Source organism: Odontesthes bonariensis, chromosome 16 (genome assembly GCF_027942865.1).
Source record: "Odontesthes bonariensis isolate fOdoBon6 chromosome 16, fOdoBon6.hap1, whole genome shotgun sequence".
In the NCBI taxonomy this organism is placed as follows: Eukaryota; Metazoa; Chordata; class Actinopteri; order Atheriniformes; family Atherinopsidae; genus Odontesthes; species Odontesthes bonariensis.
In genome coordinates, this window is record NC_134521.1 from 17,624,834 (window position 1) to 17,766,856 (window position 142,023).

Sequence of the window (142,023 nt, forward strand, 5' to 3'; positions counted from 1 at the left end):
GCTCGGAGGTGTTGATAAGGGATTCCTTTGAAGGGAGCTTAAAGCGAGCGCGTGAGGAGCGCAGGTAGCTGATAATGGGCCTGTCTGAAGCGCCAGTTCCGGTGCTCATAGCCGATTGGCCGAGACTACTCCGAAACTGTGAAACTCGCAGATATTAATTATTCAAATGAGCCAATTGAAACCCATCGAGCGACCTGTATGGTCGCGTTTTTCAAGTTCCAGTTTCTGACCTGTGAGGTACGATAATAGAACAATTAACCCATCACTGATTATCAATGAAAAAACGGGAATTAAGGCTTTAACCTCTTTACGTTTACATGTGACCAAAGTGGTCCGAACAGTTCTTGTTTAAACAGATAAAGCTTTGCGTACACAATTCAATGTGTCTACTTTATTTAAAACAATTCATAGTCTCTCAACAATTTGAGATAAGCGATGTAAAGCACACAATGGATTACTAGGGTTGAGTTAAACTATTTTATAATCTCAAAATATTATTATAACCGCTTATAAACACAAAAATCCTCATGGGGAAAGTCTTTAAAGTCACTTCTACGACTAAAACGTGTCTCCACGAGCAATTTAAATGTACTTAAGTTTAACATTTTAAACGAGAAATTTAAAATAAAATCCCATACATATGTGGACACATGTAGGAAAAGGCCAAACTCGTGGTTTATCCTGTCATAAATGAACTGATTCATAGTTATAATTCATCTCTAACTCAACGAACACACTTTATTCCCCTTTGTGTTGAAGGCACCCCTGTCTCAGGCAACTTTTTCCTCCAGCCGGAGTTCAGCTCACCTTTGCCGCGGCGCGCTGCTCTCTTCGCTCAGCAAACCCAACACAAGCCAGGGGGAAAAAGTCAAATCTCAGCAGGTCGGAATATCCTTTCGGTCAGCTCTCTGTGTCCTTATCAGCCTGACGTACTCGTAAAATCCAGCACGGGGTGGTAGAATGGCTCCGGACAGGTACGCATGGTGTGTATCAGAGCGGTGTCGGTCAGCGCGCGCGTGTGCGTATGAGAGAGGTTGGAAGGGAGGAGAGTGAATGAGCTGAGTGGGGGCTGACTGAGCTCTAAAGTACTCCTGCCCTGCTTTGATCTCACTGCTGATGTCAGACCAGCATTAGCATAAGAAAGCTGACTGCACCGGGACCAGAGCGCGGCTGCTCGGGGATTGTGTTATCCAGCCGTAAAGACTCCGAAATTGCACCTTAATATTTCCACAGGGAGTTGGAATGACTTACAGTGAGCCCGTGATGATGAATAGTCCACACACAGACCTTATTTTAATGACATTTTTATTGTGTCTCTGGTATTATTATAAAACTCCATTATAGATTCCTGAAAGTATACTATGTGGCGATTTATCAAGTTACACATTAACCATCGTGTCACCAGTAATTCTGTTAAAGATCTGACATTAGAATATTGAATAATGTCTTTGTATAAATTTATGTTTTAGATTAGAATCATATTTCTTTTTCTAACAACAACGTTTCTGTAGATCTAAAATCATTTTACTCAATGCATAGCTTGAAAAAAGTTTTGAAATGATGTATTACAAAATAATAAGGTCCTTGATCAGATTTAGCATGAAACACTTGTTGGAATTTAAGTAATAATAGGTCGAGAGTTAAAATGCCACACTGAAACATTTAAGTGATATCTATTTTTATTATTATTATATTCTGAAGAGATTGAACAAATATAGAGAAATAAGATATAACAAATGTTCCAAACACTGACATCAGTCGAGAAATGTGCTAAAATTGTAGATATCAAATTTAAAACCTTGTGGGGGGAAATGGGCTGATGGAATCATTCCACTATAATTATTGAAATTGTTCACGTCTCTCATACTTCTTCAGCGCAGGAAACACAACAGCAACTCGGCTGTGGTAAATCTCTGCTTGCTCGCTCTTTCATTTGTACGTAAACTGCCTTCGTGAAAATTCTTCCAGAGGTGATGTTTAATGGAAACGTCATCATCATGTACACAAATGAAATATCATTTTCCCTCAAATTTGAAACTGTGATCACTCTGAAATACAAATGACGCTCTAACTTCACTGCAACACCAAACACATCTTTTATTGATCAGTGCGGACGCCGTATAATAGTTAATAAATATGCGTTATAATACAGTGTGATAGGATGTTGTGTTTTTCAGATGCAGACACAAATACTTTCCAACATATGTTTTGTTAAAAAGAAATTTAAAATGAGAGAAATAGAAAAGCTTCCTAATGTTACATAGCTTTCCTGCACTGTCTGATTTCCTCAAATATGAACCACAGTGTAAGTGATACACTGCCGAGCCAGCTGTGGGAAAGTAACGTATAGTTTCCCTCAGAATCTGACAAAAGGCAATGCTGAGCTGTTGTCCAGACCTTGACCTTGCAGCTTTTGCAGCTAATACGGCTGACCCCGCTGTTCTGGAAACTGCAATCCAGGTGTTGTCGTGTTGTCTCTGAAGCAGACAGAGACCACAATAAGCCCTTTTCCTCTGGGAACCCCTTGTTTCGATATCTGTTTGCCAAACAGGGTCTGCTGTGCGATAGTTCCATGTGCATGTATGCTATTTACGATTCGCAGGGCTGGGATCCTGCTTCCAGGGACTCAATGGATTTGAAATGGCAGTCAGTTGTGAATGGGCGCAGGGTCAGAGTGTGTGTGGGAGTTGTGGAGCTTCCAGCAGGACCGGGCCTGTCTACAGACAGACTTTTAACACACAGGCTCTCCATTCCTGAGCTAGGATCAACACGCAGCCCCTTGATCTTCGTCTCACCTTGCAAGCAACGCAAAGGGGGGAGGAGAGACAGAAGGGGGATAAGAGAACCACTGTGGTTCATTATAATGAAATAACTCATGTAGTGTAACAGCGGAGTCAGAGCTGAGTTATGATAGATAATCCTCATCTAGGATGAAAACCAGCTTTACGGAGATAATGTTACACTTACATTGTAGTTTTTAACTGTCACTACAGTCAGCTTTAGACGAGGGGATTACTGGTGAACATGCTACAGTGGGTCTGTGAAAATTCCTGCTTCTTATACAGCTGCAGGTCTCCAAAATGTGCATTTAAAACATTTAACATACATGTGGTTTGAGCCTAAGTTTGAAGTTGATTTTCAAGCAACGCCAATATTTAATGTGAAAAATCCTCTAACAGATTAAGGTGTACCATTAAAACCCACAGAGATATATCGAACCCAGAAATGTTAATGCAAACTAGTTTATAAGCCTTTAGTGAAACACTGCATGTGCAAATTGTATATAAATAATTATTGTGTTGTAAATCTGTTGCCTCAATGTAAATGTTTTAAAATAAGTTGTGTGAAGGTTGGATGGTGTTAGCCCAACTCTGGCTTCAAAATGTTTGGGGAGTAAGGAGTCTCTCAGCGCGGGGCCATTGTCCCTCGAATCTCAAGAGGATCAAGCCAATATCATGAATCAGGAAGCTCGGCGGGGGAAGGGACGGGGACACTCAACTTTCACCCAGGAGGATCAGAGCCTGAGTGGGTGCAGAGTTACTGTTATGGCCTTGGAAAGCCCTCCCATGCTCCTGCGGGGTCGCAAAACTAAACTGGGCTCGGGCAAACGGCGTAAACGTCTGTTTCTTTGTGTGAGGTTTGTAATTTTCCTCTACTTTTACAAATCTTTCAATAAGATTTTAAAGGGAGATATTTTAAAACAATACTTAAGTAAATAGTTGTGCAGTTTTGATGTTAAGTTTTCATTACACAACCGGGGGTAAAAAAGTCTCAAACTAACTGCCAAGCTTGACATTTTTTGCTATCTGCTTCCTTTAATGTTGTCAGTGTTTGATGAAAATACAGCAACACACAAACCACAAAATAACTAACGGAGGTAAAACTCTCTGACAAGGAACCTTCATCACTGCCTGTTCTTTATTATCAGCGAAACCCTTTTAACCATAAATAATTCCCCAATTAAATTAAAGCCAGCAATTTGATTAACAGCCATTTTTTTCATTGAATAAAGCGAGGCCTTGAAAGGGAATTTTTCAAATGGAAACAATCAGCGAACTGTACCCGTAACGGTTCGCTCTCATTCTGCCTCTCATCTCCAGTCACACACAATGGTACAGGGCTCTGCTGCCAGCTGAGTATTGACAAATAACAAGAACATTACGCATCATCGGCAGCATCCGCTAAAACGTAAAAAGGTTTAGGATGGGCCTCACTGCAGCCTGGTGAAAACCCCATCACCTTCGGGTGTCCGGCCTGTGAAAGCTAATGCAGCTCACAGTGGGGGATCACAACAGAGACAACAAGCTACATCCAGTCTGTGCCCCGCAGGACACGACTGGACCCACACGTTCCTATGTAAGATTTGTTTATAACCTCTGTCTCAATTGTGCTTTGAGGGAAGACTCCTTTCAAGTGACAGATGGGTGGCACTTTTGAACTCGTCATGTGGTCTTTCAGGAGCACTTTAGACAGCGCTTCACCACCATGATCTGGATGCATGGAGCCGATGGCAAATGCTCTGACCAGGAGGATGATACCAACAGTGTGGGATCATTGGGTAAAAAAAAAAAAGACAAAATAAAATCCCATGGCTGTTTTAGTTTGATCTGATGGCATAAAAAAAAAATAGGTTCCATAGAAATAACTAACGAAGCACATTTTTTCTATGCTTTCATATCACTAAAGAGTCATAAATCTTAGTTTAATGACTGTATCCACGGCATGACAGTGATGCCACTTTAAAGGGGAAATTTATTCTGTTCATATTATACAGTTAATAGGTCAATTTAACATAAACCATTGAGGTGGAAATCAGAGGGTGGTGACATTAACTGATCAAGTATTACAACCACTACATTTCACTGAACTGAGCTTTAATGCAAAGTTACAGTCAGTAGGTTTACACAACACTAAGAAAAAAGCTAATTACAGTATTGTGTTACTCCGACCAAAACCAGACTTTCAAAATGTATGTCTGCAAAGTCCGATTAAAGTCGTAAAAAGTGGAGCTTTAAAAGCCAGATTATTTAGTTGGCAGTCGAATCATTTCTGTATGTAAATGATCAGTTAGTCTCAATCTAGCCTTACTCCACAGATCCCATCCAGCCTGTAACAACAAAGAGTAAAGACAAGGGATATTCTTTGTTTCCTACAGTAAAGTGTACATTAATACAGCAGAGTTCCAAACAATGCTGCTCTCACTAACATTTTTCTGTTAATTTTTAAAAAAGATTTTTTTATGTCAAACAACAGCACTCATCAGATGTGACCGAAAAGCAGGCTATTAAGATTCATGTCAGCTCGCGGTAAACTTAAAGGGATTCCAGACCGCTGTTAAGCTCTAATAAAATCCTGATTTTATAACCTCTGCTTTATCTGACAAAATCACTTTTCAAATAACATAACTTACTTGAACAATGATCTACCTCAGAGAGAGAAAGAAGCATCTGAATGTCTTCATTGTTTTCTCACACAGTATTGCAGCGTCGGATATACTTTAGTCAATAACTCGTTCATGTGGGCAAATGGGCCAAAAGAGAGTGGTTTGATCAGCTGACCAGGTCAAACTGTAACCATAGCTAATCATAATTACACATGTAACTCTGAGTTATTCCTGTTGATTAAAAGATGTCTTAGAATTTGTTTTATCTCATTGCGGAGCAGCTTCAGGAGTTTTTCTCTTGACCTCATCACCACAAAACAACAGTTTGTGAGTCACTCTGTCCAAATTGGGGACTAAAACCAAGGAGGATGACAGAGCAGTCGCGTGGATCCTTCGTGTGTGACGACGCCCAGTATGTCTGAGGAGGTGTTTTTGAAGAGCATCAAAAGGTGATGGGGCAAAGGGGGTTAAGGTGAAACGTGCGGGTGGGGTGATAACTTAAGACGCCTGAGACGCTCTTAATTTACAGTCGACCCTGCGCCTCCTGCTAAACATAAAGCTGAAGAGTGATAGAACAATCAGAGGGACTGGCACCAGCCTGGCTGCAGGCCTGTAAACAGTACAATAGATAAATTGTGCAGATACATCTGTTTCTTATGAATATACCCTGTTAGATTGTGGTTAGTGAGGCGTGAGAGCACCAGAGAATCCTTATAAATGATTAAAGCTTACTTTTTTTGAAGAAACACAAAAGCTTTTAGAATTCCAAGCTGCATGCCCGTTGCTCTGTAAAGGCATTCCAAGACCAAAAAAACACTACAGGATGCTATTCCATAGGTCTGGAAAGGGAGCTTATGCTTTAACAGGAATCATTCAGAATCAGATAAAGCTTGGGAGCACTCAAACTAATTGATATACTGCCTCTCGATCGGATAATCTCTTAACATACACCTCTGTACTCTGCAAACACTACTCAGACTATCTTTCACATACTGTTTCAAATCATAGTTTTGCAACAGCAAGTAAAAATGAAGTGTTCTTTGAGAGTACAATCAACGAGCTGACATCTGAATAATTCAAACCAAAAGTTTTGCTCGTGGTACAAGAAGGATCTGCATTGTAGTCTATCCTGCCAATTTTCCCTGAAAGGGAACCTTGAAATAAAATCCATTTAAGCCCTGTGTCTTCCCCTCAAGAGTATAGTTAAATCCTGACGGTGTATGGACATGATTAGAGACTGCCACAGGTCTTATATCAGTGCAGAGCCCCGACATCCATCAGGAAACCTACTGCATGGGTCAATTATGGCAATATCTTGTTTTGCTTAGAGGGAGGATGTGTTCTTCACGCTCCAACACACAGGCCACACTTGAGACTTTGTAACTGTAATGCTGCCCTTTTGTATAACCAAAGTGTGAATGAATAAGGCAGCTTGAAGGAGATGTGTAGCTCCTGCGTTGATAACGCAGAAATGTGGTTATTATGACAGGGTACCGGTGTGCTCCTGTGGTTGACTATGGCTGCAGTTAGTCTTGTGAACATCCCAGCTGGTGAAGAGGCAGGTCGATTTTCTCAGCAGCTGAGAGGGGACACAGTGAGCTGGGCACCGACAATCAGGGCTTTGTCAGGGAGGCATCAGCAGTCACAGCTCCCAGGTATGCCCAGTCCCAATTCCTCGCCTTGGTCCTTCCTCTCCGTCTTACATGGATAAGCTGCCCCCTTTCATTCGTGGTTGAAGGAATAGTGGTCATTCAGAAACCCCCCCCACAACCGTCGGGCTGAAGGGCTAAATGACCAATACTCCTGATCCCTAAAAGAAAAGGGGCATTTTACCTCTGGAAAACATAAGGATAGGGCCAAGAGTGGGAATGGGGATTGAGCCAAAGAATACGGAAAAAGTAGAGACTCATATGCAACTTTCGAATTGTTGCAACATGAAAAACAAAAAAACATAAGCTTAAATAAGCCATAAAACATATCGCCATCTCGAGTCTCTGTCAGTACAGTAGCTGTATTAATGAAATTCCTCCTGTGAGGGTAACTGTGCCAAACTGGAGTTAATAGCAAATAATTAACAGGAAACGCAGACAATGTCCAGCAGGAGACATTTGTTCTTAAAATGACATATTAACTAAATAACAAAAGGAACAATGGAACCTAAAAGTGATGATTTGCGTCACTGGCAAATAAATGTCTATCCCACATACCGACCACTGCAGCGGCCTTACACTTTGAGGACAAGCGGCAACTGTAAACATTAACACTGAAATAAATTAGCAGCTAGACAGACCTAACTTTCCACAAGCTCACGTCCTTCTGAGCAGTGAATCAATCACATTACATAATTCATGATCTGCAGTCAGTAACACTAGTAGCCTTTATCATAAATATACCTACTTTGAAGAGAAACCATAATTTCTGTAAAGCATAACCATATCATAGCGTTCATGTGGGGATGAGGTATGTAGCTTTTCTTCATCCTAATAGGAGGGTTGGGGGTTCAAAGGCGCTCTGTGACTATGCAGTTTATCAATGTAAATGTAGTTCCCGGTGCCATAAATTATAAGAACTCGATTCAGTGTTGTGAAATGAAAGTTTGTGCAAAAACCTAAATGTAAATCCACCATTTTCAAACGCAACTTCTCTCCACATTTAAAGGTTCCCTCTGAAGACAAACGATAGCTACACTGCGCCATCTTGTGTTGACCTGAAAGAGCTGACTACAAGCTCAACATTTACCTGTACAAAGAAACTTGAAAGCCCACAAGCCAAAAACTCTTTTTGGATCATTTTATTACTTTTTTGACAAATATATATGAAGGTTCTCCTAATAAGGAAACATTCTTCGCAAAGATACAGCAAATTAATTCCTGCAAGGAGGCAAGAAACATGATAGAACTAACCATTTCTAGTTGTGCCCAGGAAAGATAAGGGTGCAATTACATAATTAGAATGAATTAATGACAGTGATAGATCAATCAGTCTGGCTGTTTCTTATGATGGAAAAAAAATAGTTCTTTCAAAAAGCCAATGGGACATTTTTTTTTTTTAAACGTCTGTATTATTATGAAACATGAGGGGAATTACTAGTTTCTCATCAAGGCACACGAGCATTGATAACCATCAGTGGGGCACTGCTAAGCATTTAGGCCATGAAATTGGTCCCATTGGGCAGTACAACTGTACAAACTACAAACTTAAAAGAAAAAAAACAGAGCATAGGACAGGGCTTTGTAGGATGACAACCAAATTAAAATTCCATAATGTACACAGAAATTGTGTTCAGAAGTTCTCAGTAAGGGTTGAACACACGAGTCCTTCAGTACGGTGATGCTGATGTCCACTGACACGCGCTCAAATCTAACTGAAGAACCGCAACTCTTACAGAGGATGTAGCTCAGTGAGAGATTTCTTCTCCAGCTGAATGAACTCCTGCAAGCTCCTTTTTCCCTGCCTGAAGTTGCTCTCCCTCCTTGAAAACGGCAAGATGACCAGAAGTCTGAGGAGAGTTTCAATGTTAGCAAAACTTCGTATCTGTGACGTCTTGAGCGTATCGAGCACAGTCGCCGGAAGATAGCCTGCCAGAGGATCCAACCATTTCTCCTTCCACGCCTTCATCTCAGAGTGGAGGGAGGTCTGATCGGGCAAGTCCTCCTTGTACAGGCGGAACACAAGACCACTGAGAATGCTGGTTTCTACTTTGGACATTGCATAAGGCACAATCTCCAGACATCTCAAGGTATCCAAGACCTTTTCTGTGAAGAGGTCATTGATTTCTGCTATTGAATGCTCCACAACTTTCACGCTGACAGATTCTTTGTAAAACTCGCTTAAGGGCTCGAGAAGCACCGGGTGCAACATTGTGACATGGAGTTTAGAAGCCAGGGCGACTGCTTCCTCAAACCAGGTCTTGTGATGGATGTCAATGTCGCTCTGGAGTTGACTGAGGGATACTTTGAGATCGGGCAAGCTATTCACAGCAAGCAACATATCCAAGGGTTTGCCCAGAAGAGACTGACTTAACTTTTTAGTTGCACTCAAAACACTCTTCTGCACCACAGCAGAAAGGATGAACTCAAAGTTTCTGATCGCTTCAAAGAAGTGCGACGCTTGCTGCTGGTTTGAAGTACTTCCCTCCCCTTTCAGCTCGTTCAAGCAGAGCATGACCGCTTCTAAAATCTCTACCATTACCTCATGCATTTCATGACTCTTCTCCCAGTTCTTGGTGAGTTTGTCCGTCAACTCGCTGCCCTTTCCTTCATCATGCTGGAACACGTACATGATCATGTCTTCCAGTTTGTTTTGGCGTTCTGCGTCCTCTGTGAGCCAGTGTAACAGTTTCCCTATGAGGAACGCGCCATCGGCTGCTTCTTCGGCAGGAGAAGATTTAGCCAGCCATACGTTGAGAGACAAAGCAGAGCTGATAGTTCTGACAGCCTGTGGGTATTTGTTGGCTATAGCTACACTTACAGCCCTCATCTGAGCTCCTACTTCACCAACACTCAGCATGGCCTGTCCTCTGCAATACTCCATGTTGAGCCCCCACTTTTCAGACAAGGCGGTTTCAATAGCCTCGGCAAGGACAACCGAGTCTTCAGTGAAAGGGATGAAAGCCAGTGTTTCCTCACACTGGATGTCCTCTTTGTTTAAGTACCTGATGCACAACGGGACATAGAGCTCACCATCAATTTCAACAGTATGCTCAGTTATAACCGTGAAGAACTGAGAGTCCCAGAGTTGCTTGATGATTTGTTCACGTAGTTGCGGCTCGTAAAAAGACACTGCCGTTCTTGGTCCTTGAATAACCCCCTGTTCCAGTTCCTGTTCAGCAGGTTTCACTTCTCCGTCAGCAGGTGGGTCTGCAATGCTGGCACCTTCTGTTGTTTCTTCTGGTTTTACCTCAAGGCTTCCTAATTTGGAAGAAACACAAAAGCCAATTCACCTCACTGTCTTTCATAATCAAAACAGTATACCATGATGTTATAATAAAGTTGCGATAAATGCATTTACCTCCATCCAACTTTAGTCTCTGTAGAGTTCCCATGACCTAAAACAGATGTACAACAGCTTCAGTTATGTAGAGCGGATTCAAATTGCTACAAAAACACGTATTCTGTTTCTTATACATATTCAACGAGGTGGGACGTTAGGGATGTAACCGCTGACCATTCAACACAATCTCATGCCAGGTCGCAAAATATGTATGCGAGACCATAGAAAATATGTAGCAATTTCACAAGGAAAGCTCAAAAACTGTACAATTGCTTCTTTCCTCGGTTTTCTAATGTGATGGAGCTCCCATCCCAACTCCGATGACGTTATCACTCCTGTCCCCCAATCTTCAAGCAAGAAATCATTAGTTTGAATCCCATCCTCTTTTCACTTTTCTACCTCTGTCGTTACTTTTCTACTTCACTACCGCCAGTAGACGGTTCAGGATAGGAGTTCAAAGTACACAGTTAGGGTTTAGATGTTAAAAAAAAAACATGTTTGGGTTTAGAAAAACTGTATGTCATCACAGACTAGAAGTTTAATACCTATCAGATTTGTGTCATCTCAATTCTTAAGGCCGGACTTTTTAAACTGCCACACATGGGGTGTGGTGACAAACTTCACTACTTCACAATTCCTTGTGACATTGGGCTCAATTATTCAGCTACTGATTTATTAGTCGTTTGTTCTTAGAAAAAAATAAATGACGACACAAATAAAAAAGGCCAGGAGAAATTTTCAATGCTTTGTCAAACCAAATGATCAAAACCCAAAGACTTCGGTTACTAATTATCAGGACAAAGAACATTGATTTTACACATGGAAAATAAGGACAATGAGTGTCTGCAACTACAGAATGATCCACAGCGAGCTGCATGAAGTTACCTGCGACAGACATGGACTGCTCTCGGGATCTACTTCCATGCATTTCTCAATGACATCTGGCAGCCTCTGTAATGTTGTGCAGTGAGAGATGAGCATCACTTGATTTGTCCTGCTGCCTCTGCATACAGTGCGTTTAAAGAGATCCCTCATAGAATTCAGAGTGGTCTTCATCAGGTCGCACTCCATGCTGACACTAGGCAGGACTGCAACTAGCCTAAGCAGTAAGGAAACAGTCGGGTGACTCTTGGACTCTGGATGGACAAGTGCTTCAGCAATGGATGTTGGAAGGGCAACGTCCTGGTATTTCTCCCCCCAAACAGTGGCCCAAGTGTTGATTTCCTGCTCAGCGGCTTCAGGTTCGGGGAGATCTGTAAGGTAGAGGCTGAAAGGCTTGTCTACGGAGTCTGACAGAATAGGTTGTGGATTGCAAGATGGCAGCAAAGACAGGACTGAGAGGGCCTTTAAGTGGCTGTCTGAGAAGCAGTATTTCATTTCATCAATAAGACTTTGGAGCAGTGGGACACTCAGCTTTTCTCTGTAATAAATCTCAGGAGAATCGTAGTTGTTGGCTTCCTCCGAGAAGCACACTTGTTCAGGAGCAACCTTGGATGCGAGCTGGAATGCCTGTTCAAACCAAGCGGAGTGCAGAGTGCTCACATTTTCTAACATTTTGTCAAAAGTCTCTATGATTGAAGGAATTTTTTCCACTTCACAGAGGATGTCAGCAGGGTTTCCACAGCGGAAGACAGTGCTGCAGTTCCTTAATGGAGCACAAGCATTTTTCAGAATCACTAAGGTGACAATGAAATCCATGTTCCTCAGAGCAGTAGAGAGAACTTGTGCGTGTATGGACTTAGCCCCTGTGGTGCTGGAGCTAACAGCGTCCAGGCAGCTAAGAATGCCCTCTAATGTATCAGCAAGGATGTCAAAGAAGTCCTCTCTCTTTTTCCACCTGGAGCAACAGGTTTCTGGAATTTCCTCTAAAGCCTCTCGTGGCATATTCAAAAGCCCATCAACAGCTTGTGCCAACTGCCCCTCCAGACAAGGAGATTCATCAAAGAAAAGCAGCAGATCTTCTGTGATGTCCAGCATTTTTGCCACTGAAGGGCAAGGCACGCTCCCAGCCAGCCAATGGGCAAGACCACAAGACTCGCTGGGTGTTACGACACAAGGCGGGTAGCTCTTGAGGAAATCCAAAGACATTTTCTTCAGGCTTTGATATCCTGAGCCCAAATGCATGAACGCTTGTCCTCGACACTGAGACATCGGTAGGCCCCAGTCTTCCGTGAGAATCTTTGCAAGGTTACTGGCTTGCCGATCAACATTACAGTTTTCATCAAAAGGTAAGAAGCCCATGAGCTCTACCTTTGGTGCAGATTCACCAACATACCTGACAAAAACAGGCAGGTGGGTTTTATCAGCAATTCTAACAGGTTTGTCTGTGATAAGTGAGAAGAATGGAGACTCCTGTATTTCTTTAAGTATGACATCTCTGATTCCATTGATGAGGAGGTTCACCATTTCATCATCACTAATAGATGGTGTGCTTTTGCTCTCGCTTCCAAACCAGTGGCACATCTTGAGCTCCTGAACAAGTGGCTCTCTGTCCTCTTCTGAGAGGTCACAAAGACGGCTGTTCTTTTTCCCCAGAGCTGCAGCCAGCCTAAAAACTGTAGCCAGACTCTGACGGTTATCTCCTGTGTGCCCATTCTCATCTATTGCTTTCATGTCCTGGTCCTGCATCTTCTCAGGAGATTGCTGAACTTTGGGCTCCTCATCTTCCTCCTTGACACAATCAACTACATACATCAGGGAGAAAAACAGACAAACAGTGGTTATGTCAAACATGTGGTCCAACCATGGCAGAAAAGAGTAGGCTATATTCATATGCATCTACAGTTGGATTCGTATTTACATAATGCATCATTACATAAGCAACACAATGCCTCCATTTTCACTGTTTCGCATTAAGGTCCTACTTTGTGAAATTATCTCCATTTTTCTACAAAGACGGAGAAAGAGGCTGAACAGATATGCTGCATGCAGCTCTACAGTAAATTAAAAAAAAGTTGATAGTTTTGATAGTGAAGTAATTACAAAATAATTCATTACCTCAACAGTTTTAGAGGATAAGGCCAGTTCACTCAAGTCTACCACAAATGCATTCAGTCCTCTTAGCCGCTGATAGCTCAAACAATGTTTTGTGGGAATAAATGGGCGTGCAGTTTGAGTTAATGGACAGACACATTGGTTGTTGTTGCATTTTTTTTGTGCTGAGCCACAGGCCATTTGCTCTATCAATGCATCGACCAAAAATGTGCTTATTGCTGATCACCGAGAAAGACCAATCTATTTTCGATCCAACTTTGAGATTAATTTATCGCCCAGCCCCAGAAAAGAGGAGAGTAAAAAAGATCATTTCTTAAAACATACCTTCCATATTATTTTCAGAGTTCCTGATGAGACTCTTGGATTCCTTGTCCTGCAACAAAAGCCAGGTGTATCAAAATTATTCTGATGCTCGTTCCACAAATAAAGCACGAAGAGTTAAACACAAAGAAAACAGAAATGTAACATGTTTAATTCAGTTGAAGAATACAGGTACCTACCAGACAGATACCCTCCAAAGCTTGTGGAGTAACCTTCAAACACTGGGTCACCATGCGGTCCAGGTCTCTGCTGAAGTCTGTGCCCACATGCAGCATAGCCAGACAGGGGGACCTGTCTTTGGGACGTGTATTTCTCAGGTAGTCTTGGAATTTATTGTGGCGCATCACAACACCGCAGTCCTCAAGTTCCGTGCTGGGGAGCACAGACATAATCCTCAGCAGGGCATTGATGTTCCCGAAGTACTGCATGAGCGGCAGACGTAATGTGTGGAATATGGAGCTTGGGATAGTCACGGATGCCACTTTAGTCTTCCATGTTACTCTCCAACAACACAGCTCTGTGAAGAAGTTGTCTGCATCAGGCAGATCACTGCTGTAGAGAGGAGGCTTTGACTTCAAGCTCTCAAACATGTAACTCACTGTGACTGAGCATGGGACCAGGGAGAGGAAGTTCAGAGCCTCTTTGTGGTCCTCTGAAAAATGATCCTTCACAGCATTGATGAGGTTGTCTACCAGGGGCACACTCAGGCAGTCTTTGTAATATCCGACTGGCTTTATCATGCCATCTCTTGGCATCGAGTTTTCAGGCACTTCAATCTGTACTCTAAGACTCTGTGCTATCGCACAGGCCTCATCAAACCAGTTCTGGTGGAACACCTTCATATTTGTTTTCACTCTGTTCAGAGTGGCCACAATACCACTGATTTGGCAAAGCTGGGATGCAGCACTGAACTGGTCCTTCTGGATACCTGCGCTGAGCTCTCTGGTAAAAGAAGACGCATTCTTCAAGACCACCATCGCAATGATGAAATCAAACTCCATAACCTTGCGGAGAAGGGCTCCTGCTTGTTCAGACACAAAAGGTTTCCATCTCTGTGGGTTGTTTTTGACTTTCTCCAGACACTCGACCAGGGGCTCAAGCATCTGCACAAACACCTCATAAGAATCATGCTTCTCCTGCCAAAGGGAGCAGAACTTCCCTTGTAACTCTTGGACTTTTTCATAGCTCTCTCTGAGACCAAAGGCTATCACATGGTCGAGCTGTTTTTCTAGAGCAGCGCTGCTGCCATAAAACATCAAGACCTCTTCAAATGCATCTAGGGCTCTTTTAACCGCAGGCACTGGGATTGATTTTGACCACCATGTGTTGAAAGAGTAGGAAGAACAGTGTGTGCTTATAGCAAGAGGATACTTCTCCTGAACTTTACAGGCAAAGGCTTTCAGCTTGTAGGAAACATCACCAGAGCCCAGGTATGCTTGACCCCTGCAGTTACTCAAATCAAGGTGCCACTCTACAGTAACTATTTCCAGAAGGCGTTGTACCATGACGTCACAATCGAGATCCGACTCAAGGAATCCCATCAGCTCTAATCGCATGACATCGAAACTGTCCACAAACCTAAGAAAGAGTGGAAGATAGTCTTTCTCCCCCAGTTTCATGACACGGTCGATGATCAAAGAAAAAAACGAACTACCCACTTCCATGAGGATTCCCTCCCTGACAGAATTCTCGCACACAGTGAGAACTTCCTTCATTTCAGACTTGGTCACATAGTCAACTTCTCCATCCTGAGAACAAGCGTCGCTGTTTAACCTGCTGTGACTGCTGCAAGCAGCCGCCACTGCAGCCTGCAAAGCAGATTTAAGAGCTTCTCTGTCAGTCTCTGCACATTTCATCTCCACAAGCCTCTCAGCATCCATCTCTAGATTTATAAGATGTAATTCTTCTTCAGTATCCTTTTCAGCATGGTTTCCATGGACCGCCACTGAAACGAAAGGCAAGAGTGGTCTTTGGTGAGATCACAATGGTCCTTGCAAACTTTTCACACATCACAAATTGGTCATTGCACATGACTTACAGACTCCTATAAACTGACTCTAGAAAAATGCTCCTCGACCTCTGATCACAGTTGCTGTACACGGTCTTCTTTGCACAGAGATCATCAAAATTTAATTTGCATACGAGCAAAATCATAACATGCTTACTGGTTTTTTGAAAAGTCTTTGTGAGGAAAAAAATAATAAAGTAAAAACTATTCTTGTAATAGTGCAATGTACAACTGTGCCAAAAGCTGAATGATGCCTTTTTAAAACAGAATAACTTGAGGTGACATTCGCTCTCTATAGTGAGACCAAGGAGTGGATAAAGGGTCACAAATTAAAAATCAGTCCACTGCAGATAAATGCACTGCACAGGTGGTACTGTGCATGTTTCACAGATGTGACATGTCAAAGGAATCTTGTGTTTGACCGCTTTTTCAGTGAATCTGAAACACAATCTTACAGATTCCCTCTGTTCTGTAGGGGAACAAAGTGTCTGAAGTTTTGTAAAAGACATCAAGGACGTTCATGTCCTAAGATCTGAATAATAGCCGCTTTCGGACTGTAGGAACCTTTTGCAGTTCTAACAACCTTTTAATCCGCGGGGCCGTTTTCTCCCGCATTCGGACATACAAGAACTCGGGACCATCGCCCTCAGTTCCTATAACCCTTTCAGCTCCTTCTCCGAGGTCGGGTCTTTTCAGGGTTCTATAGAACGAATCTAACGGAGGCGTTTGGTGGTCGGTAGCTACGCCCCTTGTCATGCTGTCACGGCTGAAATGTTTACTCATACGACACAGACACAACCGGCGCGTGTTTAATAAGTTAAACTTACACTGGTCTCATTTGTCTGCAGCGCTCTGCTCTCCTTTCTTACTTCATGAAATGAAAAAGTATGGCCTGCGCTCGATCCTTCGTCTCCTGACTCTCTCTGTGTGCTCTTCCAGCCTCGATATTAGACGCCTGATGTGATCGTCCATGATTAATATCACCATCATGCAGACCATGAACATGGTGGCCTCCCCGCTCTCCATATTAGCTTCTTTGTGGTGTTTTTTCTTCTCTCCTTACTTTTACCGGGTTTTGTTTTGTTGTTGAATGTGGCGCTAAAGTAACACGTTACTGACTCAGACGGCTGCGCGCGGCTCATCAGTCCCGACCTGGTCCCGACTCATGTGCGAATTCAGACTGAAACAGTTCCGCTGGGGAAGGACAGTTCTTATAACTGCGTTCTTAGAACGGCTCTGTCCGAAAGCAGCTATAGATATGGGCAACAGTAAGACCCCATGCAGCAGAAGGCCCTGTGTAGTAACAGTTTCCATACTCTATGTGATCGTCCTGCTTACAGGTGGATGGAAAACAATGTCAGATAAGCATGGTTGAGATAGGCTGGTTTTTTCTTTCTATTTTTAACAGGACTGCGGACGACGTACGGTCCCACACAGCCTGACTGAAAGTGAGCCGTCAGCTGTCTTTCAGACAGTAAAATAGATCCATCTCGCCTCTTTTTGTCCACTATATGTTGGTGTTAGTTTTAGAGCCTTGAGATGTTTGTTTCTGTAAAGAATAAATGACCACAGCACCCACACTGAAAGTCAGCATATTGTAGTGTTCTCATCAATGATGTGCCGAGCAGGAGCCGATTAAAAAAAAAAAAAAAAACCTGCACCTGGTGCAGAGTCATTTGAAGCAGGACTGAACGCTGATTAAACACTTTCACACTGCACTTAAAAGATGGTGATCAGGTTTTTTTTGACCAGTGTTAAGGGGCCTTTTGTGTTTAAAGTAGTCCTTTTTAAAGTCCTGAAACTTTTACCTACACTGTATATATTTAATTCACGTTTTAACATGACGGTACAATTAACTAGATGTAATGGCGAAGTATAGAATTTCCAAGTCATCTCACCTTGTGGAAGCTTCTTGGTTGTGTCATCATCCTGCAACAACCACACAAGCACAAGTTACTTCAGGATGAACAGTGAGCTGTGGAAATTCGATGGCATCCTGCTTCTGAACGTCTACTCACCCTTTGCAGCAACTGCAAGATATCTGGATGCTTCTGGACGTACGAGTCCACCATTTGTTCGACACTGAAGTGCACATCCTGGTTCACATACACAAATGCCATGCTGCACTGTCTCTGGTCCTCCAGTGTGGCATTCAGGTAGGATTGGCATCGCTCCAGGACCATATGGTACTGGCCGTAGACATCAGCCTCTGCATTTACGCACGGAACGGTGCCCAACACCCTCAGCAAGCTCTGTACATTTGGGTAAAACCCAATATCTGGAATCTTGAGTGTTGCGAACACCGTGGTGGGGAGGATTCTGCGCTTGCTCGCGTGCCTCCACTTCACTTCCCAACAGCCGAGCTCTTCATAGAACGTGTCGGGCCGTGCCAGGTTGTTTAAGTTGGCGTCTGCCACCTTATCCCTGCGGATGCTGAAGTTGTGATCAGCCATGTAAGACGGCACTAGTGAGAGCCATCGGAGAATCCTCACCATCTCTGTGCTGAACACCCTCTTCACCTCTGCAACAAGATACTGTAACATAGGCCGACTTAGAGTCTCTCTGTAAAAGTCCTCCAGTGGGGTCTCAGTTGTGTCTGCTTGATCCATCTCTGGTTTACTGACTTCCACTCCCAGCTTCTTTGCTCGGCCAACTGCATCTGAAAACCACTTCCTGTGAAATATTGGGAGCTCCTGTTGGTATTTGCTTACCAGCTTTAAGGCATTAGAAATTGTGTACTGCAAAGTACTGCTGATGCTGATTATTCCCCTGAGACTTGAGTTAAGAATGCTCACACAACAGAGGGTGTTCTTCAGAACAACAAGTGTGATGATGAAATTGAAATTCTTCAAAACAGGCTTGAGCTTGGCCATTTGTTCAGCAGTATCTTCATCCACCTTTGAAATGATCTCATTGATGCAGGTCAGGAATGGCTCAAGAACTTCTAGCATGGTCTGGAAGGCGTCGGTACCATATTCCCAATTCCCAGTGATAGCTGTTTTGATCCTCTCAACTTCCCCTTTTATATGCCCGTAAGTCATCTGGATCTTTCCCTCCAATCGTTTGCTCAGCTCCGGTGTTCTCCTGAGTAACGAGGCCACCTGCTCCACAGTGTCTGCCACCTTCTGGATTGACGGCACAGGCATGCAGCGGATGATCCATATATTGAATGCATATGGGTCACTTGGTGACAGAACTACTTGTGGAAACTCCTGCAGGATTCTACATGTAAGATCTCGCATCTTCTGACACATGCTCCCTGTAATGAGATAAGTGAGTCCTCTGCAATGCTCCATCCTCAGCCCCCACTTATTTCTCAGCTCGGAGAGGAGCATGTAAAACAGATTTTCTGCATCCAGATCGCATGGTAAGAATCCTACGAGGTGCTTTTGTGGGAAACCCGCAACCGTGACAGACCTGATGAAAACTGGGATCTGCTCCTTTCCCTCTATGTTCGTCACATCCTGCAGCAGAATGGAGAAGAATCGTGCCAGGCGAAGGCTGTTTTGGATCTCTTCCCGCATGAGGTCTTCACTGAACTGCAGAATTTCTTTCTTGTCAATTTTCTCCACACAGATACGATTGCGCGCCTGCTGACCCCTCGCACCTCCGACCGGCTCATCGGCACCGATGTTTTCGCCATTGATGCTGAATCCTGTCAGTGCCAGGATCTCCTTGAAATAAACTTTCAAAGTCTCTTTTGCTCTCGAGATGGCTCCATCCTCTTGGGTTTGGTTATCTTTTTGGAGGTCAGTCGCTGTACTGTTCTCTCCAGGCGCTTCTTTTGTCTCCTCTGGTACTTCTGGTACTTCTGCTGCTGCGTTATCTGACATGACAGAGAATATTCTGGTTGGAAAGCTGTTTAGCATTTTTTTTAAAATGTTAAATTGCTAAATTGTTCATCTAAAACAGGAGCCAAAACATTTTAATATGAACAAAACCGTCAGGAGATGAAATACAGGAATGATTTTTCAACTGTATCCAACTAGTTACTGTACCTTTTGTTTTCTTCACAACAGCGGCTTCCTCTTCTGACTAGACGGACAGAAAAAGATAAGAAATTTGTATTTTTAGCATTTAATGTTTGATCTAAAATACCAAAAATAATTCCAAACACTTACTGGGTCTCTGGCTCGTTTCCTGTTACAGGTGGACTGTTTATTGACAGGCGTTGTAAGGTCAAATATTGTCGGAACAGCATCTTCCGTTAAAACCCAACTGGAAGCACTCTGAAAAACAAAAAGCAGATCACAGTTTAAAGCTATAGGTTGATTCGAAGTTCCCCCATCAACAACCTACCTAATAACAATAATAATACAACCAAATTTTACAACAACACAGTCTTAGGCCAGGACTTGTTTCTAATTATGGATACGCATGATTATCATGGCTTCCTTACGTATCCTCTAATTTGTTTGGAGCATCCTAATGCTTATCAGAAGTTAGCGCCACATGCTCGCAAGCTGCAACAGGGCAAGCCTAGAGCCAAATTTGACCAAATGTAAGATCATCACAAGCTTTGAAGACAAGCTTGTAGAGAAAGTGAGCAGATACCTGCATATCTACAAAGACGTTGGTGGAACAGAGTGGAAAGGACCCAGTCTCAGTAATCCAGTGTGCCCCCTAGTGGAATACTCCAGTAACAGCCGCAGTACAACGGGCAAGTACGAGACCAAGTACAGAGTAAGTTGCTTATGTGAATGTGCGATTAAAATGCAAGTATGTTCTTGGCCAAACAAAAGTCAGTGTTGCTCTTAAGGCTTCTCACACACAAGACACACAACATTAACTGCGTCACCAATCTGTTACGGTGATGTCATTAAGCCATTCAGACACTGGTCACTTTTCCGTTAATGTTACCCGCAGCTTCATTGAGACATGCCTGTGAAAGCTACAGGAAGAGCCAAAGTGTCCCATATTAGATACGTGCAAGTTTGGACAATGCATAAAGCGAGTTATAATAAAATAATTCTGAAAGTCAATGTTTTCTCAAAACTTCCTGTCATATCTCACAACAATGGATATTGGTCCTGTAAAAGGTGGTGGTGGACGGAGGCAGCTGGAAATATCACTTTTCAACATAAAAAGTCAAAGTTTACTGAACAGAACAAAAAAAACGGCACGTTTACGTCACCTGAGGACGCCGCGTCCACCCAGTCACTGCACAACTACAATAAAACTAGGTCCTCCTAGTTTTCTCAAGTTAGCTTTTTTTTCAATAATATCTTTTTCTCTTAAAGAGCAGCGTGGGCCTCTCAGCGGTCGTGTGGTTCTTGGTCATGCTGCCATTCACTGGCTGTGAGGTTAGTTGCCAAACATAGTTGACGGCGTTTCGACTGTGACCGTGGTGTGTTTGCGCTCAGCAGGGAAGGGCTGACCTACCTTATGTGAGAGAAAAAGAATGGCGAGGAGCTGCGGTTTGGGAGGCTTCAATGATTAATCTTTATTTATTCAATTAATCGCATCCACACTGCTTAGTTCTGGAGACAAATATTTGACTTTAAGGTGTTAAATGACCCAAAGATACATTAACATTACACAATATGATTTGTTAACACTTCCCTGTAAAGGATCGTTGAGTCTAGTGGTAACAAAATGAGCACACTCTGAACCCAATTCCCCATCATATTTAAGTTGGACCAAGTAGATTAAACAGAAACACTCCAGGATGTGCACAGCTGGAAGGGAAACAGAACTGCTGCCTTTTGTTTTTACCAAGATTGAGGAAGACAGTCATTCTACTTTCTACAGACAACACCAGTCAAACGTTTGGACACACCAACTGAATCTACTTGAATAGGTCAGCTCTGCCCTAACAGGACACAGTGACAGCTGGAGTACACTTGTTACAACGGACTAGAAAGCATCGGGTTCGTTTCTTACCTGTTGAGAGATCATAGAGGGCTCAAAGTGCTTCGCACAGAGTCTGTACAGCTTATGCAACTGCTCTGGAGGTTCCGATGCCAAATCCTGGCGACGACAGTTGTCCAACCATTGTTTGCAGCTGAAAAATACAAGAGGAGAAGGGGATCAAATGCCAGGCGCACAATTTCCGACTTGGTAATGAAAAGTGTCGACAGCTAAATACGGCCAACGATGGTTCAGAAGCCACTGGAGGCATCAAAGAGTTGAGAACTCGCCTTCTCACAGATTGAAAGCCCAACTTTGTTAACTTATTGGTTGTTTTAATCATTCCTGTTTGGCTAAACAGTGAAAAAAAATAGGTTTGCTCGTGATATTGCAAGCTCAGAATGTAGATTTATTTATCTTTTCCTCAAACTTTAAGCGTCAGTGCATCAAATGGATGAATGAAGCGTGAAATGAGGCTATAATAACATTATTACAGAGTTAATCAAACCATATTCATTCGACTAATTGTTATTTCTCTGAGTTCTTCTTGTCGTCAATTCACTCATCCATTTACTTCTTTTTTTCCTATCGACTCCATCATCAGATGAATATCACTGGTATTCTTTTATTCAGGTTTTTCTTTAACATTTAACCATTTTACTTTCCCTGTGAGTCACTGTTACTTTTATACTTCAAAATGTACTTCACCAGTTGTTGTTTTTTTTAAACAACATAAATCCTCATTAGATCAATAATGCTATTGCCAGAACAAGCAAATCTATTTCTTCTTTAATTTCTTTCTCGGGGTTATTAGGAATATAATTACAACAACAATTTGAATTATTATCATTAATTAGCATTGGATATTTACCCTTTATTTTATCTATCCATCTATATTCATCTTGTTTACTAATTAATTGGTGAATTGTTTTATCTGGAATCAATTTTGTTTTGCTTCTCTCTTCTAAAGCTATACTCTCATTATCCTGCATGCACGTACGTGTGCATCATTACCAGCATTATCATTACAATTATTACTGTAACTACCACTAATATCACGAGAACAAATATTATTCATTACTATTATTATCCGCAGTTATAACTGTAATTTATTCCTCCTTTTTACTATATTTCGACTCTCTTACTACACAGTTATCGAATTTACCAGCACTGGGGCGCTGTGGGAGGAGAGGGACTTCTCACAAACGATGTCCTGGGGTTAAAGGTCGGGTCAGACATCCGTACAAAATATTTTAAAAAGACACTGCTGGTTTTGTATGGAAGCATGAGCTCTGGGTCAGCCCTCTACGATGTGGGTCAGTAGAAAGCTTTGCATCCCTATTATTACTCTAATCGTACATCCAAATGACTATTATGATGATTATAGGGTTACGATAGCTGCATCTGTTATTAATGCATTTATCTATTCATTTTTCTTTCTCTGGTTGCCTCATTACATTTGCAGATACAAATCACTCAGTAACTGTTCTGTTGGGGTCATCTGTGCTACTTCGTCCTCATTTCGTTCATCTACTATCCCGTTACAATTTTTAATGAAACATTGCTTAAAAGTTCTAGTGGCATTCAAGCTTTTGGAGTAAGATTTATAACAGACTACCCAAACTAGTGATGTTTCTTACTGCAGACAACAACTGAGAGCTAATTACTGATCTCTAATGCTTTTCAGGACTGTTTTAAAGTTGCAATCAATCAAGACCAAATTATGTCATTGGTGCACACAGCTTGGGCCACATGAACGTCTGAGCCCACCTATTATTTATAAAAATGAGATGGGTGTCAGTTTACATCAGGTTCCCAAACACGATTATGGGCGGCAAATTCACTGCAGGGTGGGACGTTAAATAGTCTGAGATCCCCGCAGTGTGTTAGTGGGCAGTTTTTCCGTTTGGCCTTGAGGGTTTACCATCCGACCATCAAATTAAGAAATCCGCCACCCAGTCGCTAAAACACACTGAAAACAGTCGAAATGTTTACTTGAAACAGGAGAGCGGTGACTACAAGAGATTCAACGGGCATCACCGGTTAACAGACAAAACAACCAAAATAAGTAAATAACTTTGCGCACAATTTCCTTTACTGCCCAATTATTGTGCTAAATTGTATAGTTTGGTTAGCGGTAATCACATGGACGTTAAATATTGCAGTGAATGAGCTCACGCCAGTCCCGCCTCTGTTACCTCTCTTATGGCTTGTGTTCCGCACTGATGGCGATTTAAATAACACAAAAACTTTTTCACGGTGCTTTCTCTCCGTATGCGAAACGGTTTAACCCGGAGCTAAGCGGGTAGCGCCAATATCACAAGCCCGCGTCGGTTTCCGATGCTCTACGACTGAGAGAAGTGCATTTCACATGGACTTTTCTTTCAATAGTAACGAGTCTGCGCCATTTTCCACAGAGTTGTGTCACTATTAGCCAACATGATGTTAAGCTAACACCAATGCTAACAGTGCGATGCTAACACATTCATTTTGCATGCTCAACGGCTCGATCGTGACTCAAAGCTAAGTGAAATAAGCCCAACTCTTACCGCTCCGGGTCCAAAGGGAAGCTGAAAAGTGGAGTAGTATTTTCGGATTCCTGTTGCTGGTAATCACAGTTCGCTGCGGCGCAGCAGTCAGTCATTTTGGACTGTAGTGGAGCTAGCAAGCAAGTTAGCTGGCGTAGCTGGCGGTTGCAAGCTGGCAAGCCTACTGTAAGCAAACTCTTGTCTACAGAGCCATACCTCGAACAAAAACTGCAACCAACACAGTTGATTTTAATATTATTTTCGTTTAATGTATCTTTGGCAAACTAAGAACCGACCAATCCCATGCTTTCAAAAGTTTTATGTTGCGAGCTGAGCTAACAGTCCCCGAAAGCGTGTTATCCCATCAACCAGGAACTAGTCGGTGCTGTACGGCATGTTCACCACGAGAGGGCAGGATGGCACCGGTCGGGATTGGCCAAAGCGTTCCAGTGTCAAGATGACTCATCTCCCACTCCAGCAAAACCTTTTAAAAGCATCGCGTTAGTTCCACGTTGTCTCATGGCGAAGTATTTAGCAGGGAATGGCTTTCAATTTACCTCTCCAAGAATTTATTATACAGTATCTTTTAAAATGCCACAGCCAGGATTTTATGAGACTGTTACAAATCCAAATCCCAATAACTCTCCCCACAACATGCAACTGATTGAGAATACCATATTTTGCAGTCATAGTAAGGAAAAGAAACAGGAGGTACTTGTACCCCACCTTATATTACACAAGGATTAAGCAGAAGTGGGATACTTCTCTCGTCTTGACTTAATACTCTCTGATGAGCAGATACTTTTTCACATTATAATTGAAATTTAAATGAAAACCATCGACTGTTTATTGAGTTTTCACTGTTACCTCACAGAGTGAATCTGTCATAGACGTCGGGAGTGCAGCTTCCCTACCAGTGGCAGCCGGTGTAATGTAAATGTAAATGTACTTTATTTATACAGCCCTTTACAGACGGTGTACCAAAGTGCTTTACAGCAGGTAATAAATAAAGAGAAGACTAAGTAAAAACAAATAAAAACAATAAAAGAACAGTGAAAGCAATAAAATATAACAAAATCGATTAAGATAAAATAAGATAAAAGTGTCATCATACTACAGGGTATTAAAAGCAATCCTAAATAAGTAGGTTTTTAGCCTAGATTTGAAGAGGCCCAGGTCAGAAATAAGACGCAGCTGGACGGGGAGCTTATTCCAGAGCCTGGGGGCAGCGATGGAAAAGGCTCGGTCACCCCTGTGTTTGTATTTTGACCTGGGCACTTCCAGCAAAAGTTGATTTGTTGACCTCAGAGCTCTACCAGGATTGCGGACTGTTGAAAGCTCAGATAAATATGATGGGGCGAGGCCGTTAAGAGCTTTAAAAACAAACATTAAAAGTTTAAAATCAATTCTACAAAGGACAGGAAGCCAATTCCTCCACTCCTGGAGTTAAGAACAGGAGTGATGTGCACACGTCTGTTAGTGTTGGTTTAAAGACGGGCAGCAGCGTTTTGCACAAGTTGAACGCGACTGAGAGAAAACTGGGAAACGCCAACATAAAGTGCATTGCAATAGTCTAACCTTGAACTTATTAGGGCATGGATGGCTTTTTCAAAGTCATGATGACTTAAAAACATTTTAACTTTGGCCAGGAGACGCAACTGGAAAAAAACTAGTTCTGATGACATTGTTAATTTGTTTGTCCAACCTCAGATGACTGTCAAAGGTCACTCCCAGATTTCTGATGGTTGAACTAAGCTTTGAAGACAAGGTGCCAAAGCCAGCCGTTACAGAATCCCCAAACACAATGCATTCAGTTTTGTCATCATTTAAATGAAGAAAATTTTGGGCCAACCACTGCTTGATATCAGCAAAACAATTAAACAAAGAAAGTTGTGCACTGTTACTATTTGGCCTCAATGGTAGATACATTTGTAAATCGTCTGCATAACAGTGGAAAGAAAGGTTGTGCCCGGCTATAACTGACCCAAGTGGTAGTAGTAATGCCGAGAAATGCATCCCTATTCGCTGGAGCGCGCGTAAACCGGTTTAGGTGTAGATTATTACATTTAACCAATACAGTTACAGTGATAATATTGAGCTGACAATGGTGTTTCATAAGTCCATCTTTTTTTCTCATTTCTTCATATAGATGAATATTACATGTACTTATGATAATCCGACAATTGTACAGTTTAGAGCATCTCTTTCACCTATCATTATATTATTGTACAAATATTCCAAAGTAAGGACCGTGACACTTTTGTAGTAAGACGGTTGGAAACATTTTCTATGAATATCAATCTTTAGTCAGTATAGCACAAATGAAATAATGTAAAAATGAACCTAAAACTATGAAATTTGATTATTTTAATTTTTGAGACAATTTTGGACTTGTTGAAATTCGCATCTGTTAATTCAATCAGATAAACAAATGTATGATGTTGTTATATCATTCTATTGCAGACTCTCTTTAAAGCATGACCAGTAGGGGAAGCATTTCATAGGGGGAGCTGGGGCACCGCCCTCCCCGATAAGAGGAGAGGAAATGTAAAATATATTTTTACAAATTCAGTTGAAAATGAAAACACTGTATTGGAGGCTTGAGTCACGGGCTGATAGATGGTTGCGGACACTGGTGTTTCCATGTCCCTGAAGTCACAATGCAAAAACAAGTTCACGGTTCAATTCAATTTCAAATTAATTCACATGACTATGTGATGAATATTTGCTTCACACACACCATCACCTCCAGTTCAGCAGTTATATATTCATTTTGGCAAACCAAAGAAGAATGAGGACAACAAAATCTTACTAATCAAAGTTTGTGCCTTTTTATTCACACATTCGTGTTGAGAAATAATGTGGCATGATCCAAAATGGTCCACAGAAAACATTTAAACAAATCTCACAACAGAATAAACTCTTATTCTACTTCAGCGACTATGTTGAACACGAGAAAGCAAGAAAGGCTGAACAAACCAGAGGGTTAGAAAGTCTAACACCGTCTGTCCAGAGGCTCGAGTGCCTCGTGAGCGACTACAACACGTCCTGCCCGTCAGAGTATGTCTTCATGTAGATCTCAACCACTGAATCCAGATCCCACCCAGCATCACAGTTTATGTTCAAAAGAGCCAGGCTTTTTGATTTGAACTTGTCAGGCGTATTCTCCATGTACATCCTGAAGCGCTCGTGCGCTACATCACAGTTGTTCTCCACGGCTGAAGTCGGCAGGATGCTGAGAAGTCTGAGGATCGCCAGCATGTTCGGGAAGAACTTGACATCAGCCAACTGCAGAGTTTCACTGAGGCTGGAGGGAAAAACCTCGTCTTTTCCCTTTTTGCTCCATTTCACCCACCAACAGTGCAGCTCAGCTGAGAGGGTTCCAGCGTTTGGGATGTCGTTATTAAACACCTGTACATTCTCCTCTTCAGGCTGTGTGGATTTGTGCTGCTCTATAACTGTAGGGACCAGGGACAGACATCTCAGCCTCTTCAGGTGGTCCTCACTGAAGAGCTCATCCATTTCACCAATGATGTGTTTCACCACGGGAACAGACAGCTGCTCCTTATAGTAACTCTCTGGCTGACTGGCTCCGGGTTCTGCCTGATGCTTCCTCAAGAACGACCGAGGAACCTTGACTGGGATCTCCATCGCTGCAGCAAGGTTAACGGCCTCATCGTACCAGAACTCGTGATAAACGTCAACGTTGTCAGCCACTTCCTTCAGGGAGTGCAACACAGCGTTTAAACTGGATGCAGCGGAGTACGCATCAGCCGCGGTCCCTTGTAGGTTTGTCCCAAAAGCCTGCGTAAGCGTCGTGACGTTTTTCAGCACGACCAACGCCATGATGAACTCAAAATCAGCCACTGCTTTTGAGATCTCTAAGGCATTGTGTGTGACGTGGTCATTCCACCTCATGTCTTCATTGTCGTGCACGCTGTCCACACAGAGCAGCAGCGCCTCTACGACGTCCAGTGCCACCTCAAACGCATCTTGTCCTCTGGTCCAGCTGGTTCGGCAGATCTCTTTCAGTTCGTTGGCCTTGTCTTCTTTGTCTGGGTAGAACATGGAAATGGCGTGCTCAAACTCCAACTGCAGTGAAGGCGACTGGCAAAAGAAGGACTCAATCTTCTTAAAGGTAGCAATGACGAGCTGAACGCCTGACAGAGCCATACCGCTGGCCAGTGACACGTTCAAGGCATGAGTGGACCTAAATGTGAGTATTGCACTTGGATACTTCTCCATCAGCTTGGCAGCAAATGCTTTAATTTGACTCAAATGTGTCCCGGAGCAGGAGTGGGCCTGACCTTTACACTGTTCCATGTCTAAACCCCATTTGTCGGTCATTTCAGAAAGCATTTTCTCTGTCAGGTCTTCTCCATCTCCTCCAAAGTCTAAGAACCCCACAAACTTCTCCCGCTGGCATTCGGAATGGTCCACATAACAAAGAAAGACCGGGAGGAACCACTCCTCTGAGATCTTAACCGGATCGTCGGTGAGCAACGAGAAGAAGCCGTTTTGTTTAACTTCCTCTATTATCTTAGCGCGCACATAGTTCTCACACACCTCGACCAACTGATTCAGCTCGTCTGAGAAGCAGCGCTGCTTCCACGCATCGTATCTTTTCTTTAGTACCTCGTCTCCATAGTGCATGCGATACTCTAGCAAAGCCTGAAAGTTGTTTGACTTAAGTCCTTCCTCTTTATTATCTGCAGGCCCTGCAGGGGGAATACTTTGCTCTCCCAACAATAGAAGAACCTCAAATAAAGACTTGAGATATTTCCTCTGTGTGTCTTCCTCTGGTGCTATCCCGATATCTTCCTCAACGGCTTCTGCTTTCATTTCTGAAAAAGAAACAAGAGGCAGTTTGTTGAAATTCAATAAGTGGTTAGATAATCTTGTGATAGTTGAGGGTGTGGCCCTCCTTTGTTTCACTGCAAAAGAGCCTGCATTAATATTTCTACTTACTTTTCCTTCCCTTGTTCTCCTTTTCATCATCTTTGGTCTGAAAAATAAAACAGATAAATTCATAATGTAATTTAATCACACCTAATCATGCAATTAAAAAATATAACAGATAGTATTTTGGAGTCTAATAATTAAAGGTAGGGTAGGAGATCCTGGATTTTGAATCCAGCGAAGCTGCATTTTGAAAATACACAGGTAAAAAGTCCCAACCCTTTTCTTCACTTTCCCCCCGAAGCCACGCCTCTTGAGTACATGAACGCGCACGAAGGTGCACGAGCGCTGTTCTGACAGCAAGCATCGATCGTTGCCGTATTTAGTATTTAGTATTTAGTTTATGCTAACTATACATTTAATAATGCTAGGTGCTAGCCAAGCTGGCTCTAGTTTAGCTTCCTGCCAAGCTTCTGGACGCGTAATTCGTTCACAGAGCAGGGTACGCGCACAGGGGGAAGGAGGGGGAGGGAGGAGCAGATTGCAGTTTGATAGATGCATCAGAATCCAATCATTGTTAACGGTCCGTTCACAATGATTGGATAGTGTTTTTCCTAGATTGTACGTTCTAGAGGCCACTAAAACTTTTCATATTTGTGTCAAAACTTTTAATTAATTGGTTGCAATGGGGGTGTGAAGAGTATTTCAAGCAATATGTAAAAAAATGTTCCAGAAAAAGATCCCCTACCACACCTTTAACAAAATATAATCATAAAGAATCTAATAATTAACAGGTCAGATCTTTGAACTATGATGAAAGGTTAAGGTGGTTAACATAAACCAGTTTGATTATTCAGTGGTATTGACTGTCCCTGATGTGATTATCACTCTAATTTTTGAGATCTTTACATTAGCTGCCAGTTTCTCTATGGATTTTAAAATGGTTTTATTCATTTATAAGACACTACGCCTCACACTAAGAGGTTTCTCTGAAATGCTTTGCAGTTACTGAACTGAGAGGACCTTCTCAGATCTCCCAGTTTTTCTCTTTTAGCCGTTTCATGTGTGTTTCGTGTCTTTATTTTGCATCTGCTAGCTGCCACAGCATTGCCTTAACAACACGTTGTGTTTTTCCTCCATTCAATCTGAACACATTGATTGAAAATGTTTAATGTTTTCCCCCTGAATTTGTTTTCTTACCGGGTCTTTACTACGCTTCACCTGTGCGTTTTGGGGTTGGGTCGGCACATCAAAAACGGTTGGTATGGCATCATCCTTTAACACCGTACCCTGAGCATCCTGTGGCCAAAGCACACAAAGAACCCCAAAACAAGATTATTATCTTAAACTTACAATCCGAAAACATACACTGCAGACTTTTTTTCTGCAGATCTGGATCGAACTCTTTTCAACTTTGATGTGGTGCTTTCCAAGAAGACTGGAGATGCACCCAACCACTGCACTGCGCTCCGAAAGATGTTGCTGAAAATTCAGGATAAAACTTACACTATCAAATGCAGATGTTTCAAAATGTTTTCCACACAGTCTGTAGTATCTGCACAGCTGCTCTGGCGATTTGTCTACGAGTTCCTTCCTCTGGCACTTTTCAACCCACTTCCTGGACCTGAAGCAGAAAGCTAGTTTAGAAGTCAAATGACTATGAATAGGAGTCAGAATGCAGCAAAGTATTTCACATTTGAATCTTGTGAAATGCTTCTCAAATACAAGGCATAAAATGTTTGACCAATCTTGAAGAATACGGATGCAAGCGTGTCTCTTTATGAGTGACACAATCAAATATAAACCTTGTTATATGGCAACAGTTTAGATGGGTCAGATGTGAAGCGAGTCAGTCACACACAAATGGGCCATTTTAAGTTGTTTTGCTTTCTGCTTTTTGATATACCTAAAGACATGAGTGATGCATCGATTGATTTTCAAAGCCCGGTTGTCACAACTTCAGTGTTAGGCAGAGAGGTCATGTTCGGGTCTCACAATGAAGAAGAATGAGGAATCCTTTTCACATGGTCCAACCGCTACTGTACTGACCGTGATGTTTAACAGCAGATTCACAAATTACATTTTTAAAAATATACATATATAACCAGATACGCTTAGTAAAGTCACCTGTCAAACCTATCAACATTAACTCAAAAATAAGAAATAAAAACACCGGTAAACGTGCAGTTGTTCTACTTTCATCTGCAAGTTTGAGCCATTTTCTCGCCAGACTTTCATGCGTGAATTAGCATCGGCGCTAACATTTGTTACCTTTCTGGGTCGCGAGGAAACCGGAAGAGAGGCAGGGAGTCTGATTTGCAACTTGGGCACTTCGGCACAGCGCAGTGATTCTGCATTTTAGGTTTTTAAGTCATAAATCTGTGTTTTTATTAATATTTCAGATGTAGAAGCAGCTCATACTAACGTTAGCTTACAGCCAGTTAGACACGCCCCCACGCTCGCCAAATTAAGAACTTCCGAATATAGCTTTCAAAATAAAATGCACAAAATGTGATCCGTGATTTTTAAGAAAAATCCATTTATTTAACGAGTCTTTTAAACTTTTTAGTTTTGTATATCAGAAACAGAACATGACAAAAACATTAAAACAGAATATATATATACACGGCAAGGTGTCAAAATGTTTGAATGGATTTATTGTCCATGTCAGTTTGTTACAGGGTTTGTGGATGTATGATACAAAACTACATTGAAGTGTAATTTATTCTAAGATAGAATAAGTTAATAAGTAAAAATAAGAACAGATAATAAGTTAAAAAATAAGTAAACCCGCTCATATTCTATCCCTAATATAGAAAGACTGTTTAAAACTGTAAAAACTAAAGTTGGAGTAGCCAAAAACACAGTCAGCTATTCTAGCAGACAACTAAAAAATGTCCCAATTGCGGTGAAATGTAGCTGGAATTTTCTATTTAAGTGTATCATTGATCTATTTTTACTTTATTATTCCACCCACTTTTCCCATCCTGAACATCAGAGGTGAATAAGATACTTTTTAAAATGTCTTTATCCAGTATTTATTTAGGTATGAACTAAATGTCAGATTAGGACTTAAACATTGAGATTTGTTAAAAGATTAAGTCAATTTTTAAATTTGGCTTGTTACCAAAAAAAGAAAAAAAAAGCTCCTGGTCACAGTCATTGACACTGTCTTTGACTTGTATATATAGAAATAAATAAATAAAGAAGATATATATATACCCTCAATTTCTCCATCAGAGTATCCATTAATCGCTAAGGGGGCACAAAATATTTTAATAAGAATACATTATACACTTATGTATTTAGATCCTTTGAAGACTTGCTCTTTAGAGACACAGACAATCTTACAAATGAGTTTTGTTTCTGTGATTTGATTTGAAGGGAAATTTGAATACAGTTGTTTACTAACGTACCAAAGAGCGCGAGCCTCGCGTCTGTCCCATAATCCTTTGCGGGCTTTTGAAGGGCTGAAAACATGCCGCGGCATGTTCAGTACATGTTTAATGTTTGTTTGTATTGTAGCATGGGCTTAATATTTTAGACCTAACACACTGAGAGCCTTATAAATCTATCACATTTATATAAATACATTTAATTGCTTTAATAAAAATATGATCATTCCACTGTGCTAACGGCTCAATTCAGGAAAACACTAACGCGACACAAATGTGATGTGCCCTAAAAAACAGCTGGAGGTCATATGTTTAACTGACATCACTTAGCTGTTTTAATTTTTTACCGAAACCAGGACTAAATACATTGGGCGTGTTCGAACCGCTGCTTCAGGAATTCTATTTGGGTTTAAACATTCAAACAGACGGGATATGTATGGGGGAAATGAATGAGGGCAGTCTTCCTCAAATCTCGTTCCTCGTTGGGTGACATTTCATTGGTTAGATTCATTCTCTCGCGATACTAGCGCGACCAATTGGAGTGCAGCAGTGCCGAGTCAAATTGAATCGCTTTGCCTCCAGTGTGAATGTAACGCGTTTTCCTTCACAGTTCGCTGTCTTGGTGGAGCTTTTTGGTCGTCAACAACAACAACAACCACAACCGGGTAAGTGAACGCTTTTCGTTAACTTTACTGTAATATATTTTAGGTAACTAGAGCATCATGAAAAGCTACACGTCTCGCTTAGCTTTATTCCGTTAAACCGTTGATGGCATTTTTCAAATGTTGAGTGCAGGCTACACCATGGACAACATCACAGTTTCAAGACGAAACCACACCAATAGGAAAGTAAGTTGATCTTTTGTGATTATTCTTGTATATTTGTCTTTTTGCACTAAATGCAAATTTACATTCAATCTACCCCAACTCCGTTTCAGCCCATTAAATGGTTGCTCTGTTTGAACTGTATTAGGGAAACAAGGAAAATGCTCCGCCTGCACATGGAGCCAAGTCTTCTATCAAAGGAGACAAAACATCTGCTGTTCAAATCCAGCTAAAAGGCAACAAAAAGGAAGAGACGGTAGCAAAAGATGAGCCTCTTAAAGCAAAGCCATTATCTGGGGGGGCTCTGAAAAAGGTGAAGCCTGTCCAGAGAGATGAGAGAGGAGCTGCCGCTGCTCGTAACATGCGTCAAACGCATAGCCAAGTCTTCCTCACTGAACAGGCTGTGAAGCAGAAGAAAATCATTGCAGAGGCTCCAAAGCAACCAGCAGCTGTGGTGCCATCAAAATCTGCTCTGGGATTGTACAAAGGCAAGATTGTTCAGTCAAAAATTGGCTCTATTTGGAAGTCAAATGATAATGTGGGTGCAGCAGATCCCAAACCAACAGCACCTAAAACTGAGCGACAAAGGGTTGGAAACATGGCCACAAAGAACTTCTCCAAATCTGTTGCTGTGATGCCTAGGCGTGGCACACAAAAGCCTGCGCAAGCAAGGTCCAAGTCAGTTTCTGATGTACCGGATCAGCTGTCCAAGCCCGCTGCCAGCAGCCGTCGTCCTGCTGGATTCTACTCCGCTCGCCCTCCTACCAGAACTGTCTCTGCAACTTTAACAACTGCCAGCTCCAGAAACACTACTGTTGCTCCCATTAAGGCAAGTGGGAATCAAAATTCAAAGCCAAAGGTTGTGGTGGCTGACAAGAAGGTTAACAAACCAACAGTCTCAAGCACCCTCAGCCAGTACAGATTTACTGTGGTGACAGCAGAGGAGAGAAGGTAAAGCTTTTCTTTTTGTAAACATGATGAAGTTGGCTTTTGTGTCACTCTACTTTAAGAATGCTTAACTCCTTTTCTTCCTTTGGCAGGGCGAAACTGGCTGATTGGCTGGCCTCCAAGGGTAAGACTCTAAAAAGGCCTGCAATGGCAACTGCAGCACCTTTGAAAAATGAAGTTTCTGCAAAAGCGGAAGATAATCTCAAACCTCAGTCTCATGCTGAGCATAAGCTGGTCACACAGTTCAAACCTGATCCCAGTCTGGAGGCACCTAAGCTGGACTCTGCGGTCCCTGCTCACTATGCAGATACTCAGGGGGCAGAAGTAACAAAACACAGTCAAACTCCGGAGATAATGGACACTACGCTGGACCTGCTTGAAAACTCTGACTCGGGAGTGGATGATGTAAGCAGATGGGGCGAAATCTTTTTCAGAAATTAGCCATTGTACTTTTTTTTTTTTTTTTTTTTTTAAATGTCGTGATAAATCAAACTCTTATGTCAACAGATTGTTTTGAACCTCTGTGATGCCTTGGAGGCCATGATGACTCCATCTACAAGCAGTGATAGTAAGTCACACCTGTTCACTGGAATTAGCAGAGATTTGGCAAACTCAACAGTTTTGTACCTGTTCCCAATATTTAATTTTTATTTTATACCAATATTTTTGTCTCCAGATGAACTTGTACGGGCGACAGATGAGAGTGACGTTGAAACGGACTGCGGCGAACCAGTAGACGAATGTAAAACAGATGAGCTGAAGAATGAGGTGCTTGAGGACATTTGTCAGCAGCCAAAGGTTGAGCAAGTGAAGGATGAAGAAGAAAGCAATGACCAGAAAGTGGAGGATGTGGAAAGTGATGAAGATGTGATGGAGACAACACCACAGCTGAATGATGCCTCTGTAATAAAGTACAGCGTGAAGACAACCCCGTACTTACAAAGGTGAGGTTATCAATTTTGCAATACTATATTGTTTTGTCTTTTTTTTTTTTTTTTTTTTTTTTTTTTTGTCCTCCCTCCTCATCCACTTGTAATCTTGTGTGTAGTGTCAGAAAAACGATTGAAGGTGAGACCGGTGCAAGTTCGGCCAAGAGAAAGAGCAGCATCAAGGATCTTAAGTTTCTGACGCCAGTGCGCCGTTCCTGCCGCATCCAGCGTAAATCCTCCTGCCTGCCGACGATGCTCGTCGATCACGATCCCTGTGTGTCATCACTGGCTGAGCTGGTGAGGCTGGATGATGATCCCAACGCCTACATTTACAGAAGAAATCCTGCACTTCTGGAAGAGCTCCCTGACCAGAACAGACTGTGAAAAAAATAAAAATAATCCCTATTTCTGCTAAAAAGAGCCCTCAAATGTATGAGAGCTAAAGCTAATGGACTCTCTTATTAATATAAACTAATCTGCACAAAGCTTTAATCAGTTTTATGTGTTTAAGGCAGAGTTTCCTCTTCCTTTTATTTTAGAAATGACATGTACTGCATTGTGCACTACAAGAAACAATTCTGTTTTTAAAAGTTGGTTGAAATGAAAATGAATAAATACATTGGCACATTATTTCACGCAATGAGTTACTGTGACAACCATGTCAGCACTTACATTAGACACCAAGGCTGCAGGTCTCGATGCTCGAATCTGATTATTTTTTTCTTTGTGGGGTTCAGTTTAAACCTTCGTCTTGTGTTAGGGTCAGCACCGACCTGTTTTTAAATGCATAAAATAACCATATAAATTTGTTTATTGCATCAAGGCTTTATGACTTTGTCAGGAACCTCTATTTCAACAAAATAAAACAAAAAATTGTTTTCACTAAATTATAAAATGCTCTAGTTGAAATTAAGACCTTTGTGTTAGGGTTGGTTTCGACCCAGTTATAAAAATAAGATTATAAAGCAATAATTAGAGCCAAAACTGAAATCACAAGTTCACTGACAGCCAGCTCCTCTCCCAATCATGTGAGCTTTAGGGGATTCTTGTTTTCCAATATACCTGCACCAAAACAAAGACTGGCATGTTGGTGACTTGCAGAGTGCACATCTCCAATTTGTAGCATGCAAAAATGAGAAGATTTTCAGTGAGCCAAGTTCTGGATAATTTTTTTGGTGAAAATGAGGGCGAGGACACAGAGCAGCATAGTGATTCGGATGAGGAGGAAGACAATGTGGAGTATCATCCAGAAGACTCTGAGGTCACCGGTGCTGAAGCTGCTCCTGCTGAAAGATTCAAGTCCAAAAATGGTAAGATCTGTTGGAGCTCAGTACCTCCTGATGTACATGGCAGGGCAGCTGCTGCAAATGTCATCAAAAATGATCCCTGGTATCACAAGGTTTGCTGTGATGAGTCGGCGACACCAAGACATGTTTTGAGCTATTTATGCCATTGTCACTAAAAAGAGTCATCATTGCTATGACAAACCTTGAAGGAAAAAAAAGTCCATGGCAGCATGTGGAAAGACATTGATGAGGAATACCTGGATGCTTATATTGGTGTTCTTCTTGCTGGAGTGTACAGATCCTGCAATGAGGCCACTGATAGTCTGTGGGACGCGTCGACAGGCAGAAAAATTTTCCGGGCAACAATGTCACTTCAGACCTTTCACATGATATCAAGAGTCCTCAGATTTGACAACAGAGATACCAGAGCAAGATCTGACAAGCTTGCCCCCATCAGGGATGTCTTGGAGAGATGGGTGCAGCTCCTTCCACTGATGTTCAACCCAGGGCCAGAGGTGACAGTGGAGGAACGTTGCAGAGCTCACCCAGAACTCCGTCCACGCCAGCATCCTCCTCAGACAGCCCTGCCTCAACATCATCCACAACAGCCACAACCCCACTCAGGCCACCTGACTCTAAAAGAAAGGTGTCAGGTCTGCCCAAGCAGTAAGGACAGAAAGACAAATGTATTGTGCTTCAACTGCAACAAATATCTCTGCAAAGAACACACTAAAAGTGTCACTTTTTGCCCCACATGCATCTAAACACACACACACGCATGTTCTTGCACACAGAGACTTTTACTCTGATTTTGTTTTTTATTAGTGTTGGAACTAGTAATTGATTTCTATTGGTTTGATTTGCTTGATTGGTTGTTTGTTTGACCTTGAAAATCTATATTTTGTTTTATTTATATATATATATATATATATATATATATATATATATATATTTGTTCTGCTTTTCATTTTGTGTTTGTACTAAAGTTCTATTGCTGAAAAAAGAGACTTTTTAGCCTTTTTCTTGAAGTAAATATATATGGGTCAAAACTGACCTGTAACACCATAGATGTTACTATAGTTAATAATATTAAAATGAAAAAATAAATAAAACTAATTTATTTAAGAGATGTGTTCTAAATCCCCTCTAATAGTCAGGTGACATAACAACCATTTATTTATTTATATGATTCTCTTGAGGTTCATTTTACTTTTTTTATTATATTAATCTAGGGCAGGGGTGGCCAACCCGCACTCCCGAGCCGCATGCGGCTCTTACATTCATATCAAATTTATTTATTTATTTTTTCCGCTTCGTTTGAGTTCAATACGGCAACGGTCTCCAACCTTTTTTGCTCGATGGACCGGTTTAATGTCAGAATGTTTTCACAGACCGGCCTTTCAGGTGTGGTGGATAAATACTACAAAATAAAATAATACAACTAACACAGACTCTGTGGTATTTAGTAAATATAATAATAAACTTGAATCCACTGTGTACTTGTATGTAACTTTATTAGCAGCGTCCTCCTGACGTAACATCCTCTCTGCCTCCTAACGCTCTCTGGTCGCTATGGTAACGCTTAAACATGCCTTCAAAATGCAGCTTTCTTTTTCTTAGTGGTCACAGCCTCTTCTTCTGTCTCCTCACTGGGAAGAAGCTTTCTAAACACGCCTGTTTTTGACTCATTTTGCTCGGTTTGTGGGTTTAATATCAGCGTGGATGCGTCACGTGATCGAGACGAGAGCGAGTCAAGAACAGACGGATGGAACGGAGAGAATTCGGTCATTTTTCAAAAATAATGTGGCTCTTTGTGGTAACACAGAAAAAAAATGCGTCTCTTAGTCTCTGACCGGTTGGCCACCCCTGATCTAGGGGTATACTGACAAAAACAAGGCCCAGGGGCCCACACCAAAAATATTAAAACCAATATTTTTATGGATAAGGAAGCCCAACAAGGTAACCAAGAGATGAGAAACAAATTGGATGATAGATCATTGTTTTTAGTGTATTTTAGAACTAAATTAAAACACGGGTTAAAACCATAAGAGATGGTAACAGGGAACTAACACAAGACGAAGGTTAAGAGACCTTCAAACTCCAGTGTGAAGTCATGAAGTGACGGCATCCATTAAATATGGATGCCGTGCGTGTCGGCATCAATTCTGAAGTTGCTGTGCTATCGGAGTTAACAATGACCACGCAATGAAGGGAAGAAGGTTGCACAAAAAATACAAATTAAATGTGTGATGCATCTGCCATGCTTGCTTTATTCATTAGACCTTGCTGTGTCCTGCCTCCACCGGTGCAGAATTGTTTAGTCTCACTTCAATGACGTTCGAGTCACATGAAATGCGACATAACGGTTCAGACTGAGGTCGCTTTGAATAACATCAGAACTGTATCTAATTTAAGAACCCATGAATATGACCTGGGTCTGATTAGTCGAATTTAGGCCACTTTTTCCTGCCGTTAATTCAGGTATAACCCACTTTAAAACTGTCAGATTAAAACTTCACTGACAGGATCAATCGTTTCATTCATTGTAATTTAAAGAAGAGAAAAACTCGAGCACATTTAATCCCACTTTAATTGACCACATTGTAAAAATCCAAAGCGCTCTTAAATGAACACGGTTTTCTTTTATACACTCCGTAGCAAATTATGCTTCCTCACACCAGAGCGGACGTTTTGACACCAACTCCCTCAGATCCCAGATGAGATTTCATTACAACTTAAAGGAAAAAAAAAAAAAAAAATCTGATGCAATTTTCCTCCCCAAAGAAAGTATATAAAAAAAGAACTTTTCTCCACTCATCTGCAGACCACAAAGGAAGGCATTCAGTGCTGTGCGCTAAAAGGCTGATTTCACTGCAGCTTGAAGATTTTTATGTCCTCGAAAGACCTCGGTTGTCAAGATCTTTCACCTGAAGGATGAAACGACATTTTGTCAGGATAATCTGCTATAATGCAGTTGCAGATTTCATGTGATATTAAACTAAAATAAGTCTACATAAACAGATGGATTAATTATTCTGATCTTAAATGTACTGCAGATAGAGCGACAATGCATTTACAGTTTAAAAATATCACAAGGAAACAACTTATTTTCATGTAACGAAACATGTAGACTTCAAAACTAAGGCATTCAATTCACTATCAAATAAAAGCTAAATGTCATAACTGAAAGCACATTTGTCAAAAAAGACCCGTGTATGAACTACTTGAGCATTTAAGTTGCTCACTCCTTTTCTGTCAATTACTGCACATACCAACGAAAGGAATTTGGCAGATGTACCTTGTATATCCTGACCAGCCAGTGCTCTGTTGTGTAGGCCTCTTCCAACACGTCCAGTTCAAAGTCTTTGTTCCCAATTTCAGCATTCCTCACTCTGTCATAACCAGGTGGCCTCTCTGCAGACAACACCATCATCAGTTGGGGTAGTAAAAAAAGGCTTCAATTTTTTATTCTAATGAGAAAAACCTTAAGGTTGTTTAAGGCAGCAACATTATCTTCAATCATGTGGTCTTTGTATGCGGGGACAATACTGGACCAATTCCATCAGTCATTGTAAAATACATTTCATGTTCTACTAACAACACCAAAATGGAGGCATATCAGACCCATCTGAAAAACATGTGTGAAAAGGCATATTGCTGCATGGTAATAGAGGCTCATTGAGTGACAAAGCCTTCAGAAAAAACTGGCTTCAGCTACTTACTGCCTTCTGTGTAGACCTGCCCAAAGCGGTAGTAGCACATCTTGTACATAAGGCAGTTGAGCAGGACAGGGGAGCCCTCGCGGTCCACTCTGAACTCCCCAGTGGGAGTGTAGTAGTCATGCTCCTTGATGTGTTTACCTGTATCAGTGCTTCCCCCAATGCGGACCATCCACAGAAACTTATTGATGTCTGTCATGCACAGAGATGCACAGTTTATTTTCGAGTCCAGGATAATAAAAAAAAAACAAAAAAACAACTGAAATCCAACTCTGAAAATTTTGTAATGCTTCTGACATTTAATGCACAGAAAAGGCACTATGACCCTGGTATACAGTATCTAGTGATAAGCGGAAACCTACCATCTGAGGAATAGCCCGTCAGTCCTCCAAAGATCACCAAAACATAACTGACATCCAGCTCCCTCATAATCTCATAGGCTTTCTCCTCTGTGGATGCCATAGCCTGAACAGCAAAGGACAGCCCAGTTAACACGGCACCACTTTTTTAATCATGATTAGCATAAAGGTGACTGAACTCACCTGTCCAACTCTGGAGATGTGCGTGTTGTTCCATGTGTTGTTGTCCACTAGAATGGTTCGATTAGCCATGGCAGTAATCTGATAGCCATAATCCCACCATGACATGACTTTGGCATCCTGTAAGCACACAAAGTTCAACCATCTGAATGAAAACCCTTTAGTATGATAACTGACTTCAAAACAATCACCGGATGCCTTTTTTTAAAAAATGTATTACTGTGAGGATGACAGACCTCGGGTGTGTTGTGGCGGAGCCAATAGTAGGCCTCTCTGAAGTCATCAAAGATGATGCGGCTGCCGTCACCTCCACGGGCCGACAGGACAATTGAAGGAGAGGAGTAGGCTTCACTGGTCACCCAAGTAGAGTGAAAGGTGTATGTAATGAGGAAGAAAGCCATGACCAGAATCATCCCACTGGCAACCTGGTGGGTAGACAAGACAAAACAACTTTAAGGACAGACTCAGTTCAGCTACGTTTAAAACTAAAGACATAAAGGGGGTCATCATCCAAAAAAGGTTGGATCAGCAACTCCTGATCCTGAACCAGTCTCTCCCACCACATTCCTACCTCATTTTTAATGGGGTAGGTGGCGTCCTGCTGCTTCTTGGTCTTCTTGTCCGGTCGGCTGACATCCAAATTCTTCATGTAAGTGGTTAGAACCTGGGATACACCAATGCCCGACAGGATGCACATAACTGGAGCCAGTACCAACATCAGCCGCACCTGAGGAGAAAACAGTCAACCAGTGCATTAACTCGTGTCACATATAGGACACTTTCATCATGATTTCTTTACCAACTCCAGAGACCCTGAACCCATTTCTCATGTACAATTGTGAGGCTCTTTGAATCTCTTAAAAACAACTTGGAGATGAGGAGAAAGATGGATTCTGGACAAACATTAATTGTGTTCAGACTATCAGATGGGACTCTGATATCTGGTCCTAAAGAAAGAATGTCCTAAAAACTGTCCCCAAGCTATCTTCATGGTTTTGCGGTGTTAAGGACATCCGTGTCATACCTGCAATCATGGCACAACTTTACAACAGTAGGTTCCTTCCTGCTTTGCCTATACAGAAGACTATACTTGCCTATACTCAAAAGTTACAGAAGCACAGACAGTTGTTATCCACAGTGTCTGCCATAAGCCTCAGCTATAAGCAAACCCATTCTGTTCAGCAATGCTGTTAGTCTGGGTTGGACTTCATGGTGTTTTGTCTTGCAAATGACTCAGAACTACAAACAGTTAGGAGCCAGCCAGAGCAGTTAGTAAAAATGTGACTGAATCTGAAGTTTCAGATCAACTCCAAATTTGGTTTAATAATCTAAAAAGGTGTGGAAATAAACCAAGAAGTAGGTGTGGGTTAGCAGCCTGAGATATCCGGGATTGAACCATTGACCTGCTGGCTGGCAGACAACCAACCACACTTCCTCCTGAGCCACAGAAGGAACCATTTGCATGTTAAAAATATAGGTTCAGCAGTTTTACCATGACAGCTGAGAAGTACATGCTGGTAACTCCGTACATGATGATGAAGATCCTGGCGTCGGACAGGTTGTTAAAGCAGTAGTAAAGACCAACTGGAAAGAAAGGTGAAATGGAGATGAGTACGGATTGATCATACTGCGTTAACTCTGTTGTTCCATGCTTCTGCTGACTTGCCTGGAAACATGAAGACCAGCAACTGAAGGTCAAAATAGTATGAAGACCAGGTTGTGGGCTGGTGCTCTGAGACAGAGGCGATGATGGGGATGTTGTTTTTGGCGTAGGAGGGGTCCAACAGGGAGTAGAAACGACCAGTCCACGGAGAGATTTTACCTGAGAGAAACACACGCTTGAGTTCAAAGTCCAGAGCAAAAGAAACCATTCAAACCTGTATCAGAAAGATTTTCCATCTGCAAAGTTGCCCTTTGCAAGTACATTTACATGCACACTTGAGTCTTGCCATGGTTACAGCTCCACTGGGACATTTAACTGGACCACCACCCTTGTCCAAATATACATGCACAGATGGGGAATTGAGTTATTGACTGAAATCTATCCGACGCTGCAACGCTTTGGACTGTGAAAGACAACATGCAAGACTTTCTGCCGCTTCCAACTTTCTCTATAGGAGATCATTTCACATGCAAGTATAGCTGCTTTTGTCAGATGATGCTGCGGTTATGAAATCGGGATTCAGAGTGGAGTGACAGCCTGAAAATGTTTGAAGCAACCCGATTGGCATCAAGTCTTAATGGGTTGATTATTAATCACAGTTTCTGACGCTTTTAGTCATCTGACCAAAGGAAGTGAAAAATATGCGAATGAGAGCAGCTTTAAAGGAAAACTCCGGGGCATTTGAAGCGCGTTTCCATTGCTAGAGGTTGTCAAATACTGATAGTAGGACACAGAAAGGTGCAAATCTGCGCTCCCTGTGTGGAGATCACGCTGTTCGCACAGCCTGTCATGCGAGGCATATACGTGGTGGCTAGGGGCAAGCGCTAACCCTTCCACTTAAAACAACAACTTGCACACAGCAGAAACGTCACACCACTTTATAAACCATCCGACAATAAAGTCACAAGCCTTACCATCAAAACCATATGCATGGTTCTCACATTACTGGCATGGGGACGTTACAAAACAACTTTATAAACAGCATGTAACTCACCGGTTGGTTGTACGCTCGTGCATGTGAAAGCCCAAAAGAGTCGATGGACGATACTCCCAAATACAAAGCAATTATCTTCTCTAGAAAAACTGCGTTCAAGTATTTAAAACATTACAACAATATTACTGGGCATGTATTGTTGTAATGTTTTAAATACTTGAACGCAGTTTTTCTAGAGAAGATAATTGTTTTGTATATGGGATTATTGTCCATTGACTCTTTTGGGCTTTCACATGCACGAGCGTACAACTAACCGGTGAGTTACATGCTGTTTATAAAGTTGTTTTGTAACGTCCCCATGCCAGTAATGTGAGAACCATGCATATGGTTTTGATGGTAAGGCTTGTGACTTTATTGTCGGATGGTTTATAAAGTGGTGTGACGTTTCTGCTGTGTGCAAGTTGTTGTTTTACGTGGAAGGGTTAGCGCTTGCCCCTAGCCACCACGTATTAGCCTCGCATGACACGCTGTGCGAACAGCGCGATCTCCACACAGGGAGCGCAGATTTGCACCTGTCTGTGTCCTACTATCAGTATTTGACAACCTCTAGCAATGGAAATGCGCTTCAAATGCCCCGGAGTTTTCCTTTAATGGGAACTGGACTGTAATAATAATAATAATAATACACACCTACACTAGAATACCTTTATAAAAAGATGGAACCTGTACAGAGTGCTGCGGCCCATTTTGAGTCTAATTAGGTATATACATGCAGGAGGGATTTGATCCCCAACCTGATTATCTGGCTGTGTTGGCTCAGTTTAGAGAAGCTTGATTTTGTATTCATCAACATGTTGACATGCATTTTAAAAAAAATAGAAAAAAAAATTAACATTTTTGGTGATGCATTTGTTTTTTCTAGCATTGTGTAAATGTGCTTCGTGTTGCTTTTGGAGCTCCTTATCGACGCTCTCACCTGTCAGCATGAGAACAGCACCCACAGACAGCAGGACGAAGCCCACCAGAGAGATGACACTCTTGAACAGCACCTCAAACTGCTGCGCATTGAGTTTACTGCGCAGATAGTCCACAAAGGCATGAATCTGGCACAAGCCAAACACACCAAAGGCTGCCATGTGCTCCGATGATAGCACTGGCTGGTGAATGAGAGAAGAGAGAGGTAATCAGAGCAGTCACCTTTTTATTTTAGATAAAAAAATAAATAAATTAAACTGTAAGCAGAATGCTTACAGGTGATGAGACAAACAACCATCCCTTTTACCTGAAAACCAACAAAAGAGATCTGCATGGAGAGGATGGTGCCCAGGCAGTAAACTGTGCAGTAAGCCACATATATGCGGTGAGAGAATCTGCCTGTGAGCATCAGCACCAGGACGTGGAGGGGGATGAGGTTGATCAGGAACACATAGCCACCCCAGGAGGAAACCTGAACACACACACAAAGACCTTATAATGACCTCCGTCCACTCTGAATGAATTCAGAATGACATGCAAATGACTGATCTCCTCACCATGTAGAAGTACGCTAATGCGCACATGGATGACCAGTACACCGAACCCGTTTTGACAGCTCTGATCCACATGTAATAAGTCAACAGCATACAGAAGATGGCAATACCTGGGTGGGACATGGCAGAAGGATTTGATGAAGAATTCTGACTTTGTTTCTTTTAAACATCAGGGACACATGTAGATTAGACACTTACAGACTATAACTGGTGCTGCTTTTTTAATTCACTACCAAATCTCTACAACATGAGACAAAAAGCCCAGAACGCCCACAATATAGCTTGAGTTTCATGAAGTGTTTTGATTTGTCCAACCAACAGTCAGTGAGCAAAAATCTAGCAATAAGTCATTTAATAAAATACTTGAAGATTATGTAATTTGAGGATTAACAGATAAGTCATTGCAGCTCTTGTACCTTCATTATCATAAGAACCAGCGACGGAACGAGAAATATAACCAGGCACCACTGCAATCATGGCAGCTGCTAGGAGCCCAGCACCTGCGTCCTAAAAAGACAAAAATACCATTCAGTGGCAGTAGTGAGGTGAACTGCGCCACTGGCAAAAGAATGAACACTTAGATGGCAGTCTTGTAGTTCTTACTGGAACTGTCTTGGAGATTTGACTGCAAGGTAGTTTTGGAAGCTGCTCTATTGGTGCTTTTAAACAGCAGAGCATTACACTAAATGATGTAGATGGCTACATAACACTCATTTATTTTAACAGCACAACAAAATGCCAACTTAGCGCAGTATGACTGAACACTAAAGACAATTAACACGACTTCTCAAAAAGAAAACTGCTTTCACCTACGTACACCCGTCTATGGAATCCTTCACTTAGACTTTGAGCATGTGATGTGTTTTACCTTCAGCTCCTTGGTCAAGTGGTAGGTGACAATGGCAGTAAAGGAGGAGAACAAGGGAGCCAGGAAGACACAGACATTACGGATGTCTATGGTGATGTGGAAAAAATGTAGGACGTGGTACAGGAGGGCAGACGTGACCATCAGTCCTGTTAAAAAGGAGGAAAGGGACACAAACCTTTACAGATTCTTCTAAACCTTAGATGACATTTTCAATCCACTTTTATGATCAGGAGCAAGTCAACAATTACAAGTACTGAAACTCTACCTGGATAAATGGTGCCACCAATGATCCTCCCCAGAGGATACCATGCCCTGTCATCAAACCAGTTGTGGAACTTGTAAAATCCCTCCTCAGCAAGGAAGCGGGTTGTACGGTAGTTGAAGTACCTAAAAGTGAGTTGACGGTGAAAGTGAGACAAAGAAGTGAGGCTGAAATGATTCTGAAACAACCCTGATAAAACGCGGCACTTACGGATCAAACTCATGGATGACGCTCTCAAACCTCAAGACGGAAAAGAGCCGAGTGGAGAATGCTGAGAAGAAGAAAACCATATGATTCATTGTATTACATTATTTACCATTAAGAAGATGCGGCTGCTCGTTAAGGGGCGCAGAGGACTTACAGAGGACAGCAGCCATGGACAGGATGAGCAGCTTCAGCAGTGTGTCCTGTTTCTCATAGGACAAACGCAAGAAGCCCAGCTTGGTCATTTTGGCGAGGTTAGGGATGGCTCACCGTACTACCTAGAAGAAAGAGAACAAACACTGTAAGACCATGACCAAAAAGTTTATTTATTTAGAAAAAGAAAAAAAAGGTAGTGCAAAATAAAATCCTCTCACAAGTGATTTTAAACTAGCTAGACAAAAATCTGTATTGCAGCTGCTGCTGTAAACTTCCACGTTTATCCAACCAGATAAGGCCACGCACTAGATATGGCGTCAGCAACCAGGAAGCAGTCACTTTGGAAACCTTCTGCAGAAACTTATGCCCATTTTTCTCAGGTTTTGCACTTAAATGTTCTATCCAAAGCGGGAAGTTGAGTCTCTGAGCCAAACGAGGTTGTTAATGCTAACTTTCAATGCAGCACAACCATCAGAGCAAAGCCTTAGAATAACTGATTACAACTTCCCAATAGCTATAATCTATTTGAATAGCTATCAATAATGCACGCTGCACACATACAATAAGCATTCAAACATAGGTATAAATAAGAAGGTATCTGTTAGCTGGTCAGCATCAGGCCGGCTAATTCGGATGCAATTTTCATCCTGTTAAAGTATGAAGGTAGCTAACAAGGCTAGCCTGCTAGCTGCTTTTTCATGAAACCCGCAATAGCGAAGCTCTTCTTAGACCTATTTCCAAAACATCACGAAGTCTACGAGAACAGCAAAAAATAGAATAAAAATAATAGTCCTGAATGAACCAATATTTTTTTATGTAAAATGCTTGGTAAGACTCACCCACTCCGCTCCTGTTACTCATACACTTTTCACACACAACCTTCACCGTAATGTAAACCCGCCCCTACAACGCCAGACGTGTGCGTTTATTGGTTGAGCATCAGTCAATAGTGACCTCGTAGAGATTTGATTGGTTCTTTGGTTGTCATTCAAATTTGGTTCCCTACCATGCCGCTGTAGTGTAGTGACGTGTCCTTAATGTGGAAAAGTAGAAAAATGAGTCGCCTCCTGCTGGCTCAAAATGATGCCATATAATTAACGTTGCAACTTTTCACAAGGCTAGAGCAAATTTAAACCGTAAACAGCTTTGTGACAGTGTAACAATTCGTTTACTGGTGTGTTTAAGTTTAACATGAAACTTTGCAATTTGAAATACCTGCCCACTGTTAAACAGAAAGACACACGTTGAGCCGAAATCAGATAGATGCTATTCATTTTTGCCATTACTCTCTAGTTAACATTAATTTGTGTTGTGTTGACCACAAACAAAGAAGACGATTGTGAATTTTAGGAGGACTGCTAATAAGCAAAACACAGACCCATCCCCATCCTAGGAGGAGAGGTGGAGGTGGTTGAGGACTACAGATACCTGGGGGTGTACCTGGACAGCAGACTAGACTGAAAACTGAGGCTGCCTTCCAGTAGGGACAGAACAGACTGTGATCCATAAGAAAACTCAGGTCTTTCAATGATGCACCAAGCTGCTGCATATCTTTTATAACTCTGTGGTGGAGAGTGCGATCTGCTTTGCAGCCATCTGTTGTGGCAGCAGCATCAGAGCCAGCGACTCAAAGAAACTTGAACGTAAGAAGGCTGGTTCTGTCCTGGCGATTGCTCTGACTGTGCCCAGGGAAATTCTGCACAAGTTGATGAACATAATGGACAATATAACTCACCCTCTACAGTATGTTAACACAGAGGCTTCTTCAGCTATGCCGTAACAGAGAGATACAGGTCACTCCTGCCAGAAGCAATAACAACATATACACACATTTTCCATTTCAGTTCATTGTTCTTGTCAATGTGAGCACTATTTTAGCAGCGTCAGACAGACTGTATCCCTCCTCCTCTTCCTCATTCTTCCACTGTTGAAAAACCTGAACACACGTCAAATATTGAATACTGACCAACTTTATTGAAATGAGACAAGATTACTTTTACAAAACCTCACTCACAAATATCAGTCTGCACAAACATTACCCTCCCCTTTTAATAACTGCACACCATTTCAAAATCGTTGCTCTCTCCACAGGAAGTAGCTCTGGTGAATGAGAGAAAGGGTCACTGGGTGGAGGGCTTGTTAACGAATGTTTAGGAGATACTAAAATTATGTACAGCGCAAAAGAAAACCAAGAAATGATCTGGGGGGGGGGGGGGGGGGGGTCAGTTATATTTTAATGAGCTCTCTGGGAATAAGGAGGTCTAGCAAATTGAGGCTGATCACCCGTTTGTTAAGACATAAAGGCGTTACCTATATGAGTCCTCCCTTTGTTACAGAGCTCAGTTTTTTAGTGGTTTAAAGTGAAACAAACAAAGAAATAGACGATGCTGTTTGGCAGTGTAATCTCACCATCAACTATCACACTCAGGCAGCTTTTCCTTTGCTGGTGTCACCCCGTGAACTACATCAGAGAGTGGATGGAGGTTTTAATTTGGGATGAGACACCGAGCAGCAGTTCTGTCAACGTACGTGGGTGATTTTCTTATTTCGGTTTCCATAACAAAATGTCACTAATCCTCTTTCTTTCTAGCAGCTCAACTGGAAACTGTGCAAGCTGCATCAGAATTAAACCAAAGGAAAAAGAAGAAGAAAAATCCCTTTATAGCTCTACAAGTTTTCTTTCTGTAACAACTATGACACCAGCATCCGTAAACAAGAAAGCATTCAATCTGTGAGGAAGGAATGTGACTTGCAACATCAAGAATAAAACACACCCTGCAGGTAAAAGATAACTGTGCTTCACTTCTGAATGCTAAAAGGGCAAACATCCTTTAGGTCACTTTGCTAAATCCGTTCAACTAAAAGATTTCTTGTGCTGTAACGTGTTAAAGGTGAGTCACTCAAATGGCACATGATACAAAAAGAAAACAAGTTTAGAGTTATCTATATATTGTGTTCAGAGTGTGAGGCACAGGTCAGTCAATTTTTGTGTCACACTGAGAATGACTCTTGTTGGTGATGCAAACTAATAATCCAAGGACAAGAGATTAAAAAGCAAAAAAAAAAAAAGCAAAGCCTTTGTCCTACATCATTTATCTTCATCCAGGGTAATCCCTCTGGAAGAAACACTTCATTGCACGATGCAAAGCCACTTGATTGCTTTCTTTTATTTGTCAAGTGGATCCATCACTGGGTGGGCAGCAGTCTCTGGCGGTTCAGGGAGGCGTGGGGCGTGGACAGTTTCTCTGACGAGGCTGACGTTGTCAGGGTGGACTGCAGGTGTACGGTCTTGTGGAAAAGCTTGTTGCTGATCAGCACAACCAGAGAGAAGAGACGCAGCTGGAAGTGGCTGGAAAAGCATAAGTGCCATCAGAACACTCCTCCATTTATCTCCATTTCATGGTTAGGGTTTAGGTGATTGACTGACACTTACTACAGCTTTGTTGGTGTCTTTGCCTCATTAGCACTGATGATAAACAGAGGGAACAGGATGGAGAACAAGCAGCCACTGGGTAGAAAAAATATAGATTATTATATTAAATAAAACCAAAAATCCAAAGTGAAGATGAGCTCAGTTTTTCAGATTAAGATTTTATGCTCATCTTCATTTTAGTAAAGAATTTTAAGCTCTGTTGATTGGACAATAAAACATTTCTAAGGTTCACACCACATATATTTTCCAGCCTCACACATTTTAATTTCAAAGCACAATGCCACGATTGGTCAAACTAAATTACACAAAAAGCTGCTGGCATATTCTGTGTTTGTGCTGAATTGTACACAAGCATTCTACACGATTTCCAAAATCTCACACTTTTTCAGACTCTAATGTAGATTTTTTTCAGCCATATTTGGCATCTAGGTACAATTGGATGTTGATGCTTGTTAAAAGGATTTAAATGGAAGGGACTTGTCTTATATTCTGACCATGTATGCAGCGAGGACACGATACGCATGGTAAATGGCCTGCACATAAAGTCCCTTTTTGGACTACAACTTGATAACTGTATCCTTGATAATATCTGTGAGAAGCTGGAACATGGCCCTTAAAAAACAACCATATCTACATTTGCTTATTTTTAATTCTTTAAAAAGCAGAATCGCAACTAACCTGATGATGTATGAGGAGGGCATGGCAGTCAGCAAAGCCATGGGCAAACCAAAGCCAAAGTAATATGGCCAATTCCTCTCGATATTGGACAGACGTTGATGCATCTCAATGCCTTAAACAGAAAAAGAAATGATTTTTTGTTTGAGTCTGCAGTTCAATTTATATGCTTTAATACGCAGAATGTGTAGAAAACTAAAGATAATCTCACCATGGTTGAACCAGCGATACTCAAAGCAATACAGGGAGTAGAGCAGAGACATGTGGAGGAGACTAACCATCTGTCCAATTGCGTCAATGGGAAAAAGGCTAACAATCATACCCTGGTGGACCACAAATATACACACAAACAATTCAATTCACCAGGTACGCATGCAGAAAACTCTGTGCACCACCAGAGAAAAAAAAGAGTAATGCTATAAAGCTCAATATTCTCTGAATCGACCTCTTTGTGCTAAGTGCTATTAATCACCGTTTATGGATATCAGTTTCAAGCACTTTCAAGCTTACAGTGACAGACCAACGCTTTATTGTTCAACTCAAACATTCGAAGTGACTACTGTAAAAAAATAAATAAAATGCATCCAACTGCGATTGTGTGGTGCTGAAAAATGAAGGATGTATTGAAGCGAAACTACGTGCCTGAATGAGGAAGAGTGCCTGGAGAAGGAGGTTAAAAAGCATGTCTGCGATGATCTTACTGACGCTGGGGAACGGCTGAGCTTTGCAACCGGACACTTCGAATGCTAGATCAGCTATATCCTGCAAACAGAGATATTTTAGGTGTGTTACTGAACCTGAACTGCAAATATTATACAACCCTCTTGCCCAGAACAGTTAAAGAAGAGCAGTGCTGTTAAAATAAAATAAATCAAAGCCTTCATATTTGATATGCTGTCTTTTACCATTTTAAATCAAAGACTGGATTTGCATATTTTCACATTGTTGCATCATTTTAATGATGTGGACGTGGTATGTTGACTCTATAGTGAAATTCAACGCTAAAGCTCGATCTAACCTGGAACCAGATGGCGTTGACTATCTTGCTGAGGACAAACAGGGGGAGCACCCAGAGAGCACTGAAGACGGAGGTTAGGATAAACTCTAACCAGGACCATACGCTGCCATGGAGGGAGGGGTCACCTGGGGCAAAAACAGCTTTGTTGACAGACCGGTCGGTAATACATGTCACATAACATGCCCCAGATTCTCACACACAGCTATACATACCGATGATTTTTGCTGTGAGAGTCTGCAGCAGTGGGATAAACACCTGGTAGAAGAGAAACAGACTGAGCTGTGGAGACAAAAATAAGTGCTTTAGTTCATCTTCAAGTCACACTTCCCCACACAACGAGATCCATCAGCACCTGGTATCTGGCTTTGGTCTTTTAATGGTCACTCGAGTTTAATGTACGAGGCTTTTTGCCGTTTGTTCATGCAAAGGTTTAAGAAAGAGGCCACAGACGCTACAGAATGATGGTGTAGCAATGGTACTGTCAGCGTTGTACAGCAGCTGAAAGTGAGGAGCCGTGTTTGGCAGTACTGGACTGTGAGAGATGAGACTAAATGGTAATAGATGAATAAGAGCTTACCCAGAACACTCCTCCATTCCAGGCACAGCACTGCAAAATCCTGCTGGCTACTTTTGGCTCGCTGAAAGAGAATATGAAGGACAATAACCGTTACAGTTGAATATCAAAGGGAGACCATTAAGAAGATGGTTTTCTTTTTTCCAAGTTTGACAAAGGTGAAGATGCTGTTAATGTGTCTCCATTAGCACAATGGAGATTATTCATGGTAAAACTACAGGTTACAGAGCTCATTTCAGTCCAAAAAGATGTATGCTGTCACGTGCTGTCAAAGTCCTTCGAAGCCCAATACACTGCTTGGTGCTTTCTCCAACAGATATGCCAACTAAAGCCAACTATTCCAATGAAAAACTAAGTCAACACATGTGTCCCAGAAGTCGTCACAGTGTCATCAGCTAGACTCACTTCTACTGATCGGGGTGGTGCCGTTTTTGATGATTTCAAAATGGCAGTTCAAAAACAAGTCATAACAATGGCCATGTTTTTTTTTTTTGTAGCCGTTAAACAAATACACAAAATATTTCTGATACATAAAGTTTGAGGAACAAATACAAAAAGTCTTCAAGGTACAGAAAAAGGTTCAAAAGAAATCCCTGGTATCATTTTGCACCATGAGTGAAGGTACAGCATTCAAGCATCACAGCATTTTCCACATGTGATACACCTGTTTCCTCAATGCCGTGGGCTTAAGGTAACAGAGGATCCTTGATGATAACAGATGGGAAACAATCTTTGGGTCAGAGTAGGTTCTGTACAATAATACGACGTGCATGTGCAGATAAAACTCAGATTACAACATGCAAATATACCAAAAAAAATTTAGTTACTGTTATTTTTGTCTTTGTAGGATCTACTTTTCTGCTCGTTTTATTTGCTTCTAGAGACACGATGTGCCAGAAGTAGGTTCTGCATTGGTTTCACAGATGCAGTAAGAATTTGCAAAACTAATTTGTTAATGGTGTTTTTGCATTTGCAAACCGCACCTTGTTTGTGCGTGACTTATTGGGCAGTTTGCAAAACATGTTTTGTTTGTTAAGGTTTTGAAATGAGCTCCAGATGCAGGTCCCTTCAAATGAAATATAAGACGCGGCTTCAATCCATGACTGCTCAGAATAAACGTATTCAGCCATTTTTGTTATCATTATTAGAGCGTTATGCATATATATATATATATATATGTAATAAGTAAATAAATAGATTTATATATAATATAATAAATAATTTTTAATAAAAAAAAAATAAATAAAAAAAATCGATTTATTTCCAATTTAAAATTTAAGAAGGGCATCTCATGAATACTATAAATAGGAATGCGGGCATTTTTCAAAGTGGGGATGTGCAGGATCAGAAACTCTTGACTTAAAAAAAAGATTAACTTATAATAAAGTAAGTTCAAGGGATTGAGGATTCCTTGGTTCTCATTTCAAGCATAGGAGCATACAATAAATAATTCATACACATACATCTGACTCAAATCTGCTTGGACCTACTTGTCTGGTTTGCGTTCCTCACTCTGTGCCCGTCTCTGTGCAAGGGCTCCGCTGGCCCTTCTCCTCCGCTGCTCTTCCCTTTTTTGCTGGATGCGGGCATCCAGCTTGGAGATTGTTCCAATCCCCAATATAGAGTCCTTGATCCCCTAATGTGCCCAGGCCAACAGAGAACAGGCATCAAGTGTTTGTTCCCAGTTCGTCAAAATTACATCTTTATTGAACAGCTGAACGTGTCGATTAAACAATAATCAATATATATATATATTTTTTTTAAAAATCAACTAAAAATATTGAGCGTTTTGATACTGATCAACAGTTGTTGTGCAGTTTATTGGAAAGATCAGTAAAGTCAGGTAACAGCAGACACGCTGACAGGGTGGTTAAATCAACATCCACAGATATTGTTCAGTATCATTTTGGACCTTGGGAGTTCATCGTCAAGCTGATGGTGTTTAAACAATAAACTTGAAAGCAAGATGACGAGCAGTCCTTGTTGGCTGCACGCGTGTCAGCCAGAGAGGCTTCGATGCTCCCATTTTTTTGCAAAGAGCTCCGGTGGACACAAAAGCTTTGTTTCTATCCTGTTGCAAAACCTTTGAGATGTTGCTGCAACAAAAACAACCTAATTATTCATTTTGACATTTTGATCAGGTGTTTCTGGAACATACTGTCCAACTAAGCTACAGATTTGTTGGCGACTTAAATGTCAGTATGTCAATTAATCTATCTCAATCAATCAATCAATCAATACCAGCCCAAATGTGTTCTCCAAGGTAATGCCGTGAATTTTCAAAAAAATAAAAATAATAGCTTTTATCAATTTAATGTGATTTTGCACAAATCCTAAAGCTTAGTCCAAATACTCAAAGAATCCATGAAGTTTTCTTTTTATTATTATTGTGTAACATTTGTAAATAAACAGCTGATGCTGAATGTTTTTACAGTAATCGGCAATGATACAGATGAGTTATTTAGTCCAGCAGGAAAGAACTGACACAGGTCTTTGGTCAAGATCAATCTGGGGGTGAAAAGGCTATTTCGAGAATGTATTTTTGACAAAACAATGTCAATGTGCAATACCTTTCAAGTCTCTTTTCATTGGTTTAAGTGAAATTGGATGCTTCAGTACAGTCTGTGATGACTAATAACTAGATTAGAGTAAAAAATTCAAAGGATTTTGTGTAGAGTTTTGGGATTTTAATGAAATGACCTCAGGATTAGACACAAAATGGTCATCTTAAACCTGCTCAGCTCAACAATGTGCAAACACAAATATGCTGCTTCAAAATAAAGCTGAATGGGCTCATTGTAATGAAATGTGTTTCTGTCTCACTGTCCACACACTACATAGTTGTGTGTCATGTCGTAGCTCATGAGTGAGCGCAGTGTGTCTGTGCCTGCTGACCATCGCAACATTGTGGAGAAAGGCCCTGACGCTGTCTGTCATCTCTGGACCAGCTGCAGATCCATCAACTGCAGAAGGAGGGGGGATTGGTGATCTGATGGTGTGCTCTCATGGCAGGGAGAGGCTCACACAGTAACCTGACACAATTCAAAACCAAGGAAACACAAAATGAGGGCAGAAGCTAATGGACTTTACACTTTTTTTTAGCAATGTATGATAACAATTCGATTGCACATCTAAAAAGCAGAGGACTGGCACCGGTATGCTCAGACCAAATACTGTTAAAAGGCACACTGTGCTCTGGGGTTGGCTTCCTCACTTTTCCTGGCCATTTCAGCTTCGGTCTGCTAAGAAAAAACAGCCAACGTTCAATCTAACTTTTTTACACAATCAGCAATTTATGTCGTGGCCTCGGTTTGGCTTTAGAAACAGTGATCTTGGCATTTCTATAGTTGGCATTTTTGTACATTCATAGGAATCAAACTTACCAGAATCACATCTGAATACATTAATATCTCTCCCAAGAAAAGTTTAATTTCCACTGCAAAAATCTGTCTATTACTGAGACTTTATTCCCTTACTTAGCATGTTTGGTAACGATTTTATGCTGATTCACTAGTGATATAACTTTCCGTTTTAAATAACACACCATCAACGTGATCTGTTAAAAATAAATAATTAAACATATAATACTCCATTTCACTGAATGATTTGTACTTTTCTACAAGTATTTTCTTCATTGTAGACATTGTATGTAGAATTTTAGAAAGCAGAAAGTATTAAGTAAACCACACGAATGAAAAACATGGCCCAAACTAACATGAATATGACAAAGCAGTATGATAGGACCTTTTGTCCTCAGCAAGCAACACTCAAGTGAAGAAAGCATAACTTTTGAAAAATGCTGCTTTTGTTCTGCTTATCTGCATCCAAGTCCAAGTGCATTGGAACCTTATACTAAAACACCTTAAGCCTTGCTCTCAAAAAGGCTTTTATAACAAGATAAAAGTTCGAGGTGTATATTGATGTAAAGCTGGTGTCTCTGAGGGACACCAAGTCAACGCTAGCAAGCTGGCTGGTTAGCTCAAATTGATGATAGCGCTTTTTTTTAGTGTTAAGCTCTCCCCAACCTCTAAAAGGGTATTAAAATGTTGGTAAGTGAGTAGCCTTCTCGTGTAAACTGCTCAACACGATGCCTCTGGTCTAATAATCTTTGACTCTCGGTGGTTTGTTATAGTGCTCTGCTAGCTAGTCTCTCTGTGGCTAGCTAAGTGTTCACGCTCAGCAACTAATTTAACTGTTGTTTTTCGTCGAGACAACGCCTCAACAAGGCATCAAAGCCAACAACACAGCACACAGTGAACCATGGCATCTTCCTTACCTCATGCGACAGGCTCTGGGTTATAACCTCGTCAATTTTTTTTCTTTCGCCCCTTTAATGTGACAACAACAAACACCAGACAGACACTGCCAGCAGCCAGGGCCGTGGAAAACACATTGCGCAAGCTCCGACCTCTAGGAGCCATGGGAAGTGTAGTACTCACGCCTCAAAGTTGAGGCGTTAAATGGAAAGTCTTTTTCGTATTTAAAGACATAAAAAAAACACATTACAAAATGTTTGTGTGTGAGTATACTAATATATTATAGTAGTCAGGGTATTCAAGTACATTAATTGCAGCATTAAAGTATTTAAGGGAGTTGTATTATTTTTTTTCAAATAAAAGTTGAATTATAATTATGCCTTTTAATTTGACTACAAATGAGGGTTATGTTTCAGATTACATGCACTATTTTGAGGACAAAATCTTAACGAATTTAAGTATTTCTGTTTTGATAAAGAAAAATGTCGAGAAGATTATTTCACATATGGCTAATTAGTAATGGTGATAATAATAACAACAGCAAAACATTTAGGTGTTTTACACGAATAATACATTTTTACTTACACATACGGAAATCCTGTAACTGAGGTGAGCTTCTTGGCTTGACACGGGCACTCCCACGGGGCTGTGAATTTTTCAGGCGAGCATCACACAATGATCTGCGCTCAGATATCGCTGTGCACTCTATCACATTGACTTCTGTGTTCCTGTAAGGGATCTCACACACCACCGATGGTTGTTTTAAGGATGAGAAATGTGCACAAAAGGAAATATGCACTAATTTGCCTGTGCATAGTTGGCTTCATCGTGTATAAGTATCTCGGGTAAGTCTTAATTTACTATGTTTCACTTGGAGCTGTTTTCAGACTGTATCTTTCTGGTGCCTTATTACAGTATTGTTTACTTATTTTTCATACATTTAAGTGTGTTGAAATATATTTGTCTCAATGAATATCATTAAATATCTGAATTTAGCTGGTTTTTTTAACTGTAGCTCACAAAAGCTTTCCCCTTTTTGGAAGTGAAGTAAGAGCGGATTTAACAACAGCATCATAGATGATCCAGCATTAATAAATGGGTTTTAAAAGTAAGAGGAGTTTCATTTGTTTTGAAGCCTGTTTTGCCTCCACATACTGATGTGTCCCTGCGTTTTTTAGACCAGTCAAGACATCTGCAAATTCCTGTTAAGCATGTCATGTGGTCAGTTCAATGTGTCCATTATGTGTCACGTAATGTGATTGTGACTAGGATAATCCACAACTTCTCCTCCAGCATGCCAGCAAGCGGGTGGAGGATGAGAAGAAAGGTGGGCCTGAACGCCAGTACATCTCAGTTCACCCTGGAAGGAGAGCCTTTCCGTATACTCGGGGGATCCATTCACTATTTCCGTGTGCCCAGGGCCTATTGGAGGGATCGCCTGATGAAGATGAAGGCCTGTGGCATAAACACCCTCACTACGTAGGAAGACTACTGCACCTTGTGTGTTTTATATCACAAGCTTTTCCACCAATTGAATGTAAACCGAGAGCATCCTTTCAGATATGTGCCGTGGAGTCTACACCAACCAGAGAAGGGGGTTTTTTACTTCCACACACAGCTGGATTTAGAGTAAGGAGAATGTTGTCTTATTTGCACTGAATACAGAACATTCATGACTAATTGACATACAAAAACTTGATTGTTAGAGTGAAGACCATGCAGAACATTGGGCTTAAAAATATCCATAATAAGATTTAAAACCGCCTTGCACCACCTTTCTAGCTGTACTAACAATATTATATGCTCAGAGATGTTTTGGGAATACTCTCCTTTTTCTCTCATCATCTAAACCCTGTGCCCAAGGGAGAAACAGGAGTCAGAGTCCCGCCTGGCAACAGCAGCATCACCACAACAACAGCAACTTATACAAAACATTGGTGATGAGTTATAAGGAATGAGACTCTTAACTTAGCTGTTGTTGTCGCCAGACCTCAAAAAAATAAAATGTAGGTTCTCACCACAGATCCAGAGTTTTTATGTTTGTGGAGAAAGAAACGGTCTCCTCTGTCTGAGTTTCAGAGCTTACATCAGTCTTGCAGCCGAACTGGGATTGTGGGTGATTTTACGTCCGGGGCCCTATATTTCCGCTGAGCTGGACTTAGGAGGACTACCGAGGTAAGGCCGGTATTCTTTTTGGACATAACTTCATTAGTGCATTTAGAAAACCTGATGTTCTGCGAGTGCATGAAAAGAAAAATTTGAACACAACAGCACAGAACTTCTTATGTGAAACACAAAATTACATTTTTTTTAGTTGAGTGCAATCAGGGTGAAAGTGTTGCATCTTCCTCTGAGGGAAGACTTGCCCAGAGCTTGAAGATTTGTTCAGTATGTTGGACTCACTGCAGCTCTTCCGTTCTTGCAGCTTTAGTGAAAACTAAGCAGGTTGTTTTCTTTCTTGCAGCTGGCTCCTCAGAGATGGCAGCATGAAACTGAGGACGACTCACCCAGGGTTCACTCAGGCCGTCAACACTTACTTTGACAAACTTATACCAAAAGTGGTTCCGCTGCAGGTCTTTTAAAAAAATTTATTTCTTAAACAGAGAATTGAAAAAACAAGTCTGTCAGCTACAGTTTGTTTAGTATGTCATGAAAACAAAATCCTTGTTTTTGTATTTTAGTTCAAGAAAGGAGGTCCCATCATTGCAGTGCAGGTTGAAAATGAATATGGATCCTTTGCAAAGGATCAAAGTTACATGATTTTCATAAAAGAGGTAAAGTGCATGACTTGTTTATTACAATTCCCCTTAAATCCGCGTGCATGCGTTGCTACATTCTGGTGATTTTCAATTCTCGTGCTACATTGTGTTTTGTTTTGAGAGGCTTTGCAGTCCAGAGGGATCAGCGAGCTCTTGCTCACATCTGATAACCACAACACATTGAAGTCAGGGGGTGTCGATGGAGGTGCTGTACATTAATGCACTCACAAACATACACACTTGCATACTTTTATAGTCTAACCTGTCATCTGTTGTCTTGTAGCTATCAGGTCAGTGAAGCTACAGAAGCTAAATCAGAGAGACATCCAGGATCTGAATGCAATCCAGGTGAAAGCCTTACCTCTCCACATGTGTTAACTGTCAGGAAACATAGGGCTTGAGCTGACACTTTGAGTCTTTCTTGCACTGGTTTTTAGCCCAACAGCCCCTCCATGGTGATGGACTACTGGACTGGCTGGTATGATGTGTGGGGAGAACTCCACCATGTGCTCCCGCCAGAAGGTAAGGAAGGTCTACCTTGTTATCTGTGGCTTTATAGATAAATTGACACATCTGTATTGGTGTTAACCACCTAATCCTAGAGGCAGGGTAAGTGATGCAGATTTGTAAGCTCAACTCATTTTGATGGGCTATGACTGGGTCAGTTGATATTGTCCCAGAGGATGATGGCAGCTCTCTTCCACATGTCCCAGGCCTCCGCTTTAACCCCCTCTGTGGATGTAGCAGCTCCACACAAGGTTGAGCTGGATGAGAGTTTATGACATTGGGAACATGCTTGTGTCTTTTGTGACCAGGATCGCCACCTCATTCATGTCCCTTAAGAGCTTCATTTCTGCTTGCGAGGTTGTACACTCAGTTTTTCACTTTACTCAAAGAAAGAAGAATCCCACCATCCACTTTTATCTTCCTGACTTTCCGGTTTTCTTTCTAGTAGTCTGTACCACGACTTGATGTGACATGGCATACACCTTTATTCCTTCACTGTAGTGAGTTTATATTTATAGCTGAAAAAGGCACATCCCCACACTATAGTCATTTTCACATATGAACTGAAAAAGCGGGAGATCCTGATGGAAACACATAGGAGAGACATCTGGGTAGTTTTGAGGACACATGATATGATGCAAGAAATACGCAGGAGAAATGTCAGTGTTTTGTTAACAGTATGTCAAGATTGGCAGATGAGACTCCATGATTCTTGCCTTCATGTGGATATCAATACCAAATGCTTCTAAGTTGATCTACAACGTCATTGTGTGATTGGAAAGCAACATAATCTACAGGTCAGCAGAGAAGAGCATGGATCATCAGCCCTCTAGCTCGCAGTAAATGCTGCAGAGGGTTTACTGCTACATTCACACGTTGTTTGATTTGGCCATCTTCCGGAGATAGTAGTAGAGACTGGGTTGTAAAATCTCCACCTGAAATCCAGGCTGAACATAGTGGATATTCTCATTTTCATTTTCTACCTCTGTGGACCAACTGAAATTTCAGGGCTGAAGTGCATGTTTAAGATTAGCTTATGTTTCAAGTACTAACTCCAATGGTTCTTCTTGATATGCTACTTACTAGGCCCATAGGGCAAGACATATAGCTTCATTGTTTCACTATTGTGAGTCCATATGATAGCTCTACAGCTGGTAGATGCCCACCCTTATTGTGTCACTGGCACTCACACAGAGGTTGGGTATTACGTTAAAGGGATAGTTTGCCTCTTTTGACATGAAGCTGTATGACATCCCATATTAGCAATATCATTTATGAACATTGACTTACCCCCTGCTGCGTCTTGTGAGCCGAGTTCCAGCCTCGTTTTGGCGTTGACGAAGGTAGTCCAGCTAGTTGGCTGGGGCTTAAAAAATAAAGCGTCTTGCTTCTCAAAACAATATGTGTTCAAAAGAGTAATACATTTGCATCACAAAGTCGTTCATCCAGAAAAAGTCAGACCTCACAATCGCTTGGTGCTATTTTCTCTCCCTTCCTATCACTGCGTACTGTGTAAACTGTGCAGGCCGAAGTGCAGACCGAGCAGTAAACACCATAACAGGTGCGGCTATCGGCAGGTGGCAGCACGCATTGATATGAAGGGAGGCAAAAATTGCTCCAAGCGATTGTGAGGTCTGACTTTTTTGGATGAACGTTTTTGTGATGCAAATGTATTACTCTTCTGAACGCATATTATTTTGAGAAGCAAGACACTTTATTTCTGTATTAGGTGTATCCCAGCTCCCAGCTAAAAGGTATTTTTGTCCCACTGGTAGTGCTGGTGCTGTTGTCAGTTTCTGCACCCGACAATTTGTAGATGAGCAGTGCCATCCCATTAAAATGGATTTTTCACAAGGTGATGACACAAGGTGATGACATCATGCCTTTACTTGGACATACAGTTCATAAACTGCTCATGCTCTAAGAGCTAATGGCTAGGTAGGTCAATTGTTTTTACCAATCCAAGTAGGTGCTGTTTCAGCTGTTTCATCAATGACATCATGGAGGACATGACACCTGGGCATGCTCTGATGTGTAGAAACGTTAAGAGCAAAGCTACACCTCCATTTTTACAGAATGCTAAGAATCTGATGGAAACAGCCAAAATACAAGATGGACATTTTCATCTGAATGTCAGCTTCAAAAACATACACGGCCATTTTGATTCTGAACACAAGATGGCAGTGTTGATTACAATAGAATATCTCTGGTTAGCTTAGTGTGCCACCAGCAGATATGCCTGCTGCATAACAGCTGTCTACCCTGTTGTGATATTTTATCCAATATAAGTGGCTCTAACCAGGGGGCTGATATAACAGAGCAGAGCCACCTGCTTGTTTGGACTCAGTTATTTCACATTAGTCCTTTGGTTCAGACCACCCAAGGTTTAGATTAATGAGCGAGTTGCCTACAGATTCTGCATCTCATTCAAGTAGAGGTATGCTACCCTCTACTTTCAAAGGGCTCCACACATACTCATTGAACTGGAATTTATTTCAGTAAAAGATCATTTACAGTTGGAAAGCTCAGCATTTATACACAGCCACTTGATAAGGAAGAGTGTGTACAGAGGGAGAGGCAGTTTGAACTGACTGCTACATTTTTTTAGCTCTCAAAGCTGTTGCTCTGTCATTGACATGTGGGGACACGCGCTCGAAAGACTACGACAGCAAAAATAAGAAGAATCAAGTAAAATACAAGAAGAGGAAGGTATCTTGTTAGATAAATACGACACTTCAAGGGGATCATAAGATTTGATTTACAGGCAACAACTTTTGTGTGTTTGTTTTGTTTTTAAGAGATGTTCTGCATAGTTTGCATTTAAATTCCCAGCTCACCCAGATCTACATTGTTGCCTTAAGGGCACCTTTGTTTTCATACTGCATAGAGGTGCTGGAAGAATAATTTAAATCATTTAAAAAGTTTCAATAAAAAGTATTATTGTACATTTAGAAACCCAAGTTACCCAATTGCTACAGAGATGGATATGAATTAACTTGATTAACTTAAGTTGATTTTTAAGTTAAAGATGGCTTGAGTTTTGAAAATATAAAACTGTCCAAGGTAACTAAACTTTCAAAGACTTTTTAATACATTTTATAAAAAAAATCCACAGTATTCTTTTATAGTATTTCACGGTGCAGTGTGCGTTGGTCTTCATCTTTTCTTTATGCATTGGTTGTAATGGTATTTTCCAATATATATTGTTATCTGTCATGTAATTAAATGATGCACCCAAAATTAACTATTTAACACAGCTGTTTTATTATTTGTTTTAGTTTGCCATGGATTTCTCTTACTAGTTAAACAGAATTTCTTTCTGATCTCCATTACATAGTAGCTAACTGATCGTTTTTTTTACCCCTCACTAGTTATTCTTTATCTCAAAATGATCTAATCAGCTGTAAAGACATTCTTCCTATCTCACCCCCCACTGCCTTTTTGCATTGAGAATGTCATTTCTGTGCCAACAGTGGGGATGCAAATGTGAAAACCAGGGTCATATCACATTTGCATGAGTCATTTTTCAAAAGCTGCATTAAAAAAAACAAATGTGTAGAAGTGGTCTGATCCTTTGCTTCCTACGTTTGTATGGCGTGTTGAACTTCTTGCCAGATATGGTGTCCACTGTGAGGGAAATTCTGAGACGAGGCATGTCCGTCAATCTGTACATGTTCCACGGAGGATCCAGTTTTGGATTCACGAGCGGAGCTCTCGCCGATCCTTCCTACAGAGCTTTAGTCTCCAGCTATGGTTTGTTCTGTGTTGTTTTACTCTGCCAAAGTTATGGTAATTTCACAAAGTCACAACGATTTCTTTTTGAGAATTAATAGGCAATACCATCTCAGAGGTGAAAAATTCAGTATGCTTAACACCCAGCAGGTGTCAGTACATGACAGTTAACATACTGTATCATACTTTTCAGATTATGATGCTCCCTTATCTGAAGCTGGGGAATACAATCCGAAGTACCATCTTCTGAGAGATTTATTTTCTCGATACAGCAGTAAGTTAAATATGAGAACAGAGTACATCAATTTATGTGTTTACCGACCTGCTTCTTTGCTTGATTAGTTTTGACCTCTCTGTGAAGAAAGAGGCAACAGTATACCAGACATGCCAGTCCTACATTACAGGGAAGCTTATGAACCTGCAATCATGTACCAGCACCTGTCTTTATGGGATGCTTTGAGCTTCACTGAGGGAGTAAGTTTTTCATATAAGATCTCAAGCTGACAACATTCTGCATTGACAAGGATTTTGCTTTCCAGCCAGATGAATTATTTAAATTGTCTTTGCAGCCTTTTAAGTCAGCCAAGCCTGTAAACATGGAGAATCTACCTGTAAACAACAGGAATGGTCAGTCTTACGGCTACACCCTGTATGAAACTACCATCACGAGTGGAGGAATATTGAAGTCAGGCGATAATGTTCGAGACCGTGCCCTGGTGAGTCCTCACTGCACTTAAAGGTGTCATCTCTGACCTTTTATGCTTCAAAATGGTCGCCTCACTATTCACTGATTACCCACATTATGATCCCTCATAATGTGTTTCTAAGCACAGAAACTAGAAATTATCCAAAGGTTTTTCAATGAGCTCTTTGTTTTACATGTTATATCCCGTTTGTGTTATAAGCAAAAATGTAAAATTGTCAATTTGTGGTGTAATTAGAGCTGATATTTTGGGGCTTGGAGTTGGGTGATTTGGAATTTGTTAAACATCGCTTAGCTAAATTCCTCTCTGTTCTTTAACAGGTGAATGAGTGTTTTAAATGTCCTCATCCATAGTAACTATTTCCAAAATACCCTATAATTATCCATCCATCCATTTTCTATACCGCTGAATCCGTCGGTCGGGTCGCAGGGCCCTATAATTATATTTTCTAAAATAATAAACTCAGAAGTGAATATTCTCTTATTATCAATTTGTGCTGTGTTGTTGGTTTGGCCACAGTAATATACATCTGAGGACAAAAAGTGCACAAATACTTTGAAAGAGTGTGGTTCTGTGTTAATCCAGAACCACAATCTCTGAGTGTTTTCATCCAAGGAATTATTTGACAATGATCTTTGTTGCCTCAGGTGTTTGTAGACAGAAACTACATTGGCCTTTTCAAGCGACACAGCCTGGAGCTGGCTGTTGCTGATGGACAGGTATGAACAAAGAAAGCAAACGTTTTATTGGCTGTGATGGACGCTGAAGAGGTGTCTCAATGATGGCTATATCTATCTATAAATAAGTGAAAACAATTGATCCCTACAGGGACAGCGCACTTTGAGTTTATTGGTGGAAAACTGCGGACGAGCACACCGTGGAAGAGACCTTGACAAACAACATAAAGGTAATTGATTGAAAATGCTGCAGTTCATTGCTGTGTCTGCTATAAAATCACTCATGCACTCAGTGGGGAGTACACATGTCAATTTTGATTTGTGCTCTTGCAGGACTAGTGGGAGATATTTTATTAAACAATATTCCCCTGCGGGACTTCACAATATACAGCCTGGATATGAAACCCAGCTTTATTGACAGGTTTATACACTTTATTATTGCATATCACACCCTATATATCACTTTCATTTCTTTTTAATAATGTATTTGAACTATTATTTATTTCAGTCTTTATCAGGCACCTTGGAAAAGTCTCCCTGAAAGTCCCAGTTTCCCTGGATTTCTTATGGGGAGGCTTTTTGCATATGGGTATCCAAGTGACACATTTGTGAAGCTACCAGTGAGTTAAATGATTTATACATATTATATGACACTTAAACATGATTTACAATCATGTGAAAAAGTATGTTAATAAGTTGAGGACATTGTTGAAATACTTGGACATGTAAGGCACGTGATCCTCCCTGATACAGTGCCTGTAATTAAAAATAAATTCCCAGCAAATGAGTTTAAAGTTAAATAAATTTATCACAGAAGGGAACGAAAGACCCCCCATGAGCTGTCACCTTACCGTGGTGGGGGGGTTTGCGTGCCCCAATAAGTCTGGGAGCTATGTTGCCCGGGGCTTTAAGCACCCATGGCAAAAAGATCCTAGATGAGGGACCAGACAAAGAACAGCTCACAAGACCCTCTATGATGGAAAAAAACATTGGACACCGTGTTCCTTCGCCCGGGCGTGGGTTACCGGGGCCTCCCCCTGGAGCCAGGCCTAGGGGTGGGGCCCGCCAGCGAGCGCCTGGTAGCCGGGTCTGTGCCCGTGAGGCTCGGTCGGGCACAGCCCGAAGAAACGACACGGGTCCCCCTTCCAACAGGCTCACCACCCATGGGAGGGGCCAAGGGGGTTGGGTGCATTGTGAGCTGGGTGGCAGCCGAAGGCGGAGACCTTGGCGGTCTGATCCTCGGCTACTGAAGCTGGCTCTTGGGACGTGGAACATCACCTCTCTGCTGGGGAAGGAGCCTGAGCTGGTGCGTAAGGTTGAGCGGTTCCGGCTAGATATAGTCGGACTCACCTCGACGTATGGCTTTGGCTCCGGAACCAGCCTCCTCGAGAGGGGTTGGACTCTCTTCCACTCTGGAGTTGCCCGCGGTGAGAGGCGTAGAGCAGGTGTGGGCATACTTATCGCCCCCCGGCTGTGCGCCTGTACATTGGGGTTTACCCCGGTAGACGAGAGGGTAGCCTCCCTCCGCCTCCCTCCACTGGAGAGTGCTCCTCCGGGAGACTCCCTCGTCCTGCTGGGGGACTTCAATGCTCACGTGGGCAATGACAGTGAGACCTGGAGGGGCGTGATTGGGAGGAACGGCCCCCCCGTTCTGACCAGAGTGGTGTTTTGTTGTTGGACTTTTGTGCTCGTCATGGACTGTCCATAACAAACACCATGTTCAGACATAAGGGTGTCCATATGTGCACTTGGCACCAGGACACCCTAGGCCGCAGCTCGATGATCGACCTTGTGGTCATATCGTCGGACTTGTGGCTGTATGTCCTGGACACTCGGGTGAAGAGAGGGGCGGAGCTGTCAACTGATCACCACCTGGTGGTGAGCTGGCTCTGCTGGTGGGGGAGGAAGCCGGTCAGACCTGGCAGGCCCAAACGTATTGTGAGGGTCTGTTGGGAACGGCTGGCGGAATCCCCTGTAAGGAGGAGTTTCAACTCCCACCTCCGGCAGAGCTTCAACCATGTCCCGGGGGAGGTGGGGGACATTTAGCCCGAATGGGCCATGTTCCGTGCCTGCATTGTTGAGGCGGCCGACCGGAGCTGTGGCCGTAAGGTGGTCGGTGCCTGTCGTGGCGGCAACCCCCGAACCCGCTGGTGGACAACAGTAGTGAGGGAAGCCGTCAAGCTGAAGAAAGAGTCCTATCGGGCCTTTTTGGCCAGTGGGACTCTGGAAGCAGCTGTTGGGTACCGACAGGCCAAGCGGAACGCGGCCTCGGCGGTTGCTTAGGCAAAAACTCGGGCTTGGGAGGAGTTCGGGGAGGCCATGGAGAATGATTTCCGGACGGCCTCGAGGAGTTTCTGGTCCACCATCCGGCGGCTCAGGGGGAGAAAGCGGTGCACCATCAACACCGTGTATGGTGAGGGCGGGGCTCTGCTGACTTCAACTAGGGACGTCGTGAGTCGGTGGGGGGAATACTTCGAGAGCCTCCTCAATCCTACCGTCACGCCTTCCTATGAGGAAGCAGAGTTGGGGAGCTCGGACGTGGGGCCTCCCATTTCTGGGGCTGAGGTCGCCGAGGTGGTCAAAAAACTCCTCGGTGGCAAGGCCCCGGGGGTGGATGAGGTCCATCCTGAGTTCCTCAAGGCTCTGGATGTTGTGGGGCTGTCTTGGTTGACACGCCTCTGCAGCATCGCGTGGACATCGGGGGCAGTGCCTCTGGACTGGCAGATCGGGGTGGTGGTCCCCCTCTTTAAAAAGGGGGACCGGAGGGTGTGTCCCAACTATGGGGGATCACACTCCTCAGCCTCCCTGGTAAGGTCTTTTCAGGGGTACTGGAGAGGAGGATCCGCCGGATAGTCGAATCTCGGATTCAGGAGGTGCAGTGTGGTTTTTGTCCTGGCCATGGAACAGTGGACCAGCTCTATACCCTCGGCAGGATCCTGGAGGGTGCATGGGAGTTCGCCCAACCGGTCTACATGTGTTTTGTGGACTTGGAGAAGGCGTTCGACCGTGTCCCTCGGGGACTCTTGTGGGGGGTGCTCCGGGAGTATGGAGTGCCAGACTCCTTGATATGGGCTGTTCGGTCTCTGTATGACCGGTGTCAGAGTTTGGTCCGCATTGCCGGCAGTAAGTCGGACATGTTTCCTGTGAGGGTTGGACTCCGTCAGGGCTGCCCTTTGTCACCGATTCTGTTCATAATTTTTATGGACAGAATTTCTAGGCGCAGCTGGGGCGTTGAGGGGGTCCGTTTTGGCGACCTCAGAATCAGGTCTCTGCTTTTTGCGGACGATGTGGTTCTGTTGGCATCGTCGGGCCGTGACCTTCAGCTCTCACTGGAGCGGTTCGCAGCCGAGTGTGAAGCGGCTGAGATGAGAATCAGCACCTCCAAATCTGAGACCATGGTCTTCGGCCGGAAAAGGGTGGAATGCTCTCTCCGGGTTGGGAATGAGATCCTTCCCCAAGTGGAGGAGTTTAAGTATCTCGAGGTGGGGGACGAATGGAGCAGGAGATTGATAGGCGGATCGGTGCGGCGTCCGCAGTGATGCGGGCTCTGCACAGGCCCGTTGTGGTGAAGAAGGAGCTGAGCCAGAAGGCGAAGCTCTCGATTTACCGGTCAATCTATGTTCCTACCCTCACCTTTGGTCATGAGCTGTGGGTAGTGACCGAAAGAACGAGATCGCGAATACGAGCGGCCAAAATGAGTTTCCTCCGCAGGGCTCTCCCTTAGAGATAGGGTGAGAAGCTCGGTCATCCGGGAGGGGCTCGGAGTAGAACCGCTGCTCCTCCGCATCGAGAGTCAGATGAGGTGGCTCAGGCATCTGGTTAGGATGCCTCCTGGACGCCTCCCTGGTGAGGTGTTCCGGGCCTGTCCCACTGGGGGGAGGCCCCGGGGAAGACCCAGGACACGTTGGAGAGACTATGTCTCTCGGCTGGCCTGGGAACGCCTCCGGGTCCCCCCAGAAGAGCTGGAGGAAGTGGCCGGGGACAGGGACGTCTGGGTCTCTTTGCTCAAGCTGCTGCCCCCGCGACCCAATCCCCGGAGCAGCGGAAGATAATGGATGGATGGATGGATGGGAACGAAAGATTCCTTTTGGTGCCATATAAGCTCCATGTAGGGTCTGGTGTTCTCCATGCTACTGAGATGTGTTTTATCTTTGTGCTGTGATTTGAAAAGCTATTTAGAGTCTTTGGAAAAAAAGGCTATGAAAGCCTATGAGTCAGTAGAGCAGCTCTTTCTAAAGTCAATTAAGCTAACAATTTTTCACTGATCTACTTATTTTTTTTCACAACTGTGGTTTTGTGTTCTGTTTATGTATTTGCCAAAGTGTGTTTATGAAATGCCCAAATTGTTTGTTTTTGGGATCCACAGGGCTATGAGAAAGGTGTTGTGTTCATAAATGGACTGAATCTGGGCCGTTACTGGTCCATTGGCCCACAGCAGACACTCTACCTCCCTGGACCCTTTCTCAATAGTGGAATCAATCAGGTAAAGCTGTGCACAGATGAGATTTTGTCAGAGGCAAAAGTAAATGTGTGCATTTCAAGTATTGAACATTTAACATTAATAGCTTTATCCATCTGTTAAAGTAGCAACATTCAGTTATCAAAATGTACTGACAAGTGCCAGTATAATCATAATAATTATAATAATAATGATAAATGTAAAAATAATGCAATCTAGAAACTATTGATTCTTGAATTCATGATAAGCGTTCTAACAAACAAAAACACCAGTCTAACATGTTAAAAGCTTAAAAATGTAATTTTCTTTAATGATCCTTGTGGCTTCATTGAAACATATTTATGGCAAATGGAATTTCTGTGCAAATGGCCAGTACATAAAATTAAATATAATAACAAAGATCTTATGAGGTCAGAGTTTTCTTACAACATGACATATCATCATAACAACTCATATTAAGCTGACTATCTTTAGATGTCAGAGAGGAAGCTGCATCTGCAGCTTGACCCAAGGCTTTAAAACACTGCAACTAATAGTCACTGTAGCAGGATTGTTTGTGCATGCCTGTACAGTCAATGTGACTATGAAGTTTGTGATGGGTTTAAATTGATATTTAAACATTGTCAGATTTGACTAAGTGAACTTGTTTTACCTGCTTAAGTGACATTGAGATTAATTGAAAGGAGTTTGTCTGAACGGTGCCTCAAATTGATGTGATTGTTAGCTAAGCCTAGCATTGCAAAATGCACATTAACATTTGTGGTCATCCATAGTCGCTGTGTATCCATTTGACGATGATTAAGATTTAATATGTGAATTAGTGCATAAAGGTGACAGCAAGAAGATTTAGTTTCCTTTGGGCTGAATAAACTTTGTAGCTAAGCTAATTAGCTTTGGGGTTTAGCTTAATGTTAACTCCTTTTAAAAAAAAATCTTTGTATTACATACGGAAATAATTCCATATGCAATAGTTTGTGAAAATACAAGAATGTCCAGGTTTCTAACAACTCTATTTGTCACTGTTCTGTTCATATAAATAAGGTCATTGTGTTTGAGGAGCAAGAGGGAGACTACAAAGTCCACTTTGAGGACACACCTGATCTGGGCATGGCAGCAGACATCCAATGACCATTATCACATCCTGGAGGGAATTATGTGGTTTGATTATTTTCTCTCTGTTTTGTTCTTGTGTAATGTGCTTGTCAAATGCGAGGATATTAATGTGGTGAATGTTTAATATAATACCTTAGATACTACAAACGCAAAGTTCAATTTTTAACCACATCAACTATCAAAGACACAGTAATGATTGCATGAGAGCAATGTTTTTATCTATGTACATACAGTACCTTTCGTTACAATGGATATTCACACAAAGAGCAAAATAATCAAACATCTTCTTACCCGTGATTTTCCAATTAAAGATTTATTGTTTCTGTGTTGGAGTGGCAGGTTTTTTTAAATATATTGTTAGGTTTGTATTGCTTGTGTGAATATTTTGAAGAATCTGTTACTGAAATTGTTGCATCTTCAGAATGTAAAACCAAACCAAAAAAAAAAAAAAAATACAGTTTTATCAGACAATAGAAAGCTGAGGCAGAAGTGAACAGCTTTCTAATGAAACTCAAGCAGCGTTTGTAGCATAATCACATCCTTATCTTAAAGTAAAAGTTAAAGGTTTCAAGTGGCTGTCATATAATTGTCCAAACTCTTCAATGAGTTGAAGAGTCCAAGTGAACATTTACTTTTAAATAGGGTGCTACTGCAAGTCAGTGATGTATGAAATCATCTGTAAGCTCTCCACCCATGCTGGGAATATACAATGTCTAACACAGAGGAGACATTCTTCCAATTTTCAGAGTACTGGCTCCATACTCCAACCATATTGTTGAAAAAATGAACAACAATAAACAACAACTAAGAAACCTTCAGTTCCCCATTTGAAATCTTAATTGATTTTTGAGGAAGCCTGTGATGTGTACAAGCCACTAACAAATCCGAATCTTCCCTTAAATATGAGTTCAGTTCAGCATTGTTGCAGCATTTCAGGAATAAACAAGTGCTTGTAATACATGAACATGAGAAAGAATGTTGTGTTTCACTGTAATAAAACACTGCTCAGTGTGTTAGTTGATCAAATGTGAATGTGTGTTCAGCAGAAACAGAACTCCTAATTAGTGCTGGGTTCAGGGTCCTGGCTAAATAGCTTAGTGTTGTACAGTACAAGTAGAGGGACTCAGATCCCATCAGTGCAATCTGTCAATCAGTGCTGATTCACTTCAGACAATGACTTCTTTTATTCCTCTGTGCAGCTCTGTGCCCGACAGCCCGTTTGGCACAGAACAAAAAAGCCCCATTAAGTCCTGATTGGAAGCTTGGCTGGTGTCTTCTTTGCAGAGAGGGCTCTTTATTGCACGCTGTTCCATCTCTTTCTGCAGTTTAATTCGGGTAACATCCTTTGTCTCAGCTCCCCAAGTAAACCTTAATGGACAAGCTCCTTTTGGGGAACCCCTGCCAATGTCAACCAGAACAGACCGCCTTGTCTTTGTACAGTTGTGCTTCAATGCTATTCGTTTGGTACGTGCACATGGCTTTGTGCCTCCACTTTTAAACTGCTGTTAAGTGGAACTACTGTGCGGTTGTAATTATCAGCCCTGGAAGCTTGGTTGGTTTGAGTCCAGACTCTGGAATCCAGCGCAGATTCTTCCCCTGACACAACAATATTACAATTAGTAAGACTTATCAAACAAAACAATAACAAGAGTTAACAGCTATGGTAGAAGATTTGTGCGGGTTTACTAATGTCGTGTCATGTTTGAGCTACCATGCGTGTTTCCAACTTGGTACAGTGTTCACATTTGCCTTGAAAGCCTGATACTATTCTTAATTACATTAGATTTTTTTTTTTTTTAAGCAGCAATGAATCTGGATGGATGCCTCACACAAGCCAGACTCTTATTATTTAAAGGGATAGTTCGCCTCTTTTGACATGAAGCTGTATGACATCCCATATTGGCAATATCATTTATGAACATTGACTTACCCCCTGCTGCGTCCTGTGAGCTGAGTTCCAGCTGAGTTTTGGAGTCCACAAAGCTAGTCCGGCTAGTTGGCTGGGGCTTGAAAAATAAAGCGTTTTGCTTCTCAAAAAAATATGCGTTCAAAAGAGTAATACATTTGCATCACAAAAATTCTGATGAAAAAGTCAGACCTCACTTCGCTTGGCGCTATTTTTGCCTCCCTTGATATCAATGCGTCCAATGTAAAACTGTGCAGACCGAAGAGCGGACCGAGCAGACCGAGCAGAGCGAGCACTCCCTAGCCACCTAGCGATAGCCGCACCTGTTACGGTGTTTGCTGCTCGGAAGCAGGGGACTGCTCAGTCTGCTCTTCGGTCTGCACAGTTTTACATTGGACGCATTGATATCAAGGGAGGCAAAAATAGCGCCAAGCGAAGTGAGGTCTGACTTTTTCATCAGAACGATTTTTGTGATGCAAATGTATTACTCTTTTGAATGCATATTTTTTTGAGAAGCAAAACGCTTTATTTTTCAAGCCCCAGCCAACTAGCCGGACTACCTTCGTGGACGCCAAAACTCAGCTGGAACTCCGCTCACAGGACGCAGCGGGGGGTAAGTCAATGTTCATAAATGATATTGCCAATATGGGATGTCATACAGCTTCATGTCAAAAGAGGCGAACTATCCCTTTAAGGTTAGATTTAATGCATATAACATTACATTGTAAAACTGGGTATTTAAATTTAATATTTCTAATCTTACAACTAAACCCTTTTATCGTTATGTGTTAAGAAATGCTATGTAAGTGTGACATGATAGAAAATTCAAACGAATGCCCTCGAAAATTGCTGATCTGAGACCTGGTCTAAGCTCAGTAATTACAGATGCATGTAAAACAGTGTATGAAAAGCTGCCGATGCACAATAATAAATACATATCCTTGACTAGAACTTAGCAGTCAGTGACAGCTGACGTTTAGAGCAAGATGTATAACCTTGAAACAATCTATAAGAATTTCACTGGAAAACAATGATGTGCATGAAAAGGTTGAAAGCCATTGCTCTCCAAAAAAGCACAATGCTGCTTGTCTGCAGTTTGCAAATGATCACACAGAGAAGCCATGTGGCCAGCGGAGAAATGTTTTGTCAAATGAACAAATTAATTAAACAAGTAGCCTTATTGTTGAAGAGGGGAAAATACTGTATTCCTGCAAAACAAGGTTTTCATTGTCTGGGCCTCGTTTGTTGCACCTGGGTTGAATGGCTTGCTGTCATCGATGGAACAAAAAATAATGAATTGTATGACCCAGTAAAAGATTAAAATGTCTGGGTATGTATCATGAACTGAATATGAGAAGAAACCAAACAATGGCTAAAAAAGTATAAAGGGAAATATTTGGAATTACCAAGTCAAAGTCCTCAACTTAATCAAATTAAATTGTTTGGAGGGACCAGAGGTGTGTAGTCATGGGAGGACTCCCAGTCACGTTCCCGGTGAAAAAATCGCAGTGCCAAGCAGATACAGTTATTTCAAACAAGGTGTAATAATGATATTCACAATATTAATAATACACACTGTTGTGTGTACTATTAATATTAAGTCATGTTGTGTTCTATTTTCTAAGGAAAAAAACTATGAAGTATTAGTACCAATACATTTTTGTCTAGTTTCAGGACAAGTGTGAAAATCAGAAGATAACCTTGATCACATTGCTGCAGAAAAACTGAAAATTATAAAGGGAACACAAACTTTCAAGCATCACTGACATCCCTACAGTGATGCTCGGTGTTCATATGAGCAATGATCCATCTCTGAGAAATAGTCACTGTGTGCAAATACAAACATTTACACTGCTAAATCTAAGCTATTACCTGTGTTAGATGAAGTATGTCATATCTCCACATTAGAATCTGTAAATCCTTTCTTGCCCTCATTTACCAGCACAGGCTTCTCTGTCCGTGTGTGCCATACTAATACCTGTGGGTTAGAGGAGAGTCATGGCAAAGCAAAAATGCAGTCAATATGATCAGGTACTAATGAAAAAACACAAGTGGTGAAAAGGATTGTGCTGCCACTCAGTGTTTGGAGGTTGTACATAGAATATTCAAATGGGCTGTAAGCTTAATTGGGTCAGTCATAAGCTGAGAGTTTTTCTGACTTTAGAGAAGACTGTGAGTAAGACAGGTCCTGAAGACTACAGACAGTTACACATGCAGCCTGTTTACTTCCAATTTAATGGTGTTAAAAACATGCAGAGAGCCTCCTTTTCTTACCTTAGTGCAGTTAGAGGCTTTAGGCTCCAAGTCACTCAGAGTGACCAGTTCCTTCAGTAAGCTGCTCTCCTGATATCCTCCCTTCACCCCGCGTAACTTAAAATATGCCTGAGGTTTTGACAGAAGGAGGCTCAGGTTGATAGCAAACCCAGCCATGTCAATGGCAAAGGGCCGGTGTGGGTCGAATACAGTTTTCCAGCCATACACCTTGCCTAAGGTGTTTACTTTGGGAGACTCATATCTTAAGCCACCAACAAACGCCACGGGCCAAACTGACACTTTTTTAGTGGAACGTATCTGTTAGTTGAAAACAGAAATACAAATCACGGATCAGTCATTTTAAATTCCACAAATCCCCAAATTTAGATTGAACTAAAGGCACACAATCAAGACACATAGAAAGATAAGAAGACGGGATGAGGAGGTTTTGCTTTGAAATAAGACCACTCACCTCTTCAAACAGTTCCAGACTGTATGTGTTGTCATCATCTGCAAAGTAAACAACCCCTGGCTGGCTGTTATTTACACCAAGGGTCTCTCTTAGCCACCGCAGAGCCAGGTTCCTTTGTAAAGTGCCTCTTGGTACTCTGGGGTTCCTAGCGTCCCCACGGACTTTGTAGTTCATAGGTGTCTCCACGTTGAGATGAGTGTAGTTAATCCTTGTGTCCTGGAGGAGACGGCTAACCAGAGCAGTCCTTCTGTTGGAGTCCTCCACCAAAATCCAGTGCAGGTTGGTCACATGGAGCAAAGTGTTGGCCAGGCGAGTCAGCTCTGCCTTCTGCACTGGACGGGTGTAAGTGGGAGTGATGACGTGGATAGAGGGGAGGATGTGGGACCAGGGCGGAGGCCGGCTGTAAACGTACTCTGTGCGTACCACCTCCACAACGTCCCGGTTCTGAGGTGAGTAGGATTCCTTAAAAATACGGGTGTTTCTGGAGTCAGAGTGACGACCATGTGTGACATCTAACCAGGAACAAAAATGATCACAATGAGCTTCTGTCTAATGGATCCATTAACATCTTTAAATTCACATGTTCACATGTCTCCTCTTGATAATTAAGAACATTACATTATGGACTGTCTTTGATTTGATGCTAAACAGTTGCAATCATGTAAGCAGACAGACTCAAAGTTTTGTCCATTTTTCAAAAGGTGCCATTAAATTATTTTCAGTGAAACTTCATAATACTTAGAAAACATCAACAAATCTTGAATTTGATGCCAGCAACACTATTGTGTTACATCAAACGTTTTTAACATTTGGGAACTGAAGAAATGAATAGTTGCAGTTTTGCAAGAGGAATCTGTGTCCATTATTGTTGAACAGAAGATCTCAACTGATCTAAGCAAATTAATTTGCCTAAATGCCTAAAATAGCCTTAAAGTAAGATAAGAAATTAGTTTTCTAATCTGTAGGCTGATACTCCAGTCAATAAAGGTAGGACAACCAAACCTACTCACATATACTACAAGCACATCACTTCTGCAGTTGAAACATCCATTTTCTATACCTGCTAAATCCAACTCAGGGCTGCTGGAGCCTATCCCAGCAGAAAGGCCCCAGCTGGGATTTGAACCTGGAACCCTTTCACTGTGAGGTGATGGTGCTAACCACCACACCACCGTGTAGACTGCAGTTGAAAAATGTCAAGGTGAAACAAAATAAAGAAATCAGCCTATAGATAAGAAACTAATAGAAAAACAAGATCTCGACAGTCAAGCTGTTAAGTTGTGCAGAAGGACGTCTCGCATTGTCCTGCTGAAATAACCACAGTCATCTCGGGAAGAGACTTTGCCACATATGTCACATGTGTCCAGAATTCTAATATTCACCCCTGCATCAATGGTACCTTCACACATATGCGCATTACCAGTGCTGTAAGCACTGATGCACCCCTGTACCACAAATGCTTGCTTTCGCTGATAACAGTCTGGATGGTCTTTTGTGTTTGGGATGTAGAACTCTGCTTTCCAAAATCAGCTAAAGTGTGGACACATCGGACCATATCCGTGTTTCTTCACAGAGTTGCTTTGTCTGTTTGTGGTCACTTTTCTGAATGTAGTTGTGGCCTGTGTTGTGTGACAATTGGTTACCAAGGTACTCCGAAGCCTTTGTAGCTATATATTGGTACGAGAGTTTCCCATTCAGGGCCACCTGAGGCTCTTAGGTCAAGCGCATCCAGCTGTGGTTGCCGGGCTTAAGACTTTACGCAGTGAGGTGACCAATCCTGACACCGTCATCTGTCACCGATTAATTTGTTGTTTGTAGAATATTCCAGAAAGGAGCTATTTGTACATATTTTCTAACTTTATTTGCCTCTTTCCTAACTTGAGTGTATTGCTGGCATTAAATTCTGGATCGGTTGGTCAGTGAAGACATGGAAATGATTTCTTTATCCTTTGAAATGAAAGAAATGGGGTTTGTATCTGAAAGCACCAGTACAGTACAGATTCTTATTCTTTACCCTTTTGAGCATCAAGCAGAGAAGTGATGTTGCTCTGGTGCCAAACAGTGATGAGCAGTGTCCACGGCAACACAATCAATACAATGGCAATGATGTCTCGTCTCTTCGGCATCTCCAGAGTTGGCCCTGAGTCATGTCATTACCTGCAAAGCATACAACACACGATGTGGTCTCCAGTCATAACAACAGGATAACTGTGAATTGAGGAAACTGAGCCATTAGATTTCACTGAAGATAAAAGTGTCTTTGGACATCTTGGAAATGTTGCTGGACTTTGTTTCAGCATGTCATATACAGTAGCTTTTTTAGGATTTAAGGTCTACAGAGTTAAAAAAGCTTGAAAGTCCACACCACGCCACTCTTGATCACCGAACTGTCAGGAATGGTTCCATAATGGTCCAGACTTTTTTTTTGCTTTACCATTCCAATTTAATGGACCACCTGTCCAGGGTGTACCCCACCTCTCGCAGCTGGGACAGGCTCCCCGCGATCCTGAAGTGGATATAGAGGGGTATAGAAAATAAATGGATGGATGGATGCAAGTTTGCTGCAATAGCTAGCATTTCAGAATTGTTCGTGTGTCTCAATTTAATCTGAGTTTTTGTTGTAGCTGATACATGGCGTGTACAAGGAATCCAGTGTACATTCAAGCTTTTTGAGTGGACAGAAACATTCACATTAAAGTGAGATGTAGTTATGACTGTGATGAGCCAATGTCGCTGGTAATGTGAACGTAACATTAGTCGTTCTTCATTGGACCTGTTTCAGTTGCCTTTTTTTTTTTTTAGAGCGGAGACAGGTTGTCGTTGTTGGGCAGAAATCTTTTTTGTCCAAAAACACAAACTGTCCGTAAATTAACTAAAAAGATCTCTTATTTCCAATATAAATGATGACTCTGTTGTCAAAGTTTGCATTTTGTCTCTGCACATGATCAGATACTTGAGCGCATCTTCATATTAGTAACATGTTCCCATAATCAATCTAAAACGGAGCTACAAGGTTTTTTGTCAAGCTGATGTGGAAGTGAGTCCATGTATGGTGTCACTTCATTGTAAACTTTCAGGTTACAATGCTTATTGCAGCTGTGCCTGCATTAATTTTTACTCTTCAGTGAATAAAATCGTTGACAAAATTGTGTATTTTTGAACTGTGGAAACACAGAAAGATGTAAAGGGTGACCAATAGAACTGATTTATGAAAAAAAAATAAAATGACGCAAGATGTCTGCCCGACAGCAACTATTTGTACTTCTTCACTGGATTTCAGAAACCGTTCTCTCAGTTTCAAATTGATTACAGAGCGCTGCGGAAGTCAACTACAAAGTAGCTGTAAATTTGTGGTACAAAGTTTTTTACAATCCATTCTGGAATATGATAGGGATGAGAATAATTCAGGGAAACATCCACTGCTTTCAGAGTTATCTTTAGCATCACCATGAACGAGGGATATTGTTCATCAAGTCACTGCATTGAATGGCCCATGTCACTTGACATTACATTTAGAAGTCCATACATGGTGGAACGCAATTCAAAACTCACGTACTGTGGCTGCCAGGCACAAACTACAAGGAAGGAGGCATTTCGTTAAGAAGAATGCAGAAATATAGGTCAGACACTGCTCCAAGCTTTCTGTTTCATCCCAGCTCAACACATGCCGGTATAGTACAGAGAACAACTGAGCTAATGATTTGAAGAGGGCTACTGTGTGGCTGAGGGAACCAGGCCCTTTCCTGGATGCTCTTTGGAGTGGACACAGATATGATCCAGGAGTGTATAAAAATGTTTTTTCTTTATGAAATGATAGAAAAACCATCATCAACAACAATAATAATATTGATCATAATGACTTTACATAAAAAAGAAGCAAAGATGAAGTAAAAATTGTACTGGTTTATGTCAAGGACTCCAGTTTCAATCATGACTTGATACCATATCCATGAGTAGTGTTGTTGCTGCGCTAAATATGCAGTTAGTAGCACAAACTGGACTTGTGAAGAAATGAAAATACTTTAGTGCGTAATCTTGATAATCAGTCGATTTTGTTTTGATTTTTAGTTTTCACATTAGTTTTGGCCCACAACCAAATGTTGAGCTCAGCTCAGGTTCCAGTGATGCTTGAGTTGTAGCAATCTTCTTTCTACAAGATTTTGTGGATACAATCACATACCTTCAAGTTTTAAATCATTAACAATATGTTTTATAATGCAATTGTTAATCTGTAGGACTGAAGTTAAAATTGAGAATAAAACAGTGCCTCCCTCTTTGAAACTGTAGAAATAAAGGATGTTTTAAATTTATGGCGTGAGCTATTGTAACAGGCCAGGAGCAATTACACCTGGCCTTCAATTTGTCTCTGCTGACCTTGTATTTGGCTTTTATTTGAGCCTTCGGTTATGTGTTTATCACTCAGTATAACTACTGAGAGAAAATACACAACATTACAACAGCAACATGTTCATCTGTGTTGTTTTGGCTTTTTTTGTTACAGAAATTGAAACACAAGTTGTAACCTTATCAATATCATCTCTGTGTCACAGATGAAGTTCAGTTAGAACCTCAGTGTCATTTCAGACTAACTTGAAAACAAGTTCCTCTCAAGTAATAATGTTGATCAAAGTCTTGAGATTTTTTGCCTTTCAAAATTACATCAGCCATCCTACAACACATGTGGTTAGGGATGGGCATTTCAAGGGATTTTTGAGGTCGACTTATCAAGCCTATTAGTCGATTAGTCCTGATGTCATTGTGACTTCATCATTAAACTTAAATAACCAAACCGGTTATTTGTTCCTGTCATTTGCTGTCACACGAGTGTTTAGCTAAAACAAAATCAGCCATTTTCCGTTGTCTTTCTGTAGAGGGAAAGACGGAAAGACAACGAAGAGGAAAAGGAACACTTTGGTTTTGTAAGTGAGTCATCATCGTGCTGGTAGGACCAGAGTAAGCTAGCTTCCAGCTTTAAATCTACACCACATATCTGTGATCCCGACAATACAGCCAACCTCTTTGTGTGCGGTTGTTTAATCTATCTTCAGGCCTCTCTTCATGAGACAGATCCTCTGCTGATTAATCAAACCTCTTTAGACATAATTAATCTTTGATTAGAAAGGATAAAACCCCATCTTTGATCAAAGGCTCTGCTGGCTAATTAACACACCAGGAACGGTTTAATAGGGTCATATTTGAAAAGCACATCATTGATACAGACGAGCTAACTACTGAAGAATATTAGCATGGAGATGACTCCATCCCGTCACCAGTTTGGATCTAACAATCAATAATTAATTAGTTTTGAGTAATTGGGAGAAGAAAATAATTAATTAGCGTTTGTTTCAACAAAACTTTAAAGGTAGGGTAGGAGATCCTGGATTTTGAGTCCAGCGAAGCTGCATTTTGAAAATACACAGGTAAAAAGTCCCAACCCTTTTCTTCACTTTTCCCCCGAAGGCACGCCTCTAGAGTACATGAACGCGCACGAGCATGAAGGTGCACGAGCGCTGTTCTGACAGCAAGCATCGATTGTTGCCGTATTTAGTATTTAGCATATGCTAACTATACGTTTAAAGGACAAGACCGTTTTTTTGACATTGGGCCCTTGATTTCACATTATAACATGATGTTCTACTCAACCCTGCTTGTTGTTGGTCATTTGGAGCTGTTCCAAAGATATTCGAGAGGCGTCTGGCTGCTCTCTTGAAATATTCGGCCATGAAACGGTTTCCTATGGGCAATGTCATACAGGCACAAACTATGCTGTTTATAATTTATTAATTACTGTACACTAGCACTGATAACGTGGAGGTGCGTCGCTTACTTCAAAAAATCCGGGTTACTGTAATTTTGAATTTTAGCCGAATGAATAAATAGGCAGCAGGTCTGTGGGCTGTCTGTGGTAGTAGCACGACGATGACGTCAGTAACACCCACTTTACGACAAAAATTCAAAATGACAGTAACCCGGATTTTTTTAAGTAAGCGACGCACCTCCACATTATCAGTGCTAGTGTACAGTAATTAATAAATTATAAACGCAATATCTCAAGAGAGCAGCTAGACGCCTCTCGAATATCTTCGGAACAACTCCAAATTACCAACAACAAGCAGGGGTGAGTAGAACATCATGTTATAATGTGAAATCAAGGGCCCAATGTAAAAAAAACGGTCTTGTCCTTTAATAATGCTAGGTGCTAGCCAAGCTGGCTCTAGTTTAGCTTCCTGCCAAGCTTCTGGACGCGTAATTCGTTCATGGAGCAGGGTACGCGCACAGGGGGAAGGAGGGGGAGGGAGGAGCAGATTGCAGTTTGATAGACGGCATCAGAATCCAATCATCGTTAACGGTCCGTTCAGTATGATTGGATAGTGCTTTTCCTAGATTGTACGTTCTAGAGGCCACTAAAACTTTTCATATTTGTGTCAAAACTTTTAATTAATTGGTTGCAATGGGGGTGTGAAGAGTATTTCAAGCAATATGTAAAAATATGTTCCAGAAAAAGATCCCCTACCCCACCTTTAATACTCATCGGCCTGTTTTTTTTTTTTTTTTTTTTTTTTTCAACATTCTGTTCATTGTCAGCTAAACAAATTGACACCTTGGAATGAAATGAAAACCATGTTCTTGAAAATAAATGCACTAACTAGGCAGCCATGACAAAAGAATAACTTTTATGACATCCATTCAAAATTGAATCACAGCTTATGGACTTCTAATGCCCTGTATCAAAACTTTTGAAAACTTTTTGACAATATGGGATTTCGAATAAAAAATATTGCTGTGATCTTGGCATGACGACTGGCAAAAGGCAGCTCTGGAAGAAAAAGACTCCAATTCCAACAAACAAGTTGGCAAAGTAATTCAAAGAGATTAGTAACATCCAGTAACATAGTAAAATGGGTTTAATGGAGGATGGAAGCTTCTGAGATGGAGACTAAAATTTGTCTAAAGAGAGCAAAGGATGGACAACGTGGAGCAGTATTGATGAACTTGTCATCACTGGCCTGGATATTAAATATTGCAGCTATGCTAAAGCTGTAACTGGTGTTCAACATGGTGATGATGCACCGCCAGAGGAGCTACAATACACTGGAGCAACAGGTTCTTCAGTTCCTGAGCAGCAAGAATATTCATCTATATATGTTGAATATCAACTAATTTAAGCTTGCCATAATTGTCTATGAAAGGATACCAAAAAACTTTGAGAATAAGAAGTATACATTATAAATGCAATGACAATAAACTCAAGTGCACTGGGGTATGTGTCAATATGCAAAGAAATACAGAGACAAAGAAAAATGCATGGGTGGATCCTTAGAAAGGAACATCAAGTTCAAGCAATATGGATAAGATAACGAAACGTGATTATAAGGTCAAACTAAACACCAGAGCAAGCCAAGATGTGGAGCAACATAAATGAGGACGTTAACTGATTCATGACAAAGTGTCAAACCTAGAGAATCAAGGGGAAAATGATTAACTAATTTTATTTTGGACTCTTTTTGTTTGGGAGCTGTGATTTACATAATAGAAGATGTTGACAAAAATGTTTTTTTTTTTCTTTTCACTTATTTTTTCAGATGTGACAGATGAAGGTCTTCCTTTATTCATCGAAGAAACTGACATTCATGATCTTCCTTGACAACGAGGGTCGTGGTAGTAAGAAAAATGTGAGAAGTTGGCTTTTTTAAATCTGACTCTGCGCTGCAAGCAGCAGCTGTCTGGATGTCTGCTGGACAGCACTTACTTTCTTCTCTAAGTAACACCCAGTTTCTCGGGTTTTGAAACCTTTTCACAAGACTACATAGTAGATACAATGATAATGTGCGTGCAAACATACAACTGTTATGGTTAAGTTAATTTTTCAGTTTTTCCACACATATTTGATGTCACGGTGTGAGGTTTTATTTTGCTGTATTTTTTTCTCTGTTGATTCTGTTGCCAAACTCATTTGATAAGTCCATGAGTGCATTCATTTCTGATGCAGCTACATAATACAGCATTGACTTCATCAGCTCAGTCAAACAAGGGAACGTGCGTCATTGTGTGTAGTTATTTTATTGCCCTTATCTGGATTATGTTGTTATCTCTCGATAACAAAGCTAATCTTCGCATGATAACAAGTTAATTAATCTTGTTCTCTTGAGGAATCTGCTATTTAATGCTAATCTATGTTATCAAGAGAAAACAAGCTTTGATTTCTCAAGATCACAAGGTTATTATAGCGAGCTGTAAAATGAATCGTTGTGTCAACACGTAATTCAATCTTTCATTATCACTGTCATGACAGTCGGGGAGGATCTTTATATAACATTATAGAAGACATGTATGCACTGAGTTTAGTAAATATCTGTCCATGAGGCTGAACTGAAAAAAAGGCATTGTTAGCTCAAGATTACAACATCATTCACCCATTACCACTACAAAACAAGTTTCTTTGTGTCAAGAAAAGTGCATTTAATTTTTTTTGTTCTTAAGCATGGTCTATCTGGGCTTCCGTAGTCTTAACCATCAAGCCTTCATCAGTATTTCATTGTAAAAGCATATAACTTGCACACTTGTAACAGCTTGCGTACACCTGGGTCTATACTTGAAGTGTTATATTCTGTCAATGAAGCATTTTTGTGGCATTAAGCATACAAATACAGGTAAGTCATGAATCAGTTAATTGTAGAAATGCAGACATAGGAGTAAGGCTCCAGTCCTAGAAACAGAGTCGGTTCTACATCTCAAACCTCACAATTCCAGTATATTGCTCAATAATGATTGACTGGATCAAAGAGCCAAGAGACAAAGACGGATATTAGAAGATGGAGCCAGCTTCCCTCAGCACTACAAGGAAGAGATCGAAACCTTCTTACTTCAGTGTTTAAATGTATGGCACAGCATGTGAAAACTAAAAATAGGTCTCTTTTTGTATCAAACCTCTCAGCAACAACCCTCAGTCTCAGTTGGGAAAGCTGATACTGTTTTACACCGATGTCAGTCAAATGTAGAGGCTGTAAAGCAGACACAGACTGAAGAAAGATCCTTGACCTAGCAAGTCTGGAGTGAAGCAAAAGAGAAATGATAAATAAAAAGTGTCAGACACCCCACTTATAGACTGAATTGTGAATTCAGGCACCTCCTCAGATTCATTCATGCTACCCTATGACTAAATGAATGAATGATTCATTCATATCCAGAAGCACAACAGTTCACCTTTCTCACCCCTTTGTAGCACTGCCATATTACACATAGTAGCCCAGAAAACTGAACACTGCCTTTATATTTGGCCTTAGTTGTATTTCTTCCTGCACATGTGAAGGGGAGAGGGTAAGGTGTGGTGTGGTCACTTGGTTTCAGTTTTGCTACAATATGTTAATTCATCCTAGAGACTTTAAATCCACAGTTATCTCTGCATGTGTCTGTATATGACACACAAACAGTACTATGCAAATGTATTAAACCATCCCTCAAGTCTTCATATATTGCCAAGAAAACAGGAAGTAGGTGCGGCAAGTTTCTGAAATATGTAAACATGAATGGAGCAAGCTGGCAAGTCAATATCTGTTATGAGCACCTTTATTCTTCAACAGCCTGAACCCTCTAAGACAAGCTTTTATTTAATTTCTTTAAGTAGTCTTCAGGAATAGTTCTCCAGGCTTCTTGAAGGACATCTCAAAGCTCTTCTTTGGATGTCGGCTGCCTTTTGTTGTGTTCTCTGCCAAGTTGATCCCACACTGCTTCAGTAATGTTGAGGTCTTGGCTTTGGGGAGGATTCATCAGTGATTTTCAGTCTTGTGTCATTTGGCATACCTGAGTCTTTTCTCTACCTTTCCTTAAGCGTGGCCTTTTGACAGCCACTCTTCCATGGAGACCATTTCTGACGAGGCTTTGGTGAACAGTAGATGGATCAGCTGAAGAGCCAGATCTCACAGGTCGTGTCAGTTCTTTGTTGGATTTCTTTACTATTTCTTCAGGACATCTCTCTCAGATACTGTTCATCTGCTGTACATAGTTTTTTCGGACTGACATGTCTTTGTTTGTCCTTCATTTACACAGTTTTCCTAAGGATGCACTGCACACCATGTCTTCACAAGTCAAGTTTTTAACGCTTTGGGAATCACCAAGAAGAATTAAAAAAAAATATAAAGCAATGAGGGATGGCTTAAGATTCTCACACTGAAACAGACAGAAATCGGATGTATTACTGTATTGTTTTTGGGGTTATCTATATTTACACTTCTTTTTCAGCTTGGCACAGTAATCTTTTAGTTATTCCCCTTTTCCCTCAGCATCTTATGTAGATCTCACTGCATGTAAATGACGACAAATGTAAAAAAATCCACGGTTCACACAAAGGGAGTTGTTCTCTCCCACAGTGGAGAAATGTTCCTGAACTACCTGAAACACCTTGTTTATGGTCCAGCCTTTTCTTCCCTCTTTTACCTACGTCACTGTGTAACATGGCCATTTTGTCACACCTCAATCAACGAATAAGCAGCTGCCTTGCACTCAGACTGGGTTTTTTTAGGGTTTTGAAAATACTCTTGCAAAAACATACAATGCTGGAACTTTAAGGATGATTCTCTGAATTTTTTTTCCAATAAGCCTGATGCTGCACAGTGCTGTTGTATTTAGTTTCCCTGTTAGATGGTTATTCAATAAATAATAATGATAGTAGTGATCACCAATTCTATAATAAAATATTAAGTCGACAATAACAAGCAATCAGATATAAGAGACAGATACTTACAGTCGTGAATTATGATCCACCAGGTCTAGTCCTGTTGTGCTGTGCTAATGGTGAAGGTGTTAATGATGGTGTTGGAGAAACAGAGAGACTCCTCAAGTTCTCTGTGTTGAAGAAAAGTTGTTTTGACATACATGCGAACTGTACAGTTGGGCAACAGCTAGCAGATTTTAGTCACAGCATCCGCTGGGTGCTATCCAATCCTCAGTCAGGGTCGTGTCTTCTGTGCCAGCCCTGTAGAGACAGAGGAGGTCATCCCTCTGGAAGAATGCTGCTACTCATTGCAAAAACAAAGACTGGGATTGTCAATGCTGGCAAGCGGGTGGGGTGGAGGGGCAGTCATGGCCAGAGGACTAAAAACAAAAGAATAAATCACATAAAAATGTCACAGCCCCACAAATGGAATTTTTTTGTTGGGCATGAAAATGGATTTGATAATAATGAGAAAGCACAATATGACGATGGGAGTTGTTTATCTACAACATTGATATCCAATCAAATGGTCCACTATTCAGACAGTTAGGAAATGTCTGTTTAGATTGCTTTTATTTCCTGACATGCATTTCAAAGGAGAGCATTTTGAATTGAACTCAATGTTGGAAAAGTCGAGATTCAGTAAAGATATTCCTCTAAACTAAAGAGCCCCTGGCTGGAGAGGATGCATGAGACAAGTGACTATAACTTCAGTCCCCTGAAATCTAACCAAATATATCAGAGCCACAGAAATGTTTATTGGTCGAGCAACGAGAAAGAACCCCAAGGCTCAGTGCTTCTCAAGGCAGAAATGATTTGTTACCACAGAAGAATCACATATGTTATGCTGCATTTATCAGTCAATGTGTTCCGTTCATCTTTTTCTGCACTTTCTTCTAGTAAGTACTGAAAATTTTGTGCACTGTAATGTAAAGCGCTTGTTAATCACAGCATCTGGTTTAACTGGATAGTGATGTCACATTTAATCCCATCTTCATCATGAAACTGTCACAATCTTGATTTCAATCAGGGATGAAACTACAGCATTCCTCTTCTCTTATAATAATAGTTCTAAATGTTACAGCTGTAAGGGATCCTTGAGAGATGTGTTGATATGTTCAGCTTAGACTGCAGCTCTGCTGGGTTTTACAATGGTTTACAGTACCTCTCAGCTGTCTCTCAACTGTATTGGTTGACTCAGTGGATCCTAAATTTAACACTTCAATTATTGTTCAAAATGCTCCAAGGGAAGAATTTTTGTTAAATATTGGATATTGTCTATTATGTAAAAAAAAAACACCAACATCCATCATGTCACGTTGATGCAGCTTCGGAGCCAAACCGTCAGATGTTATTCCAATTCTGTGTACATCAAACTTTATTCTGATTATTTCTCAACCAATAAATCTCTCTTTATTAAATTTAAATTAGGTAACTCTGGTTTCCCTGACAGAAAAAAAGTGCAACTGGAAATATGGCATTTTTGTGAGTTTGAGTCCAGAATATATTGGGATTTCAGGACTCAAACTCACCATCCATACGGATGCGGATACTCTCCAAATTAGTAACTCCTAATTTGCATATCAAGGCATCATTTTCCCCACAACTAAACAGACGTAACAGAGAAAGCTGCAGCAGAGAAGAAGTGAGAAATTAAAACTGAGACCCTCATCAGAGAGGAAGAGAAAATTCAGTTTGTTATAATTTCTGGTCTCAAACACCAAACAAAAAAACACTAAATCAAAAGAGTAAAACAGCAGCAATCAACGTTGTAAATTCAGAACAAAGAACCCCATGGAGGTAGAAAAAAAATAAAAGAAAGATATGGTTGGATTACAAATTAAATGAAAACACATATCAGCAAGGACAACATATCAGGGCTACGTGAGGAGAATATGCAGCCCTGATTGATCTGTGACAGATGAACACACAGAGATGATCAGGAGGGAGGCACAGATGTACACACGGACATCTAAACTTAAACTAAACCAGGCTTTGCACAGCCATCATTGCTGCAGCGTACGGTCGCACTTATTTATAGCATCCCTGATTAAATTGGGGTCAAATAAAAAGAATCAAGGTTGAGAAACAAATCCAGAAAAAAAATCCCCCCATCCTGTTCAAAATCTATGAATTGCACTATACCCAGTTGCAACATGTGACGGTGCACCCAAAGTTCCCTTAACAGTCTGCAACGTGTTGACAAATGAACAACAAAATGTCACAGTACACAAAACTAAGAGTAGATTTAGTTACAATGACCACAACACTCAAAGTCTGCCGCTCACTACTCATTTTATTGGCAAGTTAATGGCAAACACCATCAATACTTTCCCATCAATGCCTGTGAAAAGGCTTTGCTCTTGTCATTTTTTTGAACGACCACAGCCTTTTTCTTTCCCCCTTTAGAGGGGTGGGCTGCTGGGGAAACTGCAAACTTTTACATTTTAGAAAGAAGACCAGCTCAAGATAAGGGCCACCAACTGCGGCTTGGAGTTATCCACCAGATTTCATGGGTCTATCATTTAGTATGAGCTGTCATTGTGCACCCTGCAGTGATAAAGCCTGTGCAGAGTTCATGTCATGTTCATGTTCATGTATGTACAGCCATTGCAGCTTTCTCCTGATAAGAAGAACAACTGGTGTGAGGCCTAACATTTCAGTGAAAGTATTAATGAGATTATACAGCTCAGACAGGGAAAATGTTCCCACTCTAAGGACAAGTTTGGATCTTATTTTTGATTTTAATAAAAAGATATAATGAAGCTGATAAACATCACAAACGAAGTACTTCATAGTTAAAAAGAATGACGACTTGAACGTAACGTAACGTAGGTATTTGTATTTTTTGGGAATTGAAACAAGGTCATCTATGTATGTACAATGCCTATAAAAAGTATTCACTCCCTTGGATGTTTCACCCTTTTTCTTGCTTTCATAAATTAAATCATGGTCGATATAAATTTGCTTTTTTGAAACGAATTTGCAAAAAAAAGACTCAACATTAAAGTGAAAACAGATTTTTACAAAATTATGTCAATTAGTTAAAAATATGTAAGGTAAAGTAAATGACTGCAGGTGAATCATACTGATGAACCAGAGAATTGACACACTAATTGTGACACTACTGGCATCAACTAGCTGGAGAGAGGGGGGTATTTATGCAAACATTTATTTTACACTATATATTTCTTTAACTAACTGACATTAGTTCGTAAAAATCTATTTTCACTTTGACATTTTTTTTGCAAATTCTTTTAAAGAAAGCTATATTATACTGACCACGGTTTCATTTATACAAGTAACAAAAGGGAAAAACATCTAAGGGGAGTCAATACTTTATATATGCATTGTATGTATGAATGTATGAATGACGTCGTCATCGATCCGTGTATGTATGTTGTCGTCATAACAGCTAGTCATGTTTTAAGGAAAGAAACAACACAGTTATTTTACATTTATGTTTAGGTTCCCACATGATTGCAATTTTCTGATTGAAAAAAAAAATTTGAAAATTTTAATTTTTAATCAATGAAAGACAGATTTGGGGACTATACAATGATTGAGAGGATGGAAAGGGTCCCCCATTAAATGACTCTGCTCAATGGTATTAATTAGTTCCAGCTTCGATTGGTAGTGATGCACCTTTTTGGACACACTAACTTTCACTTTGTGTCTTTTTTATATTTGGAAGGTATATTCATACTCACAATCCTACATATGTGAGCTAATTTTGATCTAACAACAGTGTGTTTGGCATTATTTCAGTAATATGTGGCTATTCATATCCAAAGCAGAACATTTATTCTTGTCACGCAGAGAGAAATTAAGATTATGCCTTTATACCATACATCCTTGCATGATGTGGCACTTCTAATAAACTGCTGTCTTCCACAGATTTAATGCACACAGTCGTTTAGATGCTTTTAGATGGTTGCATGTTTTGATTTCGCCTGCACGGCTAAAATTAAGAAACTGAACAGCCTCATTGTGCTGGCCAAGAATTTAATGGGGCAAAATCAAATCCAGCTCACTGACATTCGTAATGAGGTAAAACCATGTCACAATGAATTGGCCTGATTCTTCTGCATGAACAGTCCCCATTTAGAAAAATAACCACACTCATTGACACAGTTATTTCACTAACTAGACTTTTAGCAATTTAAAAGCATAAACCTCACCTCAAAGGTCCACAAATTACGTTTGAATTCACTCAAACTGATTTAGAAACCAATAAAGAACAAAAATCTCCCTCCATATTTTGATTGTGGGCACAGTATAAATTAATCATGGCATGTAAAGTCTTCACTTGATATTCAAATTTTCTCACTCTTTTGCATTCTAAAAGTGTTGACAGAGTAAACAACTGTACCTCTCTTGAGGCAATCATTACTCATTAAAGTTTGCATCTTATCACAGTATCGGTTTAAATAGAACAATAACCGAGCAGTGTGTTAGGATGCTGTTATGACCATGTTGTAACTGCAGCATTTTTATGATAGAATTTAGATCAGTAGCCGGAGGCAAATGAGTATCAGTCCCATCAAAAAAGAAATCACAGTGTAATATTCATCCGGGCTTGTAATTAGCCTAATCCAATTATTTTTCATGATCAAAGTGAGAAACAACAACATTATGTGTAAGTAGTCACGGCTGATGAAGCGGCATCTTGCTTGAAGTGATGTTAGAATTGTATATGTCTGAGAAATATGTGATGGTATTCATAAAAAATGAGATCAGAGCGGCTGGTTACAATATTCAGTGAAGTTTAGAAGTGTGAATAAGATTCTAAGCTAATTAGTCTGTGCCATCCATACCCTCACTGCCTTTGGCTCTGATATATGGCTCTGATTGTTTTAAAGGAAAAAAAATGTATGCAAAGCATTGACTAAATCATAACACACATCCACAGCAGACCTCACAAGAAACAACATCATTTCATGCACCACGCCATCAATCCTGATTACAAAAGCACACACAACATGCATATATCAACTTGTTTACTAGTTTCGCAGTTGCTGAGATTGTTTATCCCCAGGGGGTGATGTGAAGTTCAAAGCAGTCCAACTTTAATTTAATTTGATTAGGAGAAGAAACAAAACCTAGTGCTCTTTCTTTTTCTGTCCTCTCAGGTCTCATGCTCCAGTCCCACTGATACTGATAATGAGGGAGGTGGGGTGAGGAGATTTATCCCATGCAGAGTCAATGCGACTTTACTTTTGGTTTTGTCCAATAGTAAGACATGAAATAGAATCCAGCATGTCCAGTTGGAAGGGTTGACACTGAAATAAATCAGTTTATAACACTATAAGACTAAATTAAAACTTAAGTCGCGGCACTAGTTATTTTGTCTGAAGTTGTGATGATCATAAAGTTCCGACGTGATAACTGAATGGCCTTTGGACACAGTGGACAGTTGGTGAGTCTTTGTCACTCGGCTTCTACAGCAAAGATGACACAGTTGTTGGGATGTGGTGGATTTAAGGACACCTGTCAGTTCCACACCACCATACTGATTAAACTGGAGACAGGAAGTGTCATTTGAGTAGTTGAGACTGAAACAATGTGACTTGGTTATTTCATAGTTTACAATAAGAATAATGAAAAACCTCATATTCATACTGCTCATATACCATTTCATATTGCCATCACTATTCCTATATTTACATGTCTGAAAATGCCTAAACTGTGCTGAACTCCAAACAAGATTATGGGCTTGATATGTTTCCCAGTTTGGCCATTATAAAGCAGATGACTGAGTTTTGTGTGGAAGGGTGCAATATTTCTCCCACCTTCTTGAGTAAAATATGTATTTGCTATAGATTTTCATTTAGGATTCTTTAAGTGGTTTGTCTCTCCTTTATCAAACCTCTGACATAGAGCAGTGGGAACTTCAGAGGAGTCAGCATGGTGCCTGATATAGGACAATAATGCTGCTTTGGCAGGGACACGAACGTGTATTGATCTGCTCACAAAGCATTCCCTCTGCTTCAAGTGAGAATTTGCCTTTGATCTGAATCAGCTTTCAAGTGGGCTGAATCACCCACAAACAATTTGACTCAAAGGTGTTTTTTTTTTTTATGATGTACATCAAGAGCGCACCAGAGGATACAGATAAAAAAAAAAAGGCAATCCTGCATTATTGGTTTATGGGGTGATGGTTCTCCCTTGAATATTCATCTGAGCCACTGTTAATTCTGCTGAGAGGCATTTCACATAGATTACACACAAACTAATACAGACTTTTTAAAAAAAGGTAGGGGGGAAATAGATTTTAATCAGATCTGATCTCAGATCTGGATCAACATTTTCATATTTCAGAAGGGACTATTTGTGAGGAATCTGTCACAGAATCGTCAGTAAATGAAGTGCAAAACTTTTCAGACTTCACGACAAACAAATTGATATGAATTCAGCCCATGTCGTAGACTGTACAACATGCATTTCATCATTTACTTGCAGTGTAAAAACAGCAGACTTTGGACAACATTAGATTCGACTTTGCAAATCATGCAAACGGTTAAAAAGAAAAAGCTTAATTCTTTTTGTTGAATTAACCTTGATGGCACCTGCAAAACATCAAAAATCTTATTCTAGATGTATTTTGTAAAGCTGCAAGTCTACAAGTCATTGATTCAAAGCTCTGCTTGACTGAAACAACATCAGTAAGAGTACAATATTGGGAGATTTTAAGTTAATCGATGAATTTTCCAAATATATTTCTGTGCTGCTACATATTTTCATACATATAGCATTCAATATTTGTTTTTCGTTTTTACTCGGCATATGTTTTAATGGCTAAGACACATTTGGAGCTGACGAGGCACTCAAGTTGTGCTGTACTTGTCCTGAAGACGCAATTCTTTTAGCCTTAGATCATGTTTATGTTAAAATGCATCTTCATTAGTGTCAGCATTTGGAGTACATTGTTTGCTCCTGACAAGTTGGCAGCAAGATCATCGAAAATCTAAATACAAGACTTTACTCGGGCTGAACAGAGTCAAGATAAAAGGCTGCATTAACTACACACATGCAACATCAATCATACAAAACAAGACCTCATCTTTCCATTTCACCACGACAGGGATAGGTTTTTCTTTTTACTTAATCAGGAAAAGTACCACAATCCTAAATGTAACCATGATTCTTACTTTACTGAAAGTTCTTCATGGTCAAGCCAGATGTACATGTCCATGTAGCTTCTGCCAACAGTTAGATGTATGATACGAAATACACAAACCCCCTCTCTGCAAACAGTCAGGCAGTGAATTCGGTCTGTCAGTTCTGCACATTTGGAGAAAAAGCTCAAAGGAGGAATAAAAAAAAAAAGTAGTCCCAACCTTAATTGCAGACTTGAACCACTGAGCATCCACACCTCTGCTTGCCGCATTCTCCTCCACTGTTCCTGCCTCCGAGCTCGAATGATCTCCTTAAGACAGATTTCAAACACTCTTTTCTGCAGTCGCTGCAGCTCACATATAAATACTGCATCCCTGAATGAATTACTAGAATTTACAGCTGCACATGCTGCGAGAGCGCTACCAGACTCAGCGCTCACGTCGTGCCTCAGCGCTCGCAGACTAATATGTGAGAGAGGGCAGTTTATTTGGCATCACAGTTCCTCCCTCCCTTCTCTCCTCTCTTCTCCCCTCTTCTCTCTGACATTCTTTCACCCTTCTTATTGCTGGATGTCAGAAGCTGTCATTAGTTTCTCCTCACAGCAAATGTTTTGTTTCCTCATGCCTTGCTGTTATTATGAATGCTGGCATGAGAGAGACGGACATGATTTGACGTGTTTTTTTTTTTTTTGATTATGTAAGCAACTTAAGGAGCCTCTGCTTTGACAGTTGAACCAACCTCCCTCCTGGTATGTACCAGACTCAAATGTGCAGCCTGCACAAAACACACAAGAATAAGAGTAGCCTAAAACATCTGTTTTGGAGATCTTGAGAAAACACTGAAAAATCTCACGTACTGTGTGCACGTACTGTGCACAAAGACAAGCTGCTGACAAGCACAAAATCACCTTTCAAACATGTGGGAAGCAATTACATTTTGTGGCAGTGAGTGATCACCAGTTTGAAACCATTAAGTGCTACTTTTGTCTTTTTTGAGAGGTCTGACATTTAGAAGAAATGCTAAGCTACAGTGGACAATCCACCAACTTGACTTAACCTTTAATAATAAATGGATGGTGGCTGTGCATCATGTGGCATCAAAGTAAGTTGGAAACAATGTGAAAATCTAAGTTTGGAAAATCTTCCCTTAAACCAGTGATAGGACTTCATATCAACCTCAATGAAAATTTATAGGCAAAAAAACAAAATCACTGTGTTCATACTAACGAGCACTAATTTTCAAGAAATGTGTTTTCAGAAGCTTGACTTGTGTGTCCAGCAGGTTTTACTCTTTCCCAGAGGGAAAAGTAAGGAAAATCTATTCATATCGCTCAGTTCAACAACAACAATGTGATTCCAAGTGCTTTAACCAAAGCGAGATGTTTCCCTTTTCTGAAGACGACTACCACAATCTCTTTGTAACCTTGCTGTTTGTGATGATGCTTGTTGTGTTTGACTTTGTAGTGTCTGATACTTAAGAGATGTTCGATAGATGCGCCTAGTCAAACATAGATATTTTGAGAAAAACACATTCCTCTGTTAGTCCAGGAGAGGCCCACTATATATGTATACATAGTAGCATCTTCGGGGTTACCAAATATCGGAAGGTTTGACCCTACTTAACAGGAGCAGCACCCACAGTGAGACAGAGATTGCATTGGACTTTTGGGCTTTGAAGATCTCTCCAGATTTGATGCATCATTCTGTAATACAACTTATCTGACAAGCCAGCGACTACAATCCTTTCAACATGACCTGTGAAAGCTGTCGGATATATCAACAAGAAATTTGTGCACTACAAGAAAGGATTTTTTTCTTGGAAACTGAAATGGGACTTCATGAAACGCTCCCAATGGAATCCAGTGGTAAGAAGTCCACATTTACTTCCAAAGGAAAGGGTGAAAAAACTGCTACTTCCAACTTAAAGCTAAATGATACTGTGTCTTTTCCAAGACTCTGTAAAGGCACGTATGATGGACTTGGTGCTAAGCCGAAGAAACGTCAAACTGTTGGTATCAACAGAGGATATGTAACATCACCCGGAATAAAGTTAACAAACAGATTTTTACCACTGTCAGAGCCAAATGTAACAGACAGAGAGACGGTACAAAGAAGCAGATGGACAGAGAAACTGTGCCGAGTGTCAAGGTCAAAGATACTCTTGTGCTTGGAGACGGAGCCATATCTAATATAAACATAAACAGAATGGTTACATGCAGCTATCCAAGTGCCACTGTCTCTGACATCACAAGATTACTACCTGAGGTGCTGGCAAAACATCAAGGGGTGAAACAGCTGATTGTGCACGTTGGTGCAGTGGACATCAGAGAGAATCAGTCTGAAATCTTAAAAAAAGACTTTGAGAAACTATTTGAGAATCTTGATAAAGTGGCGATACCAACGTTCATAAGTGGACCTCTCCCAAACATCGACAGGAGGATAAACAAATTCAGACGGCTGCTTCAGTTGAACACATGGCTGTCCAAAGTCTGTGAGACCAGAGGACTGCATTTCATTGAGAACTTTAAATTTTTCTGGCAAAGAGATGATCTGTTTCAAAGAAAAGGCCCACACCTGAACAGAGGTGGAGTGAGACAACTGACGGATAATCTCCTCCACGCTCTGAGGCATCAGAAAGGGCCAGGACCAGGACAAGGGCCAGGGCCAGGACAAGGGCCAGGACCGGGTCCTATGCTGAGAGAGAAGAGGAGCAAGAAGAGCAAGAGAAGAGCTCTACTGGCCTGTAGATACATTGTGTCACTGCATCGAACAGATCAGTGTGTGGTTGCAAAACTATTTTCTCCAGCTAAACTCAGACAAACCTGAAATCATTGTCTGTGGCCCACAGAAACAAAGAGAAAGTGTTAGCAGTCACCTTCAGACTCTCTCTCTAAAACCTGACTATCAAGTTAGAAATCAGACCTGAACTTTAACAGCCACATTAAATCAGTAACATCAGCAGCTTTTTACCATCTAAAAACATTTCCAGAATCAAAGGAATAGTGTCTAAACCAAACTTAGAGAGACTAATCCATGCGTTTGTCTCCAGCAGGTTAGACTACTGTAACGGCCTGCTCACTGGGCTCTCTAAACGGGCTGTAAGACAGCTGCAGTACATCCAGAACGCTGCTGCTCGAGTCCTGACTAGAACCAGGAAATACGACCATATGGAAATACGTCCAAGTGCTCAGGTCTCTGCACTGGCTTCCTGTCGCTCAGAGAATAGACTTTAAAACAGCTCTGCTTGTGTACAAGTCTCTTCATGGTCTAGCGCCAAAGTACATCTCTGACATGTTAAAGCCATATGAACCAACTCGGGCTCTGAGAACCTCAGGGAGGGGTCTCCTGCTGGTGCCCAGAGTCAGGACTAAACAAGGTGAGGCTGCGTTTCAGTTTTATGCTCCTAAAATCTGGAACAGCCTTCCAGAAGATGTGAGACAGGCCTCAACTCTGACAATGTTTAAATCCAGGCTGAAAACAGTTACATTTAGCTGCACTCTTCACTTTTAAATGAATGAATGAATGAATGATTATTTTTTATGGTTTTTTGGAATGATTTTATTGCCTTCTTGTGATTTTATGTAGCTGTAAAGCACTTTGAATTGCCTTGTGTACGAATTGTGCTCTACAAATAAAATTGCCTTGCCTGATTCTGATATGGACCCAGTTGGCAATAAAAGGTTTCTGCGTTTGACCAAGTCTGTGTCAGCAGATTTCTTCCTGTGCCATCTACACATTGTTTGAAGGTGACCATCGCTCATACACCACGGCATGCCTCTTCCTTGTCATACGTTTAAACCTCGCGCGTCTGGACAACGCAGTCGTGTCGTTAACTCTTCCACTGCTGCTCAGTTCTCAGCGGAATTCAACTCTGCAATAAAAACAACTGCATCTCTGTATTTGGATTCAAATATTGAGAATTTATCCTCTCACTGTAATTCTGTGTGCTTAACAACATTAAACACAGTGGCTCCACTAAAGATGAAGCTTTCCAAACCCAAACCTGAGCCTTGGTTAAATGACACTGCCAGGGCGGTTATGTGTGGATGCAGGAGAGCTGAGCAAATGTGGAAGAAGGATCATTTACAGGTATCTTTCCAGATACTGAGGGAGAGCTGGCCTTTTGTTCAGAGAACTGTGAAATCTGCTAAAACTAAATATTTATTATTTTCTCCAATTGTCACAACCCGCATGTCTTTTTTAAAATCATAAACTCTGTCCTCAATGCGCCACAATCAGCCTGCCTGGACAGCTCAACTGAAGTGTGTTAGAGCTTTTTAATTCTTCACCAGTAAGGTTGCAAGCATCAGGGCCCACCTTCATTCTTCTTCTTATGACCCCTCCGTGTTTTTCACATGCACTGCTGTTTTTGACCAGTTTGAGCTTGTTAGTTTTTCTTTGTTGGAAGAAATAATTGGTCATATGAAGCCTGTTGGGTCTCCCAGTGATCCAATCCCACCTCATCTCTTTAAAGAGGTTTTTTTGACCATAGCATCATATGTACTCAAGATTTTTTAATGGCAGCCTCGCAAATGGGGTTGTATAAGAGTTTTAAACATGCGGTGGTGACACCACTTATCAAGAAAAGCCTAACTTAAACCCCCATGTACTTTCTAACTGTAGGCCCAAGCTCCCTTTCCTTTCTAAGGTCTTGGAGAAAATTATTTATTGAATACAGAACCAGTTGATAAAGTATCAGCAAGTTCAAACTGATATGTGTCGGGTCAAGGCGGAAGTACTGTGTGTACTCGTGGCTCTTTCCAGGATAAGCCAGGGCCCGATATGGAAGTAGTTTCCTCCATCCCTGTTTTAATACATAGCAGACAAAAGATTAGTCAACCCTCAGAGCCCAAAACATTCAGTAAATTTATAAAATCGTGTGTTCACTGCTCATTAGCCACAGCCAGCCCATAATAACAATGGGATAGATAGTACTATCAACACACTGAAACTAGCTTTACTAAATGTCAGGTCTTTGGCAGGGAAAACTTTTTTAAATTAATGGTTTTATTTTAAAACACAAACTAGATTTTATGTTTTTAACAGCAACATGGTTAAATCAGGACAATCATGCATCAGTTCTTCTAGAAACAACCCCTCCCAACTACAGCTTCATGAGTAAACCTAGACAGAATAAGAAAGGAGGCGGAGTAGCTCTCCTGTTTAGTTCAATATAAGCAAATATTCTATGACAAATATGCTCCATTTGAATATGTGGCTCTTCAGAGGAAATCCTCACCCCGTGTGTTGTTTCTTAATGTTTACAGACCACCTGAGTACCATGCAACCTTCTTTGATGATTTTACTGGACTGCTGTCTGTTATCTGTGTTGATTTTGATTGTGTAATTGTTGTTGGGGATTTTAACATCCATGTTGATAACCCTCAGGACATGTGGGCAAAGGAATTGTGTTGTGTTCTTGATCATTTTGGACTGACTCAACATGTGATGGAAAACACACACAACAAAGACATTGTCCGAACATCTCTAAGGTTATGGTGACACATGTTGCTCTGTCTGACCATTCTTGTGTTTTCTTTAAGAGTGTTGTTAATGTCAACAGAAGCTTCAAGGCAGAGATCATCAAAAAAATGTACATTGGTAAAAAATACCCGTGGAATGTTTATTCATATCTCCTCCACCTCAACCCTCCTCCACTCACCTTCAGTTAATGAGCTTATGGATAAATTCAGTGGTAAAATTATTAGTATTATTGACACCATTGCTCCCACCAAAGTGAAGATGATCACTGCTAAAAAGAAACCTCCATGGAGCAGCTTTTTTAAATCACTCTGACACATTAGTCCTTTAAACCTTAAAATATTCTTCAGTTGACTGTCAGTTGTCTTTACGCTCACTTCATAACTGACTTGATATGGCTGTTGAAGTTTAGGTCTGAGAGCATAATAACACTCAGATTTCTGACTTGGTTTGTTGTTTTTAACATTACAGACTGAGACTGAACAGTGGACAGGACTGATGGTTTCCTAACCCTAACCTAGTATCATATTATTTAATGCCTAATAAATAAATAAATAAAGTATTTTGAATTGAATAACCCTACTCAATTGCATTGTAATGCCTAAAATTGACCACATAGTTCTTAATGTCTAAACCCAACCAAGCAGTGACTGAAAGTGGAACAAAAATGACGTTGATGGAGATTACACCAGTAAGTATACTTGGTTGTGGAATGGTTGTTTGAATATGATGATTATCTCCTCATTAATGTGACAAGCATTTCTGTTGGGACATTCGTAAAAAACAGCCCAGAGACTGTACTCTTCTATGCTGTTATTTTGTGTATTCAAGCACGACAAAAAAGGAGAAAAATTCATGTCATCTCTCTAAGCTTAATTGACTAAACTTCTTCGAGACTGTGTTAGAGACATACTGTCCCTCCTACCTTTCAGCTATCTCTCATCTGTCACATTTAGAACCAAGGGGTCTTTCAATATTTGATTTTGACTTTTAAAGTTTGTCCCTGATCTCATGGGAATTTGTATTTAAGATTAAGTGTGATCAGTTTCACCTATTTTCCTGGAAAAGCTTTTGGTGCAAGAGAAAAAGAAGGAGAAGCTTCTTGTGTTTTTTGAGGTGCCTTGAATGCATTTGTGTCCCATCTAAAAAAAAACCGATTAATTAAAAAAAATTAGCGACTGACATTATTATTAGTTAAGTGTTGCCTTTGCTCATTGCAAATGGCTAAAACAAATGACAGAAAACCACGGGTTCAAACTCAACAAACAGCAAAGTCTTGTTGCCAATCTTGTGTAACATAAACTGTCCAAAAAGGCTTTCAAGTTGTGCTTTAGCTTGTGTTGAAGAATTTCTTACAGAACTCCTCAATAAGGCAAGATAACATCATATTGCGACTTTTGATGTGAGTAGTGGTGATGATGACTATGCGTTATGATATGCATTCTTTTTTTCTGTATGTCTTTGCAGTTTGTTTTGCAAAGAAATAAGTAGGTCAAAGCGGCTGGGGACCCTGTAAGCTTTTTGACAGATTTCCAGATCCCTTGGATGTTGGCCTCAAGAGGGTTGAAGGCAATATTTAGGGCAAAGCCCTGCACACTGATCTCTTTGCTGCAGCTTATGCATTGGAAGTCTGTGGACATAAAAAAAAAAAAAACGTTTTTAGATGAAGATAGATAAATACAGAATATGATATAGCTAGGGGGACATGATCTTGGGAAGACAAGTACAGATAGGCATGTGATTGAGGCTGTCAGCGGCAGTATTGCTTTTAAGAGATGATTGAGTATTCAATATGCACCATTTGGCTTCTGGGTTATTTTAAGAACGGGTAAGTTATTGCATTGACAAAGCTGGTGCCCTGTCATCTACCTTGTTGCTGACACTGTTGCAGGCTTGCACAAGCTGTAACCATGATGGTGAAAAGGGGGGAAAGAGAATAAGGCAAAGGAAGTTGCAAGGAGAAAAAGAAATGGCTCAGTCAAGCTGAATGGCCGGGTATTCCGTCTCTTTCTGTCTCAATGGGCAGCCCACAATGTGTGTTAATTCAACCTTCACAAAGAGCCTTGAAGCAAGGCTTTCCCAAACCAGCAAACAAATCGCTTCCCAAGCTCCATTGGTATTCTGCAGGCGAGTGTCCACTCTGTGTTTTGAAATGAACTGTGGACTAGGAAACAGAGTCAAGTCATAGGTGCAGTTCCCATATTGAAAGGGTCACTTAATGTATCCCTCCTTATTTGGGCCTCCAGAATTTTTACCTATACATATAAAGAGTCTAAGTAGCTGAACAACAATGCTTTCACATGAACTATTCAGCCTCCTGCAAGATATACTGCTGCTATAAACAGGGATTATTACATATTGATGATTATCTGGTATAATAACGCTGACTTCTGAACTGGTCAACTCTTATTTAGATCTAATCAATCTATCTGTGTCACGACCATGGTTTTTTTTTGCCATGTTTTTGTGTTTTATCATGTTTTAATTTATCTCATGACTTGGTTTTTAGTTCTTGTTTAGTTTTATCATGTCTTAGATTTTAAGTTCATGTTTAGTTCTTAGCCTTGCCATGTTGTAGTTTTCTACCATGCTTTAGTTTCTTAGTTTGGTCCGGTATTTAGTTTAGCCATGTTTTTGCCACAGTTTATGTTGCTCATCCATCACCACTTCACCTGTAGTTTCTCATCAGCTGCACTCATTCACCAATCATCCAGTCAGTATTTAGTTTCCAGGTTTCCCCATTCACTTTGTGAGATCCTTTCACCCTTCACGACGCCACGCCAAGCTAAGTACTTTCATGTAATGACAAGTTCTTTGTTTTGTCTTAGTCATGTTTGTTTTACCACAGTCTAGTTTTGTCAGCCCGCGCTTTGTTTTGACTTTTGTTTTTGAATTAATAAATCAGTTTTGCTTTTTGAAAAATCCGCATCCGTGTCGTTTCCACGCCTCGCACCCACCCTTATTGACAATCTGGTACACTTTGTATAGGGCTACTGCTTTGCTAAAGCATCGTTCTTAGTCAGATGGCTTCTTGTTTACAGTTTTCAATGCAAGTTTAGAATGCCTTAGATCTGGATTAAAATGTCACAATGGAAAAGCAAATATTGCATTTCCCCTTTGCATTTAACAGAAGGAAATCAGAAACTATCACATAGTTCTGTGGACACTTTCACGCTGCTATTTTATATCTATTTTCGTTTTGCTTTGGATTCTTGTTGCTCTCTTCCTACTGTATCTTATCTGAATCCTGGTTTTGTTTTTGTGCAGTCCTGTTTGTTGTGCCGCTTGTGTTTAATTTCTCTACATCTGTTTTGAATTCCACAAGAGACCCTGTTGCAGAATCTTCTGAGCAGCAGGGGTGGTGCTCAGCTTCAACAGCATGAAATTGAGATGTCTTGGAACCAATCAGAACCACTGGTTTAGCCATTTTATTTTTTACCCAACATGGGAGTCAGCTACAAGATGACCCGGCTTCTTACAATAGACACAACTTCTTTCCAAGTTTTCATTACCAGAACTGCCAGCTTTACCATTTGACACAGAGGAAGAAAGATTGTCATCAGGCAATTTTGAGAGGCGAGAAAGGCTAGTAAAAAGTGACTTGGGTTTGCTTCTCATGCTTAGAGTAGCCTCGAAAGCGTTGAGCAAACCTCAACTATTCCCATTCTAGCTCATGCTTCCTTATCTGCACCCTTTCCTTCACTTTAATCTCAGGGTTCTTAACTGAAGCTTTAATTCCATCTCTTCTAATCCAGAAGTTCTTTCTTGGACCACATCCTGCATTACCTTTCTTCACCCGGAGAAGGTGCAGCAACCTGCTCAAATTTCTCACATAATATATCCTGCTCAATCAGAGCATTAATAGCTTGTGCACGCAGCTCATCTTTCCTTAAACTGCTATGAATGGTGACACCATGCTGATCTACTACAGAGCAAAGATCGTTCTTGATACAACTTAAGAGTACAAGTTCATTCAGCCACCCCAGGGTTACCAAAATAACAAAGTAGTACTGGTCTCTCCAGCACCGGCCGGCTATCTCAACTGGGAAAAGCCATGGCTGGATTCAAACACCGAACATAACAATGGACACCACACCAATGATTGAAGGTGATCATTAAATATTTATTGATAAAGATGAGCAATTGAATAAGAAAAGAATATACCAAGCACCCTAAAGTGTTGGTGCTGCTGGATGGAGGCAGAGACAGATCACCGGGACCTGCCGATATCAGCTCAATCAGCTAATTAAGCTGAAGCTGCCAACAGGAAGCACTGCAAATAAAGGTTAAATTAGTGTGTGGGTTTAATTTCTTTACACACCATCATGTGTTTTATCATCACTTTTTTTTTATTAAAGCAGGTTTGACAATAATGTAAACCATTTAGATTAATTCATGAATATTCTGTTTTTCACTTAAAAAAGAAACTGTAGAACTGAGAACAGTAATCACATCACTTATCCCATTGTTGCTTGCTTTAGATTCTATTAAAGAACACTAATTTAACCACTAAATCATGCACTTACATATATTCTATCATCAATGGGATGTTTGGTGCAGAGGTCACCACCCCCCTCCCCCCCATTAGGAGCAATTTTTTAAATGTTTTCATAAAGCAGACTTCACCACTAACTTCGCTGAGCTTGTTTGCTGTTTCAGCAAAATGTGGAGATGCTGTGAAATCAATAGGACCTGCAGTTCTGCTGTTCAGAAAAATGATGACAGATGACAGATTTCTTTTAGATAATAAACCTCCTGCTGTTATTGCAGTGTAACCCTAAATTGGATTTTACCATGTGAAAATACAAGCAATCCAGCAAACTGCATCCGCTGCATCTGCTTTTTAGTAATGAATTTGAATAAAGCGTAGCGCTGCACTTTGTTCACTCTGTCATCTGTTTTTTGGAGCTTTTGTTTGTTAACTTATGTGAAGGAAAACTGGTGGACACACTAATTTCTTTCCCTACCTGTGGACAAAACCTTAACGCACAATAATTAAACTCAATGGTTCTTATTCTATAAATACAGTGGAGATGCTTTACGACTGTATTAGGTCAACACCTGTAGGAGGTGTCTGGAATATGAGTAGGAGCATGAGAGGAATCAGAAGGGAGAGACGGTATCCAATACTAAAGATGGGGGAGGAACCAGCAGCTTCTGAGAAAGAGAAAGCAGAGATGATAACAAACACTCTTATACGAATCCATAGTTCTGACAATTTGTGTGAAGTGGACAAGAGAGAAAGAGCAAAAACAACAGCAGATCACACTGGGATTCTTGAGAGGAGGAAGGAAACTATTAACCTGTTTTAGCTTCTCTCCATTGGCTTCCTGTTAAATTCAGAATAGAATTTAAAATTCTTCTCCTCACATATAAAGCTCTTAAGGACCGAGCTCCATCATATCTTAAAGATCTCATTGTTAGATATTTTCCCAACAGAGCACTTTGCTCTCAGATTGCAGGTTTACTTGAGGTTCCCAGAGTTTCTAAAAGTAGAATGGGAGGCAGAGCCTTCAGTTATCAGGCCCCTCTCTGTGGAACCAGCTGCCAGTATATGTCCAGGAAGCAGACACCCTCTCTAACTTTGAGATTAGGCTTAAAAACTTTCCTTTTTTTATAAAGCTTATAGTTAGGGGTGTCTCAGGTGATCCTGAAACATCCCATAATTATGCTGCTATAAGCCTAGACTGCCTCCTATGACTCACTTTGCTCTTTTACCCCCCTTTATTTCCTCATATAACATTATGTACATTTGGGATTATTATTGTCATTAACTCGTGTTTCTCTGTCTCAGCAGGTATCTTCTGAATGGTGTTATGGTGTTTGTCATCTTCTTTTCTGTCCTCTCAAACCCCAGCTGTTCGAGGCGGATGGCCACCCTCCCTGTGTAGCTGATGAGGTAATTACATGACAATATAATTTATCCCTTACACAGTGTATGGTTTTTCGTGCACATTAAACTGCACATAAGTGCCTCTCCTGAGCATTTCACTGAGATAGATTGCTTCTCAAATGACTAACTCCACACTCCACACATTATAGGGTCTGAACTTATGAGTGATGATAATGGATTACATTTTTTATCAGTGTTGTGAAAAAAGAGGCCTAAATGGGTATTGAGATGTGCAGTGTTTCTTTTGAAAAAATCTTTTTTACTCTGTATCCTCCACTGCAATTATTCTCTCCCACTCCAGAGCACTCAGGTTGACTTAACAGTTAACTCAACCTGAGTGCTCTGGAGTGGGAGAGTAGAGAGAAGTTACTGGTAGCTTGGGAGCGACGCGTTGGAGACCCATGACTTACCCCATGTATTCTCATTCAGTTTTGTGGAGTTTTGCTGGCCTGTTTTTTTTTTCTACACAGCAGAAATTGTTTATTAATTTGTGATGGTAATTTGTTCAGTAAGTTCACTACAGTCTCCCGGTAAGTTCTGTAGATCCACAAATTGTTCTTGTAACTGCTGAGAAAAGTTTACATCTTTATTAAATTTCTGTCTTTACTTGCTTGTTTGTTTGTTTAGGATTCAACATTAAATATTTTGATGAGGAGATCCTTCTTTCAACCGTCGCCTCACAGCGAGAGGGTTCCAGGTTCAACTCCCTGCTGGTGTCTTTCTGTGTGGAGTTTGCATGTTCTCCCTGTGTATGCATGGGTTCTCTCCGGGTACTCCGGCTTCCTCCCACTGTCCAAAAACATGCATGTTAGGTTAATTGGTGTCTCTAAAATTGTCCTTAGGAGTGAGTGTGAGCGTGTGTGTGGTTGTTTGTCTGGTTTGTCTCTGTGTGGCCCTGTGATGGACTGGTGGCCTGTCCAGGGTGTACCCCGCCTCTCGCCCGATGACCGCTGGGATAGGCTCCAGCCCCCCCCCTGCGACCCGACCAATGGATTCAGCGGGTATAGAAAATGGATGGATTGACACTACTTTCAATAAATTGATTCACAAAGAATTTTCCTACATTTGCGCCTCCTCGAACCCACAGCCATCTGCATATAACGTATATTATATGATTATTTCTCTGCATTTGAATTCTACATCCCCCTTCTTTGCACTGCACGCAGGTGAAGTTGGATGTAAGAAAGGTGCCTGTAGCCACAGGAGGCAGTGAACATCCCCAAAATGTACAGAGAGAAGAAACTGAAGAAAAAGTGACTATGCCAATCTTCAAACGGCAGGCACTCAATTTGATACATTAATTGAGTGAGGCTAATCCCTGCCTGTGGCCTGCCTCCCCTGCTGTGAAACCATGATTGCTGTTGAAAAGTGTCAGTGAACAAGAAGAGGCTGTGTACTTCCACCTCTGTGGCCTCGGGTCTTCTGATTACTCGTCTCCCATTTCATGCTGATGTATGGTTCTGTGGAAAGAAGTCCGTTTTGCTCTCTTTGATCACAAAGGCAATCATTCTATTTAAGAATGAACAGTAACAGGTCCCAAGCTTTAAAGATAACAGGAACCAAACTATCCTTTTATCTGCTGTCATAGTTTTTGGGGCAGGATTTGAGGTTAGCGATGGCACTTCAGGTTTAACTCTGGATTACCAAGCGTTTGATGATGCTTGACTTCTTCCCCTGATCCTTTTGATTCTTTGAGATGTAACATATGCAAGGCTTGACATTTTGTCCAGACAAAACCAAAATCAGCCAAGTATTATGAAGCAGTATGTAGATTCTATTTTTGTTCAAAGACAATTGGATAAATCAAATTCTAAAGCTTTGATGAGACACTAATCATTTATTATGCTTTTGTTGCTCAATACATTGTTATGTGTGCATGTGCATCAGTGTGATCATTACTGTCAGGACTGGAAAGTAACCTTTATGATACAGTATAATTAAATGCATAGTTGTCTGTCTCATCTTCAAGAAAAAATGATGAATGAATAAACGAAGATTCTGTGCTGTCAAATTTCTCTGAAGCTGAATAAACGTGTTTTTTTTTTCTTTTGTTTCAGAGTCTACATATCTTCAGAGCTCGAATCATCGGTTATTATCTCTGATCAGGCAAGAGGAGTCCAGCAGATACTCAATAACAACTACCTGTAAACTTATACACCCCCCCCTAAAAATCTGATCTACAACTTCTGTCACTGAGGGAATCTTTAGCAGTACTGTACACTTTACTTCAGCTCCATCTCTTGGCAGGAAGAATGCATCACACAAAGAAGCAGTGAAACTTTATTTTCAGTCGGTATTCAAGCATAAACGGATCAGGATCCTGCTTTCTTTGTTAAAAAATACACCTGGTACACAAAAACCCCTCTCATACACGGATGTTTAAATGTGCTTGCAAACAGATTTCTGCTTACTTTGAAGTGGACTTTTATTTTTTCCACTTTACCATTTGCTTCCCTTCCTCTTTCCTTCCTGTGCAGGGGAGCCTAATTACCTTCTACCGTCTTTTCCGTGGCCTCTTTGGAAATGGTGATGTTGAGGAAGGACGGGAGGAAAAATTCACAAGAACTGGGAAAAGACAGTTGCAGTACATCTAAATTAAGATGAGATGCGGTTTTGCAGTACTGAAACTACAACTGTTTAACACTCTGGAGTCTAAAACCCGCCAGCGGGATTTTTTGACACTTCTTTAAAAACACATCTGAAACTCTGTGAGTTTTTGTCATTCAAACATATAAGTGACACCATTAAAAACCTTGAAACTTCTAGTTTTCAAATATATATATATTAAAATAAATTATATAGCTGGCCCTTTTTAAGGAGAGTGAACAGAAATCTTTGGATTTTCTGTAGTCTCAGACTGCAGCAGCTTCCTGGGTCACACCTATAGCTATTCACATGTAAAGTACCAGGTGATTGAGTGGCTATTCACAGGTGAGAACACACCCCATTCAGCCAGCATGTGGGGGGAGGCAGCAATGTCCTGCCAGTGACAGATAATTATCACATGGAGAGTGACAGGGGGGTGGGGGCAATCAGGGGTGTTACACACCCATCTAATTCGTATTCAACTCTCAGAGACACTACCACTAACTTATTATTATTATTATTATTATTATTACTACCTGGAGTTACAATTACTTTTTTACAGTTTGTGTGAAAACAAAAAAACATTTCTGACTGCACTTTTTACTTTTATGCAGCCAACACTTTTGTTTACAAGGTTCAACCTTCAAAAGTCTTGGCTAGATATATTTATAGTGTGTTTTCTTGCACTGTTTGAAGACCTCTAAAACTTGTTTTTTTTTTTTACAGTTGTGTTTCCCCTCAATTTAAATAAAACTTGTTTGTATTACATTCACTTCACTCTCATATTGTTTTTTGTTAGGCTTTTCAGAATACAACCATATGTGTCACTTTTGCATAGATGTTTACAGTTAGTTGAAATACTTGAAAATGTCAAGGTGGTGACAACTGCCTCAAAGTCTCTGAAAAGGCCTTAGACCCCAGAGGGTTAAGAAATATTCCACAAAAAGCGTATACTTAAGCTTATATGTTGATGTTGATTCTCAGTCATTCAGGTCATGGTAAACCTGAGAGCCCAAACTGAGTGGCGGCGTGTACACAGTGCAGTGCAGCGAGGAGTGTGTGGACATCTGTATAGGAGAGACCAAAAAACAGCTCTACAACATTTGAGAGCCAGCTCTTAGGGTCAAGACTCAGCAGTGCACCTACATCTCAAGGAGAAGAGACACTCATTTGAGGATAGTAATGTACACATTCTGGACAGAGAAGACGGATGGTTTGAGAGAGGAGTCACTGAAAAAGAGGTAAAACACCTTCAAGATCCAAGAAGAAGTCCAGTTGCCCTTATTCAAGCTCTTAGGATTACGTAAAATAATGCTTTCTTATCATGTTTTTTTCAGAATGGCAAGGAGGGATCAAATTAATTGACACAAATTTAATGGTGTACAAATAATTGTAATAAAGTCTGGTTTTGCAATGACTGGAATAAAGTTTGGCAGTTTTCGTTTTAGTTCCTGGTTCTTCTGAATAGTGTACGCAACGACTCTTCATAAATTCCAAGCAGAGATCCTCACATGAACGGTGGATTTTGATTACGATATGTCGAGTAACACATAAAAAAGACATCTTATGGACATATTAAATAGGTTGTAAACTTGATTCTTAGCAGATGGTGTCTTTAAGTTTCCTTCGGGAGTCGTATATAGACAACTTCTTTTAGTTTTTCAGCGAATAATTTTCTGTAAGAAAACTGCTTTCCAGCCCTTTTAGCTTGGGATCAGTTTTTAAAAAGTCGGTGTATTAGGACTTCTTGCCACGTCTCCATCAGTTTATCAGTATCCAGCAGCTGCACTGCCATGTTTTTGTTTAACAAATGTCATTACTGATATTGGTTATCCTCTCTTGTGGTACTTTGGGCAGTCCATAACACTGGAAATCTCTGGATGGTGATGATGATCTGTACATAAAGCCGTAAAATCCCGTTCATCCCTATGAACACTGGCATGTAGAAAGTAACTGCGGTACTTTGGTGTCTTTGAGTTGTTGTGATATAACTGAATGCAGGGCTTGTTTTGGGCTTTCAAGGGCCAGGAGAGGGCAGCAGTCAACAGTGTCAGCTCAATGTGGATATTTCACTGCAGCAAAGGTCACCAGTGCCGTATTAAATGGATCATGACGCATCATGGCAGTTATAAATGAATATATTCTTAAAGAGCTTTGCAGCTTACATATTCACTTCTGCTGTACACGAACATTTGCATCGCGTCCGAGTTAGTTTAGCCGCAGTAAAAATCTGTGCGTGCGCCTGTGTCATTTGCCACGTGCCTTCTGTCGCGGACGCGCTCGCAGAGCATTCGTGGCCGCGCGCCGTCCTAGAAGCATAGATGGGATCAGCGAGAGGGACGCGAAGGAAAGGTAAGCGGCTGTCACTGCATTTCATCGAGACGGCGGACGATCGTATGTCTCGGTTTGTTCAAATATAAGCCCGAGGAGGAGGAGGAGGGCCACAAATAGGCGAACTGCCAAACTAATCAGTTCGTCACCAGAACTGAGGAAACGATCCAGTAACGACAGACGGCAGCTGCTGCTGTTCTTGTTGAATTCATTGAACCGTTTGCTGTGGTTTGTTCGGTTTGTCGCTTTGTCGGTCTTATTTTCACGCGGCACGCGGGCACAGTCTGGCGAAACCGAGCACGTCAACGGCGTAATACACCGCGCTGGAAATAACACACACAGTCCATTTAAGATCCTCTTAGTTAGTGTTTTTTTTTTGTTTGTTTTGTTTTTTTGTTTTTTAAATCACACGCGAAAAGAAAAATAAAAAAGATTGAAAAAAGGCCATCGCAAAGTCACTCTATCAAGTTCAAGTCTCCTGACATCTGATATTTTCAGCGTTTCTGACTAGATCCCCTTCAAGCGTGACACCAAAGCTCTTTAAAGAGACAAGTCTGATATTGAAAGACTGAAGAGGCACAAGAAGACGAGCCACAGCTGTAGGTCCTTTGATCTGAACACCAGTGCTGCTCATCAAGGAGGCTGGCTGAAGTGTCAGCATCAGACAGCCCAGAGAGTAAATGATAATAAAGTGACTCTGAATAAAGTCCACTCCACATATCGAAGCCAACATTACTTTCCAACATAATCCCATTGAATGATTCAGTATTAAATCCTTAAAAATAGAGCTTTAGAAGCTTTAGAAGAACAAAACATCAGCAGCTTCAGTATGACCCAATGTAATCGCTTGTGTCTTAAGTAATGTTTGGTATGTTGTTCTCATTTTCCAGGGCGGTGTGAGGTTTCCCTGCTCTGTCCTTGCTTCTACCAGCAGCGCCCTTGCAGGTCAACTGAGCCACCAGAGAGGAAGGCGTTTGTTGCAAAGATTGCCTCTCCTCATGGGAAGTCTTTCGCCTGCACTCTGCCCTCGCGACCACTTGCTTCACATCTTGCGTTGCCTTTCGCTGGCCGTGATCTAGAGCCAAAAGGGCTCTAATAGGGAGACCTCACTTAGGAGAAGACTTTTGACATTCCCTTTCTGTTTGGCCGACTTCAGCCATGGGGGCCACAGGATACAGCTACTACCGCGTTGTCATCTTTTTGTGCATGTTCATCGGCTACGCGCTGTATTTCTTTAACAGGAAGACATTCTCCTTTGTCATGCCCTCTGTGATGGAGGAGATAAAGTTGGACAAAGATGACTTGGGTAAGAAAAAAGTTAGTTTTTTTCCCCCTTTAACCCTTTCCCCTGGTTTCACATACAACATACTGCTATGTGAAGGGTTTGTTTAGGCTCGCTGTTGTTCTCTCATCACTTCCCCTAAAACGTTGCTTGCTAACATGGTTTGCAAGCTTCCGAACTCATAATGGCAATGTTTGCGTTATTCTAACCATATTTGTGATTTCGTGGGTTAGGTTATCGGAGTCGGCGGGAGAATTTGGACAAACGTAGATTTCATATTCTTAGCGAAACAAATTGTGTTCGGTCTCCTTGAGCAAAGCTGGTGGGTAAAACCTGTTTTTGTGCCATTTTTGTAGCAGTAACTTCTGTTGTATCCCTGCAGGTATGATCACCAGCAGTCAAACTTTGGCTTATGCCATCAGCAAGTTCATCAGTGGCGTGCTGTCGGATCGGATCAGCGCGCGCTGGCTTTTTTCCATCGGCCTCTTTCTGGTAGGGGGGATCAACATTGTCTTCTCCTGGTCCTCTACCGTATCCATGTTTTCACTTCTCTGGTTCATTAACGGCCTGGGACAAGGCTGTGGCTGGCCCCCGTGCGGGAAGATGCTACGCAAGGTACAATCATCCTTTCTGTTACCTAATGGAGCTCAGATCCCTAACTTATTGTATTGTTTTCAACATGCAGGCTGCTCGTGATGCCTGTGGTTATTCTCAGCTGTAAGTGAAAGATACCGCGTGTGTTTGCTGTCTTTACTCTGGAGGAAAGTCAGGTGGAAGGATCTTGTTCCAGGCCGTCAGACGGTGCTGGCAGTTTGGACAGAGGCAGCTCCTTCTGGTTTGGGGAGATCTCAGCCAGCTGTATGAGGTGCCAATTGTCCAGAGCAAGAGTAGTAAAGCCATCAGTGGTAGTAGTTTCAGAAATTAAAGGATTACCTAATAATCTGTGAAGGTTTCATCTATAAATAGAATTGGGATTTGCTTCAAGTGTATGTATTGGGATCACCGAGATCTCGGAGCTTACAAAGTCCTGCTTTTTTTTTTTCAGACTGATGAATTTTGCTGTTAGAAACAACTTGTGGCTTGGGAGAAGCTGCCTTAAATGTAGCAGTGTTCTAAAGCAGGGAAGTAAATAGGCGTCAACATTTGTACAGTGGGTGGTAGAGTCAGATTACAGCACAGTGTATTTATAGATAATTGTTAGCAGATCTTTCCAAAAAGTAAGAGCAACTTGTCTTGAACAGCTCTAAATCTGTTACACAGCTGACTTACAATCCACAACCTATGGATCCGCAACACGGGGTTAAGCCCGTGGCTGCCTTACGTGTTGATCCAAGTGGATTCTCAAGTTACTGGCGACTCTGTTGGGTATGCCATGGGAGGGGCTTTTACGGCTGCCTTTAACTGTATTGCATTAAGAGGGCGTTTGGCTTTCAGGCCATTTCTCCAGGCACAGTAAAATAGAATAGAAAAATTATAACCTTGTTGCATTGTCAAAATGAAAGTGATATAAAGGCGGAAATCTGATAATTATCAGGTCTCTAGAGAGATGAAAAATCTATGTATTCAACAGAAATCGGGCAGCTTCTTCTGTGGAAAGGCTTTACTTACTTCAGTATTTCAGTAACAGTCTGTAAATACTATATGAAAACAATACCACTCTATGGTAAAAGAGCGGGTGCTTGTGTGGCCTGCCTGCAGTTTAGGGTCCTGTTCTATGAGGCAGGATTATTGGCTTAGTGTGGCAATTTCAGTTCAACCCTTGAGTTTTAGTGTTACAGTGGAGGTGCAGTTATTTCCAAGTTGCATCGCCATGGCAACCTTGGCTTGAAACCTCATCTGCACCATAGCAGGTTATGTTCAAGATTGATCATCCTTTGGCTTTCACTGACAAGCATCTTTATTGGAGACATGCCAATGGAGGAAAGTGCTGATTTGAAACAGAAAACTGATTATTCCAAATCATGTTCTTGTTGACCTAATGAGAATTGGAATTAGATATACACGTCGTGTACAGTCGTTTCATGGTGTCCTTCCCAAATGACTTTATTTGTGTGTTCACTTTCTAAAGCAGCTGTCTCATTTAATGTTTCAAGAATACTTTATTGAAGCATTTAAAAATCTTTAGAAAAAAATAACATTTTATTGTGAAATGTACAGCTGTAGATCCTTTTATATGACTCTGACAACATGTCAAAGACGAAAAAGGCTGGTTCAATTACAGTTACCAAGTTGCTTGGTACTGTACAGTGCTGTGCCATGTTGATTTACAAGGGTTTGTTAGGGCCAGACAACCAACAGATACCTTGGGTATGTTGAATCTACATTGCAGCACAGGCCTCTGGTCTGTCACCAGTTACAAATATTGGTGCATTATGAAAAGACAAACATGCCACACCAAGGAAATGTTGAGTAGATGAAATCCAATATGAAACAAGAGCAGTGGTGTTTCTGCACAGTCGGAGTTAAAGTTCAATAATGCACTCCAGCTCAAAATCAGATTCCTGCTCGGCAAATTGAAGAGCCAAGTTACCTTTACTGTGAATGTTACAGGACTGCACATGCTCACTGTTACTACACACTGGGGATAGATGATGTGCAGAGCCCACGCTGCAGTGCGGAGGTTTGAGGATGGTGCAACGACTCGGAGAATTGAAGTTTCAGGAGTAACTGCGGTTGCCGACTGACACTTTTTATTATATTATTATTAACTTTTGTTAACTAACTTATTCCAAAGCTGGAGGACGACAGAAGTATTTTATTTCTACAGCATACGTTTGGAATTAACATCCAAGCAGTTTGTTTTAGTTAAAGAAAAAGCTCTTTGACCCATTTGTGCGGTTCATCTGAGGTGGTCTGAGCTCTATTAAGCAGGTGTTCAACTTGAAGTTACCTTGCTAGGTCACTGATACCGATTCTTATTTTTAGGATTTTGGAAAGGTTTACTGTTCTCCCATGTGTCTCCCATCAGTGGTATGAGCCCTCCCAGTTTGGAACCCTGTGGTCTGTGCTGTCCTGCAGCATGAACCTGGCCGGGACTCTGGGTCCAATCCTGTCCACAGTGCTGCTGCAGTTCTATGACTGGAGGACTATCTTGACCATGTCAGGCATTTTCTGTGCCGCCTTCTCGTTTGTATGTGCGGTGTTTGTAAGGAATGAGCCAAAGGATGTGGGCCTGCCCAGCGTCGAGGCAGCAGCCAAGAAGGGGGCGAAGGGAGGTGAGCAAAACAAGGAGCACACTAACAGATGTTATCGTACAGATTTTAGATGGGATGTTGCAGTGTACAAAGCTGATTTCTTGCATCTGTGCTGACCAGGCAACAGCGAGAGCACTCTAAGGGAATTCCTCCTCTCCCCCTTCCTGTGGGTGCTGTCTCTGGGCTACTTGGTGGTGTTTGGGGTGAAGACAGCTGCCACTGACTGGGGACAGCTGTTCCTCATGCAGGAGAAAGGCCAAACTGCTCTCATGGGTGCACATTAAATTTGGTTCTTCACTCTTGATTTTAGTGTAACCGAACTAGTGCTGACATCAGCTGTGTTGCTTACAGGCAGTACCTACATGAGTGCCTTGGAGGTGGGGGGGTTTGTTGGGAGCCTCGCAGCAGGTTTCATCTCAGACAGAGCTGTAGCCCGGGTGAGTAACTGACACGACTTTGGTTTTCTTTTTAGTTTCAGTGTTTTAAAAGCCCTCTCCTTTCTTTCTTCAGCAAGGTTTAAGCACTCATGGCAACCCCCGTCATGCCCTACTTATTTTCATGATGTCTGGCATGTACGTGTCTATGTACCTCTTCAGAGTGACCATCACACCTGATATCCCAACGGTAATTCCATTACCGCTCATTATTGTGTGAAATCAACATGTTGCCTTTTATCAAAAATACTGCAAGAGCCCTTTTCTTTCCACAGGAGGCTCCTCTTTGGGTTCAAGTCATTCATCCTGTGTCTGTCCTTATTGGTGTGTCCGAGAAAGAGGTACAATCAAAAAATGCTTTAAGTCAAATGGGTAAACACTCCAAAATGGCTTGTTTCATGTTTTCTTGTTGTCATTGACAGATTTGGATCCTCCTCCTCGGTGCCGTCTTTGGATTTTCTTGTTATGGACCAATTGCCTTGATTGGGGTGATCGCAAGCGAAAGTGCTCCTTCAAATTTCTGTGGAACGTCTCATGCTGTTGTAGCTCTGATGGCTAATGGTAAGCTCCAGGCTCACATGACCAAAACAAAGTGCTGACACTTCAATGTGACGAAGCAAACTTTCTTGTTTGTTACAGTGGGGGCTTTTATGGCAGGGCTTCCCTTCAGCTCCATCGCCAAACAGCACAGCTGGGACATGGCCTTCTGGGTAGCTGAGGTGATAATGGGCATCTCCACCGTTGGCTTCTTCCTCCTGCGCAACATGCGCACCAAAATGGGACGAATCGCAGAGAAAATGGAGTAATGTCCCTGCACTGTTGGTGGCTCTGCGTAGGCGATACTGCACATTGTTTGGACTTGATTCGTATTAAACAAAAATAACTCTTAAAAAGAGGCAAATCTCAACACATTTTCTCCCATGAACTGTTTCATAGATCCTCAGGGTGGCTATAGCTAAATCACTTTGTACTCACACAGAGGTAATTGTTGTGTGTGCATAGATTTCATCTTTAAACAGATGCAGTAGATCACATATGTTCATCTCATCTTGAGACTTTTCAAAGTTTCTTACTGAAATAAAAAGTTGTGGTCTGATTTTTCTTAGGATTAGTTGCATGTGCTGCTGATTCTGCCTTCAGTGGAGGTCACTTAAACAAAATTAAAGTTAAAGAATGTCACTAAATTGTCTATATATTACATATATATGTACAGCTATGGATTCTTCACAACTGCAGAGCTTACGTCGTCGTTAATTTCACTTATACCTAAAGTATTTGTATTCACTTACCTGGTTCATTATTTCGCTGATATGAAGTACTTGAACATTTTATTTTTGTACACAACTTTAAACACTTCTGAGACCGTGTTGGCTTTTTCTGAATCTAAATGTTTTTAACAACTGGAGAACGTTTGCTACACGACAGCAGATAATGTCACCGTCGTCATAGATACGTGCAGCAGTTATAATGCTGAATCACTAACCTCTCATCTCGAAACCTGATTTGTCAACTAGAATGAGTTCACAATACTATAAATTGTACAGTGTACTTCTAATAAATGAGAAGTTTCCTTGTATTTCTGTTTATTTCTACACTTCCCATACATAAGAAGCAACCCAATCTCACAGAAAAAAAGTGTAAGAAGAACATTTGTACACATGTCCAAACATAGTGTCACAAAAACCCAGAAATTGTGAGATGGCGATGAACCTTTTTAATTCCTGGTCATTTTGTAAAAGGAAGAATTCAGGCAAAGTGATGTGAACATGTGGGTATGTATGTAATAATAACTATGTTTTTTTTTAAAACCCCCCCCCCCCCCCTTTTTTATTATTAAGTCAAGTTCAATATAAGTATTTTTTAATGCCAACGCTAACCAACTGACCGACAGCAAAGAAGAAAAGTTCTTGGATGATGTTGGGACTCATACTTCGCTCCCTTGCTTGACAGTCCATTTTGAAACATTACCATCAGCCCCTCTTAAAACCTTTGAGCATACATGATGGACACAATGAAACAATTTTAGGTGTGTTAAGATTTTGAGAGGCCAAAAAGTCTGGAGCTTTTAACAATTTTGAAGACCAAAAAGTGTTGGAGTTTTACCATTTGTGAGCCTTTCTGGTTCTGGTTTGGGACTGTGTCGTAAGGACAGCCTGTTTGGACAAACTTTTCACTTTGGACATTTCTACCAATTTGAATGAAAAGATGATAATAATACATTTTTATTTAAAAGCACTTTTCTAAATACTCAAAGACACTTTACATACAAACCACATAAAATCAGCAAACTAAAAACACAGACTGAGGTTAAACATTAAAAGCAATTTTAAAAAGTTGTCTTTTTATCAGATATTTGAAGGTGGACAAGTCAGTACAGTCACGGATGTGTTTTGGGGAGAGTATTCCAGAGGGAGGGGGCAGCTGAAGAGAAGGCTCTGTTGCCCCAGGTTGGGTGCTTGGTTCTGAATGGTGGAGTAAGGAGGTTAGCATCAGATGAACGGAGGCTGCGGGATGGATTGTGGCGATGGAGCATGTCAGTGAGGTAGGATGGGGCCTGGATATGGAGGGCTTTGTGTGTGAGGAGGAGGATTTTGAACTGAATACGCTGTGGAACTGGGAGCCAGTGGAGGTTCTGGAGGACAGGAGTGATGTGATCACGGGGGCGGGTGTGGGTGAGCAGACGTGCAGCTGAGTTTTGGATGTACTGTAGTTTATTTAAAGTTTTGGATGGTGTTCCGTAGAGGATGCTGTTGCAGTAGTCAATTCTGGAAGTGATGAAGGTGTGAATGGGGGTTTCAGCAGCAGAGAAAGAGAGTGATGGGCGGAGTCGGGCAATGTTCTTGAGATGAAAGAAGGTAGTTCTGGTGATATGGCTTATGTGATGGTCAAAGGAGAGGTTACTGTCAAAGATGACTCCAAGGTTGCGACTGTGGGGGGATGGAAACGGTGGAGTTGTCAATGGTGAGGCGGAAACTGTCTGGTTTTGGTGAGGGATTTGGGGCCGATAATAATGTTCAGGTCGGATTTGTCACAGTTGAGTTTGAGGAAGTTGGTCTGCATCCAGGATTTGGTATCGGCAAGGCGGTTGGAGAGAGAGGAGTGAATGGCGGGGGTGATGGAGTTGGTGGAGATGTAAAGCTGGATGTCATCGGCATAACAGTGGAAGATGCAGATGAGAAAGTGGGAGTGCATGATGGTGTCGATTTTTGTTTGGAAGAATGAGAGAGATGAGCGAAAGGAGTTGCAATTGTCAGTGGTGAATGAGTTGGAGGTATTGTCGCTGGGCTTGAGGAGTTTATTTACTGTGGAAACAGAGACTTGGGGTTGGTGGAGCCAGAGTGCATGAGGTGAGAGTAGTAGGTGTACTGGGCAGTATTGAGGACACCCTTGTTCTGCTGAAGGTAATCTGTATAGGCTTTCAAGCTGTCGTTTTTGTGATTGCGTGAAAAGATGTTTCGAAACTCTTCACTGGTGAATTATTAAAGCCTCATTCCACTTCGCCGAGAAATGCTTTTTCACCAATCTCAAAGGTGTAATCTTGATATGTCGGAATATTCTGTATGCATTTTTGTGAAACCAATATAGATAAACTGGTCTGAAAAGCCTCTAATGCAAATCACATAGCTCACCCTGCCAGTTACAAAGCAGCTGGATTCTCTATCTGTAATATCTCAATCCAGAAAGAATCCATTTCACCAGGTTCCGAGCTGTCGGACGTGTCAGCATCCTTACCTGCTATGTAAAGGCAGCTTTTAGTTGTGACTTTAATCAGCAGTTTGTAGCTCTTATTCACTTACAGGTTCTGTGTGGTTTAGCTGGGTTCATGTGATTCGTTGAAGCTCCCTCATGACTTCGACCTTGCTTCATCCAGTCATCTGTTGCGCATCTCTTTGAAAGTGCCTGACCTGAACAGTTCCTACAGAGGACTTCCCATGTGGTGTCATGGAACAAACCCTCTTATGCATCAATTGTGTCAACCTGTTACTCTCCATCTTTCTGCATTTATAAAGAATATAGGATATAACATTCTAACACACACAGTTATAATTGTACAAAATAATGTACAGGAATTAATTGGAGAATCTAAAAATAAAAAATGGCACCGTAATTTTCTAAAATTTGATGATTCAATCAGGCAACAGCTGTTTAAGGCTTTAAATGCAAAGTCAGGATACTTAGGCTTTCATATTGAAACAGACAACAATGTGATAGATGACCAATTTGATTTATAAAAACTATCAATATATGATAAATGTCAAATTGTCCTCACTTAGATGGAGCTTTTTTTTTTTTAACCTAGTCTATACTCGACATAACATTTTACATGTGTTTATCATTCATCCATTCACACATACGCTCACACAGCTTTTCTTGTCGTATGTAGGAACGCTGTATACAGGATGCAGCACTTTTTTCTTTACAGTCACACACTGATAACATCATAAAACGTATGGGATCCCCAGTCAATAACATTAATGCTACATTTGATGTACTGTAACTCAGAAGTGGAATAGGATTAACCTTTGAATGTCCAATGCACAAAGTAGGTTTGGTCTGTTGTTTTGCTATTAACAACAAAGGCTTGTCAGCAGACATATGGTTCCCCTATCTGAAATTACCTAAAATGATTTGAAAGTGTTTAGCCTAATATTTTGTTATATCAAGAACAACAATTTTATTTTAATCAGAACCATTGAACCATTGTTTTTTGGGGGAAAGATGTAAAAGGCCGAATTCTAGATTGACAAGCCTTAGCTAGGAAATCCAACGTTTTAAGGTGTTATCTTATTTTTTTCCCCTTTATGCTGTATTCAGTTGTTACTGAATACAGCATAAAAACTGATTGGAGGAAGCTGCTGCTTATTAATTGTGTTTTCCTTAATTAAGAAAAACACAATCAGAGTAGTTAAAAACTGCAGATGTAATGCTCCTTGATTTAAATCCACACAGCTGATTGTTCATGTGGTCAATGCACTAAAATGTTTAGTAAAATTAGGATTTTATTTATCCGTTTAACCTCTATTTGTCCAGTTTCTCCAAATGTTTTAAATACACACACATGCTGAGACATGCAGAGCTTTTGGGAATTACCGAGTTGATACAAAAATTGTATTTTAAATCAAACTGTGTTACCTTTGGTATTTTTCATAGATACAACTGAAAGAGAAAAGGGATTCAACTGAGTTTCCTTGCGACAGATTGCTTGTAATGAAGTGTCCAGAAATACATAGATAATGGATGGATGGATGGACTTCGTTCCACTGGTTCATGCTGCTTGGAGGCAAAATATAAAAAAATGAAGGCGACCTCTTTCCTTACGGGACAGGGTTAAATGAACATAGGCCAAGTGAAAAAAACTAAACAGAAAAGCAGAAAATAGCACAAAGTCAGAGGGTGAATGTGAAGCTGTCCATGGTGCTGAAACTGGCTCTTCACTTTCACTGAGACCGAACTTGTAAAAGAGTTTGTAACTTTTGTAACTCGTCTTCAAAGGAATGTACCAATTACAGATTTGAATTAGTCACTTTTATTCATCTCTTTCCGTACAGAGTATATTTAAAGAGACTTTGCACATGAAATAACTTTACACAATCAACCGTTTAAGTAGGTTTTGCAATGAATACACGTAGCTCTTAAATGCTGCGTTTCTTCAGCTTTACAAAGCACCATTTGATGTTTCTGCCCATCTCCAGAGCAGCAAAATCTTACTCCTTATTGAACTACGTTTCCTGTCTTGTCTCAGCAACTTTAATTAACCGACCGTGCAGAATGAGACAGAATAACAACTACCAACTGAGTTTTATTGGTTTGTTAACAATCATTACACAGGTACATCTATAAACAAAAAGAAAAAAATGGCACTTGTACTTGATACAGATATCTAAAACCGACATGAATATTGCTACAGCTGGTGTGCAGCTGAAAGTTAAATTAACAGCAAAAATAGTCCGTTGGCCTTAAAGCCAGTCTCAGCAGTTTGATTTTAAACGGTGAAATACCTTGACTAAGAAATCCACTTTGACCATCTTTACAAAGTACCATTACACACTGCAAAAAGAAAGATTGAGAAGTCTTTTCACAGCAGCTATACAAATTTATTGCGATGCTATCACACAACAGACACAACCAACACATGCAATGCACAGTTCTGAATTTGAGAGCTCCAGTACGAGAGATTTTAGATTTATTGATCAGATTTGTTAAGAAAACTGCATGAGTACAAGAGTTAACGAATAGGAAAAAAAAAAAGAAAAAAAAAGCTTACAAACATTCTAAAACACTGTTCTTCAATATAAACAAGAAAACAATGAGTTGCACGTTTTTCACCCCCACCCCAGCAAAGACTACACACACTGTCCCTTATAAAAGCATATGGAATGTATTCCACGCAGATAAGCTCCTCCGGTTGTCGCCCCTGCTCCCGTTCACGTCAAGTTTCCATGTTTGACGTGCTAAGCCACCCCCTCCCCCCCGCCTTTCCTTCACATTTAAAACTTAAAACGAAATCCACTGACAGTAACAACAATGACCGCAAATTTCATGATGATGCAAAATTGCTCTAATGAATTTCCCATGTCCAAATTTTACTTTTTTTCTTTCATTAAAAAAAAGTGTTCTCTACAATCAAACTACTAAAAAACCTGTATTTAGAAAATAGTTGATAAAAATATTCCCCTGAATTGTACAAGAAAAGAGGTACAGGGAGCACTGGTAAAAGACAGGGCTGGAGTGATGTTATTCCGCTGCCTCGTCTTTTTCATCAGCTGCGTCTGTAGCGGGTGCCTGTGGTACAAAATGCAAAGATCAGACGCTCCACCAAATGGAAGATATTCATTTTGCATGCTTATACTACATGTTAAGACATTTACCTCATCCTCAGCTTTGGCTTCGCCATTCTCAGCGGGGGCCTCCGGTGCCTTCTCCTCAGGCTTGGCCTTCTCCACCTCCTTAGCTTTCTTGGGCTTAGCAGGTGCCTTCTGCACACAAATATTACTCACATTAGCCACAGCTCAGATTGCGGACTTCAATCAGAAGACATATATAAAAAAAAAAGTCATACCTTTGGCTTGGGTTTGGACTCTGCTTTTGCAGGTGCAGGTCTCTGTGTGGAAGAAAACTATTAATGAGAGAATTAGGATTGCCGTGAAAAGTAAGCACTTTATTTTGGACAAGTTGCACTTTTCTGTACTTACATCTTTCAACCTGAGAGATCTCCTCTTGGGCTGCAGAATGAACAAATAGAGTGAATACCGTTAGCACTTAATCTTAGCAAATGGGAAGACAAACGGGTAATTACTGACCTCTGGTGGGTGTGAAGGCTAACTATTTCATCACAAACAGTTTCTTTATAGATATACCAAAATAAAAGGCAATAATGATTGAATCTTACCGCTGAGTCGCCTCCTGCAGCTGCCTGTAAGGTAGAAAAATGGAAATTAAGAAATCATACTGGAAACTGCATCCTGCTGTGCCTGTTGTGGTTTAAACTGGTGGTAGAAGTGGGGCAGGGGTTTAAAGTATTAATTATGTAACTCAAAGTGGGCGTTTCCAGACAAGCCCATGGTTACACATCTGATTTAATGAGACCAGGCAATGTAAAAGTCCCAGATTTGACCTAAAATCTTACACTATGGCTGCCAGACAGGACGTTAAGTCTTTAAACATTAAATGTCAGCATTTTATTGGGCATTCACCACAACTGTGTTGTTCTAATGTGATACATTTGAAATATCCATTGGAGGACCTAACTTATTGGCGTGGGAATTATACAATAATCAGAAGGCGCTTTATTTTTTTAATTTCGTGATGGGGGTAAAGTAACAACATAATGTCTTATAAATGGCGTCACATGGTGGTGCTCTAGGTGCTCCTGCTAGCGATGTGCCTACAGTAAAACTCCGGTGGGGAGGGTGCGAACTCCGCCTCCGAACACATCCATTCATTGGTAATAAACGGGAATGCCAACGTCCAGAGGAAAAAAAAAAAACGGAGCTACACAAACTGTCTTCCCGCCATTAATTTGAAAAAAGAGCCACTCTTAGATGCTCTCTGTCGGTCTGGTAGCAGAATATACCAGAAAACTCCCCCAGCAACAGAGAAGCAGTGCTGTGCAGACGGAGGTTCGCCATTGCATAACCTAAAACTGGCCTGAGCCGTCTACACAAGGAGGGACGACCGAGTTTACACGACGAACCCTTTCCAAGAAAAGCGTTTTAACCGTTAAAACGAATGTGATCATACGTCAAATGTTACAAGCGCTAACATACTAGATTAATGAGACTTAAAAAAACATTTTAAAGAGTTTTTGTTTACCAGAAGAACGCAAACTAGAACTAGATCCACGTTTAAAATCACAAACCACGACTATCAAGCCAACCCCCCTTAGATAGAAACGCTTTCAGAATTTATTTTCAGGTGCCGTTTTCGCTCAGAGAAACTTCGGCATCCAGCGTGACGATCCTCATAGAAAACAATCGATATGCCGCCAACTTTCTCTGAAGAAAAGCTACGTAGCAACGCTTAGACCGAACCCGCTTTGTTCGACCCTACAAGCAAACCCTTTACGGTTCAAATACAGTTGTGCATATCACTCGTATTGTCCCTAGAAAGCGAAATACTTAAAACCACTGCACTGAAAAACACTTCGCACAAAGATAATCACTGTACGAAGGAGGAACACCAACAATCACCCACACATACATACAAACTAAACTCCGGGCTGCGAGGAACAGCTTTGTTGACATTCACTTCGCACACAAAGCGGACATTTGCAGCGACACTCTGGATGCAAACTGTAACAAGCTCAATTCACAATTGCAGTTTTGTGTTATAAAAACCGTATTGCTGAATGGATGGAAGATATCAGACTACTCACTTTGCTCCTTTTAGGCATGGTTGGTTTGTGAGGGGTGTTTTTTTAAATTAAAAAAAGGAAAAAAAAAACAGCCGAGTGATATTCAAGACAGGAGAAAAATACAGTGGTATATTCTGGATAAAGCTGTGTCAATACAGTCTAATACAGCGCAGCGAGACGTTAATGTTCCATTGGAAGAAAAACTAGCTCAAACCGGATTGGATTCTCCCCCTCCCTCCCTATTCAAACGCTTATACTTCCTGCATGATTGACGGCACTACAGCCCGCCTCTTCTGAGTTTTGATTGGACGGCGGGGTAAGCAGCGACACATTTTCAAATCTGTGCTCATACCTGTGTGGATACGTCACATGTCAGTCAACAAACATGGCGAGCTATTTGTCTCTGTGTGCAGCCATCTGGTTTAACAAGGCAAAATTATTAAAGCCTCATTCCACTTCGCCGAGAAATGCTTTTTCACCAATCTCAAAGGTGTAATCTTGATATGTCGGAATATTCTGTATGCATTTTTGTGAAACCAATATAGATAAACAGGTCATCTGTATTTATATATATATTTTTAAATCTAGCCTCTACAAAAAGATGTAAGCTGTATACGTGCAGAAAACCGAGACAGGGGTGTCTGCTTCCCGTGACCGAGAGCATGGGCAAACCATATAGTTGAAAATGGCGACAGGGCGCGTGCTGGTACAGTTCCTTGTGTGCGCGGGTGCTCTTGTGCAACCTCTCTACCAACCACTTCATTGTATTCGTGCAGTCCAAACATTACTTCATTGGAAACAAGTGCGTTGGCTTTGTGTTGAAGTCATTTCACATGTTTCAGTGCAATTACATTTTTTCCCCCTTAAGTGAGAGACACTACATTTTTTTATATATAAATATATATCTACATTGACGGAAAAATGTACGAGTGTAAAAACAATGTGGAAGGTGCAGTGCACCTAACTTCCACATTGTTTTTCTGTCTGTTTTCCTGCATTCAGCTTGGTGTGCTTTATTTAATACAGGGAAAAATAAAAACACATGTAAATAAATGAAAAGGGAAAAAATAGTACTTTTATCTCGTTTTTTTGCTTTCATTGATTAAATTGTAAAAAATAAACATTATAAAGTTATTTATTCAGATTAAACACTACGTTTCAGTAAAACAGCAATAGAGATCTCTCAGTTTTTGAGTAGAAATTAGATTTGCTACCTGTAAAAACAACAAGAAAAGCTGTTTGTATATATGCATTTCATTGTAATTGTTTTCTGCCAATGCTCCCCTGTTAAGTGAGGATTCACAGGACATAATATTGACTGAAGTTGAATTTCCTTCAAGGTCAACAATATCTTGGGGGCTCACCAAAATCTGATTTATCCCTCAAGCTCACTTTATACTTCTGATAAGAGCAAGAAGACATATCAGATGTAATTTCCCAGTAAGCTAAAGTAGGTTTTAAAAGCATCTTATTGATAAACAATGTTACTGTCTAAGGAGCATACTCATTACTTGGCGTCTAAATACTTACATTTTAATGAGGCAAGTTCATACTCTATACTGGCAGGCACTCATGTGCTCTTGCTCTTTAGATCACATTTTCACACAGAATTACAACAAAACCATAATTCCTGTAAACAAAGACAGTGATATGAATTTTAAGATGAAATAAACTGGTTGTAATATGCAACCCACACCTTCTTTGCTTGCTGGTATTAAGATGATGACATCAGGAGTTTACCCCCACTGCTTACCTTTGCAGCTCAAAGACAGCGTCAGCCTATGTCATGTTGCCACCCACCTTTTGAATAACATGAAATAGGCATAAAAATGAAAGAAGTTATTGTTATTGTTGACAGATGTTTTTACTTTATTGTTACATTGTACATGTATTGTGCAAGATATGAGTGAAAATGCAGCACACTGTTAAAAACTGAAGTACTGAAAAGTAGATTAGATACAACCCACTTCCCAAAAAAGTTAGGATGCTGTATAAACTGTAAATAAAAGCAAACAGGCAATATATATATTTAAAATTCCATCCATTCTATTCCCGCTTAGTCCAACTTAGGGTTGCTGTTATTAGGCAAGAGACAGGGTACACCCTGGACAGGTCACCACCTCAGGGCCACATAGAAACAAATAAGACTAACAAGACAAACAACCATCAACACTCCCACTCACCCCTAGGGACAATTTAGAGTCACCAATTAACCCAACATGCATGTTTTTGGGCAGCGGATGGAAGCCAGAGTACCCAGAGAGAACCCACACATACACGGTGAGAACATGCAAAGCTGGGATTTGAACCAGGAACCCTCTCACCACACCCCTGTGCAGCCCACATTGAAAATAAGAAATATATATTTTCAATGTATATTTGTATGTTTAAATTTGATGTTGGCAATCACCCCTTCTTAAACAACCCTTTGTGTTTAAGAACTGAGAAAACCACTTTGTAGTTTGAGTGTTTTTCCCCTCTTCTTTCATGTACTATTTCAGTGGCTTGTCAGCTTTTGGCCTTCTTTGGGTTGTTTTTGTCTCACAATGCCACAAATGTTTTCAGTAGGTGACAGGCCTGGACTGCAAGCTGGCCAGTTTGGCAACCGTAGTGTAACATAAATTCAATAAATGCATTCCCAGATGCCGGCTTTTGAACTATGAGCTAACAGCCACCTGGACAGTTCCACTTCTCTTCAGCCTGGAGGACAGTTTCTTTGATTTCCAAAGAGAATCTGACATTTTGACTTTATTGTGGTTTTCTGCCATAGTCCATCTTTAATGTGCTTGGATAAGAAGATTCTGTAGATGCAGAGACCAACTGTTTTCACAGATAAGGCTTTTAGTTGAACTGAGATAGCCCCCCCTTCCCCATAAAAAAATGTTTTTTAGAGGTGTTGCCCAAGCAGCGATTTCCACTACAGAATCATGTCTGTTTTTAATGCAGGACTCTCTGAAGGCCTGTGGATCACATTCTTTCAATACTAGTTTTCAGCCTTGTCCTTTGCCCACATAGATTTGTCTGAATTCTGCGAACATTCTTTTCTGAGTTCATCAGCTCCATACAACAGTCCAAAACCATGCATGGTTGGTTAAATTGGGATTGTAAATACACTGTAGAGCCCCTTTCATTCATTCACTAGGTTCCAGTTATCTGGTGGTAGCTGAATGTGTCTGTGCCATGTGTGAATCCCCCCCTGGTCGTAACATTTTAGATGGGAATCTGAAACTGACTAGTTTAGACTTTGTAACATGTTGTCTTCGTATCACTTTCAACATGGCGCAGGTGTGAACTGCCAATGTCACATTAATGGACAGACACATGGTCATCCGTTCAGAGCAATCCAACAGGTCACGATATTATATCAGTAAAAACAACACAATCCAAACTTTCCTCCTCCATGGTTTTACCTTCTGTAATTACCTGCAGTTGTTTTGCTACTCAGTGTCTGTTCCAAATGAACAAGATATAATTGTTTGAACTGTAGCTTAAATTCTGCTCTCAATATGACCATATATCAATATTTCTGTGCCTATTTGTTCAACCAAATTATCTGTGATAGTTAGTTTGATATGAATTCCCTTTAGCAAAATGGAAAACACAAGTTCACAGCAGCCATTTATAATGGTAATTTCTACTCTCCTGTCCTTTGCTGATACACATTATAATCTTATAACTTTATGGTCCCCACAAATATGGTGAAAACAAAAGCAGACATCGACCCATCTTCTGTCTGCAGCGTCTCGGATGTGTACAAAGGATTGTGGGTCTTTTGAGAACCCAGAGGATGAAATTTCAAAGAACAAGGGATTTAGTCCTTTGAACGATCCTTGACATTTCAACGGGTCTTCAGCAAGATTTGATGATGTGGTATCATAAAAAGGGCACTAAGTGTGACGGTCAGTGTGTAGTTGCTTCTCGTTTGTTTCTGTGATTGTGACACGTTTGGGTTGTAACCTGCTTCTCTCAACATTACAGCTTGGATGTGTTCCAGTTCTGTGAAAAACCTACACAGGATGAGGTGTTTATAGAAAAATGGATGAAGTAGTTTGAATTGAACTGCTTTGCAGATCAGAGTATCCTTTTTTATTCACATTATGCACACATTTACAACTTAAAGAAATGTTGAAAGCTCATGATACATAACAAACAACAATATATTACGGCAACTCTACAAAATAAGTGATTGTATGTTATATGTTTTAAGTGTTATACTTTAAACATATTTCAAATCCTATACTTTAACTTGTAATTGAGTCTTTTTTAATTGGAATATTTAGAATTCACCCAAGAAAGAACAGCACATTTACCTACTACTAAATATATACACAGTATATTGTGTCGTGGCCAATAAATAAATGTGTTTTTTTGTTTAAATTATTGGTTAATTCATGCAGATAATATTTGTTGGCTTTGAAAGTCTGGATTCTAAAAGACTTTTGATCAGCTGTGAACTCAGGGCATCATGATGTTTACAGCATAGTTTACCTTTGAGGCTCAAAGAAAATTTGGATAAATTTAAGCACTAAAAATCAAAAGCTTCCACAATGCATCACTGTGGAAGTTCAACCACCGCTGACTTGGGGGGGAAACTTGCAAACTAGTTTGAGCTCAGCCATACCTCGTACAACTGGCTTACATGATCATTTGCATGCTGTAAAGAAACGCCCTGCGGCTCTCCGTGGAAGCCTCTCTGTGAAGACGCTATATATACACGACAGTGGGAGGGGTCAAAGGCATTAGGAAGGTCATAGATAACAATGCTGATGTTGTGTTGAGTATGGAGGAGCCCTTCCATCACAGCTGCTGCCTGCTGCAGTCCTTTCCCTCCTTTTTGCTCCCTCTGTATAGTCTGTATAGCACTGCAGGGAACCAGACCGCAGGTCATCATGACAAAGATTGTTAATAGAAATGTTTGACACTTTGACTTTCAAGAAGACATAGTGACGTATCAATCTGGTGCAAATGATAATAGTCTTTGTTTTTCAGGTACACATAGCAAATAAATTTGATTTAAAGAAAGAGTAAATGGAATTCTGAGTTGTCATTCAGGTAACCAAACACAGGCGCTGGCATAATCCCCAGAGAGAGTGACACGATGACGGTAAGGGTGACCTCATCCAAAGCCTCTTTGACCAAGGGCAACTTGTTCATTCGCTCTTAGTGCATAGTTTCTGGTTATGTCCTGCAGGCCAGGATTTTTTAAAAGCAGGCGGCATGTTGTGCACGAACACCTATTCGTTTTTCTCTTCTGCCACCCTGCAAAGCAGCCGTTTGAGCATTAGTGACGTGACGGAGACGAGTGTGAATGGGTCAGCTGGATACAAGGGAAAGCTTAGTCTCTCCCTCTCCCTCTTACTAAGTGGATTTCTCCCATGCAGCGAATGGCAGCATATGGAGCGGCGGTTAAAGCCATATTATACCAGTTTGTGTGAGAGGAGCTCCAACACCATCAGGTTCACAGCATAAACCCACATGAACGTTAACGATGGGCATTGTAGTCCACTGACCAGCATCTGTGCGGGCCTTCAATGCAAACGCAGTAACCTTCACGTTGTCCTTTGTTTTTTTTTTGACAGTTTTTGTAAAAGAGCAAAACTTGAGCACCATTTTCAGAGAGAAAAAGAATACTTTCATCTCATCAAAGCAGTAGGTTTGATTACTGTGAAATTGGATTTTTTTTAAAACACAATTATTCACATTCATTTCGCTGAATGTTAGAATATCTGGAAAAAAAATAGATACATAAAGTAAGATTCCTAAAAACAGAATATTGTGTTGTATTTGTCCATTAAGCAGTCAATGGAAGGAGTTGTAGAAAGCAGGGGGTGTGCTGATGACCTGCCTTTAACATGATAATTTACAAGTGCAGGAGGGCAGAGGCTTGTCCCGGTGGCAACAAGGCCTAATAAGCTCAGTAACAATAAACCTTAGTCGGCTTTAACCATTGATCAGCCAACAGCTGACACAACAAAACCAAAATCCAACAATAGCGATTAATGCATGCTCTGAAGACCTGCTGTTTTTTGTCAGGAAAGTATTTCATTGTGGAGTTATATCTGAGATACGGGAGAAATTGAATGGAACTAATTTGTGGCTGCAAATACTACAGTGAAACAAAAGGATGGTTAAGTCAAGCAGCCGGTGAGCGTGTGTGATACGTTATGACTGATGATCCCTGACAGGGAGGCTCTGGTGGCAGAGGGGGCCTCCAAATTACTTCCATTGCTGGCCTTGTGTGGTGGGATCAGATCATTGCTCTTGCTGACCCTCCCCCACTATCTTCTTCCTGTTTTTCATGGTTGTCTGCCTGCTTATGCCTATACAATACTAGCTGTGTCTGGAGACATTCCAGTTTGTACTATACTGCTACCCTCATAAAATGGCGACTGTGGGCCAGAGGAATCTATAACCAGAGCAGTGGAAAGACTGATCACCTTGCTTGCTTGCATAGGCACTGTTTTAGATGTGCTTATCACAAGGCTGCTCTACTAAAGGACAAGAACACAGTTTAATTGGAAATTAGATCTCCAGTTTCAATAGATTTTTAGTATCTTTACGAACCAACCTACTGTAAAAATGAGTGTACACTAAACTTCGCTGTTATGTTTTCATGCACCACAGAGCATGTTGCTCTTCCAATGTTAACTGTTTTGTGTAGATTTGTGAGTGTTGACAATATTTTGGAAGCAGGACAAACAAAAGATGTAGTCAGTCACGCAACCTCAGAAGATGCTTTACATGTTAATCCACTGACTTTATACTTACCTGTTAGTTTCAGATACAAATTTGCATACGAAGATTTACTTTTATGATGAAGAAAATCATTTGATATAAGCTCTACGTTAACCAACAAATACGTTCAAATACTACTTAAAAGGTTTAAAAGATTAATAATTTGAATTTTGAGCCTTAAAATATATTTTATTGCAAATGCATCCGTACTTAGCTGGACTGGAAAAAATGTTTGTAGAACTTTTTATGGGGTTTAAAGCAGTAACTTGTAACTTGTAACTGTGCGCTGTAATTTATTTTACCTTAGTGAATGATCAAAATACATGTTCCACCAATATGTCAGTATATCTATACTTTATTTACAATGTGCATACAAATAATACCAGATATGAAATGTACCATATCCATCTTCAAAGTTATTTTGTATGCCTTTACATACCATATTTGTTCAAAAAGACATTCAATAAGAATTTAAAGCAAATAGCAGCTAAATGTGAACAAGCATACAAGCACGTACAAAATGTACATTTTAATGTTTGACATATATATATAGAAGAGGAGCAATCCTACAGTGACCTCTAGTGGTCGGCGTGGAAAACACCACCCAGTCTGCACAAAAGGCAGCACAAAACCTTGCACTCTCAGCTTGTAACAAACTCAGAACCCAAACTGGAGATCCTAATTTCCAGTCTGAGCAGCGGGAACAAAAGGAATGTCTTTATTTACTGTTCAGAATATTTTTTGTGAAAGACTATGAAAACTATGAATTATGGTGACCATACCTCCTTATTTTCCCCAGTCTCAGTAAATAAAGTTTTTGACTCTTGACTCATTTCCATGTGTCAACTCTACTTTATTCAAAGACTGCGTCAAGAATGGGGAAGCAAAGACATTGTCCTCTTCTGAATACTTACAGTCAACAAACAAGTTATTTCACATTCCACGAATACACCGTTTGGATAAAAAGAAAATACACGAGGAAATATGCTTGTGCTTTTACAGTAAAATCTTAGTCGATTGCCAAAGATCAGGTGACTGTCGGGATTTCCATTCAAAGTGAAGATGTTTGCCATCTTCCTGCTAATTAATGTGATTATGCTATGAGAAAGCAACTCCTATTCTATACACTGTTTCCATTGCTGCTAAAAATAAGCCTGATTTGAGTCTGGGTCATTCATAAGCCAGGAGCTTAACTATCTTTCCTGGAGATGGAAGAAGCTTAAGTCAGCATCAGTACACCTGAGTTCAACTCCCTGATGTGTGTCTACCTGCAGTAAAACCCCAAACTGGACATCAGTGAACAGATTTAATTCATTTTAATGTTTAAGCAGGGCTGTTATTAAGAGCTCTAAAAGACATTGAGAAGAGGTATGGGTATGACATTTTACATCATTGTGTAATTACTTGCAAAGCAAATTCCTGTATTTGAAAGCCAACATAAAAGTGCCACCCTTAAGACGAAAAAGCAATGAAAGAAGATGTACTCATTGTGGAGTAAGACTGCCTCTGTTTATTGAACATCTATGGTTGCATTAACGCATGTGCATAATACCACAAATAAACTTTTATTCCAGGACTGATAAATAGACCAGCTGAAAACAGCTGCAGTGGGGCACAGCTATTCCCAAACTCAAAACCTGACTCCTAATCATAACGGTGCCCTGCAGAGTTTCCATGTAAACAAACAAAAGACAGGATGTCATCAAGCATTACTCACCAAAAGGCATGATATGTTTCTCAAAGAGCAACACAAAAAAAGAAAAAAAAAGAGGGAAAAACAACAGCCTTATTCAATATATGGGCCACTTTTTGGAAAATTTAAAAAGCCAGTACGGTTTTTGACTTCTTAGAGCTTGAACATTGTTCTTCAACCTCTATAGCCGCTTTCGGACTGTAGGAACCTTTGGCAGTTCTAATAACCTTTTAATCCGCGGGGCCGTTTTCTCCCGTGTTCGGACATACAGGAACTATTTAGCTCCTTCTCCGAGGTCGGGTCTTTTCATGGTTCTATAGAACTAATCTAACGGAGGTGTGTGGTGGTCGGTAGCTACGCCCCATGTAATTCTATCACGGCTGAAATGTCTCCTCATTTAATAAGTTAACTTACACTGGTCTCATTTGTCTGCAGCGCTCTGCTCTCCTTTCTTCCTTCATGAAATAAAAAAGTATCTCCTGACTCTCTCTGTGTGCTCTTCCAGCCTCGATATTAGACGTCTGATGTGATTATCCATGATTAATATCACCATCATGCAGACCATAAACACGATGGCCTCCCCGCTCTCCATATTAGCTTCTTGGTGGTGTTTTTCTACTCTCCTTACTTTTACCGTTTTGTTTTGTGTTTGAATGTAGCGCTAAACGGCTAACGGCTAACACGTCACTGAAGCAGACGGCTGCGCGCGGCGTATCAGTCCCTATCAGGTCCCGACTCATGTGCGAATGCAGACTGAAACAGTTCCGCTGGGGAAGGATAGTTATCAGAACGAAATTCGAGGAGGGTAGTTCTGATAACTACTTTCTTAGAACTGTCTGTCCGAAAGCGGCTTATGTGTTGTGCCTTGCAAACGCATGCGTTCATGTCACATCATTTTGATACTACTTGAAGGCAGTCTCAGAAATATGTGGAACACTCTGAGGCGTGGCACACTTGGTTGCGTTTGTGTTGTTCTTGGTCATTTCACTTTGCTCCGCTGTGGAAAAACAGATAATGGACATAATGGACAAAGATTTGCATTTGGTGCTTTGTCATCATGAGATCAGCTATTGTGGGCCAGAATGCACTGCTTGGCTTTTGTCTGCAGGTAAAGTGACAGGAAAACATTATGATTTTGTTTTCAGAGAAGCAAAGTGAGCACATTAAGATTAAGATAAGATTAAAGGCAGGGTAGGGGATCTTTTTCTGTAACATTTTTTTACATATTGCTTGAAATACTCTTCACACCCCCATTGCAACCAATTAATTAAAAGTTTTGACACAAATATGAAAATTTTTAGTGGCCTCTAGAACGTACAATCTAGGAAAAACAGTATCCAATCATTGTGAACGGACCGTTCACAATGATTGGATTCTGATGCCGTCTATCAAACTGCAATCTGCTCCTCCCTCCCCCTCCCCCTCCCCCTCCCCCTCCTTCCCCCTGTGCGCGTACCCTGCTCCGTGAACGTCCAGAAGCTTGGCAGGAAGCTAAACTAGAGCCAGCTTGGCTAGCACCTAGCATTATTAAACGTATAGTTAGCATATACTTTTTTTTTTTATTTATTTTTTTTTTTTTTTATATAAACTTTATTGAAAAATTGGTCATTACAAATTCAAAAAACAGTTAGGTATTCATAGTATTACATTCATATATTGTTAAATTCAAAGAACATTACAATGCCAGGGGTCACAGTGTTCAAAATAATATATAAGCTTTGTTAAGTTAGTCCAGTAAAATATTATATAAAATGCATAGCTCAGTGGTCTTGATGGCTTTTTTGTTTGAAGAATATTGGATTGTTGTAAAGTATTGTTTGAGTTCCTTCTCAAAAATTAAAAATGATGGATTGTGATTAGAGAATTTGGATTTGTGTATGTGGTATTTTGCAAGTAGAGTAAGCAAGTTGATGAGGTAATAATGATCTAGTTAGCATATACTAAATACGGCAACGATCGATGCTTGCTGTCAGAACAGCGCTCGTGCACCTTTGTGCTTGTGCGCGTTCATGTACTCTAGAGGCGTGCCTTCGGGGGGAAAGTGAAGAAAAGGGTTGGGACTTTTTACCTGTGTATTTTCAAAATGCAGCTTCGCTGGACTCAAAATCCAGGATCTCCTACCCTACCTTTAAGAGAGATTAGGATTTAGACTTTATTGTCATGTGGATACATGTAAATACACAAAATTACTCCTCCGCATTTAACCCATCCAGGTTGGCACCTGTTGAACACGCTCATGGAGACAGATGCCATAAAACTGGAGCGGTGGGCAGCCAATCACAGCGCCCGGAGAGCATGGGGGTACAGTGCCTTGCTCAAGGGCACATTGGCCGTAGCAAGGAGTTGGACTGTCACCAGGGCTTTAAATTAACACCAGCCAACCGGCCAAATGCTGGTGAAATTTAAGTTTGGCTGGTAGAAAAGACCAATTTACTAGCCACTTTGACCCATTAGTGAGTGTGTGTTTGGCTAGTGAGATTAACATCAACTAGCCATTTTGGCTGTTGATGAAAAAAGTTAATTTAGAGCCCTGACTGCCACCCCTCCAGCTGTCAGTTCACCAATCTTGGAGCAGTGAGAGTGGGGATAGAACCGCCAACCTTCCGGTTATTGGACGACCCACTCTAGCCACGGCCGCCGTAAAGACTTGCCATAAGAAAAAAAAAAAACAGGACTGAAAGATAAGATGAAAAGACAATCTTCAGGTAATGAAAAAGATTTGTAAATAAAACCAGCCCTAAGCCGACTACCTCATAAAAAACGTATTACTAGACTTATCCTTTGATAGCACACCTCTGCCCCACCTGTCTGTTCAGGTGAAAACATTTGGGGCATTATTACTCAGTGACAGGTATGTTGAGCAGATAAGGGCTGGGTTATAGAGGCTGTGGCTGAACCTTGCCCCCTGTAGCAGTTTCATGGCCACAGGTGGAGTCTGCTGCTCACCTGCTGTTTCAGGAAATGAAGATTTGATCGACTGCACTGCACACAACACAGGAGCTGTCACACAGTAAGTTCATCTAATTGAAAATGGGGCTCTTTAAGATGAGCCATATAATTTATTTATGCTTAGACATCAACTCTTCGATGTATGTAAAACCTTTGAAATGTGCAGATAGCACCTGTAACATTTATTTCCTGGTAAGGAGGTACCGGCGCATTAGTAGTACAGTATCGTAAGAAGGGGGATGAAACAGTTTTTTTACAGGCTTCCCTAACTACTGTCATTCAGAGTGGATGAATAATCACATCATAAACACAGTCCTTTTCACATATCTTATCAGACTTTTGGGGTGATACAATTAAATTAATTACTCTATTCTCACTGAAAACAGAGTCACACCCAACATGATCTCAGCCACCATAAAAAGTCTGGATGTTGATATGTTCTATTTAGTTTTTTGCTGGACACTTTTTAACCGACTGCCTTCTATTTTTTTTTTAACAATAACAGAAGGTGGTCAATTATGCCTTATATCTTCTACTTGTGGTTTAGCTTCTTTCTTTAGGTTCTTGAGCTTATACAAATTTACATTTGTTTGTTTTCTCATCACACATGTTTTTTTACAAGTTCCTCAAAACTTATGTGGTTAACAGTTGCAACATCTATTTAATTTTTCAGATTAACCACAGTGTAGCATGGCTATTTCCTGGATATCATGGTTTAGCCTTTTCTACATCTATTCACTACTGTACAAAGGTAAGTACACATCTGGCTTTATTTTGTGGCTGGAGATTTTTATTTTTGGGAATAAAAACACGTCTTCTTTCCATCAAATAACATAAAAGAAAGGTTAAAAAAAAAAAGAAAAAAGGCAAAAAAAGAAAGAGAAAAGAGACACAACCCTAAGAAAAAATACCAATACCAACAATGTGCTTTCATCTGACCTTCCTCATTGAATTTACATCCACTTCTGATGGGTTTTAGGTCATGTACATGTGTACCTTTCTACATCTTCACTGCATTTACATTTGACCTCAGAGTCTGTGACAACCTGCCAAACTGTATAAATATGAGAAAAGTATAAGTCTTCTTAATGAGCTTATATACAGAAAAAACAATATTAATTTGAGTTCTTACAATTTCAACAGTTTTTTCTCCAAATGCTTAATTAGGCTATTGTTTCTGTACAGAAACGCATTAAATGCATTTATTTATGCACTTGTTGAGACTTGATAACGGCCATTTTGATAGAACTGTGAGGAGTCTGATGTGACTGAATACAATGAGGATTAGGATCTAAGCCCTTGAAGTGCTTATGGCACTTGGAGGAAAAAGAGCTAATTGTACTCTAACTACAAGGTCTGATCCTCACTGCCAGGTCTTGCATGGCAACACTGTGTACATTTTTAAATAAATGTGAATTCACGTTGTAATATACTATGGATAAAAGTGAGCACTGAAGCCAAACACACTGTTATGGATCTAATCAGCCATTCTTAAACAGTCATGCTCATTCCAGACACTGATAACCGTTTGAAACAGAGGAATAGTTTTCCTTCTAAGAGCCATAAATAGCAAACAAACTGGCTTTAATGTTGCACACGTAAAGAATTTGAAAAGATTTTTTATTTGCTTTGTTCTGTTGGGTCTTTACAAGATTGAAACTCAAACATATGTCCTTTGTAGTAGTTTTACGCACTTTGAACAAACACAAACACGACTCAAGCTTTAAGGTGAACTAAGAATGCACATAGTCACCAGTCACATAGTGACCTTATGTATATCTATCTATCTATATCTATCTACTCAGATTGCAATCTGTTGCAGTTTATTCATACAATTATCCGATGATAATCCTGCTTTCCCCTGAGAATGGGGAAAAGTCTCTGGATTGTGCCTCTGGATTGTGGCAGAACAGGAGATTCAGTCTGAATGTGTAACTCACTAACCGACATAGAGGTGGAGCCTGTGACAACAGCAACAGGGCCTGTTTTTTGAGCAAAGGGAGGCTAGAGGAATATTGTGTACGTAACTTATTGAAGTTTTGAAAAAATTTCAGAGTTAAGGGTATTGTTACAGCAATAGATAGACGTCACATGATCCAGTTTTATCATTTCTGCAGTCAGCTCTATCAGTTCCACTAAAAGTTTAATGTAAATATCAAACTTGAATATTTAACAGTGCACGCATGTGCAAATAAAACCAAATAAGTGCATACAGGTTATGGTATCTTGATATGAACGTTTTCTTTGTCCAGTGGTGACAGAAAGGATCCAGCTGGAACCGTTGGACTTAACAGTGGTGCAGGGCTCTGATGCCCAATTCAGGGCCACTGTGCAGGGAGAGTGGCAGTTTATGACTTGGACTGTCAGAGGGGTGCCGGTCCTCAATGTCCTTCCAGGTGGCGACACATCGACATCAGAGCAGTTTTCTGCCAGAATGTGCATCATTAACGTTACGAGCTGTGTGGAGTTCACAATCCACAACGTCAACCGCACAGACGCTGGGTCGGTCATCTGCACTGCGGAAAAACTCCCACCGAAGACCGCACAGCTTTACGTTCAAGGTGAGACTGAACCTACAGTATATATACAGTATATATACACTGTATATATACTGTATATATACAGTGCATAAACTTGATGACTTTGGAAACTGTGTGTTATTTAGTATTTTGAGAGACATAAGTTGCTGCTAAAACATTTTTTATATTTGACACAAGTGACATTGTGGATGCAACAAATCAAGAACAGGAAGTTCCCCAAGCTTCAGGATCTTAGAGATACTCTCATCTTGACTCTGTATAATCTTTTATATTTCAATTTTTTAAAAAGATTTACATTTAGTTGCAAGAGAGATGCAGTCACTGCAATGTACTCTGGATGGCAGAAGTGTGCCATTTCTCTCCATTCCGAGCAGCTTCTGACATGAGTCTTCTTAATTCAGAGCTTTGAGCTCTGAGTGAAATGGTAGAAATCATCACTGTGATGCCATTTAAGACATGCCTGCACATGTTGCTAGATGGTCGATATAGACTGATTATCTCCTGTAAAGGATAAAGAGAACCTTTGTTCATTTCTGTAATGTTTCTTTTGTAAACCAGGAGGTCTTACTTTAACTTTACATCAAAGTGATCTGTGGAGTCGGGCACATACAGCAACATCAAATCTTTTAAGTTCTATGTTATGAGAGACCCGTGTCCTTACCTTCTAAACTGTTCCCTGTTTTAAAATAAAGAAGAGAAAGATGTATTCCTGAGTCTAACTTCCCTCTATCCCCCCTCTGTGATCTTCATTGTCAGAGAGTGGTACAGTCAGCATCATAGGAGGAAACACGACAGTGATGCAGGACCACCTGGTAGAGTTTAAGTGTGATTCAACTGCTTGGTATCCTTCACCTTCTGTCTCTTGGAGACTAAATGGTCAAGCTGTGGACACCAGCCTGTACAGCACCACCAGCATGGCTGATGGGAATACCTTCAACTCCACTAGCGTCCTGACATTCCGAGCAGTGAGAGACACGGCAGTTGAATGCATGGCTGCTGTGCCAGCACTGAAAACCCCCCAGTCCAGCTCTGTCTTCATGGTGGTTGGTAAGAAAGTCTTGCACAACTCTTTATCTCACACATTTGATCTCAGCATTTCTCTCTCTGCTGGAAAAGTTTAGAAAGATACAAACCAGGAGTTCCGCCACCTGAAAACACAGAGACTGTGTATTAGAAATGTTTAATTTGCACTGGCATAGCTGCTCTGCAATCTATTTTCTAGACCTGCGTAATCCTATTCAGGGTCCTGGTGAGGGGGGCCTATATCAACAGCCATTGGACGAGAAACAGGGTACCCCAGTCAATCACAGGGCGCTCTCCAAACAAAAAGTGATTAAAACTGTAGTAAGAACTGTAGCAATGAAAAAAAAGAAGAAGTGCATGAGTCACATATGAAAAGGCATATGAGTCTAGTTCACCTACAGAAACCACAGGGAAAGCAAATTGTGAAATATCCTGACTCTGCATAGACAGCCTGACAATGTATATCGATCAGCCACAACCTTATGACCACTCACCTAATACTTAGCAGGTCTTCTTCATGCCACCCGCTCTAAGCAGTCAGAGTGTAGACGATACTGACCCATACTGCAGACAAAAGTTGCAACAAGTATGCACGTGTATCTTACCCTGCCTGTAAGTTGAAGCAATGGCCTCATTTTTCTGACCCAACAGATTTGTTAACCTGTTAATCTTGTATATTGACCTGCAGTTTATGAGTAATGAGCAGAGTTTGTAGAGCCGCTCAGAAGCATGAGTATGAAAGCTGTGCGGAATCATTTCTCTGGTGTGAGATATGTATGAACAACGTGAAACATCAAAAGAGTTATTCTCAAAATTGTGCCATTTAATGAAGAGCTAGTTGTGCTGTGATTAACATACATGTCGGCCTACTGTATTGTTATTATCAGCTAAATCCATGCATTTGTCTGCATTCATTAATCTAATTTAATGCAAAAAATGAGTCAGGAAGTGATAACGGTTACTCCTTGAGAAGGCCTCAAATTTTTTGTTTAATACCAGCAATTAAATAAAAACAGTAAAGAGTTGAAATCTGAATAATATTTAAATTCTAATGTTTGTCTCCGGATCTATGTTAGATATTTGAAAATCGAGATAAATTTGAGTTGTTATAGTTTCGCGATAATGCCAAATACTTGTGAAACTGTCCCGCTTAAAGAAAATATAACAAAAAGGAGAAAAAGATAAAATTGTGGTAAATGGAAATGTTTGGTGTTGCAGAGAAAGAAGAAGAAGACTAAAAGATGAAAAATGCTCTATTTTTATTCACTGAATCTTCTTCTATCCTTTTTTTTTTTCAAAGTGCAATGCTAAATTGGTAGGATACCATATAAATGAACACAAACATTTGACACTTTTCTGATCTGGTCAAACACAACCGATTTCTTTAATACCTCAGTAACGCATTCATTTGCGTTTCGGAGCGGATGTCTCATGCCTGCAAGGCCACAAATAGAGCTCCATACCTGATATGTACTGATTAGGCTGAGTAACCGAACAGTAATCTAATAGAATCATGTTTTTAACTCAATGAAAAACCCATTAAACATATGGTGTATAGCAAATAATAGCAAAAAGCCTGAGTGTACGGTTTCGGCTAAGATGTGCACAGAGACAGAGAGGATCACATGTTTATAACACACATGGAAAAGTTACATTTCTAAGAGGAAGTGAAGAGTCCTGTTTCAATCCACAATGTCCAGTTAAATTCTAACTGACCATCTGGATTGCGGCATAAAATCCATTTCCAAAAGAGTTGGAACACTGTGTAATAAAGATAAGAATACAATAATGTACAAAAATTCAAACCTGGTTGTTTTTTTTCCATCAAAATGCTGATAAATGTCTGATTTAGAGGCTCAAAAAAAAGTTGAGAAACTTGAATATTAAAAGGCTGGAAATATAGTGTAATTTTTAATGAAATAAATTAAAATAAGTTAATTAAATAACTGGTGGAGCATCTCAAACCAAGTATCAGGTCAGAAACACGACAAGGAACTGAAAGAAGAGCATCTAAGAAAAGCTGAATCTTTCAGTCTTAAAGCATTACTCCACATTGGGTGGGTTACTGGTAAATCAGTGACACCATCACTCATGCTAAACATTATATATAGATATTGGAGCAACATATTTACACTTTATACAGTTATGGGCTTGCTCATTTTCAAAAGACTAATGCAGATTTGGGACAGATACTGACTCTTGATTTCCTACCATAACAAAGGAATTGGCAGAAAAGAGGAGATTCTTCATCAAAGATTAAATGGCAGGAACACAACACAAGATACAAATGCAAAGTGTTATACTTTGAGACATTATGCTTTATGTCGAAGGGAAACAGCAGAGCTTCACCTCAGAAACGGTGGCAACAAAAATATGAACACCAACCTTAATGAAAACTGAGATTTAGAGGAGATGAGAGGATCATTGTATTTTAGTAAAAGAGCTGTGGACATGTTGAAGGGATGACAAATGGATGTTTATGAAAACTTAGTCAATCTAATCTTAAGAGTTAACATAAGGTGGTTATACTGGCTGGACCATGTGGTTAAGGTGCAATCTTCCCAGCAGCCATTTCAACATGAAATGATATATAAACATCTTACCTGCTTACCTGCTCTACCTCTTTGACCCCAATATTTCATGTCAAAAATGCTCATGTGAAAACAGTGTTGAAAACTCAATGGTCACATGATCTTGCTGAACACCTTCTCTTTAGCTTGCTTCTTCAGGAGTAATAGGGTGTTACATTTCCCCACAGTCTACCATACAGGTTAGTGCCAAGGCTTTCTGATGGCTCAGGGAAGCCGCTGTTATCTGAGACTGTACAAGTTAATACCATGTAAGAAACTCGTTTTTCTCTTTCATTGGTGTTTTCTTTTCAAATGAATTCTGTAATTGTGGTGTAATTATCCATCTCCGCCAACTTCACATCCATCTTTTCCACCATTTTCTATAGCCGCTTAATCCAATTCACGTGGTCACGTGGACATAACTTCACATATAAACAAAACATATTAATGAAATGACACATTGAAATATATGTGTGACATTCAGCTTGTGCTGCTTTCAGTATATTTAATCAAAACACTTTGTTTTGCCCAGTGTTTAGTGACTTTAAAGTCAATGGAATAATCTTTTTGCCCTTTTGGGTGTATTAATGATTCTTTATTCAAACACTAATATCTTTTCTCTTGAAATAGTGCCCACTGATTGGACAGTGCTCATCGCTATAGTTCTGTCTTTTGCGGCATTGGCTTTGCTAGTTTTGCTCATCCTCGGAATAGTCTTCTGCTACAAACGTAGGAAAGAAAAAGGTAATTAACTTAACTTCCACTATTTTTAATGAAAAAAACAATGTAATGTCAACATGCTCTTTTATATAAATGAGAAGATGCAAAAATGTTGGACTCTGTTGTAACTAATAATTAATTTGTTAATTTATTAACTTCTCTAGAACCAAATTACCAAGATGAAGTGAGGTAAGATACCATCTGTGTTTCGCACACTGTACATTTTCATTGTTAAATGTTCCTACATTTTTTTGTTGTATTTATTAAAATACAGGAGAGTGAGGACACAGAGCCATTTAAGTGGCGTCAATGCACCTGGACAAAAACAAGGACAAGTAAATCCATCTTTTGAGGGTCAGACAAGTAAGACAAAACAAACGTTAAAAACAAATATTTAAAAAAATATATATTACTATATGTTCTATGTCTTCAAGTTCTCATTAAATACAGACACAACAGCTAAACATGCCAGAAACATCACTTTATTAAAAAATATGGATGGCATGTGCAAAGTAATATGTAAGGTCTTGTAAGTGTACACACTAAAAGATGGTGCCCCTGCATGCTGTAATAATGCAGGATCAAGCTTTATTTCACAAGTCAAATCCAACTTGTTATGAAGTTTTTGTCCTTCATAACATCTACACATTAGCCTGCCACAGTTCAATTGACCTGTTGGCCCAGTTGGTAATCCAGCCTTGCTCTTGTCTTTGTTTTCTGTCCATAGGTGTAACACCCAGTGACGGTGTGGGTCTCCAGTTACATTTCTCCAACATTTTGGAGGTAGGTTTGGGACAAAGTTGTACCCATTAGCCACATTTCTTCATTAACAAGCAACATGAAGCAAAATTCTGAAGTGTCACAAAATTAAATTGCAAATGAATCACATTTCTTATATACCCAGTTTGGAGTAAAGCGTAGTCATGTGCATAAAAGTCTTGCATGGGTGCCCTCTCCATCATTACTTTAGTCCCGGCACTTACTGAAGCAAATATAATCTACAGCTCTTCTGTCCTTTTATGTTCTTTCTTTTCTAAGACATAACACTGACATCTTGGAACAAGACTAAAGGCCAGCCCATGCTATCGACTTTGACACAGCAGAGCTTTGAACTGAATTCTAATTTCTATAACAATACTT

At 40.7% G+C, this 142,023-nt stretch overlaps 11 protein-coding genes across 12 annotated transcripts in view; 4 read left to right on the plus strand and 7 right to left on the minus strand.

The window, feature by feature from the left end:
- wnt11 (wingless-type MMTV integration site family, member 11) overlaps positions 1–1,051 on the minus strand; it is a 10,407-nt gene extending 9,356 nt beyond the window's left edge. Inside the window, exon 1 of the mRNA XM_075486477.1 lies at positions 808–1,051. The gene's annotated coding sequence lies outside the window, so the exon portion shown is untranslated. The remainder of the gene's footprint in view (positions 1–807) is intronic.
- A 7,107-nt stretch (positions 1,052–8,158) lies between these two features.
- Positions 8,159–24,451, minus strand: LOC142401182 (uncharacterized). The gene is made up of 11 exons (XM_075486478.1): positions 24,098–24,451; positions 21,582–21,702; positions 19,820–19,927; positions 19,697–19,733; positions 17,717–19,524; positions 17,597–17,627; positions 13,870–15,635; positions 13,694–13,742; positions 11,261–13,059; positions 10,394–10,430; positions 8,159–10,293 (listed from the first exon to the last, which is right to left on the minus strand). The coding sequence occupies exons 1-11, from the start codon at positions 24,190–24,192 to the stop codon at positions 8,765–8,767; spliced, it is 7,380 nt and encodes a 2,459-aa protein (XP_075342593.1). The 5' UTR covers positions 24,193–24,451; the 3' UTR covers positions 8,159–8,764.
- Positions 24,452–26,884: 2,433 nt separating this feature from the next.
- On the minus strand, positions 26,885–31,441 carry thap12a (THAP domain containing 12a). Its single transcript, XM_075487208.1, has 5 exons — positions 31,247–31,441; positions 30,482–30,599; positions 30,176–30,274; positions 29,045–29,081; positions 26,885–28,920 (listed from the first exon to the last, which is right to left on the minus strand). The coding sequence occupies exons 1-5, from the start codon at positions 31,330–31,332 to the stop codon at positions 27,113–27,115; spliced, it is 2,148 nt and encodes a 715-aa protein (XP_075343323.1). The 5' UTR covers positions 31,333–31,441; the 3' UTR covers positions 26,885–27,112.
- Positions 31,442–32,930: 1,489 nt separating this feature from the next.
- Positions 32,931–35,701, plus strand: LOC142401185 (cytoskeleton-associated protein 2). Its single transcript, XM_075486480.1, has 7 exons — positions 32,931–33,035; positions 33,166–33,218; positions 33,343–34,145; positions 34,235–34,547; positions 34,650–34,710; positions 34,819–35,086; positions 35,191–35,701. Exons 2-7 carry the CDS (start codon positions 33,174–33,176, stop codon positions 35,453–35,455), a joined length of 1,755 nt encoding a protein of 584 aa, XP_075342595.1. The 5' UTR covers positions 32,931–33,035; positions 33,166–33,173; the 3' UTR covers positions 35,456–35,701.
- Positions 35,702–38,929: 3,228 nt separating this feature from the next.
- Positions 38,930–47,134, minus strand: stt3a (STT3 oligosaccharyltransferase complex catalytic subunit A). The gene is made up of 18 exons (XM_075486479.1): positions 47,071–47,134; positions 46,233–46,353; positions 46,082–46,142; positions 45,875–45,996; positions 45,610–45,755; positions 45,158–45,248; positions 44,745–44,851; positions 44,495–44,659; positions 44,189–44,369; positions 42,282–42,437; positions 42,108–42,199; positions 41,187–41,342; positions 40,852–41,040; positions 40,619–40,735; positions 40,439–40,541; positions 40,080–40,268; positions 39,656–39,771; positions 38,930–39,284 (listed from the first exon to the last, which is right to left on the minus strand). Exons 2-18 carry the CDS (start codon positions 46,318–46,320, stop codon positions 39,246–39,248), a joined length of 2,118 nt encoding a protein of 705 aa, XP_075342594.1. The 5' UTR covers positions 46,321–46,353; positions 47,071–47,134; the 3' UTR covers positions 38,930–39,245.
- A 1,051-nt stretch (positions 47,135–48,185) lies between these two features.
- ei24 (EI24 autophagy associated transmembrane protein) lies at positions 48,186–56,323 on the minus strand. Its single transcript, XM_075486481.1, has 11 exons — positions 56,208–56,323; positions 54,827–54,963; positions 53,422–53,567; positions 51,935–51,995; positions 51,570–51,636; positions 51,358–51,482; positions 50,982–51,101; positions 50,551–50,662; positions 50,343–50,454; positions 49,665–49,739; positions 48,186–49,580 (listed from the first exon to the last, which is right to left on the minus strand). The coding sequence occupies exons 2-11, from the start codon at positions 54,866–54,868 to the stop codon at positions 49,418–49,420; spliced, it is 1,023 nt and encodes a 340-aa protein (XP_075342596.1). The 5' UTR covers positions 54,869–54,963; positions 56,208–56,323; the 3' UTR covers positions 48,186–49,417.
- Positions 56,324–56,940: 617 nt separating this feature from the next.
- LOC142401187 (beta-galactosidase-1-like protein 2) lies at positions 56,941–70,337 on the plus strand. The gene is made up of 19 exons (XM_075486482.1): positions 56,941–57,032; positions 57,481–57,666; positions 57,748–57,816; positions 58,267–58,362; positions 58,652–58,760; positions 58,869–58,961; positions 59,070–59,151; positions 59,230–59,294; positions 59,384–59,468; positions 63,069–63,206; positions 63,379–63,463; positions 63,551–63,659; positions 63,755–63,901; positions 64,537–64,608; positions 64,718–64,796; positions 64,900–64,987; positions 65,075–65,186; positions 68,933–69,049; positions 70,067–70,337. Exons 1-19 carry the CDS (start codon positions 56,941–56,943, stop codon positions 70,151–70,153), a joined length of 1,911 nt encoding a protein of 636 aa, XP_075342597.1. The 3' UTR covers positions 70,154–70,337.
- A 95-nt stretch (positions 70,338–70,432) lies between these two features.
- b3gat1b (beta-1,3-glucuronyltransferase 1 (glucuronosyltransferase P) b) lies at positions 70,433–93,029 on the minus strand. Its single transcript, XM_075486483.1, has 7 exons — positions 92,821–93,029; positions 85,511–85,741; positions 76,784–76,926; positions 74,770–75,281; positions 74,319–74,615; positions 73,917–74,022; positions 70,433–71,734 (listed from the first exon to the last, which is right to left on the minus strand). The coding sequence occupies exons 3-6, from the start codon at positions 76,893–76,895 to the stop codon at positions 73,936–73,938; spliced, it is 1,008 nt and encodes a 335-aa protein (XP_075342598.1). The 5' UTR covers positions 76,896–76,926; positions 85,511–85,741; positions 92,821–93,029; the 3' UTR covers positions 70,433–71,734; positions 73,917–73,935.
- Positions 93,030–108,821: 15,792 nt separating this feature from the next.
- Positions 108,822–115,375, plus strand: slc37a4b (solute carrier family 37 member 4b). The gene is made up of 10 exons (XM_075487209.1): positions 108,822–108,910; positions 109,780–110,195; positions 110,554–110,786; positions 113,140–113,386; positions 113,486–113,638; positions 113,717–113,802; positions 113,876–113,989; positions 114,075–114,140; positions 114,222–114,360; positions 114,439–115,375. Exons 2-10 carry the CDS (start codon positions 110,048–110,050, stop codon positions 114,603–114,605), a joined length of 1,353 nt encoding a protein of 450 aa, XP_075343324.1. The 5' UTR covers positions 108,822–108,910; positions 109,780–110,047; the 3' UTR covers positions 114,606–115,375.
- A 4,208-nt stretch (positions 115,376–119,583) lies between these two features.
- On the minus strand, positions 119,584–122,892 carry hmgn1b (high mobility group nucleosome binding domain 1b). Of its 2 annotated transcripts, none has more exons than XM_075486485.1 (6): positions 122,675–122,892; positions 121,190–121,213; positions 120,993–121,022; positions 120,860–120,901; positions 120,669–120,776; positions 119,584–120,582 (listed from the first exon to the last, which is right to left on the minus strand). In XM_075486485.1, exons 1-6 carry the CDS (start codon positions 122,690–122,692, stop codon positions 120,535–120,537), a joined length of 270 nt encoding a protein of 89 aa, XP_075342600.1. In that variant the 5' UTR covers positions 122,693–122,892; the 3' UTR covers positions 119,584–120,534. The 2 variants fall into 2 exon arrangements, with proteins under 2 accessions (XP_075342600.1, XP_075342599.1); XM_075486484.1 differs by having other exon boundaries at positions 120,860–120,916.
- Positions 122,893–137,522: 14,630 nt separating this feature from the next.
- igsf5a (immunoglobulin superfamily, member 5a) overlaps positions 137,523–142,023 on the plus strand; it is a 5,073-nt gene continuing 572 nt past the window's right edge. Inside the window, exons 1-5 of the mRNA XM_075487267.1 lie at positions 137,523–137,617; positions 140,794–140,907; positions 141,048–141,072; positions 141,158–141,246; positions 141,611–141,666. Coding sequence (XP_075343382.1) covers positions 137,560–137,617; positions 140,794–140,907; positions 141,048–141,072; positions 141,158–141,246; positions 141,611–141,666 — 342 coding nt within the window. The 5' untranslated portion in view covers positions 137,523–137,559. The remainder of the gene's footprint in view (positions 137,618–140,793; positions 140,908–141,047; positions 141,073–141,157; positions 141,247–141,610; positions 141,667–142,023) is intronic.

Coding starts and splice junctions, on each gene's coding strand:
- LOC142401182 (XM_075486478.1), bottom strand. CDS start 24,192: ATGACTGACTGCTGCGCCGCAGCGAACTGTGATTACCAGCAACAGGAA. Junction 19,928..21,581: donor CCTCTATGATCTCTCAACAG/GTAAGAAACGAA, acceptor TTTGTTTTTCAG/AGTGCTTCCAGTTGGGTTTT. Junction 13,743..13,869: donor CTTTGGAGGGTATCTGTCTG/GTAGGTACCTGT, acceptor CTTTTGTTGCAG/GACAAGGAATCCAAGAGTCT.
- thap12a (XM_075487208.1), bottom strand. CDS start 31,332: ATGCAGAATCACTGCGCTGTGCCGAAGTGCCCAAGTTGCAAATCAGAC. Junction 30,600..31,246: donor TTTCCTCGCGACCCAGAAAG/GTAACAAATGTT, acceptor TTTCTGCTTCAG/GTCCAGGAAGTGGGTTGAAA. Junction 30,275..30,481: donor AAACATCTGCATTTGATAGT/GTAAGTTTTATC, acceptor CTTTGGCCACAG/GATGCTCAGGGTACGGTGTT.
- LOC142401185 (XM_075486480.1), top strand. CDS start 33,174: ATGGACAACATCACAGTTTCAAGACGAAACCACACCAATAGGAAA. Junction 33,219..33,342: donor GAAACCACACCAATAGGAAA/GTAAGTTGATCT, acceptor GAACTGTATTAG/GGAAACAAGGAAAATGCTCC. Junction 35,087..35,190: donor ACAACCCCGTACTTACAAAG/GTGAGGTTATCA, acceptor TCTTGTGTGTAG/TGTCAGAAAAACGATTGAAG.
- stt3a (XM_075486479.1), bottom strand. CDS start 46,320: ATGACCAAGCTGGGCTTCTTGCGTTTGTCCTATGAGAAACAGGACACA. Junction 42,438..44,188: donor TGCTGTTCTCATGCTGACAG/GTGAGAGCGTCG, acceptor TGTTTCTCTCAG/GTAAAATCTCTCCGTGGACT. Junction 41,041..41,186: donor CCTACCCCATTAAAAATGAG/GTAGGAATGTGG, acceptor TCTACCCACCAG/GTTGCCAGTGGGATGATTCT.
- ei24 (XM_075486481.1), bottom strand. CDS start 54,868: ATGACAGACAGCGTCAGGGCCTTTCTCCACAATGTTGCGATG. Junction 51,483..51,569: donor TCTCACAGCAAAAATCATCG/GTATGTATAGCT, acceptor TTTTTGCCCCAG/GTGACCCCTCCCTCCATGGC. Junction 51,102..51,357: donor TCAACGCCATCTGGTTCCAG/GTTAGATCGAGC, acceptor CTCTGTTTGCAG/GATATAGCTGATCTAGCATT.
- LOC142401187 (XM_075486482.1), top strand. CDS start 56,941: ATGGTTGTTTTAAGGATGAGAAATGTGCACAAAAGGAAATATGCACTA. Junction 58,363..58,651: donor GACTTAGGAGGACTACCGAG/GTAAGGCCGGTA, acceptor TCTTTCTTGCAG/CTGGCTCCTCAGAGATGGCA. Junction 59,295..59,383: donor AGGATCTGAATGCAATCCAG/GTGAAAGCCTTA, acceptor ACTGGTTTTTAG/CCCAACAGCCCCTCCATGGT.
- b3gat1b (XM_075486483.1), bottom strand. CDS start 76,895: ATGCCGAAGAGACGAGACATCATTGCCATTGTATTGATTGTGTTGCCG. Junction 74,616..74,769: donor GTCTGGAACTGTTTGAAGAG/GTGAGTGGTCTT, acceptor TTCAACTAACAG/ATACGTTCCACTAAAAAAGT. Junction 74,023..74,318: donor AAGCCTCTAACTGCACTAAG/GTAAGAAAAGGA, acceptor TCTAACCCACAG/GTATTAGTATGGCACACACG.
- slc37a4b (XM_075487209.1), top strand. CDS start 110,048: ATGGGGGCCACAGGATACAGCTACTACCGCGTTGTCATCTTTTTGTGC. Junction 113,639..113,716: donor AGGCCAAACTGCTCTCATGG/GTGCACATTAAA, acceptor TGTTGCTTACAG/GCAGTACCTACATGAGTGCC. Junction 113,990..114,074: donor TCACACCTGATATCCCAACG/GTAATTCCATTA, acceptor TTCTTTCCACAG/GAGGCTCCTCTTTGGGTTCA.
- hmgn1b (XM_075486484.1), bottom strand. Junction 120,917..120,992: donor GATCTCTCAGGTTGAAAGAT/GTAAGTACAGAA, acceptor TCTCATTAATAG/TTTTCTTCCACACAGAGACC. Junction 120,777..120,859: donor AGTCCAAACCCAAGCCAAAG/GTATGACTTTTT, acceptor ATTTGTGTGCAG/AAGGCACCTGCTAAGCCCAA.